General features: G+C 40.4%; 2 protein-coding genes and 1 pseudogene across 4 annotated transcripts; 2 read left to right on the top strand and 1 right to left on the bottom strand.

The window, feature by feature from the left end:
- Positions 1 to 30,189: 30,189 nt before the first annotated feature.
- Positions 30,190 to 41,062, bottom strand: ZPBP2 (zona pellucida binding protein 2). 2 transcript variants are annotated; one of them, XM_012765885.3, is made up of 8 exons: positions 40,813 to 41,062; positions 40,603 to 40,668; positions 39,380 to 39,505; positions 38,138 to 38,299; positions 35,358 to 35,576; positions 34,730 to 34,812; positions 31,995 to 32,175; positions 30,190 to 31,398 (listed from the first exon to the last, which is right to left on the bottom strand). In XM_012765885.3, the coding sequence occupies exons 1-8, from the start codon at positions 40,859 to 40,861 to the stop codon at positions 31,304 to 31,306; spliced, it is 981 nt and encodes a 326-aa protein (XP_012621339.1). In that variant the 5' UTR covers positions 40,862 to 41,062; the 3' UTR covers positions 30,190 to 31,303. The 2 variants fall into 2 exon arrangements, with proteins under 2 accessions (XP_012621339.1, XP_020136733.1); XM_020281144.2 differs by having other exon boundaries at positions 31,269 to 31,398; positions 40,817 to 41,060.
- A 3,583-nt stretch (positions 41,063 to 44,645) lies between these two features.
- IKZF3 (IKAROS family zinc finger 3) lies at positions 44,646 to 141,000 on the top strand. 2 transcript variants are annotated; one of them, XM_012765887.3, is made up of 8 exons: positions 44,646 to 44,971; positions 71,428 to 71,481; positions 74,825 to 74,926; positions 107,405 to 107,665; positions 108,555 to 108,722; positions 110,723 to 110,839; positions 123,022 to 123,138; positions 134,006 to 141,000. In XM_012765887.3, exons 1-8 carry the CDS (start codon positions 44,965 to 44,967, stop codon positions 134,707 to 134,709), a joined length of 1,530 nt encoding a protein of 509 aa, XP_012621341.2. In that variant the 5' UTR covers positions 44,646 to 44,964; the 3' UTR covers positions 134,710 to 141,000. The 2 variants fall into 2 exon arrangements, with proteins under 2 accessions (XP_012621341.2, XP_012621345.1); XM_012765891.3 differs by lacking the exons at positions 44,646 to 44,971; positions 71,428 to 71,481; positions 74,825 to 74,926; ... (1 more) ...; positions 108,555 to 108,722; positions 110,723 to 110,839 and adding an exon at positions 122,567 to 122,904.
- On the top strand, positions 125,716 to 125,780 carry LOC142862234 (uncharacterized; annotated as a pseudogene).
- Positions 141,001 to 144,179: the final 3,179 nt, after the last annotated feature.

The raw sequence follows: 144,179 nt of genomic DNA, 5'->3' as shown, positions 1-144,179 counted from the left end.
TCAGACCTCTCTGATGTAGCCCATTTCTTTTTCTTGGGTCTCATACCAAGAGATGGAAAAGAGTTCTAACAATACCACCAAACAGTTTTAGAGCACCTAACATGTGCCATGCATTGCTGTAAGTGACCAAGAGCAGTACCCAGATTACTTGGAGGGGTTGGGTCTTCCACAAGTGGAGTTTAATTAAACAAGCAAGGGGTGTGAGGAGAAATTTCAAGTTAGCATATTTCAAAGACTGAGTCAATTCTCTGAATAGCAAATTGCCAAGAGCCAATTTACTAAAAGCCAGTTCTTAAAAAATTAAGTTTGCTAAATGATTAAATTCACTGAAAATAGAAAAATACTTTAACCTGGGACTATGTTGTTTTTGCCAGGGACAAGATCAAAAGTAAAAGTTTGAAAAAAAATTTGTCTAAGTTAACTTCCTTCAAGGAAAAGGCCATCTGTTTGCATACAAAATTCAGAGGGAGAGGTGAAATCAAACTTAAAAAAAATTTCTTACAATGAAGTGAGTTGGTAATTTGATTTTCAGCAACTTGGCCTGCTCCCTTTTCAAACAGATTATTTTTTAAGTATATAGTGCTGATGGTGTAGTTAGGGTTTTTTTTTTTTTTTAAATTAAGGTCCATACTTTATTCATATTATCTTAGTTTTTACTTAATGTCCTTTTTCTAGTCCAGAATCCTATCCAGGACACCACGTTGCATTTAGTTGTCATGTTTCCTTAGGCTCTTCTTGGCCGTGACAGTTTCTCAGACTTTCTTTGTTTTTGATGACCTTGGCAGTTTTGAGCAGTACTGGTCAGGCATGTTGTAGAATGTCCTTCTATTAGAATTTGTCTGACTTTTTTCTCCTGGTTAGACTGGGGTTCTGGGTCTAGGGCAGGAAGACCACAGAGGCGAGGTGCCATTCTTATATTATATCGAGGGATCACTATCAACATGACTCACCACTGTCAATGTTGACCTTGGTCACCCGGCTGAGATAGTGTTTGCCACATTTCTCCACTGTGAAGTTACTCCTTTTTCCCTTTCTCCATACAGTACTCTTTGTGTACCTAGTTTTTATTTTTCTTTTCTCTCTGATGAAGTACATGCAAACTTTTACACTGCTCAAGAAACAAATGGGCTCTAAGACCTAAGCATCACATGTGTGGTGCTGACTTCAGGCACTGTTTCCAATTCTGTCACCTATCCACCAGTCCCAAAATGGATTTTTCTCTGGAAATCCAGCCTGCCCCCAGCTCTGCCTTCTTTGTTGGTTCCCACTTGGGAGTTCTGGGAGAAAGGCACGTGTCCCTTCAGCATGCCCACACACCCTCCACTAACCCTGGGTGGCAGCTGACTCAGAGTCAAGCCCTTATTAGTGCCTGAACAGTTGGGGCAGAGTCCACACATGTGGGTGACTTGCCAGGATTGCCTTGTTTTGTACCTGCTCGGTTCATGCAGACAACAGATAGAACTGCTTAATTTCTATTTCCCAATTGGTAGGGGATCCTACTTCTTTAGCTTTACTTTTCCTTGTCTCATTTTGGGCTCTCAATGGTTAAATAGGACTAGCTCACAATTATTGAGCACTTAAGAATTGTGTGCAAGGCACTTTGTTACGTGCTTAACTGCATTATTTTATTTAATTTCCCTAAGCATGGGAAGTAGGTACTATTAATATTCTCCTTCTATAGGTGAAAAAACAAAGTCAAAGGGGTTGAGGCCTGGCAGGCGGTGGCTCACGCCTGTGACCTAGCACTCTGGGAGGCTGAGGGGAGAGGATTGCTTGAGCTCAGGAGTTTGAGACAAATTCAAAGAGGTTGAATGATTCACCCAAGGTCATTTGGTGAGAAGGTGGAAGAATGGCTTCAAACCTGGGATGGTGTGACCCCACAGTGCCTCTGCCTCTGGTGAGAACAGCACTTCCTGGGGAGCCACAGCTCGCCCTGGCAGAGGAGTAGGGGTAGGGGTGGGCTCCATCAAAGGGAGGGGGGTGGTTGGGGGGAGCTCAGGACGGGGCTGCTCCAGGGAGGGTTTTCCAGAGATCTTTGGGTCAGCTCTGGTGTGGACTTTATCCTTCTTTTTCCAGGTCAAAAGGCTGAGTTCCAAATTCTAGACACTGTGGACTCAACAGGAAAGTTGACAGTGAAATTACTGGAAGAAATATCAATTGCAGGGGAACTCCAGGGGTCTCATGAGCAGAAAATCAAGATATTGAAGAACCAAATATCCCAGCAATATCTGGAAACCCTTGTGAACAGGTGAGGCTGGAGTTGGGAAGCAGGGGGGAGGGAGGAGGGAGAAGCCCATTCTAGGCACCAGGGGATCCAGGGGTGGGGGCAGCAGCTCCCTAGTGCAGCCTCTCCCTGCCTGCTCCCTGCGCTCCCCTCCTGACCCACCCACGCCTTTACCCAAGCACGCCTCCCTTATCTGTACTGTTAGGAAGGCTTCTCATTCTAACAGGAGCAGCCACCAGGAAGCCCTCTGAGCCCCAGTACACTCACATCCCCGGGACCCTCCGGGGCGATTAATTACTCTGACTCGGACAAACATGCTGGTGTTGGACAAACATGCTGGTGTTAAGAGGCTACTCTCCTTGCTCTCCTGTACTGAGCTGCCCAAACCAGTATTTTGTGCTTGTTCATTGTGCCTCGAGGGCAAGCCTGTGGTTTCTATGTTTGTCTTCCCCACAGGACTGGGAGCAACTCGTGACAACTGACTTTACTAACTTCTCTCTGTTGACGCCCAACACACAGTACGTACTCAGTAAAAGAGCTGAAGTGAAGCACAGTGAAATCAGAGCATCCCTTGTAGAGCACTTCCTGTGCAGAGAGTGCCACCACTCCACCCCAGCAGGGTGGCACTAATCAAATGCCACCGAGGTTCTGACAGCTGGAGAACATGGTGCTTCCAACTTAAGGGGGCATCACTCATTGTCCCCTGACGCAATAGTTTTGTCGTTGGTGTTGGTGTTTTCTTCCTTAGCTGGGATTGTTGGAGATTGAAGGTAGCTCGGGGAAAGTTGCGCCACAGTTCTCCAAGGCTCACTTTCCCTGAGTGGGGTGGGCATTTTTTCTTTCTCTTTTTATGTTACAAACTGAAAGGCTTACAATACAATTTTGCTGGTCTCTTGAACTACCCCTCCACACCACAGTATTACTTGAGAGTTTTTCTAAGGGAGCTCAGTTTTTTTCTAGAACGCCTGTTGTTTCTAGGTGAGGGTGTTGGTGTCTGTATACAGTGGGGGGCGCTGGATAGGTAGGGGAAGGCCATCAGAGGCAGGGATGCATGTCTTCCCTTAGGGTCTTTCGGTTGCAAATAGCAGAAACTCCATCAGACTGTTTTAAGACATAAAATGAATTTTGTTATGGAATGAGATGCCTCATGAGCCCAGAGGCAGCTTGCTCCATGAACCGGCCTGGAGCAAGGAGCTGGAGTCTTTTGTCAGAGAAGGGGGTGTCTTGGGCTGGTCAGCTGCCTAACTCAATATCATGGGAAGGACACACACACTTTGGACTTACACAGACCAGGGTTTGAATCCCAGCTCTACACTTAACTGGCTGTGTGATCTTGGACCATTCACAACCTGTCATGAAGCCTCAATTTCTTCACATGAAAAATGGATGCAGTTCTGCCTACATTCCAGGATTATGGTGAGGGTTAAATGAAGTGACGTGTGAAGTATCTCAGTGCTGGCACATTGTAATCTTTCATAAATGCTCGTGAGTTCTCTTCCCACTTGGTACCGTCTCCCCCAGGGGTAAACTGCGATGGGGTGCTGTGTTCCTTGGTTTTCCAGCCTCAGAAGCACTTAATCTCAAATAGGAACTGATGGACAGCAGAGTGTCACTGGGAGGTGGGTCCCTGAGATTCTGAACTCCCATCCCTTTCTACTCCCTCCAGGCAGCTGAAGAAGAAACTACCACCTTCGTTTCAATCACTTCACACAAGGAGAGAAGACCTGCATCTGGTGACAGAAACTCTGGAGACAGTAAATAAGGAAACCCTGAAAAGTAAATGGCAGTATGGATTTCTGAGCCAAATCTATCAGGCCCTTCACCTCAACTATGCACAAAAGGTTATGATCCTGGGAGGCAGGGACTGTAGGAAAGCCAGCATTCCCTGGCCCCCACAGGTCAAGGGGATGGAAGCCCAGACTCTAAACTCTTCAGCTCTTCCTTCAGACCTCTCTGAGCAGCCAGGCTGCTCCGTGGCCTTCTTGCCCCTACAAAGGGTATGCGGCATTACCCAGTGTCTCCCTGGTTACTCTTCAGTGATACTCTATTTTCAGTTTTTTCATAGCACTTCCTATGGTTCATAATTACACCGGTGTTTTCTCTTGCTTGTTCATTGTCTGCCTTCTTTTCTAGAAGGCAAGAGGACAGGAGGCACAGTGCCTAGAACAAAGTGAGTCCTCAATAAACATTTGTTGAATGAACAGTGGCAACTTGTGTTTTGATGTCAGATGTGGATTCAGATATTAGCTCTGCCACTGTTTTTAACTGTGAGACTGACTCATCTACTTACCTCTCAGAGCCTCAGTTCTCTCAACTGTAAAATGGGGATAAAAAGTCTACCTCACAGTATTGTTTGGGAGCTCAGGCAAGATAACTATGTGAAGTATCTAGGGATCCATCAATGTGAGCTTCTTTTTCCTAGCATGGAAGGGAAAAGTGACCATTCCCTCGAATCAGGTCCTGGACTATCGATTAAAGCAGCTTATCTTCCCCAATGAGAAGGAAATGAGTAAGCAAGGCCTGGTGGGAGTAAGGGGGGCCCTGAACACATGGTGGGGTGGAGGTAGATTCAGCCAGGCTCTTTGTCAGCCTAGGCTGGGTGGCCGGTGAGCTTGGAGGTGGGGGGAGGGCTCCCAGGAAGGGAGGATGAGGGAAGAAGGATGGGAAGAAGGATGAGGCTCCATTCTCTGACCTCGTGACCCAGACCTGGCTGACCAGGATATATGACTCATCAACTATGGCACCAACTGTTCCCTGGAGGTGTTAATTCTCATTTCAGTCTCCCACTAGTTGTCTTTATTTATTTATTTTTTTTTAATTTTTGGTTGAAGGCAGAAAAAGGGATACAGAGAGTATAGTGATCTCTCTCTCACTCTCCTTTCTGGTGCTGGTTTAGGTATTTATTTCTGGGGCAAAACAAAATCCTTTCCAGAAGGTGAGTGAGCTGCTGGTCCTGCTGTTCGTCATTTCAGAATGGGCAGGGATACTACTTTTAAAAAGAGGATAACAGACGACCTGGAATTACAGAGTTGTTAGGGCTAAGAATGTAGTAGGATGCACCCAGAGGTGGGAATCATGGTGAGAGCAGGAGAAAAATCTGCCTGTTGGAGAAGCATTCTGAATTGAATGTTGGACTAGGGTTTCCAGGTTGCTCCTAGGACAACTTTGTCTTGCTTTGTGCTGGGCAGTCTGCTGGGTCCTGGCTTACAGCCCTCACTGAAAGCTTATTGGCCTGGGAAGCACAATGGAATTACCTGGCCAGTTCTCACATGACAGCACTGGTTGTGACAAGAGTACTGGGCTGGAGTTGGACAGTCTCAGGATCTAGTCCCACTCTGCTACTCTTTAGCTTTATAGCCTCCCAGATCAGTTTTCCTGATTTTAAAATAAAGGGGTTAGATTAGAAGATCCTTGTGATTCTGAATGTGGCTTCCTCTGGAATTTCTAGTTTTTTCCCTAGATCCCAGCAGGGTTATACTGCCTAAGAGGCATTGGGAAGGGATGGAGGGAGGGCTGCCTCAAATTTGCTGGGTGACTGAATATCTGGTGCACTCTGTTTGGGCCTTGGCTGCATCTTCATTGTCTAGGCATGATCCTATGGCTGCCTATCATCGAGGATATTGGAAGGGGGCCTGTGAATATAGAGCTTTCCAATTTACACACAGTAACGAGGATGCAGGCTCCCTGGTGTGGGCAGTGAGGGCTTGGAGTGCAGCAATGAAAACTTCCATCACTGCAAAGAGAATGTGTACGAGAGGGCTGGAGGTAACCTGAAGACACTCTGAAATAATTCTTCCTCTCTTGCAGAGAAGGGTGGTGGTCCATCCTGCTTAAGTAAGGATGGTTACCAAGTGTGTTCAGGGTGGCCGCACCCATCCAACCTTGAGCTCACCTGGTTCACGACTGCTGCTCAGGTGGGGTCAGCTGAGGGGGTATAGAGGGGGGCAGTGCCCAGCAGGTTTCAACTTTAGTCTGGAGGTTGCATCTGTCCCCGCTAAATGCAGTGGTTCTCATTGGTTGTGCACTGACATCACTTAGGGGAAGTTTATTTATTTTACATACTGGATCTTGCTATGTTACCAAGGCTGGTCTTGAACTCCTAGGCTCAAGCCATCCTCCCGTCTCAGCCTCCCAAGTAGCTGGGACTACAGGTGTACACCACCATGCCCAGCAAGGGAACTTTAAAACTAGTGACATCTGAGTCTCTTCTCCAGAAATTCTGACTTAACTGGTCTGGGGTGTGGCCTGGGCATCAGGAGTTATAATAATGCTCCAGGCGATTCTCATGCACAGTCGAGGTTGGGAACTACTGCTTTGAGTTTCTCTAAATCCTCATTACTCCTAGTGTGGCCTGAGGACTGCACTTTGAATGGCAAGGACTAAATAACCAAGTTTTGTTTTTTTTTCCTGGAGTTGGAGAAGAATTTTGGGTTGGGGCTAGATTGAGGGTGATTTGGGGAGATGGAAGTGGGAGGTCAGTGGGAGGCAATGATTATAGGTGTCTGGGAAGAAGGGTGCTTCATTTAACAGGAGAAGATTGGGAGAAGGGAAGGTACAGGGAGGTGGTCTCCAGAAGACAGGCAGATAAATAAGGGAGACTTAGGAGTAAAGCCTGTTGGGCTGTCTCTACAGGAAAGTCCTTGAGTTCGGAGGATTCCAGAAACATGAAGGAGAAAGTGCAGGACACGGTGAGAAGCCTCCAGGATCTGACTGAAAAGGAGCAAAGAGATGTGCTAAGCTCCCTCACGAAGTGCCTCAGCAAGGATGAGCATTTAGAGGATCTAGAGCAAAGAGTAAGGGACCCTGAGACAGGACTGGGACAGAGAAAGAGAGGAGCCGGGGAGAGCAGTCGGCATAATGAGGACAATCTGCTACAGCAAGACTAATGCTCAGCTTCCCCATCTCCTGGCCCCAGGTGTTTGAGGCTCTGAAGTCTAGAGCACTGCAGATGGAGGGTTCAGCAGGTCCTCTCCTGAGCAGCCTTTTTAATACTGTTGGGAGCCTGGTAGATGGACGTGCAAAAGCCATTCTGGACTTCCTGGATGCCTTGGGAGGCAAGAAGGGTCTGGCTGCATGGTAGAGGAAGTGCTCAGCAGAGAGGCCTGTGCAGAACCAAACCTTGGAAAGAGGGGGTGCATGCTGCCCTGCATGCTTCATGAGGGACAGCCCTTCCCATTTCAGAGACTAGTCATCTTCCTCAGGCCAGACATTGAGGGGCTGCCACCTCTTCCCCCTTGGTATAGTCTGTGACCTACTGAAGGCTGGGAGGGAAGCAGGAGCCGCAGCAGGAGCCCATTTAGAATAACTCTCATCTAGCACCCCCAGGAGCTCTCTGGAACCGTCTGATGACACGTTCTTGACCTCATCAGCTACTGAAGTCCTGTCGCACCATGTACCTCTTCTTTCTGCCAACCATCCTCTTTTTTCCCCCCAGAGCTGTCTGAGAAGAAGCAGCTTGTGTCTGAGGCCTTAGAAAAAGGGATCCTGCCCCTGTTGAAGGATGAGGTGAGACAGCCTGGGCTGAGGGCCAGGGTCATAGTGGAAGTGAGTAACTATGTTCTCAAGGGACCCAGAAGTCCCAGAGTACAGTCCCTTTTTGTACCATAGTTCTCTGCCAGCTCACATCCCTGCAGCTGGTATGTGACAATTCCCTGGATGCACAGTTGCCAGGACAACTTGGGGTGGGTTTTTTAGGCTTTGTTGCCTGCCTATGGGCAAGAGTGGGGTGGCAAATGTTAGTCCCAGGGCGGCAGCTGGTATGGTCCTGAGTGTGTGTCCAATGTTGATGGATTAGCAGTGCCTGCCACTCTGTTGGGAGAGTATGAGGCTCTCTCCATGCTCTGCAGGAAGGAGTGCCATGATAGATCACTACATTTGCCCTTGGGCTCAGGATTAAGGGGTATGGCCAAGTATTTGCCATTTCTGGTATATCGTTGTTGGCAGCTTTTGCAGTCTGGTGGATTTCCTTCCAGGTGAAGTCTAGGATGGAGAAGGTCTGGGATAAGCAGGCCAGCAATCCTCATGACATGACCCATGACCCTGAGGCATGAACCCTCTGTGCCCTCTATGTTGCCATCTCTATCCTGCTGCAGCTGAGTTCGGAGCCCACCTCTGCCTCTTCTTAACTACAAAAGCCCTAATCCTTCTCCCCACAAGCCTCTGGGGTTTCCTCTCCGCAGTCCATCCTCATTGCCACTACCATTTCCTCTGTCTTTCACCAGCAGGACCTCTTTAAAACAAGCAGGTGACCATCTTTTGATGCTTCCTATTCCCTACATGTTAATGTCCAAAATCAGCCTGGATTTTATGCATGAGCTTCTGATTAAAAGTTTAAGATCAAACATATTAATTTCTTTCCCTCTTGAAACCTCACCAAGTGACAGTAAAGCAATAGAAAAGCTTGATATGCTGGGCACAGTGGCTCACACCTGTAACCCAGCACTTTGGGAGGCTGAGGCAGGAGGACTGCTTGAGACCAGGAGTTGGAGATCAGTCTGGGCAACATAGTGAGGCCCTGTCTCTATGAAAAAATTTAAAAACATTAAAAAAGAAGAGAAAAGCTTTGTGTAAATCCACAAGCATAAAAAGAATGTGGCAGCAGATAAGAGATTATAACACATCTTTGGAAGCTAGAAAGCAATTAAAAGAGTGCAAGCTGGGATGTGTAGGACTGAGGATAGGGGAAGGAGACTGCTATTTTCATCACAAGCCTTTTAGTTCTATTTGATATTTAAAAAAATATATAACTAAAAGTTAAATGTATGCTTTTATAAAGTGTTTCAAACATTTCTCAAATATAAAGCAGAAGGTCAAAGTACTTTGTGACCTCCTCTTCTTTTTATGGAGACTGAGAGAGGTAAGTGAATTATCAGGACACTAAAGTAACTTTGCCCTAGGTGATGACAGGATTAATATTTTTCAAATCCAGGCAAACTGGGTTTCAGTTTATCCAGCTTCCTGGATTGATGATTCCAGAAGCCAAGACCAAGGGGCTATCCAAGGTTGGGAGTCTAATAAAAAGGAGACATTCCCCACTGTGTTAGATGGTAATCTCAAAGGGCTGCGTTGTAATGATTAGAGTGAATCACCCAGGGGAGTGCAGGGAAGACTCTTGGTACTGAGTGAAGAAGAGGTTAACAGAAGGAAAGGAAAAAAAATTCTGAGAAATTGTGGCCATAGACCACTCTTTTCACAGAGCTTAGCCTGTGTTTGCATCATCTCAGCATTTCAGGGAATTACAAATTATGAACTTGGGGTTTGTGAGGGTCTTGGATTGATTTTACTCCCAGATGCATGTCAGAAGCAAACTAATCATTTCTGGAGGAAATCATTTTCCACAAATAATTTTTTAAGGACAATGAGTGATTCCCAGGTAAAAAAAACAAAAAAAACAAAAAACCCAAAGCATTCCAGGAAACACTACCATGAGCAAGAATGAGCAGAAACAACAGACAGTAGAAAGGGATATATGAAGACATGTTGAAATTATCAGACTAGATTATGAAAACATGCTTATTATGTTTAAAGAAATTTAAAAATGAACTTAAAAATACAGGCAGAGGCCGGCACGGTGGCTCACGCCTGTGGCTCCTAGCACTCTGGGAGGCCGAGGCGGGTGGATCGCTCAAGGTCAGGAGTTTGAAAACAGCCTGAGCAAGAGTGAGACCCTATCTCTACTATAAATAGAAAGAAATTAATTGGCCAACTAATATATATAGAAAAAATTAGCCAGGCATGGTGGTGCATGCCTGTAGTCCCAGCTACTCGGGAGGCTGAGGCAGTAGTATCGCTTGAGCCCAGAAGTTTGAGGTTGCTGTGAGCTAGGATGATGCCACGGCACTCAATCTAGCCTGGGCAACAAAGTGAGACTCTGTCTCAAAAAAAAAAAAAAAAAAAAAATATAGGCAGAAACAATATTTGAAGAGATAATGGGCAAGAATTTTGCAGAGCTAATTAAAGACAGCAAGGCACAGATTTAGGAAGTTCCATGAATCCCAAGCAGGATACATAAAAAGAAATCCATACATAAAGAGAAATCTAGACAAATCATAGTAAAATTGCAGAACAGCAACAAAGATAAAAATCTAAAAGCTGCCAGAGAAAAAGACAGCTTATCTTCAAAGGAGTTATAGTTAGACTGAAAACTGATTTTAAGGGAAGCCATTTGATGATGAAATTGTAACTTCTGGCCTGGTGCAGTGGCTCACATCTGTAATCCTAGTACTTTGGGAGGCTGAGGTGGGAAGATTGCTTGATCTGAGGAGTTCGAGACCAGCCTGAGCAAGGGCAAGATCCCGTCTCTACTAAAAATAGAAAACATTAGCCAGGCGTGGTGGCATGCACCTGTAGTCCTAGCTACTCCCAAGGCTGAGGCAGGAAGATTGCTTGAGCTCAGGAGTTTGAGGTTTCAGTGAGCTACAGTGATGACACTGTACTCTAGCCCAGGAACAGAGTGAGACCTTGTTTCAAAAAAAAAAAAAAAAAAAGAAAAAAATAGAAGTAATGAAGAACATGGGGTAAATAGGGTTAAATATAGGGTTAAATGTACATGAACAGTAATTGTATATAAAATATAGTATTAACAGTAACTTATAGGTTTAAACGCATGGTAACAATAACATAATAAAATAATAAAACGTGTGTGAAGTATTCTAAAGATTATATTTTGTCTGGTAAGAGAGAAAAGATATTGTTTAATTTTAGACTTTGATAATTTAGTATGCATGCCATAATTTTTTAGGGTAACCACTAAAAGAATAGGAACTAACTAGTGGATGGAAAATGGGATGATAAAAAAATTATCAGCTGGGCGTGGTGGCTCACGCCTGTAATCCTAGCACTCTGGGAGGCCGAGGCGGGTGGATTGCTTGAGGTCAGGAGTTTGAAACCAGCCTGAGCAAGAATGAGACCCCGTCTCTACTATAAATAGAAAGAAGTTAATTGGCCAACTAATATACAGAGAAAAAATTAGCCAGGCATAGTGGTGCATGCCGGTAGTCCCAGCTACTTGGGAGGCTGAGGCAGCAGGATTGCTTGAGCCCAGGAGTTTGAGGTTGCTGTGAGCTAGGCTGATGCCACGGCACTCACTCTAGCCTGGGCAACAAAGTGAGACTCTGTCTCAAAAAAAAAAAAATAAAAATAAAAAAAATTATCAACCAAAAGCAGGCAAGAAAGGAGAAAAGAAACCTAGAACAGGAGAAAAATAGAAAGTACAAAGGAAAATGGTAGAAAGAATCCAAATGTATTAGAAATTATATTAAATGTACATGGGCTAAATGAACAGTAAAATGCAAATATAGTCAGACTGGATAAATTTATATATTTGCTGTTTATGAAACATATCTAAAACACAAGAATATGATATATTGAAAATAAAAGAGTGGAAAAATATTGGATATACAAATACTAGCCAAAAGGAAACTGGGGTAGCTATATTATCATTAGGCAAAATAAACTTTAAGGAATAAAGCATTATTGGTGATCACTTTACAATAATAAAAACTTCAATTCACCAAGAAGATATAACAATTAAAGTATGCATATAGTAATATAACTTCAAAATATATAAAGCAAACATTGACAAAACCACAAGGAGACAGTCAAATACACAATCATAGTGAAGATTTTAACACAAATATCTCAGTAACTGATAGAATAAGCAGCTCAAAATGTTAGTAAGACTATAGATGATTTGAACAACATGATTAGCACACTTGACCTAATGGACATATTTAGAAAGCTGTGCCCAACAACTGTAGAATATACACCTGGGACATTTATAAACATCATCCATATGTTGGGCCATAAGGTAAGTTTTAACATATTCCAAAGGGTTGAAGTATATAGCATCTTCTGAGACCATAATACAAGTAAATTATAAATCAATAACAAAAACATTACTAGGTGGAATGTATCCAAATGAATTCATATCACCATATATTAGGAAGGAAAGCACATAGTTTAAAGTAACTCATGAGTCAAGGGAAAAAAATTCTAATGTAAATGAGAAGCTTTTTGGTATTTAATGATAAAAATGTACATAGCAAACTTATGGGATTAAGCTAAAGACTCTTTTAAGAAGAAAATATGTATTGCCTTAATTGTTTATGTTAGAAAAGAAGAAATCAGAGTTAAGTATCATGTGAAGAAGCTACCAAAAAACAAAACAAACCCAACGACAAACCCCTCCCTACAAAACAAAAAATAAAAAACAGCAAAATAAATCCAAAGAGAAGGAAAAGGACACAAATTAATACAATAGGGAACAAAAATGTAAGAGAATCAGTCAGGCACAGGAGCTCATTACCTGTAATCCCAGCACTTTGGAAGGCCAAGGCAGGAGGATCTGCTTGAGGCCAGAATATCATGACCAACCTGGGCAACATAGAAAAACCTCATCTCTACAAAAAATTAAAAATAATTAGACAGGCCTGGTGGCACAAGCCTGTAGTCCCAGCTCCTCAGGAGGCTGAGGCAGAAGGATGGCTTGAGCCCAGGAGTTTGAGGCTGTAGTGAGCTATAATAGTGCCGCTGCACTATAGCCTACATGACAGAGTGAGATCCTGTCTCAAAAAAAAAAAAAAATCAATAAAGACAGACATTGGATCTTTTAAATGACTAATAAAATTGACAAATCAACAAGACTGATAAAAAGGGGGAGCACATGTCACCAATTTCAAGAATAAAGAGGGGACAGTCCTATAGATGCTACGTGCATTTAAAAGATAGGAGGATGGCCGGGCACGGTGGCTCACACCTGTAATCCTAGCACTCTGGGAGGCCAAGGCGAGTAGATCGCTCAAGGTCAGGAGTTCTAGACCAGCCTGAGCAAGAGCGAGACCCTATCTCTACTAAAAATAGAAACAAATTAATTGGCCAACTAAAAATATATAGAAAAAATTAACTGGGCACATGCCTGTAGTCCTAGCTACTCGGGAGGCTGAGGCAGCAGGATTGCTTGAGCCCAGGAGTTTGAGGTTGCTGTGAGCTAGGCTGATGCATGGCACTCGAGCCCAGGCAACAGAGTGAGACTCTGCCTCAAAAAAAAAAAAAAAAAAAAAAAAAGATAGGAGGATATTAGGAACAACTTTATGCCAATAAATATCAAATTTTAGGTGAAATGGGCACTATCTAAAAAATATAATTTCCCAAAACCGACCCAGAAAAAAATAGAAAACATGAATAATCCATAACCATAATGAACACCCTGTCAAGAATAAAATATCTTCCTAAAATACTAAGCCCAGATGGTTTTTCCAGTAAATACAATTAAGCATTCAAGAATAAGTAATTCTGGCCTGGTGCTGTGGCTCACGCTTGTAGTCCTAGCACTTTGGGAGGTTGAGGCAGGAGGATCACTTGGGTTCAGGTGTTTGAGACCAACCTGAGCAAGAGCCGGATCCCCCCATCTCTATGAAAAATAGAAAAATTAGCTGGGTGTGGTGGCGTGAACCTGTAGTTCCAGCTACTTAGGAGGCTGAGGCAGGAGGATTGCTTAAACCCAGGAGCATGAGGTTGCAGTGAGGTATGATGATGCCACTGCACTTTAGCTCAAGTGACAGAGTGAGACCTTATCTCAAAAAAAAAAAAATTAATTCTAATCTTACACAAACTTTTCCAGAAAATAGAAAAAGAGACACTTTCTTATTCATTCATAACACTAGCAAAACCTAACAAGAACAATAAGAGAAAGGAAAATGCAGGCCACTCTCATTCATTAACTTAGATGAAAAAATATTATAGAAAAGAACTGCCGGATACAAAGGCCAGTGAATGGCCGCTAAAAAGGAAAAAATAAATAAATATAAAATAATAAAAAAAAAAGGAAAGAAATCAGCAAACCAAATCAAACAATAGAAAAAGGATAATAACAAATGTTGGGGCCGGGTGTGATGGCTCACACCTGAAATCCTAGCACTCTGAGAGGCCGAGGCGGGTGGATCGCTAGAGGTCAGGAGTTCGAAACCAGCCTGAGCAAGAGCGAGACCCCATCTCTACTAAAAAAAATAGAAAGAAATTAGCTGTATAATTAAAAATATATAGAAAAAATTAGCCGGGCATGGTGGTGCATGCCTGTTGTCCCAGCTACTTGGGAGGCGAGGCAGTAGGATTGCTTCAGCCCAGGAGTTTGAGGTTGCTGTGAGCTAGGCGGATGCCACAGCACTCTAGCCCGGGCAACAAAGTGAGACTCTGTCTCAAAAAAAAAAAAAAAAAAAAAAAAAAAAGTCTACATTCTATTGTGAAACTAAGTCAAGAAGCCCTGAAATAGGGGTTTATCTATCTCACATAATGAATCTAGAGCTAGGAGGTTGCTGGCGTTAGTTGAGTGGTTCAGTGACCTCTAGGCCAACGTCTCCGTGATACTTTTCACTTTGCCTTTCTGCCTTTTAACCTCATGGTCACTAGATGGCTAAAGCTGATCCTTTCGTGTTCAAAACAGGGAGAAAGTGGTAGGGGAAAGAGCAGGGCCCAGCCCCATCCAACGAGCATACCTGGCTAACTTTTTTCCAGTTTTTTTTTTTTTTTTTTTTAAGAGATGGCGTCTCCCTATGGTGCCCAGCCTAGTCTCCAACTTCTGGGCTCAAGCAATCCTCTCCTCACACATTGGCTTCTGAAAGTGCTGGGATTACAGTTATGAGCCACCGTGCCTGGTGGCTAAGACATGCTTTTGAGAATTTTCTGTAGTAGGATGTTGAAACAGCTGGAAACTGGAAACATTTTGAATGTTTGTTCACCAGTAGAATGGATAAACAAACTGTGGTATACTCATACAATGGAGTACTATATAGCAATGGATATAAATGAACTAAAGCTACATAAAATTAATCTTTTGAAAGAATCAAGGCACAAAAGAACATATTTAATATGATTCTCTATATATAATGTTGAAAAACAGAGAAAACTATATTGTTCTGGGATCAACACTTTGGTGATGAGATTTCAAGAAATGTAAGGAAATAATCATTATTAGATCGTCCTCTGGAGGAAAAATGATATGATCAGGGAGAGGCACATCTGAAAGTGGTAGGTTTCAAGGATGCTAACAATATTTTATTTCTTCACCTGGTAGTGGGTAACTCAGGTGTTTGTTTGATAATTATTTGCTTGTTTTGATATTTTTATGTTGAATGTACTTTTCTGTACCTGTGATGTAGTTCACAATATTAAAGGTTAAAAAAAAGAGAGAATGGTGATGTTTAATGTTTTATTTGAACTTTTTTGTGTGTGTTGTAGCAGTATAAATCCCTTTACCATCTGCCTTCTGAAATTGTTTTTTTTTTTGAGACAGAGTCTCACTCTGTTGCTCGGGCTAAGAGTGCTTTGTCATCAGCCTAGCTCACAGCAAACTCAAACTCCTGGGCTCAAGTTATCCTTCTGCCCCAGCCTCTTAAGTAGCTGGCACTATAGTCATGGGCCACCATGCCTGGCTAATTTTTTCTATATATTTTAGGTGTGAGCCACCGTGCCACGCCTGCTTTCTGAGATCTTCCCTCAAGTCTACCACCTAGATCTCTAAACTACAGACAGTCCTAAGCAGCCATCTAGGTTACAGTGACAGTATTGTCAGTACAATATTGTGCTGTACTGACAAGAGGGATGAGAAATTGTCTTTGCCAAAGATATATTGTACTAGAAAATGATGGAGCCAGGACTAGAATAAGAAAGCCAGGGTTCTTCCATTGTACACTGTAGATGTCTTCCTTACTTGCTTTTTGTCATCAGGGTACCCATCCCTTGGGAGATGCTTTAAAAACCATTGGATATTAGGCTCAAACAAAGCTGGGCTATAAGGAAAGAAAAGGGAGGCACATGCACCTACCTCCAGCCTCAAGTTAGTCTTCCTCTGCATTTAAAAATTTGGTTGGCTTCCCTCTAAGAAAACTCCAGAAATGAGGTAGGGTCCAGGAGTCTAAATTAGAGCTATCAAAGCTGTGTGACCTACATCTGCAGGAAAGGGACTTAGAGCTCATTTAGACTAAGATGCTTCTACCCTCTGCACTGTAAGCAGCATTTTCTATTCAATGGTTGGTGTTAAAACTACCTTTTTTCTCTTTTTTGTTCCCTGTTTCCTTATCTTCTTTGTTTTCCAAAGAGCTTATTGCTTTTTATTTGCTTCCAGATCCTAGATATCAATGTGTTACACTGGGATGATCCAAAGTGATAGCATAGTGTCTGTTTATTCAAACTGCACCTCATAGTTGAGCCAATTTCTAGCAGTCTTCATAGCGAATACTAGATCGCTCTGGAACTGTACTTTGACACCGACCATGTTTCTACAACTTCAGGGCCCTTCAGACCTATAAAATTCATTATTGTGCGATAGGTGTCTGAAGTTATATTACTTCCTGGCAGCTACAATTCTCTGACTCAGTGAGAAATACAAAAGTTTTTTCTTTGGCTATTTAATTTTTAATTCTGAAAAATGGATCACTGATGAAATAAGCAGCTTGCTACAGTGAGATCCAGAAAATAATTTCCACTCTAGGCCAGTAACATTTGCACAAACCTGGCAGTCATATGTTTTTTTCTGAATTATTTTAACTTTAAAAATATTTTTTCTTAAGATCAGGTTTTGGTTTTGACTGTCAAGATTTTTTCCACTCATAGAGCTAAAGGTAATGACACTAATCTGTCAGTTTATCTATGCTCCTCCTTCCGAGGGACTGAAGAAGCTTATGAGACATAAGGAGGAAGAAGGCAAGAAGAACCCTGAGAAACATTTATCAGATGAATAGGCCGAAGGGTAGAGAAAGTGTGCCAAGGGTGATCATAGTTAAAATGCAAATATGGCAGCAATCTAAAGAATAAAGGGAAACTGGAGGATGAAAAATAAAATATAAAAGGAGAAAATAGCTTCCTGGCTTAGAAAAGAAATTCATAAAGAAATTCACTCAACAGCAATGCATACATTCTGTGCGATTTTCTAAGGCAGTGGTCTCCAACATTTTTGGCTGGCACAGGTTTCATGGAAGACAATTTTTCCATGGGACAGGGTGGGAGTAGGGGGTGGGGGGTTGGGGGAAAGCTGGAGCTCAGGAGGTGATGCCAGTGATAGGGAGCAGCTGTAAGTACAGATGAAGCTTTCCTTGCCTGCTGTTCACTTCCTGTGTGTGGCAACCCTCGCCCCCCGCCCCACCGTCCCCATGTTCCTAAGTTTCATGGAAGAAGACAATTTTTCCACATAAGGCGTGGGAGGTGGTGGAAGGGAGCGGCAGAGCTCTGTAGCCTGGTCCCTAACAGGAGCTTGGGGACTGCAGTTCTAAGGAGAGGGGAAGAAAAGTCAAAGTAGAACATCAGTAAGAAGCAGGTGGCAGTCTTGCGGCATGTAATACCATCACTAGTTCACCCTTTGACCTACTCTGTTAGTTTTCCCTCACTAGGAAAATTGGTTAGTTAAAGTTTATATTTGTCATATCTTATTTGCCTAACAGGCACTTTGCCATTAAACTGTTTTGTTTGAAGAGCTCAAGTAAAATGTTAGGAATAATTATTACCTGTTAAGATAAAACTTCCTATGAAAGACAGAATAGTTAGTAATTAAGAGCCTAGTTTCTGGAGACATCCAATGTCAACTTTACCCACTTTCTAGTTGTGTGATTTTGGGCAAATTATTTAACAATTATGTGCTCTGTTTTGACATGTATAAAATGTGAATAACAGAGTATCTGCCTCCTGTGATGAATGTAAGGACTACTGAATATATCAGAAACATTCGGAACAGCTCCCGACACACAGTGCTATACCGTACGTGTCAGTTATTATTTGGGAGCACATGTGGCTTTTCCTTTTGAACTCCCTAGGCATCTGTCTCTTTAGGATGGTTCTGGTGGTAGTTCTGCTTTCATGAAGGGAACATTTAGTTCTCAAGGGGACATAAATTTCCCATTAGAATCTTAGCATTAAAATATTCACGTTCTCTTTCTTGCTTTTATAAAATTCTGCTGTTTCAAAATGAGACATGCTACTTTCATCCTCAGTGGAACAGGCACATTCTCGAAGTGGATTTGCCTTCCCTGCGCATAATGCACTGTCACCGTGGATTCGGAGAGTGCCTCATCCACCACCATGGCATTCCACACAGCATCATGTCTGATCAAGGAACTCACTTCAGTGCAAAGGATATGAAGCAGTGGGCTCATGACCATGGAATTAGCTGGTCTTACCCCATACCCAATCTCCTAGATGCAACTGGTCTAACTGAAAGGTGAAATGGCTTATTAGTTTGTTACCAAAAAAAAAAAAGTTTGTTACAGTGTCTGTTGGGAGACAACATCCTGAAAGGAAGGGGTTCTGTTTTACAGGATGCAGTATATGTTTTGAATTAGAGACCACAATATAGTGCTGTCTCCCCGATAGCCAGAATAGTCCAGGAATCAAAGGCTGGTAGGTGTGGGAGTGGACCCTCTCACTAGTACACCTAATAACCCATTTGTAGGATTTCTGCTTCCTATCCTGGTAACTTGGATCTCTGCTGGTTTGGAGATCTTTGTTCCCAATGGGGGGATGCTTCCACAAGGGGACATAACAATGGTTCTTCCCTGATTTGTGCCACCTGGACATTTTGGGCTCCTGAACCAACCAACAACTAGGAAAAAAGAGGGGGTTTCTGGGGAGGAGGAGGGTGTTAATCTACTGACCACCAAAGGAAAACTGGGTCGCTATACAAGGGAGGCAAGGAAGATAGTCTGTAATCCAGGAGATTTTCTGGGGACCTGTTGGTTCTTCATGCCCAATAGTAAAGGTTAATAGAAAACTATATAGCAACCAAAAAAAAAGGAGCAGGGCTGAACAATGAGGACTGAGACCCTTTGGGAATGAAGGTTTCAGTCATCCCAGCAGATAAAGAACCTAGAGGGATACTGAGGTAGAAGGAAGAATCACTTCAGCCCAGGATATGATGACACCTTTGCACTCTAGCATGGGCAACAGAATGAGACCCCATCTCTTAAAAAACAAAAGAAAGAACCCAGAGCAACCGAAGTTCTGGCTGACAGCAAGAAAAATACGGAATGAGTAGCTGAAGAAGGAAGCCATAGGTATGAACTACAACCTCATGACCAATTACAGAAACAAATTACTTTTGCCATATTTTCTCTTTGCTTTCTGTATTATTCATACTTTTAATACACCATCCTTTTTCTCTCTCCTTCCCATTTTTAGTTATATACAAAAGTTGTTAGAAGTTATTTACAATTTAGTTTTAGGTAACAAAATATTTAGTGGGACTGTGACTGAATTTGAGAAATAACTGACATAACCAGCAAGAGAAACAATGACTGTTGGGACTACGTATCGCCACATTTTTGGGAAATGCCCCAGTTATCAATTTATTGCCTCTCAGCTCCTAATCCATACTTTTTTCCAGCTCTGTGAAAATGGATCTGGGCCTTTTAAATATTTTTCTTTTGCCAGCTGGCACAATGATAAATATTGTCAGAAGTGGATGCTACACAGACATTGCAGGAAAAAAGGAATTTTCTTCCTGGTTCTGGGTTGTTGCCTTGACAGGCTCTGGTAGCAGGTTCAACTTCTCTAGTGCCCACACCCTGCAGTGCATGGTGGCCGGCAACTTCACTGACAACCCTTCCTCCTTCTGTGGTCCTGTGGCAGAGTATCTCTGATGAGAAACTCTCTCATGAACAACTTTCCTTGGTAGTCTAGAGGGTGGGTCCCTGGAAAGTTCCAAAGAGTAAGTTTTCAGCATCACAGTGACTTTTCTTCCATCTAGTGACCCATGGTTATGTTCTCTTCGATAAGTTGCTGATGCTTTCTTCAACTCAGTCCTAGTGGTTGGTAGTGGCTACTTTTTATATCTGTGATTCTTATATTATTTAGAGTCCTCTTCATATCTTACTAGCCAATTCCTTGTTATTCCAATCCTTTGTTATAGTTAATAATTTGTTATATTAAACTTCCCTTGTTCAAATTAGTGTGTGTTTTCTGTCTCCAGAATGGACCCTGACTGATGCATAAACCTATAATGTTAATAAATGACAGGAAAAATAAATATTGCTATATTAATTTAGCAGAAAAGGAATGGAATTAAATCTTCACATGTTAACAGACATTTAAAAATATTGGGTAGGCCAGGGGCCGGTGGCTCACGCCTGTAGTCCTAGCACTCTGGGAGGCCGAGGCAGGCGGATTGCTTGAGGTCAGGAGTTCGAAACCAGCCTGAGCAAGAGTGAGACCCCATCTCTACTATAAATAGAAAGAAATTAATTGGCCAACTAATATATACATAGAAAAAATTAGCCTGTAGTCCCAGCTACTCAGGAGGCTGAGGCAGCAGGATTGCTTGAGCCCAGGAGTTTGAGGTTGCTGTGAGCTAGGTTGACAACACGGCACTCACTCTAGCCTGGGCAACAAAGTGAGACTCTGTCTCAAAAAAAAAAAAAAATTGGGTAGATAAAGAAAGTCGAAAAGGATACACATGACACTTTTAGTGTTTAAATTAAATGATTAAAAAACTTGGATGGGAAGGTTACTCACTGATTTTAGCCTAGTAATTAAGTCTTGGGGGGAGGAAGAAATATTATGATAGAGAAGAAGTATAAAAAGGGTTTAAACAAACCTGTAATGTTTTATTTTTATTTTTTTTATTTTTTTTAATTTTTTAATTTTTTTTTTTTGATCTCATTCCTTGGCTGAATGTTTTATTTTTAAAGATCTGAAGTAAACAAATAACCTTAAGAGTGTAATGAAAAGGGAATGCAAAAGCCCATAATCTGCAGCTGAAGCAACTTGGCAGAAAAAGGGCAGCTTAAGTCACACTGGAACATCTTCTCTTCTGGATATTCTGAGCAGGTTTACACACAGGAAGAACACACATCACGGTAAGGCTGGTTTACCTTGTAGCTGATAAGCAAGCATAAGGTAAGATCAAAATGTCTAGTGCCTACACTCAGACTCTTACAAGAGATTTTATTAATCATTGATTAGAAAAGTACATAAATATTAGTCTTTTATTCCCAAATAATACCTCTGATAGGCTTGCTAGTTAAGTTCATAGAGGATAAATGTTTAAGAAACTGTGCTCTTGAAAGCTTATGTGATCAGAGATTTTCTTTTACTTCAGTAAACTAGTGCTTTCACATATGATCAGAAAATATTACTAAATCTAAACTAGGTAAATCCATTAATTTTTTAATTGTTTCAGATAGAAGCATCTACAATACCTGAAGATATGGCATCTGCAATTCAAAGCATAATGTTACTAACACCACATACATGCCAAATGATTGCTGAACCAAGCAAACAGAAACCAAATGTTCATTAGTTTATTGCTAATAATCCATCAGTGTAGGTAAATACTCTTGCAGTAGTACAAAGTACAGAATTCTATAGTGACTCTTTTGGTAGATACAGTCACATGAAATGTGACTTCTTAGAACTGAGAAGTACTGCTGACAAAAAGAAAAAAGTGTAAAATATTAAATAAATTATAAAAAAAAAAAAAAAGAAATGTGACTTCTAAGTACTACAAATGTACACTTAAGGAATCAAGATGAAAAACAGAGGTAGTGGGAGACTTTTTCAGCAGAAAATTGTGGGGATGCTGTTACAACTTCTATTTCCACTGAATAAGTCAGAAGATACAACTCTTTTGCCATTTCAGGGCTTTATTTCTGTGTTAATGAGATAAAGAGGATGATATTCATTTAATTTTATTATTGATGGGTTTACCATTTGCAAATTATTAATTCAACGTATGATTTTTATTCTGCAATGTTATAATATTTAAACAGCTTACCTTGGATCAGGGCTGGGGATAGGAAATACAATGATGTGAATCAATGTATCAGGGGCAAACATTCTCGAAGTTCAAAATATTTTAAACAGCAAGCAGGGTGTAAAGAAAAGTTTACCTCTGAATGCAGACTCAACTTAATTACTTCAATTAATTATTACAATTATTCAATGCATAGTAACATAGGGGCATTCAAAGGAAGTCCTGCTCATAAGGAGTTTATTATCTAATTGGGAAAAGAGGGGAAAAGGATACAGAAAATAGAAAAGATAAGACATTAAACCTAGATTCAATGCTGGAAGAGATATTATGGATCCCTTAACATAATCCTTTTACTTCACAAATAAAGAAAGAGGCTTAAAAATATAAATTATCACAAAAGTATGATTACATGATAAAATTCTTAGTGGGAAGAAAGTTTAAATTTAAGGAAGAAAGTGAACCATGTGGGTAGAAGTGTTTTGAATAAAGTGGAATTAAAGAGGAAAGAGCATTCTACATATGAGGAATGAGTGTAGTCTTGAGGCAGCAAGATGAGTATGATTAGAGGAAAGGGTTCAAACTGAGAAGAATCTTAGAGCTGGAAGTGATCTTAAGAGAGCAAGTCCAACCTGTCCCCCAGTACAGAAATGATAAGAGTTAAGGTTAAAAGGGTTGACTGAAACCAGACTGTAGAAGGCCTTGAATGCCAATTTTGGAGTTTGATCCTTTATGACCGTGTTTGTCAACCCTTCCTCCTCCCTTTTACTGCTCTTCTTAGGAGGCTTTTTAGATTTCCCCCACAATTGCCTCCCCATGAAATTTTAATACCACAGATCTGTATTGCTTAAGTAATGTGACCCTTTGGAAAGCCACAAACCGTTGTGATATCCAAGATCCCTTGTCCTGACAATTTTTACCTCCTTGGAGGCAATATAGGCATGTTTTATTCTATAAGCAATGAGTAGCTGCTAAGATGCTTAGGGGGCCTGAGTTTTTTCTTTGTTTCTTTGACTTACTCTCCCTTTTTCTTTTTCCTTCTCACTTTCTCTCCTCTATTCTAAGCCTCTACTTTCCTCTCAATAGCCATAAACAGATATAACTGAATTATATTTTCTAGTTATAGTATTCCCTGCTCTTAACTAAAAATAAAAACAAATAAAACAGAGAGTAAGACCACACTGTACATTTTTCTTTTACAAAAGTATAAATTAAGAAAAAAAAGAGAGAGAGAAAAGCAAAACCAAAACCTCAACTTACACCAAAACAAGTGTTGGGCGTTTCCCTCCCCCAGTCTTGGTCTGAGGGCTCCATGAGTGTGAACAGAAAAAAGTCTCCTATCTCTTATTAGTGTTTTGATTATAGTGTAGATATTTGTTTTGGGTCAGAAAGGATGAATACTTTCTTTAAAATGCTTTCATGATTCAGGTTTGGAGCAGGGGTGCTTGCCTGTAGTCCTAGCTACTCAGGGTGCTGAGGTGGGAGGATCACTTGAGCTCAGGAGTGCAAGACCAGCCTGGGCAACATAGTGAGACGCTGTCTCAAAAAAAAAAAAAAAAAAAAAAGGAATTTACAAGAGAAATATAAAAGTATTTTTAACTAAACAAAAATGGAAAATGAAAATACAACTTACACAAATTTGTGAGATTCAGCAAATGTTTAGAGGGAAATTTATTTTTTATTTTTATTTTATTTTATTTTTTGAGACAGAGTCTCACTTTGTTGCCCAGGCTAGAGTGAGTGCCCTGGAGTCAGCCTAGCTCACAGCAACCTCAAACTCCTGGGCTTAAGCAATCCTTCTGCCTCAGCCTCAAGTAGCTGGGACTCCAGGCATGCGCCACCATGCCTGGCTAATTTTTTCTATATATATTAGTTGGTCAATTAATTTTTTTTTTATTTATAGTAGTGACGGGGTCTCACTCTTGCTCAGGATGGTTTCCAACTCCTGACCTCAAGCAATCCGCCCGCCTCAGCCTCCCAGAATGCTAGGATTACAGGCGTGAGCCACTGTGCCCGGCCTTTAGAGGGAAATTTATAGCATTGAGTTCATATATGAGAAGAGAAGAAAGATCTAAAATCAATAATCTAAGTTTCTATCTTAGGAAACTAGAGAAAGAAGAACAATATAAACCTAAAGCAAAAAGAACTAAGAAAAATTAGAGCAGAAATCAATGAAATTGAAAGCATGAATCAACAGAGAAAATTAATAAAACCAAAAGCTGGTTCTTAGAAAAGATCAATAAAATTGATAAAACTCTGGCCAGGTTAACCAAGAATAAAAGAGAGAAGCAACAAATTACGAATATCAGAAACAAGAGAGGGGTCATCACTACTGACCCCATGGACATTAAAAAGATAATGAAGGAACTATTGACCCTACGGACATTAAAAGGATAATAAAGGAACATTACAAACAATTATATACTCATAAATTTGATGCCTTAGGTGAAATGGATCAATTCCTTGAAAGATATAATGTACCAAAATTCACACAAGGAGAAACAGATAAAGTGAATGGGCCTAGGTCTACTAAAGAAATTGAATAAAAGGCCAGGCGGGGTGGCTCACGCCTGTAATCTTAGCTCTCTGGGAGGCCGAGGCGGGCGGATCGTTTGAGTTCAGGAGTTCGAAACCAACCTGAGCAAGAGCGAGACCCCGTCTCTACTATAAATAGAAAGAAATCAATTGGCCAACTAATATATATACAAAAAAATTAGCCAGGCATGGTGGCGCATGCCTGTAGTCCCAGCTACTCGGGAGGCTGAGGCAGCAGGATCGCTTGAGCCCAGGAGTTTGAGGTTGCTGTGAGCTAGGCTGATGCCACGGCACTCACTCTAGCCTGGGCAACAAAGTGAGACTCTGTCTCAAAAAAAAAAAAGAAATTGAATAAAAAATTAATAACCGGCCGGGCGCGGTGGCTCACGCCTATAATCCTAGCTCTCTGGGAGGCTGAGGCGGGCAGATTGCTCGAGGTCAGGAGTTCGAAACAAGCCTGAGCAAGAGCGAGACCCCATCTCTACTATAAATAGAAAGAAATTAATTGGCCAACTAATATATATATAGAAAAAATTAGCCGGGCATGGTGGCTCATACCTGTAGTCCCAGCTACTTGGGAGGCTGAGACAGAAGGATCGCTTGAGCCCAGGAGTTTGAGGTTGCTGTGAGCTAGGCTGATGCCATGGCACTCACTCTAGCCTAGGCAACAAAGCGAGACTCTGTCTCAAAAAAAAAAAAAAAAAATTAATAACCTTCCAAGACAGAAAGTATCAGGATTTTTTTTTAGTGGCTTAAAACAATATATTTGTTAATAATCTTAGGGGTCTATAGGTCAGAAATCTAACATGAGTCTCAATGAACTAAAAGCAAGGACTGTGTTCCTTTCTGGAGGCTCTACAGAAACCATTTCCTTTCCTTTTCCAGCTTTTAGAGACAACCCACATTCCTTGGGTTATGGCCCTCTTCCTCCATCTTAAAAAGCAACAACATTATATCTCTCCCACCCTGCTTCTGTCATCCCATCTCTTTCTCTGACTCTAACTGGCCCCCTCTTCCTCTTTTATAAAGACCCTTGTGATTAGTGGGCCCACCAAGATAATCCAGGATAATCTCCCTATTTTAAGGTTTAGCTATCTTAATTCCACCTGCAACTTTAATTCCCCTTTGCACGTAACTTAACATATTCACAGGTTCTGTGCATTGAGATATGGACATCTTTGAGGGGCCCTTATTCTGCCTACCACACTAATTCTAGCCCTGTGATATTTTTTTTTTTCTTTGAGACCGAGTCTCACTCTGTTGCCCAGGCTAGAGTGCTGTGGCATCAGCCTAGCTCACAGCAACCTCAAACTCCTGGGCTCAAGCAGTCCTTCTGCCTCAGCTTCCTGAGTAGCTGGGACTACAGGCATGGGCCACCACACCCGGCTAATTTCTTTCTATATATTTTTAGTTGGCCGATTAATTTCTTTCTATTTTTAGTAGAGATGGGGTCATGCTCTTGCTCAGGCTGCTTTTGAACTCCTGACTTTGAGCGATCCGCCCACCTCGGCCTCCCAGAGTGCTAGGATTACAGGTGTGAGCCTCTGAGCCTGGCCCTAGCCCTATGATTTTAAAGGAAGAAATTATACCAATTCTCTTCAGTCTCCTCCTAAAAAAAGAGGCAGACAGAACACTTCCTAATCCACATCCTATGAGGCCAGAATTACTATTATACTAACCCGAGATAAAGGCTAGGCGTAGTGGCTCATGCCTGTAATACTAGCACTCTGGGAGGCCGTGGCAGAAGGATCACTCAAGGTCAAGAGTTCTAGACCAGCCTCAGCAAGAGCGAGACCACGTCTCTACTAAAAATAGAAAGAAATTAGCTGGACAACTAAAAACAGAAAAACTTAGCCAGGCATGGCGGCACGTGCCTGTAGTCCCAGCTACTTGGGAGGCTGAGGCAGGAGGATCACTTGAGCCCAGGAGGTTGAGGTTGCTGTGAGCGAGGCTGATGGATGCTGTGGCACTCTAGCCCGGGCAACAGAGCAAGACTGTCTCAAAACAATAACAACATCAACAATAAAAAACACCTGATAAAAATATTACAAAAAATAAAACTACAGACTAAAATGTCTCATGAACATAAATGCAAAAACACTTAATATTAGCAAATTAAATCCAACAATTTAAAAAAGATTTATATACATGGCCAAGAAGGATTTATTCCAAATTTGTAAGACTGGTCTAACATTTGAAAATCAGTTAATATAATCCATCATATTAACAGGCTAAAGAAACATCATGTGATCATATACGTAAATGCAGAAAAAGCATTTGACAAAATCTACTACCCATTCATGATAAAACCTCTCAGCAGACTAGGAATAGAGATTCTTCAACTTAACAAAGAAAGTCTACAAAAAGCCTGCAACTACCATCATACTTACTGGTGAGAAACTGTGATGCTTGTCCTCTAAGACTGGAAATGAGGCAAGGATGTCCCCTCTCACTACTCCTATTCAACATTGTACTGGAAGTCTTAGCTAATGCAATCAGACAAGAAGGGGAAGTAGAAGGTATACAGATTGGGAAGGAAGAAATAAAACTGTCTTTGTTTATAGATGACATGATTGTCTATGTAGAAAATCCTAAACAATAGACAAAAAAATTCCTGAAACTCAGTAATTACAATAAGGGCACAGGATATAAAGTTAATATACAACAACCAATTGCCTTCCTATATACCAGCAATGAACACTTGGAATTTGAAATGAAAAACACAATACCATTTATATCAACACCAAAAAATTAAATGTTTAGACATTAACTATATACATACAGGATCTATATGAGGAAGACTATAAAACTCCAATGAAAGAAATCAAAGAGGTAATTAAATGGAGAGATATTCCATGTTCATAGATAGGAAGACTCAATATTGTTAAATGTCAATTCTGGCCAGGTGTGGTGGCTCATGCCTATAATCTCAGTAATTTGGAAGGCCAAAGCAGGAGGATCACTTGATGCCTCACTTGAACTCTTGAGGAGTTCAAGATCAGCCTGGGCAAAAGAGTGAGATCTTGTTTCTATGAAAAAAAGAAAAGAAAGGCCAGGTGTGTTGGTGGCTCATGCCTGTAATCCTAGCACTCTGGGAGGCCAAGGCGGGTGGATTGCTGAAGGTCAGGAGTTTGAGACCAGCCTGAGCAAGAGAGAGACCCTGTCTCTACTGAAAATAGAAAAAAATTAATAGGAAAGGAAAGGAGAAAGGAAAGGAGAAAGGAAAGGAGAAAGGAAAGGAAAGGAAAGGAAAGGAAAGGAAAGGAAAGGAAAGGAAAGGAAAGGAAAGGAAAGGAAAGGAAAGGAAAGGAAAGGAAAGGAAAGGAAAGGAAAGGAAAGGAAAGGAAAGGAAAGGAAAGGAAAAAGAAATAGCTGAGTGTCGTGTTGGGCACCTAGCTACTTAGGAGGCTGAGGTAGGAGGATTACTTGAGCCTAGGAGTTCAAGGCTGCAGTGGACTATGACTGCATCATTGTACTCCAGTCTGGGTGACAGAGCGAGACCTTGTCTCAAACAAAAACAAAAACAAAACAAAAAAGACACAAACAAAATATGTCAATTCTCCCCTACTTGACTATAGATTCAATGCAATCCCAATCAAACTCCCAGCAAGTTATTTCATGATTATCAAAAAACTGATTCTAGGCTGGGCACGGTGGCTCATGCCTGTAATCCTAGCACTCTGGGAGGCGAAGGTGGGAGGATCATTTAAGCTCAGGAATTCAAGACCAGCATGAGCAAGAGCAAGACCCTGTCTCTACTAAAAATATAGAAAGAAATGAGCTGGACAACTAAAAGTATGTATATAAAAAATTAGCCAGGCATGGTAGTGCACGCCTGTAATCCCAGCTACTTGGGAGGCTGAGGCAGAAGGATTGCTTGAGCCCAGGAGTTTGAGGTTGCCGTGAGCTAGGCTGACGCCATGGCAGTCTAGCACGGTTAACAGAGTGAGACTCTGTCTCAAAGCAAACAAACAAACAAACAAAAACCTGATTCTATTTTTTTTTTTTAAGACAAAGTCTCGCTTTGTTGCCCAGGCTAGAGTGAGTGTCGTGGCATCAGCCTAGCTCACAGCAACCTCAAACTCCTGGGCTCAAGCAATCCTCCTGCCTCAGCCTCCCGAGTAGCTGGGACTACAGGCATGCGCCATCATGCCTGGCTAATTTTTTCTATATATATTAGGTGGCCAATTAATTTATTTGTATTTATAGTAGAGACGGGGGTCTCGCTCTTGCTCAGGCTGGTTTCGAACTCCTGACCTTGAGCAATCCGCCTGCCTCAGCCTCCCAGAGTGCCTTGGCCTCCCAGAGTGTGATTCTAAAGTTTATATGGAGAGGCAAAAAGACTTACAATAACACAATACTGAAGAAGAACAAGGCTGGAGGACAGATGCTACTCAAATTTTAGGACTTAATATGCAGTAATCATGGCCGGGCGTGGTGGCTCATGCCTGTAATCCAGCACTCTGGGAGGCCAAGGTGGGCGGATTGCTCAAGGTCAGGAGTTCGAAACCAGCCTGAGCAAGACCCTGTCTCTACCAAAAATAGAAAGAAATTAAGTGACATATATACAAAAAATCAGCCGGGCATGGTGGTGCATGCCGGTAGTCCCAGCTACTTGGGAGGCTGAGGCAGGAGGATTGCTTGAGCCTAGGAGTTTGAGGTTGCTGTGAGCTAGGCTGATGCCACGGTACTCACTCTAGCCTGGGCAACAAAGTGAGACTCTGTCTCAAAAAAAAAAAAAAAAAAAAAAAAAGCAGTAATCAGCACAGTGTTGACAAAAGAATAAATGAATTGATAATAGAGCAGGACAGAGAGCTGTCACAAATACAGTTAATTTGATCTTTGATAAAAGAGCAAAGTCAATTCAGCAGAGGAAGAATAGTCTGTCTGTTCAACATATGGTACTGGAACAACTGGATATCTATATGTAGATATACAACTTGTATTCCTTTCATAAAAATTAACTAAAACCGGATTTTAGAGCTAAATATAAAACTATATAACTTCTAGAAGATAACAGAGAAAATCTAGGTGACCTTGGGTTTGGTGATAAGTTTTCAGATACGATAGCAAAAGCACAAACCAAGAAAGAAAAATTAAGTTGGACGTTATTAAAATTAAATACTTCACAGCTTTGCTGAGGGTTATGAAAGGAAAAACAATTAAATTTAATTGAAAACTTCTGCTCTGTGAAAGACACTATCAAAGGAAAGAAGAGAAAACCAAAGAATATGAGAAAATCTTTGCAAACTTGTATTTAATCAAAAAACTTGTATCCAAAGTACACAAAGAACTCTTAGAATTCAACAATAAGAGAATAAACAACACAATTAAAAAATGGGCAAAGGATCTGAACAGATCCCTCACCAAAGAAGATATACAGATGACAAATAACCATATGAAAAGATGCTCAACATGTCATTAGGGAATGGCAAATTGAAACAACAATAAAATACCATTATACACCTATTAGAATGGCTAAAATCCAAAAACTGACAATACCAAATGCCGGGGAGGATAAGGAACAAGAGGAACACTTACTCATTGCTGGTGGAAATGCAAAATGGAAAACCACTTTGGGAGATGGTTTGGCAGCTTCTTACAAAACTAAACAGTCTTACCATATGAGCCAGCAATCACATTCTTAGGTTATTTACCCAATGGAGTTGAAAACATGTTCACACAAAAATCTGTACACCAATGTTTATAGCAGCTTTATTCATCACCAAAAACTGGGAGCAACCAAGATTTCCCTCAGTTGGTGAATGGATAAACATGCTATGATACATCTAAACAATGGAATATTATTCAGCAATAAAAAATGAGCTATCAAGTCATGAAAAGACATGGAAGAACCTTAAATGCATATTGCTAAGTGGAAGAAGTCAGTCTGAAAAGTCTATATACTGTATAATTCCAACTACATGACATTTTAGAGAAGGCAAAACTACAGAGATAGTGAGAAAATCAGTGGTTGCCAGAGGCTCAGAGGGGAGGGATAAACAGGTGAGGCACAGGGGATTTTTAGAGTGGTGAAACTCTTCTATATGAAACTGAAACGGTGGATACAAGTCATCATGCACCTGTCAAAACCCAAAGAACCTTACAACACAGAGAATGAACCTTAATGCAAACTATGGACTATAATTAATAACAATGTATTGATATTGGTTCATTAATTATAACAAATGTGCTACACTAACACAAGTGTTAATAATAGGGGAAACTGTGAGAAGGGATGAGGGTATGGGGTGGGGTGCATATATGGAACTTTATGTATTATCTGCTCAATTATTCTGTAAATCTAAACCTATACTAACAAAACAAAGTCCATTATTTAAAAAAATAAATCAAAAGCAAACAGACCAAAATAAATAATTTGTTTGGTTCTAATTACAAATACATGCCTTTGTATCATTTGAGTGATTTCAAACAAATTCATTTATGGAAAGTATAAAATTTTTATTGTATTATACTTTGCTATTCTTCTAGACCTTAATGTATAGTCTTAGGTACAGAGCAACAGATTCAGTTTGTAAACAACAAAACATATTTCATTAAAAATCATCCACTAATACTTAAAACTTTCTTTGTACATTGGAGATATTGGGTTAAATTCCTTCTTAGAAATGCTATGTCAACTTTTTCAATTTCTAAAATCTATGTTTTCCAGTGTTTTGGTCTTACAGATTTTACTTAATGGAAGTATCTATAATGCTCTGGGATGTGAACAAATCATTTTATGTCCCCCACCTCCACAAGCGAGTAACAATGCTTTACCTCTAGTCTTTATATTGCTGATTTTTGTTTGAAGTTTATGGGCAAGATTTAGCTCCGTAGACATGGATGGAAATGCAGGTCTGACAAATAACAGCAACATCAGGACTAAAAGTCCCAGGACTACAAACCACTGCAGAGGAAAACACATAGTTGATTATAATTTAGAGGTATTTTATACCTCTATAACATACAGGTATTTTATTCCAATAATATAAATTTGCCTTCGATATCACATCATTTCTATATTATACAGAGTAATGTTCACCTAATTAAGTTGTGGAAAATTATGAGTTTCAAACTTTAATTTAATGATCTTAAAGACAGGAGAAAGTCAGAATCCCATTTTTTCCTTTAGTATCAGCATTTTACAGTATCTTCTATAGTGAACCATTTATGAGGTCCTATTTCTAATTTTCTAGTTCCTATTTCCTAGTTCTCTGTTTTCTAGGTAGGACCATCCTGTTTTCCTTCATAGCACAGTAGCTTAAGTCAGAACACTACAGAATGTTTTGTAATACAAGAGAGTACATTAGAAAGAATTAATATATATTAAGATAATTATATTTAGAAATTTAAAGCTTTGAATTTTTACTTCCCTTTAGCTAAATATAATTTTTTGGTAAGAGAATTAGTGTAAAGATTCAATTCAATTATCCTAAGTGAATTACTCATTTATTCTTCTGACTATAAGACCTAAATACTTAGATATTTATATTTTATAATTACCACAACAGCTAGCGCAATTACTGTGTAGACCTTCATTTTTTCCAAAGCCTGGTCTACAGCTATCCAGACGTTCTACTTGAAAACTGTGGTTCACAAAATGCATAGCTGGTAGAGTTTTATTAAAGTTGTGGGAGAAAATATCTGCTTGACTCCGAAAAAATTCTTCTATTCGATTTCTTGCCTAAGATTTAAAAATATCAGAGAGGAATACAATTACTGAACCATAAACCAAATTTCTCCTCCAGTATCAGAGGCAATAAGCACGCCATACTTTATTCAGCAGTTAAATTCCTGAAACGTTGTGTTAATACTAAAATTAGTTTTGCCTTGACCTTATCAACTGCTGTTAATTCATGCAATGGTTAAGAAAAATTAAATTAAGGTTAAAAAACAACTTTTTTTTTTTATTCCTTTTTTTATTTTTTTGAGACAGAGTCTTGCTTTGTTGCCCAGGCTGCCGTGGTATCAGCCTAGCTCACAGCAACCTCAATCTCCTGGGCTCAAGCGATCTTCCTGCCTCAGCCTCCCAAGTAGCTGGGACTACAGGTATGCGCCACCATGCCCGGCTAATTTTTTGTATATATATTTTTAGTTGGTCAATTAATGTCCTTCTATTTTTGGTAGAGATGGGGTCTTGCTCAGGCTGGGTTTGAACTCCTGATCTTGAGCAATCCGCCCACCTCGGCCTCCCAGAGTGCTAGGATTACAGGCATGAGCCACCATGCCTGGCCTAACTTGTTTTGAATTACTTGCAACATGCTTATTCCATATATAGATAACTGGGAGTTCATTATTTCCAATTCCATATGATCATCAAGAAAAAAGAGTCAATCAAAATGGAAAATAAGACTCTCCTTTAATCAGCACTACAAACTAATGATGTAAATTTTATTTTTTTAAGCATAGAATAATTTAATAATAACTAATATTAATATTAAATAAAAAATCATGCTTCTTATAAATCATGCACATTCATGGTGTGGGCTCAGGAACTAGACCAGGGGAGTGAAGGAATTTTTAAGACTCTGTCCTTAGTCTCTTAGGATGGCAGAGGAGAGAGAAATTATTAAGCCTTGCATAGATATAATTTGGGAAGCACCACTGTTTTAGCCTAGGGCGACATGATTGTGAGGTGCTTCTTCAAGCTGCTGTTTAATCATCATTTGGGGAACCAGTGACCCATCCTTCATTATAGATAAAATATATAATATTACCTGGAGAGCTATATAATATTCTAGATACACTATTCCCAAATAACACATCTTGAAACAGCCGAGAATCTTACAATCTCAGTTTAAAAAACTGAAACCAAAAATCAATAATACTTAATCCTAGCACTCTGGGAGGCTGAGGCTGGCAGATTGCTTGAGGTCAGGAGTTCGAAACCAGCCTGAGCAAGACCCCGTCTCTACTAAAAATAGAAAGAAATTAATTGACCAACTAAAAAATATATATACAAAATATTAGCTGGGCATGGTGGAGCATGCCTGTAGTCCCAGCTACTTGGGAGGCTGAGGCAGGAGGATCACTTGAGCCAGGAGATTGAGGTTGCTGTGAGGTAGGCTGACGCCACGGCACTCACTCTAGCCTGGGCAACAAAGTGAGACACTGTCTCAAAAAAAAAAAATCAATAATACTTTAAGTTATTTTAAAAAGAATAATTTACAGCTAGTCCTTAGAAATATTTTTATGGCTGGGTGTGGTGGCTCACACCTATAATCCTAGCATTCTGGGAGGCTGAGGCGGGCGGATCGTTTGAGCTCAGGAGCTCGAGACCAGCCTGAGCAAGAGCGAGACCCTGTCTCTACTACAAATAGAAAGAAATTAATTGACCAACTAAAAATATATATACAAAAAATTAGCTGGGCATGGTGGCACATGCCTGTAGTCCCAGCTACTTGGGAGGCTGAGGCAGGAGGATCGCTTGAGCCCAGGAGATTGAGGTTGCTGTGAGCTAGGCTGATGGCATGGCACTCACTCTAGGCTGGGTAACAAAATGAGACTCTGTCTCAAAAAATAAATAAATAAATAAAAATAGAAAGAAATTAGCTATACAACTAAAAGAATATATAGAAAAAATTAGCTGGGCACAGTGTCGCATGTCTGTAGTCCCAGCTACTCAGGAGGCTGAGGCAGGAGGATTGCTTGAGCCCAGGAGTCTGAGGTTGCTGTGAGCTAGGCTGATGCCAGGGCACTCTAGCCCGTGCAACAGAGTGAGACTCTGTCTCAAAAAAAAAAAAAAAAAAAAGAAATGTTTTTATTATTTATAAATACTCACAACATGGAGAAATAGATTTTTTTTTTTTTTTTGAGATAGAGTCTCACTTTGTTGCCCAGGCTAGAGTGAGTGCCATAGTGTCAGCCTAGCTCACAGCAACCTCAAACTCCTTGGCTCAAGCAATCCTCCTGCCTCAGCCTCCCCAGTAGCTGGGACTACAGGCATGTGCCACATACTCGGCTAATTTTATTTTTTTCTCTATATATTAGTTGGCCAATTAATTTCTATTTATAGTAGAGACGGGGGTCTCGCTCTAGCTCAGGCTGGTTTCGAACTCCTGACCTCGAGCAATCCACCCGCCTCGGCCTCCCAGAGTGCTAGGATTACAGGCGTGAGCCACTGCGCCCGGCCGAAAGAGATTTTTGAAGAAACTTTTTAATAATAAAATGATTTCTAAAATTTTCTAAATAGCTTTATTGACTACCCAAATACTTCCTCCTTACAATAAAATTCTCACCTGGAGGACATTATTATTAGTGATATCTTCACAGTCAACAGATTGATTGCATGTACCTCTCCACCCTGGAGCAAAAGGATTAACTAGAGTGGAAAAAATAATAAGTTCACAAAAGGATTCTAAAAAGTTCCAAACATTTCAATAAAGCTCCAAATGCTGAGTGCAGTATGTATGCAAGCATGCATTTAATCCAGCTATCTAATCCTCGTAATAAAGTAAGGTACATGATTTGAATAATTTATATATTATGATTTCACTCCATCTGGGGGCTAATGTAAGTAACTACAAGGCTTTAAAATAAATAAATTTGGTTTGGTTACTCTTTTTTATTAAGTTCTCAAAAACACAATTTAAAATTCTATAAGAAATTATAAGTGAAATATTAGCTCCATAGTTAAAAGTTATATTAATAAAATGATAATATATCATATTTGAAAGTAAATAATTAGTGTGTTAATTTTCAAAACCATAACTAGGCTATGACCAACTATATACTTTAGTGCTTAACAAACATTTAAGACCTATTATTTATAAGATATATCATATTAATATGGTAATTAATTTTGTAATCTATCATGGTTCAGGACTAAATTTATAAAATTAAAGAAATGTTAAAAAAATTTTTTACCTTGAAAGGCTATAAATAGCTCATGTATGAGGCCACGTTCTGGAATTTCAACAGAATGGCATTTATATGATGGTTCTATGACATGGCATGACAAATCAGACATTAGATTATCCAAGATTTTCTTCAGCACTCTAAAGAGAAGGTCATTATATCTTCCTAGACAAGACTTTGTGGTAAAACGAACAGCCATCTGATAAGAATAATCAGGTTCCCGATAGGCTTTAAAAAAATGAGGACAAAATCAATTGTGTCTAGCAATAATTTCCTCTACCAAACAACTTTCAAATAACATGTAATACTAAATCCCATCAATCTTGCAAATCAGCACAGAAACTTTTACTTACCTAATAAAATGTCTTATTAGTCTGTCCTCACAAAAATATACAAAACTAATAACTTTAATGAAAAGTGTTATTTGCATCTGATAAGATTATCTACTTAGTACAAGAGGTGAAATGGCTTCTGTAGGTTGGCTATATAGATAAGTTAACAGTATCAAGAAAAAAAATAGGACTTTTTGGAGAGGGACTTAATTTGCAGAAAGTGTCATTTCTGTCAGCACAGTCCTGTGAAAGTATCATTAATATGCCTTTATAGAATTAAACATCAATTTTTAAAATTTCAGAATATTATGTGGGTATGAAAATTTTGGTTATATATAATGCCTTTGCCTCACCCAAGCCAGGGCTTTACAAGCTTGTCCTTCCCCCATACAGTACACACCACATCCATTAGTTGTGAGTTTATCCACCCCCCTCCCAACTCACTGGCACCCAAATATTACTTCCATGTGAGCACCTTAGTATTGATCAGTTAGTACCAATTTGATGGTGAGTACATGTGGTGCTTGTTTTTCCATTCTTGTGATACCTCACTTTGGAGGATGGGCTCGAGCTCTATCCAGGATAATATAAGAGGTGCTAGTTCACTATTGTTTTTTGTAGTTGAGTGGTAGTCCATGGTATACATGTGCCACATTTTATTAATCCATTCATTTATTGATGAGCACTTGGGTTGTTTCCACATCTTTGCAATTGCGAATTGTGCTGCCATAAACATTCCAGTGCAGATGTCTTTATTATAGAATGTCTTTTTTTCCTTTGGGTAGATGCCTAGTAGTAGGATTGCTGGTTCAAATGGTATTTCTATTTTTAGGTCTTTGAGACAGCTCCAAATTACTTTCCACAGGGGTTGTACTAATTTGCAGTCTCACCAGCAGTGTAAGAGTGTTCCTATCTCTCCACATCCACGCCAGCGTTTGTTGCTTTGGGACCTTTTGATAAAGGTCATTCTCATTGGAGTAAAGTGATATCTCATTGTGGTTTTGATTTGCATTTCCCTAATGATTAGAGATGTTGAGCACTTTTTTATGTGTTTGCTGGCCATTATTCTGTCTTCTTTTGAAAAGTTTCGGTTCATGTTTTTTGTCCACTTTTTGATGGGGCTGTTAGATTTTTTCTTGTTAATCCTCATATTGTCATCTAATCTTTGACCAAGCAGACAAAAATAAACACTGGGGAAAAGAATCCCTATTCAATAAATGGTGCTGGGAAAAATGGATAACCACATAGAGAAAATTGAAACTGGATCTCCACCTCTCACAAAAATCAACTCACAAAGGATAACAGACTTAAACCTAAGGTGTGAAACCTTAAGAATTCTAGAAGAAAATGTTGGGAAAACTCCTATAGATATCAGCTTAGGCAAACAATTTATGAAGAATACCCCCAAAGCAATCACAGCAGCAACAAGAATAAATAATTGGAACTCGATCAAATTAAAAAGCTCTGTATAGCCAAAGAAACTATCATCAGAGTGAATAGACAACCTACAGAATGGGAGAAAATATTTGCATGCTCCACATCCGATAAAGAGCTGATAACAAGAATCTATATAGAACTTAAGAAGATAAACATCAGTTTTTAAATTACCTGCCAAATTGTGATAAAGTAGACTGTGCTTAGATATCTAGACAGTGGGAAATGGTGAAACAGTTGCCTATAACAGATTCATTTTCTTTTTTTTTTTTTTTTTTTGAGACAGAGTCTCACTTTGTTGCCCAGGCTAGAGTGAGTGCCATGGCGTCAGCCTAGCTCACAGCAACCTCAAACTCCTGGGCTCGAGCGATCCTTCTGCCTCAGCCTCCCGAGTAGCTGGGACTACAGGCATGCGCCACCATGCCCGGCTAATTTTTTTTTTTTTATATATATATATCAGTTGGCCAATTAATTTCTTTCTATTTATAGTAGAGACGGGGTCTCGCTCTTGCTCAGGCTGGTTTTGAACTCCTGACCTTGAGCAATCCGCCCGCCTCGGCCTCCCAAGAGCTAGGATTACAGGCGTGAGCCACCGCGCCCGGCCTAACAGATTCATTTTCACTAAATGAAGAAACCATATACTAAATTCTGATCCAAACTAAAAATCTAAGTTAACATGTGCCTAAATCCTTGGCCAGGTGTTGTGGCTTGTGCTTATAATGCCAGCACTTTGGGAGGCCAAGGCAGGAGGATTATTTGAGGATAGGAGTTTGAGACCAGCCTGGGCAACATAGCAAGACTATGTCTCTACCAACAACAAAAAAAAGTTAAAAAAAGTTAAGTGAGCGTGGTGGTGAGCACCTGTAGTCCTAGCCATCTGGGAGGCTGAGGAAGGATAATCCCTTGAGATCAAGAATTGGAGATTAAGGTGAGCTATGATCGTCCCACTGCACTCCAGCCTAGGTGACAGAGCAAGACCCTGTCTCTTAAAAAAACAAACAAAAAAAGAACTTAAATTCTTACCAAAGATCATAAAGTCATATCTCTTTTTCACTGATGTTTCTTCTTGGGTTTCTGCTTTGACAGTTTTGTAAGAAAAAGTACATGTGTAAAGTCCAGACAAAGGCTCCACAAAATCTTTCACTATCAGCTCTCCTGTTTTAGTTATATTTATTCGTTGATTTTCTAAACAGAAATAGTAAATTACTTGGCTATTTAACATACAACAATTCAAACATTATTAATAAATACTTATAAAAGTTTTAAAAAATTAACAAACTATCTCAATCTCAAAAATCTAGCAAAGGCTGAGTGTAGTGGCTCACGCCTGTAATCCTAGCACTCTGGGAAGCCAAGGCGGGAAGATCGCTCAAGGTCAGGAGTTTGAGACCAGTCTGAGCAAGAGTGAGACCCTTTCTCTACTAAAAATAGAAAGAAATTAGCTGGACAACTAAAAATATTAGAAAAAATTAGCCGAGCATGGTGGCCCATGCCTGTAGTCCCAGCTACCCAAGAGGCTGAGGCAGTAGTATTGCTTGAGCCCAGGAGTTTGAGGTTGCTGTGAGCTAGGCTGACACCACAGCACTCTATTCAGGGCAATAGAGCGAGACTGGCTCAAAAAAAAAAAAAAATCTAGCAAAATCTTAACTGTCACATTACTCTATGGAAAACCACATGAGATTTGTAGAGACCAGGTCTCACTATTGCCCAGGCTGGTCTTGAACTCTTGGCCTCAAGCAATCCTCCCACCTTGGCCTCCCAAAGTGCTAGGATTACAGGCTGAGCTTGGCCAAATTTTAGATTTTATAAAGACTTATGAATTAATACAGTTCTGGGAAGTAGGGCACAAAAATTAGTGCTTTAGTTTTTGCATAAGGAGAAAATAAGTCATAGACCAAGATATAACATGATTTGCCTAAGCATGGAGCAAGTGAAACAGCCATTAAAATTAAATCTCACAGCCTGAGCTACATAGCTAGACCCTGTTTCTACAAAAAATAGAAAAAGTAGCCTGGTATGGTAGCGCATACTTGTAGTCTCATCTACTCAAGAGGCTGAGGCAGGAGGATCAATTGAGCCCAGGAGTTTGAAGTTGTGAGTTATGATGATGCCATTGCACTCTAGCCTAAGCAACAGAGCAAGACCATGTCTCAAAAAAAATAAAAAATAAAAATAAATTTCAATTTGTTCTTTCCAATAAATGATTGTGTTTTTCTAAAATAATGTTCACATCATTAAAAAAGGACATATTAAAATCAAATTTACCTGTTAATGTATTTTCATTAGGCCCAATCCAAATGTAGGTGGGGTCCACTATTTCTTTCTTAGCATGTTTAACATCCATACAGATAAGGACTGGGGTATCTTGATGTAATTTCACATATATTTTCACTGTGACAAAAAAACATAATGTGTAACTATATTACATAGCAGAATTAAATTAAGAAATACACTCTTACCATTTTGTTTCAAAGATACTAATTAGTTCTTTTTGGATTTCACTATTTTAAAAATCGATATATTATTATAACCTGTTGAATGCTAGTCTGAAGTCCTTTTTGCTTCCCATGGTAAGTTTTAAAAACTTGAGACTGTTAGACAGTCACGATATTTTTACTTTTTCTGTTATATAGCTTTGTTTAGAAGTTCATTTTAATGTACAGATTCAGAACTCACTTAGATCATAACATTTTTGGAAGGGTTAGTAGAATAAGTTTAAAGTTGATAGTGGTAATCCCTAAGGGAAACTTGTTATTTAACTGTAAATTTCCTCTGTTAGGAACAATAATTAAGTCTGTATGGGCATACTAGGAAGATGTTTTGCAATTACCTATTGTTTCAGATTTGGTATGCTTGGAACCACTGCAGTCCCACAAGACACAAATTGTAAAGCCTACTGAATGCCAGGCTCTGAATACATAAAGATACCTTCCTACAATTTGGTTGGGGGATGGAGAGGGGAGAGTATCCAAACAATACGGGATTCCAAACATGACAAATGCTATGAACTGGCTCAAAGTTATCTCAAGTTAGCTATATGACTATTTTCCTTGGGCAGTATGGGAAAATTTCACCTCAGTGATAAATGAACATCTGAACCGAGCTTTATAAAGGATGTGTAGGAGTTATAGTTTATAAGGGGAGGGATAAGGCTGTTCCAAACACTGGGACTTTCTGCCTTGAAATCGCTCCGCTGAGTGGGCCTCGCATGTTGCTAAGCGGCAAAGACACCTGGAAGTGAAGTGGCATCAGAGAAGGCGGTCTGGATTGAATCCTAGCTCCTTATGAGCTGAGTGCCTTTAGGCAAGGTCTTACAACTAGGGTCGTTGTAATGAAAAGATGCAATGACCTTCGCAAACTGCAAAGCCCACGGTAGATGCTCAATAAACGTTTGTACTCTTCCTTTCCCTCCGTGGGAAGAACCTTAGCAGGCCCACTGCACCTCCGGCTCTTCTGACAGGCCCTGCGCATGAAGAGGTCCTTATTACCTGGGTGTCCTCGCAGGCCATACACGAAGTCTTTCTTATGGAATAAGGAGGAACGCTGCCATCCAACTGCGGAGGAAAGAAACCACTGACTTTTTAGTTAGAAGAGGAGCCAGGGCTCAGAGTGGGGCGGAGCGGGGAGAAGGGAAGGAGGCAGGACAGGGAACCTTGTACTGGGGGAGAGGCCTGGGGACCGGGCGGGAGGAGCCCCACCTACTGCGAGGCAGCAGAGCACCGCGGAGAAGAGGACCCACGCTCGCATCACGGCTATTTAGCGTCGCGGAAGGCGTCGAGGGATGGGCTCCTTCCTACCTCAACCCGAGCCCAACGCCTCCGCATCTCTCCTTCACAGAGCGGAGCAAACCGCCCAGGCCGACTTCCCTACCCGTCGGTAGCTACCGCGGGAGCGGACAGGCCGGAGAGCGCGTGCGCGGGCGCGGGGCGAGTGCGCGGGAGGCAAGCGCCCCGCCCCCTCGCGCCCACGCGGGCGTCGTCCCGTAGACGCTTCGCGCCTGGAGTGTGGCGCCTTTTCCCCCCAGCATTCGCGGTGACTTAGTTCTCTAAGCGGCGCCCAAGGGAAGAAGAGAGTAAAGGAAAAGAACCCACAGCTTTGCGTTCTGGGGACTCCCTTAGTTTAAGGGCTGAAAAGCCTGACGAGAGAACATGATGTGTCACAAGAATCGTGGTGGGGTCAGGCGGCTAGGTCACGCGATCACATTGGGACCTGAGAAAGGGAGAAGCTGGTGAGAATTTCCTCCCTACGTGAAGCATAGAGCCCCGCGTGGGAATTTCCTATGCCTTTCTTCTCATGAACTGTGAAACCGTGTGCCCAGTCTCTTTCAAACTCTGACACGCTACTGCAGTCTACCCACGAAACCAAGACTAGGAAGACCCACCAGTGCGCCAACAAGAAGCTTCCAGGCCTCTGCGCTTTAGAGGAACATTAAATCTTCATTTCCAATTTCAAGTATGAGACGATGTGGAAAGAACCCCAATGCAAATTTATCTGGGCTCCTGAAGTAACCTTACTTTATAAAAATGGTCCCAATCAAAAGGCAAAAGCCCAAGATCTGCTGTTCCTGTGGGGATGGGTGATGATTCAAGATCAGAGAGCTCCAAATGAGGTCATTTTTGCGGCTTTCATGGCTCCTTTTTGGCTACTCCTTTGGTGGCCTGAAAGGCCCTATGAGTTGTCTATTTCTTAGCAGCGAGACACTACCCTCAGTAGTGGTTTTGAGTAGGCTGGTAAGTAGAGAGCCCAAGGTTCAGACAGGGTGCAGAATGGTTATTTTGGTGAGATCAAGAGTTTTCAGTTTTATTTCCTTTGAGCCGAGTCAGTACTTGGGCTATCTCAGATGGTCCAGGAGCAACCTTTGTCAGTAATTTCATTTTTAGTCACTGTTAATTTTACCTATATATCATATGCCATGAAATGTGATTCAGTGAGTCAAACCCACCCATTGTCAGTTATCATGTCTAGATTCATGGTTTAATCTTAACTGTTCCCTTTTTAAGGTGATGATAATGAAGACAAATTTAGGCATTATCTTTTGTTCCCTACCAAGTTTATCATTGCAGTTTTAGTCAAAGTATATTATAAATCCAGTGTGTTTTATTGGCTTCCCAGTTATAAGTAATTGATCCTTATAAATCCTGTGTGGTAAACTTCAAAGCCTAATAGGGGAGACTTAACTAAATGAGTAGTAGTCTGTTGAAAGTATCCATCCACTCTTTTTAAGTCAACTTTTTATTTTAGAAAAGTTTTAGATTTACAGAAAAACTGCAAAGATAATACAGAGTTCTCGTGTACCTCCCCCCGCCCGGAATTCCCTATTATTGTCATCTTACATTGGTATGGTTCACTTCTTGCAATGCATAAACCAGTATTGATACATTACTATTAACTAAAGTCCTTTGTTAAGATTTCCTTAGTTTTTATGTAGTATCCTTTTTCCGCTCCAGGATCCCATCTGGGATCACATTATATTTAGTTGTCATGTCTCCTTAGAGTTCTTTTGACTGTGTCAGTTTCTCAGACTTTTCTTGTTTTTGAGACCTTGACCTGGCCTTCATTGGTCAGGTATTTTGTAAAATGCCTCTCTACAGGAATTTGATGTGTTCTCGTTATTTGACTACGGTTTTGGGTTTTCGAGAGGAAGACCACAGAGGTAAAGTGGCATTCTCATCACATTATATCAAGGGTACATATTATCCACATGCCTTATCACTGTTGATGTTAACCTTGGTCACCTGGCTGAGGTAGTGTGTTTGCCAGGCTTCTCAACTGTAAACTTACTCGCCCCCTCCTTCATATCGTACTCTTTGGAAGGAAGTCACTATGTGCAGTGCACACTTAGAGTGAGGATTTATGCTCCACCTCGTTGAGGGTGGAGTAGCTACATAAATTATTTTACCCATCCACTTTTTATCTATCCCCTTAGGTATCACTCTCTGGGGTCTGAAATACTCAGTATTGAACTATGTACAGAGTAATAACATGTTCCGCTGTTAAGCATAAAGAACATTGTAATGGAAGATAATAAATGTTCTTCACAACTTTTTAATAACCAAATAACCATGCATCCTCACACCATCCCTGTGAAATTTTACAGTTCCTCTTCTGCTACTTTTGATGTGCTATTTTTGCTTTTAGAAACTAACAAACAACAAATTTCCCCTTTCATAACTAAAATTAGACCTACTGTTTAGAGTATTTTCTCCAAAATTGATATCCTGCAGGACTCCAATTCATACAGCTATTGAAGATGATACTGTGGTGTTATGATTTCAATGCCGATGCCAGTTATTTACTCATTTAAATGTATATATACATATTACATAGACTGCCTATACAAAGGTACTATTTTAAATAAACTAAAATTCATAAAATTACAGCATGCATACTTTAACTCCTAAGTGTGGGTTTCTTCTGATATGGTCAGCTGATCCACAAACCCTTAACCTTATGTCAAAAATATATTTGTATACACAGGTAATTTTCTAACAAGAGTGACAATGGCCTTTTTGACAATCATTCTTATATTTTCCACTTCAACATACTGGTTCTCTTTAAAAGGACTCACCTAAGCCAGGACTGGTGGCACGTACCTGTAGTCCCAGCACTTTGGAAGGCCAAGGCGGGAGGATTGCTTGAGCCCAGGAGTTTGGGGCTGCAATGAGCTATGATCAGGCCTCTGCATTCCAGCCCGGGTGACAGAGTGAGAGAGATCCTGTCTCTTAAAAGAAAAAAAAAAGAAAGAAAAGAAAAGACTCACTTGAAAAATGTCCCTTAGACCTCAGTGTGAAGAAAAATTCTGCTTTGAAAAACTGTTTTGTGGTCACTTCCACTTTCCTATCCCTACAGTCAAATGTGTGCTTTACCTCTATAAAGTGGAGAAGATGTTGGTAAAAGATGTTGACTGGTACATCTCTGTGTACTGACACTTAAGTTTTACTATCTTACCACACCTACCCTTTAGCTCTACTTTTTAAACTTGCTTTTCTGATATATAATAAATGCATTTTTATAAGCTGTCCAATTTGGAAGAATGCAGTGTAGTAGAAAAATACATGCTGTTAAACACTCTGTATACAGGGATTAGTATTTTGTGAGTGGTGGCAAATAAACCAAGTAGTTCCCAGAGAGAACTACTCTCTGGAAGAGTGGCAAATAAACCAAGTAGTTCCCAGAGAGAAAACAAAAGTGAGAGAATTGCTTCTAAAAATTAAAAAGTTGAGTTGATAGAAGTGCCTTTTGAACTTTCTGAAGTTCCAAATTGGACCAAAAACTTTTATCATGTGAAATGAAAAACCGAGGAAGGGAAAAGAAAACGAATAAGACTTCGAATAAAGTGAGTTCTCATTGATGGTTTTCATGCTTATCATCCCCAAATCTAGACAAAAAGTTCCTCATCTTTGAAGCTGAGCTTGCCAAGACAGCAATGCAGACTGCCTCCCTCCCCCACACCCCCGCCGCCAGCACACACACACACACACACACAAAATGTGATATTACTCTCTTATTCATTATCCTGTTGAAATAGACATTTTGGAACAATTTACTGATGCGCCGTTTCCATCGGGGTTCCTGACATTCAAAAGGTGGCTGGAGGCGCGCAACTTGCGGCGCTCCGCTGTGAGCGTCCTTTAAAGCCGCCGCCAGCCAGCGCCGCTGTAACCCCGCGCACCGGCAGGTCGCCGGCTCCTGCCCCTTTCTTTCAATCTGCGCCGACGCGGCGGCCGGATCCCGGGGACTCCCCGCGCCAGGAATCTCCCGCCAGCTGCGCGCCGCGTCCCGGCGACGGCAGGAGCACGTGGAGCGGCCGAGTAGCCACAGTGGCAGCTCCAGCCCAGCCCGGCGGCGACATGGAAGGTGAGCCTCCTGCCCGCTTCTTTTCTAAGGGGTCTTTGAGAAGCTCGACCGATGTACGCAGCAGAAAGAGTTTCTTCTGAATCTCGGTTTTGCTTCTATTTATTTCTTTTGTCAAGAGTAAATAGGTATTTCAGAGGGAAAAGCGTGTCATACAGCCCTCATTTGCTGTCCCCCCCCCCCCCGCCCTTTGTAAAGTGATAACTTCTCCACAATTTTATTTCTTGGGGATTGTCAGGCATGAGGGGTCAACCCTAAATCTGCAGAGGAAGAGAACTTAGGGGCATCCCTGAAATAGCAGCATACCTGGGGTGAAATAACTAATCTTTTGGATGGTTTTTAAAATTTGGTCCATGCCCTCAGTGTCCATTGGAATTAGGCTAATCAGAGTGACTGTTTTGAATGAAAGGTGACTACTTTTTTCTTCTAAGAGTAAATGTTGTCATATGGGAAAGGTAAACTTTAAAGTGGTTGGGACTTGCAGTTCCCTTGGAACTCCATCTAATAATGAGCCTTCTTTACCAAAGGTAAAAATCAGGGACACATTTAAGAGTTTTATTTGAATTAATTTTGAAAGTCATAAAACTATCCTTGCTTCTCAAATATTTTCAGTATGTACTTCCTTGGGATAACTAAAATTCCACCATGCGATTGTAAACTTGGATAGTATTCTCAACAAGTGTGCCTAAAACCTTGAAAATGGCAGATGTGTCATAAACTTAGGGGTTGTGGTGTTATTTAGAAAAATCAGAATTTGTGAAACATTTGTTCTATTTCAAAATGAGATACTGACACCTAACTAATTACCATGCTAATTATGATAAATATTGTGAAGATTGTGGATATAATAATCTCTTCATAATAATTGAAGGATCTCTCATTGACAATGAGCCTTCATCTTTGGCAGCTTTAGTTCTAGAGTATATGAAATTATTAAATATTATGAAAAACTCACTATGGTTTAATTTTTTTGAATTATCAGGGTTTTTAAAAACTTAAAAATTTTGCACTTGGAACATTTAAATAATGGTTTATGAAGTGTAATTTTTAACACGTAAAGTTTTCATTGGCCAGGAACAGGAAAAAGAAGTTAGGCTGCTGTATACTATGGGAAAAATAATTTTTAAAAAAGTTCTCATGCTTTACTTTTTACAAATGATTAACTTAATTTTATGAAGTTATAAATCAATACGCCAACGCTGTTTTCTGTATCATTTATCAAGAGTAATGTACAGAATGGTGTAAATCCATAGCAGTGTCTCTCTGTAAATGTTAATATTACCGAATTCACTTGTTTAATGTGAAATAAAGAAACTAAATAGCATATTTTAGGATATTGGTGTCCTAACAAAGACTTTTTCTTTTTCTTTTTAATTTTTAATTTTTTTTTTCTGGATGAGGTTCTGGGGTCCCAAGAGAGGCGGATGCCCAGAAGTCGCCCATAACAAAGACTTTTAAATAAGCCTGAATGAAGACTTCCTGAAGAGGAAAGGAATGAAAACTTGTGTAGAATTTAATTCAGAATGTATAAGCTAAAGAACATGAGATTACTGTAGGCATAATAATAATAATAATAAAATAAAAGAAGAACAAGTAAAAAGTATAGAGTATGCTTAATACAAAACTTAAACATTTAAATCAAGAAATAAAAGATAAAGGATGTGAGTTTGGCTATTTTAATGTCGAGTCCTTGGGGATGGAGTATTTGATGTAGTAACATATCTGGTTTCCTATAAGCACCCAAGATTGACTAATCTAGCTCATGTTTTTGATATTTAAAATATTTTTATATCAGCCTGATATTTTGGTCTCAATCTAGAATAGAGATTTGATCTATAGTGTGTGTATACCTCTCTTAGCAATGTAAGAAAGTAGAAAACTTTATGGAATGCCTAAAGTTTTATTTTCTGCCTGATTTGGGGGTCAAATGAGTACACCGCAGTTTATTGTGAAATGTAAGAGTGTAACATTAGTCATTCCTTCAGCATATAAAATCATTTTTAAAATTCATTTATCATTTAATTCATCAATAGACATTTATTGAGACTTTCTATGTGTGAAGATGTCAGATTTAATCAGCTTTTGAAATGGAAATCTTGTCATGTAAAAACGAAGAATTAATGCATATAATAAATCAGAAGCTATAACTTCTTTTCTCACAATCTATGACCCTAAATATTTTTGATCTAAAGACTCTTTATGAATTGCTAAATATTATTATTTTTTTAAAAGATCCAGACTGAGATAAAATACATTTTATTATTTATCCTGTAACTAACATCTCTCCTGTCTGGTATGGTTGGGAAATGAGGTGGTTCACAAATATGAGTTTCATAGATAATGGCAGGTTTCTCATTGAATATAAAACCTTTTTATTTTAACAATATTGGATAGAGATCTTTTTAAGTGTATTTACTACACAGCCCACTGCTTTATAAACAAGGTACACAAAAGACAACTTTATCTTGGTGACTCTGGGTCAATGTTCTGACCATCAAGCAATGTATTGTTGTGTAATATATTCTCACAGGGGTTCTGAATGCGCCTACACCAAATAGTCCCAGAATACTGTACAATTTTTGTCTCCTTGATGTAAGCTTCTGTTTCTTACTATATGGATTTTGTGGTAGCCATATTTTTGTTTTCAGGTCCCTTTCCGCGGTCTGCATGGTGGAGATTAACAGAGGGAGAACCTCTAGGTGGTGGAGTTTACTTGCCCTCCATTATGAGGATATGGAGGACAAAATGGGAAAGTTTTAAGGAAAAAAAGCCACAGAAATGCCATGGGGTCTTGGTGGAACATAATTTTTCAAAATTCCTGTTTATGCTTCCTATAATCCAATATACTACTTCACGCTTTCATGTCTTTGCTAACATTTTCACCCCATTCCCTACCTGATTATCCCTACTCATCTTTCAAGACTCTGCTCAGACATCCCCACTGTGAGGGTTCTAGGGGTGACCTGTTTCGGATGACCTCCCCTTAGTGCCTTCTGGTGATCACCCCTCCCTAGTTCATAACTTCCCTCCACATAGGCTAAGGGCCTTTTCTTTCTGCGTATACGTATACCACATTTTATTTGAAATAGGTATTGATTTAGGTGTTTATTCCCCTTCTCTTCTTTAAGTTTCTGGAGGGCAGAGACTATGTCTTATTTTTGTGTGCTCCATGCGAAGGATAGTTCCTGGTTCATAGAAGGCCCTTAGAATTTGTTGCATTCAATTAAGAAAATAGTACTTACTGAAAAGTAGTTTTTGTTATATTTATTATAATGCATTTTATTAAATTTTATAATTAGGAGATTCGTGGTAGTAATTTTTTGATAAAACTCAGTAGTTTTAAAAGTACTTAAATTGTATAGCTGAAAAACAAAGCTTAGCAAACAAAAATGTTATTGAATATTTCTTGCTAGACTATCACTTAAAAACAAATCTTATGTATTAAATTTATAAAAGCAGATTTCAGGATCACATATTAATCCACTAAGATATGCATCAAATATGAGCAGAAGTTTGTCTTCTCAATCAGTAAGGTATAGATAGTGCCATAAAATTAGCATGAACTTTTCCAGTGATACTTTTAAAATACATTGTTATAAACTTTTCATTCATATATAAATATATATACTTATATTTATTTAGGACTAAAAGATTATTGGTAGGTTTTTTATCAGACATCCAATGTTAATAGGCTTCCATCTCAAGCTGTAGTTTCTAGACTATGTATGAAAAGAACTGAGTGATTATCATAGAAACCTGCCAGTAGTAGGTGCTCAATAAGTGTTTTTTGTGTCCTAAGAAGTCATTAATTATTGTGAAAAGAGACCCTAAACATCACAAGGCCATAGAGTTCACTCGCTATATATCCTTTATTAAATATGAATCTCTATTAACTGGTACATTTATAATAATTAGGATTTAAAATCATAGGGATGACCCCAAGGCTTTTTGGGTCACTAAAAATAGATGAAGGCCGGGTGCGGTGGCTCACGCCTGTAATCCTAGCACTCTGGGAGGCCGAGGCGGGTAGACTGCTCAAGGTCAGGAGTTCGAGACCAGCCTGAGCAAGAGTGAGACCCCGTCTCTACTAAAAATAGAAAGAGATTAATTGGCCAACTAAAAATATATAGAAAAAATTAGCCAGGCATGGTGGCTCATGCCTGTAGTCCCAGCTACTCGGGAGGCTGAGGCAGGAGGATTGCTTGAGCCTAGGAGTTTGAGGTTGCTGTGAGCTGGGCTGATGCCACAGCACTCTAGCCCGGGCAACAGAGTGAGACTCTGTCTCAAAAAAAAAAAAAAAAAAAAAAGGCCGGGCGCGGTGGCTCACGCCTGTAATCCTAGCTCTCTGGGAGGCCGAGGCGGGCGGATTTCTCGAGGTCAGGAGTTCGAAACCAGACTGAGCAAGAGTGAGACCCCGTCTCTACTATAAATAGAAAGAAATTAATTGGCCAACTAAAAATATATATACAAAAAATTAGCCGGGCATGGTGGCGAATGCCTGTAGTCCCAGCTACTTGGGAGGCTGAGGCAGCAGGATTGCTTGAGCCCAGGAATTTGAGGTTGCTGTGAGCTAGGCTGACGCCATGGCACTCACTCTAGCCTGGGCAACAAAGCGAGACTCTGTCTCAAAAAAAAAAAAAAAAAAAAAAGATGAAATAATGAGATAATAATTATAATAGAATTCTATGATATGTAGATTATTTGAAAAGTGACATATATAACTTTATTATTATTATATAATCCATCAAAATACTTTAAACCTTAAAGATCCTAATTGAGATCTGCTTTTTGCATCCAAGATTAAAAGATTTTTAAATTAAAATTTTGTTTTTTTAAAAAATTAACAGTAGGCCGGGCGCTGTGGCTCACGCCTGTAATCCTAGCTCTTGGGAGGCCGAGGCGGGCGGATTGCTCAAGGTCAGGAGTTCAAAACCAGCCTGAGCAAGAGCGAGACCCCGTCTCTACTATAAATAGAAAGAAATTAATTGGCCAACTGATATATATATAAAAAATTAGCCGGGCATGGTGGCGCATGCCTGTAGTCCCAGCTACTTGGGAGGCTGAGGCAGAAGGATCACTCGAGCCCAGGAGTTTGAGGTTGCTGTGAGCTAGGCTGACGCCACGGCACTCACTCTAGCCTGGGCAACAAAGCGAGACTCTGTCTCAAAAAAAAAAAAAAAAAAATTAACAGTGAAAAATGGTATAGACTAAATCAAAATAATATGGAGTTGATACCATATTATATTGGATATGTGTCCCATCCAGGAGATATTTAAAAACTAGGTGTTTAATAATGTATATGAAATTATAAAATGCATTTATGGGACAATACTCTTTACTCATTGTCAATACTTCAAAATCAGCTTACTGCTTGAAATTTTTTATAACAATAGAATTGGCAACATATCACAAATTATACTTATAATGGATATTCTCAGGCATATCAGGTTATTTGTGGGTTTATAATGGAGACTTTTAAGGTAAGAGAAATAGAAAACATTTCAATAGCATCATTGATGAAATAATACAAAACTATATTTTCTACTCTTGATTCTTAATTATCTAAGAATTATTTAACTATTATTTAATCTAAGAATTATCTAATAATAATTTAATATTTACTTATTTAGATTTCTTGCTTATTTTGGTCATTGATACACCAATAGCCCCTTCTGGACTGTTGATTTTCAAAGTGTAGGGATCTCTTTATCACCAGCTTAGTCCCCATAACACAGTAGGACTGCAGACATATTTATTAAATAAATTAGTGAATGAGTTGCTTGTGTGTTCAGTCATTTGACTGTTCATCTTTTATGGTAAAGAGAGGAAGGAAGATAGTGACATTGAAACTGGTTAATTTTGCTGGTTGATTTGTCAAAGATGCCGTTAAAGGTTTAGTAGAAGAGATTGAGGTGTTGGCTAGATCCAAGGGGATGAATGCTACCATTTTTCTCTAACTCAATATTGGCTCTGCTCTAGAAAAAATGATAATAGTGCCTTCTAACTTTGAGCTTTGTTTAAAAATTTTGATACATTCTTTATTTCAATGAAGCACTGCAATTTCCACAATAAACCATTTTCTCACAACAAATGTTTCTATTCTTAAAGTAGGTGAGAATAATTTATATCACTTAATTTGAGTTCTCTATCACAATAGTATCAGTTCATTTGAGAAGTGATGTTTATTTGAGAGACTATTAACTTACCAGAATGTTAGATACATCAGAACAACTTCCTATAATTCTTGTCATATAGAGTCTGTGGATATGAGAAAATGATCACTCTCACCAATCTATATATTTTTTTAGAGATTTGGATTTACATCATAGCTAATGGACAATAGCACCTGTCTGAAAACTGGAAGCTACTAATTTTTATAATAACAACTTATCATTTTTGCCATCATTAGTCTCTATCTCTGTTAAAAAAATCTATCTCAAGTTAAAAAACTATCCAAGTTAAAAAAATCACTTGACTTCAACTTCTAGCACTCATTAATAATTGTTTTATATGCTTGCATATGTAGTGTAGAGTGTAGATAGTTCCACAGATGTGCTTCAGGGACCAACTTGATTTAAATTTCATTTGAATTTCACAGAAAATTCCAAATTTTTTTCTTTTTTTTTTTTGAGATAGAGTCTCGTTTTGTTGCTCAGGCTAGAGTGACTACCATGGCGTCAGCCTAGCTCACAGCAACCTCAGTCTCCTGGGCTCAAGCGATCCTTCTACCTCAGCCTCCCAAGTAGCTGGGACTACAGGCATGCGCCACCATGCTCGGCTCATTTTTTCTATATATAGTAGTTGGCCAATTAATTTCTTTCTATTTATATTAGAGACGGGGTCTCGCTCTTGCTCAGGCTGGTTTTGAACTCCTGACCTCGAGCAATCCGCCCACCTCGGCCTCCCAGAGTGCTAGGATTACAGGCGTGAGCCACTGCGCCCGGCCCAAAATTCCAAATATTAATGCACTGAAGACTATCAATGTATAAATTTATTCTCTGACCTCAAAATAAGACTTTTTGCCAACTTTGAAAATATTAAAACTTTATATTAATATATGTGACTTGAGTAAAATTGTGGTTCTGCACTGGTCTTTTTTCTTCTGTGCATATTTGCTCATATAAAATTATTGAAGTTAGAATATTGCTAACTGTCCTATTCCCTGTACTTAATTAACTGCCTGGAAAGGCTCAGGCTCAGTGGCTTGGGATGTGCTTTTATCACATGGTATAATAATAACCTGCTCACTAACAAGGACTTGTAACTTGTTACATTGTGATTATATATTATAAAAATTTTAAATGCTTATTATAAGGTTGGGATACTTGTCTGATTTTTATTTTCAGAACTAAAGAACATGTTAAATATTTTTTAGTGATTCAGCTTTGAAACAAAGATTACTTACCATCCTTTTTCAAGTTTCTGGGAATAGTTTAATGAAAAACTATTCTGAAATAATAAGGTGAAGCACTTGCTTGTAAGTGGTAATATTTTTTTATATGTGTGCATTTTCAATTTTTTCCATATTGGCAAATAAGACAAAATACAGAAATAATTTCCATGTTGAAGTTAATTGATAAAGCTGTAATTTTCAATCCATAGCTTTAGGTTTCTACTTTTTATTTGTTAAAACAACCTTCTCATTTTTGACTTCTTAGTAATTATTATATATTTAAAATTATTATACTTGTACATTACCAACATATCCCTTTACTGGTTTTATATATGGTAATCCATATAAAATTTCATTTGAAAAAATGAAATAGCTCTTTTTAAAAGGTTTATAAACTACTGATATAGAAGCAGATGCCTTCCTACTAAATAGTTTCTGGAACCAGTATTGTCTAAGATTCAGCAAGTTCTATAGAAATTATACTGTCTGAAATTAAACCCACGGTCCATAAGGCTAAATGACTTCCTCATAACCCAGAGCTTCCTAATTCCATTCTGGCTACCACGGATGTTATGATGTACCATTCAAACTGAGAAATAGATGGCCCATTAGCCTACAGGAAACATTTGTCCAAAGCAGTTGTGTGCCAATGGAATCAAGGGGGCCAGGTGAGAGAAATTATTCATATCTGGTATGAACCATTGGTTCTCTACCTCTTTTGGTGTGTGAATCATTTCAGCAGGACAAAAGAGTTTATGGAGCATCCTAACTAACACTTTTGCTTGCCACTATAAAAACAAAATCTCCTGGCGGGGCACCGTGGCTCATGCCTGTAATCCTAGCACTCTGGGAGGCCGAGGAGGGCGGATTGCTTGAGGTCAGGAGTTCAAAACCAGCCTGAGCAAGAGCAAGACCCCGTCTCTACTATAAATAGAAAAAAATTAATTGGCCAACTACTATATATAGAAAAAATTAGCCAGGCATGGTGGCACAGTGTCAGCTACTCGGGAGGCTAAGGCAGAAAGATCGCTTAAACCCAGGAGTTTGAGGTTGATGTGAGCTAGGCTGATGCCACAGCACTCTAGCCTGGGCAAGAGAGCGGGACTCTGTCCCCCTCCCTCACCAAAAATAAAAGAACTCCTAGTTCAAATTTGAATCAGTAGGGCTAGGAGACCAGTGTGCACAAACAAGCATATAGCTTCTAAGTGTACTAAGCCAACAGCATAGTGTGCACATATCAATAAAAAGAATGTGAAGATTCTCAAAGGAATGCATATTATCTATTGCAAACATCAATAATCTAATGTGAATCTACTTGCCCCAAACATAAACAACTAGAAAATGTTTATGGGTAATCTAATTTGGGGAGGGAGGTATAATCTATATAATAGGACAAATAATGATTGAGTAAGTTGATATTAGGAATTCATATAGTGCTTATAGATCTTAAAGTTACTACTCTATACAGTGATGCTTGGTGATTGCATGATGACCTTGGTGTATTTCACTGTTAGCCATACAGTTCAGCAAGAATTAGTACTGGACACAAAAACAAGACAAAGACTTATTTTTAGCAATAGGAATGCCCTTTTATACCAAAATCTCATGTGTGATCAGATGCAAATATGGTGCTCCAAATGAGAGAGGGGGAAGGGAGCAAGAGACTACTGCTAAGCCTGTCTTCTCCCAGCCATAGATTAGCACCTGCAGCAGCCCTCCGGAACCCTGGATTTCCATAGAACATATTTTCAAAACTGCTGATACAGGCTGTTACATATTTTTTTCTACTGGTAACCTTGCATCTGCTTCTTTTTTTTGAGACAGAGTCTCACTATGTTGCCCAGTTTAGAGTGAGTGCCGAGGCATCACCCTAGCTCACAGCAACCTCAAACTCCTGGGCTCAAGCGATCCTCCTGCCTCAGCCTCCCGAGTAGCTGGGACTATAGGCATGCAACACCATGCCCGGCTAATTTTATATATATATATATATATATATATATATATATATATTTTTTTTTTTTTTTTAGTTGGTCAATTAGTTTCTTTATATTTTTTAGTACAGGTAGGGTCTCGCTCAGGCTGATTTCGAACTCTTGACCTTGAGTGATCTGCCCGCCTCGGCCTCCCAGAGTGCTAGGATTACAGGCATGAGCCACCGCGCCCGGCCGCATCTGCTTCTTTTAATCTATTTTGAGGATTACTGCCAGAATGATCTTCCTGAAATATCAAGTTACTCCCCTACTCAAAAACCATTTTAAGTTATTTCTTAGTTGGGCATTTAAGATACTCTACAATGTAGCTTCAATATATCTTTCCAGGCCGGGCGCGGTGGCTCACGCCTGTAATCCTAGCTCTCTGGGAGGCCGAGGTGCCCGGATTGTTTGAGCTCAGGAGTTTGAAACCAACCTGAGCAAGAGCGAGACCCCGTCTCTACTATAAATAGAAAGAAATTAATTGGTCAACTAATATATATAGAAAAAATTAGCTGGGCATGGTGGCGCATGCCTGTAGTCCCAGCTACTCGGGAGGCTGAGGCAGAAGGATTGCTTGAGCCCAGGAGTTTGAGGTTGCTGTGAGCTAGGCTGACGCCACGGCACTCACTCAAGCCTGGGCAACAAAGTGAGACTCTGTCTCAAAAAAAAAAAAAAAAAAAAAAAAAAAAAAAAAAAATATATATATATATATATATATATATATATATCTTTCCAGTGGTATCCTCTGTCCTCTAATGTTGTTACTGTGGACTGCTTTAGTGTTCCCTGAACACACATCACTTTTCCTGACTCCTCATTTTTTCTAATGCTGTTCTTCCAACTCAGTCGTAGCTTAAATAAGATAATGTGATACCACCCTGCATAATACTAGACACAGAGTTAGGATCCAGCAAACATTCAGCTTAGTTCACAAATCACTTACAAGGGTTCTTTAGATTCTTGCTAATTTAAGTTTGGACTGGGTACCAGCAGTATCAGCACCGTATGGGAATTGTTACAAATGCAGACTCTCTGGCTAGACTTGGTGAACAGAATCTGCATTTTACCAAGACCCCCAGAGAATTCTTGTGCCCATTAAATTCTGACGAGCATTGCCCACACTTTGAACAGTATCAGCGAAACCTGTCACCACTCTGATAGCACATGTTGCATCAGTGGTGGATCATCTTCATACATGTATTTACCATGTTTTTTGTTGTTTAAGTGCTGATTTTAAAAGATAGTTGAACAGTGAACGTTTTACAGCATTTAATTTTGACGAATCTTGTCATGCAATATTTGTTTCAGAATATAATTCAAAAGTCAGAAATTTTTATTCATTCTTCCTTCAAAAATTATTTATAGAATACCTGTTATGTGCCATGTTTGCAAAATATTGACAATACAGTGGTGAACAAGACAGACAAAGCTTTGGCCCTCATGGAATTTAGTCGAGTAAGGAAGACAGACCAAAAAACAACTAATAACAACTGAAATAATTAAAATTATGCTAAGTTATTATGAAGGAAATAAAAAGAGTGCTAATATGGAGAATAATGGTAGGGGCAAGGTCGGGGATCTCTTCTCTAAAGAAGAGGTCTGGCTAGAGATAGGAATTTGGCCATTTTCAGAACATAGGTGATATTTAAAGCCAACAGAATGAATGAGATCACTGAAACGGAGAATGTATTAAGAGAAGAAAGCTCAGGACAGAGCCCTGAAAAATACCTCATTTGATCAGGTAAAGGAGGAGAAGCCAGCAAAAGAGAAAGACAGCCAGACAGAAGGAAAACCAGCAGAGTGTGGTGTAATGGAATTCAAGAAAGGAGGATATTTCATTGAAGGAGTGAGCGGTCAGCCATGTTGAATGTGGCTGAGAAATCAAGCAAGATAAAGAAAAAAAGTATGAACTGGTTTTGGCGACATAAAACTTAACCAGTGCCCTTGACAAAAGTGGTTTCTGTGGAGTGGTGGGAATGGAAACCAAAGTGGTTAAAATGGGAATGGGAAGGTTGGAAGTAAAAACATTGATAACAGACTATTTCTTTCCTTCAGAAGTGTAGCTATGAGGTGAAGAAGAGAAATCAGTGGGGCTGTTGCTGGAGAAAAATGTGGATTGAGAGATTTTTGTTTGTTTGTTTTTGTTTTCCAAAGATGAATGATACTGACACTATCTGTAGCTAAAGTTTATTGGGAAATAAAAAGAAGATGAAAATTGAAACCTATTTTGAAATCCCAGTTCTCAAGGAAGTTTGAAGAATTAGCTATCACTGAAAATATCTTCATATTCAGTTGGCACGTGGCATGTAAATCAATTTTCTCACCATGAGAATTTTTAAGCCATATGGAGCCCATTCAGTCAATGGTTGGTGTGTGTGTGTGTGTGTATATAAATATATTTAGATAGGGTCTCACTCTGTCACCCAGGCTGGAATGCAGTGACCCAAACATATCTCACTATGACCTTGAACCTTGAACTCCTGGGCTCAAGCAATCCTTCCACCTTGGTTCCTTGGTCTCCCAAAGTGCTGGGATTACAAGTGTGAGCCTCTGTGTCTGGCTGGTAAAATGTAATTTATAAAGATTCTATAGCAGAATCATGAGAAACTCTTGAAATTCAAAGTTTTTTCAAAAGTGGGAAGATGCTGCTATAATTGCATCACTGAATTTTAGGATTTTAGATATTTGAGGATGTTTGAGTGTTCAATGGATTTTTTAAAATTAAGGAATAACATGCACAATAAAGAGCACATCTTTGTATATAGTTTTATTAGTAGTAGTATTTTTTACCTATAATACAACCTTCCAGATCAAGGAAGGGTCATTGGATCAAGATATATTTGCATCACCTCAGAAAGTTTCCTTGGGTTAATATCTCCCTTGGCCCCAAGTTGAAAACTATTCAGACTTCTGTCATCATGGATTACTTTTCCCTTTCTTGAATTCCATATAAATTAATTATACAGTATTATGCTTTTATTGTATCTGGCTTCTTTTCCTTTACTGATTTTTGAGATCATCCATGTTATTATTAATAGTTCGTTCCCTTTTATTATTGAATAGTATGAATATACCACAATTTATTCATTATGCTGTTGATGGACATGATTGTTTCTAATGTTTGGCTATATTATGAATATTCTTAATAGTCTCTTTGCTGGACATATACATATTTGTATCTCTTGAATAGATATGTAGGACTAGCATTTCTGGGTCATCATATAGGTGTCTGTTTAGCTTTGACACATACTGTGAAAGTTTCCAAAGTGGTTGGGCCAGTTTACCCTCCCACTAGTGATATCTGAGAGTTCCACTTGCTCTACATCTTGTCAACATTTGCTATTGTCAATCTTTTTAATTTTAACCATTCTTGTGGGCGTGTAGTGGTATTTTATTGTGGTTTTAATTTGCAATTTTCTGATGAGTAATAATGTTGAATACTTTTTGTTATGTTTTTTGGCCATTTGGATATCCTCCTCCCTGCAGTGCCTAAAGTCTTCTGGTCATTTGGATTTTTTGTTTTAAAATTGGATTATGTTTTCTCTTATTGAATTTTTAGGCATCTTTTATATTTTGGAAATGTGTACTTTGTCAGATGTGTATTGCGAATATTTTCTCCCAATCTGTAACTTATTTTTCTTAATCTATTTGATCAAATAGAATTTTAATTTTAATGAAGACTAATTTATCAATCATTTTTCCTTTGTGATTAAATGCTCTTTATGCCCTGTTTAAGAAATCTTTACCTACTCCAAGGCCATGAAAATAGTCTTCTATGTTTTCCTCTAGAAACTATGTTTTCCTCTAGAAGTTTGATTGTTTTAACTTTGATGTTTAGGTCTGTTATCCACTTCAAATCAATAATGCTGTTTTTGGCCCCAGTTATTTTATAGCAAAAGCTAGGCATTTTACAGTTATGAAATGAAAGTCTTAATTTGAATATGTTAGATTCGATCATTTTAGCATCAGCATTTTTTTTAAAGTAACAATGACATGAAATACTCGTTCTTCCTTTTCTCTCTACATGTTCATTTGGTAGCATGTGATATACAAGGTAAAATAGAAATATACTTTTTCTACAACTTGGTCAGGATAGGTCAGGATAACTGACCTTTCAAGGAGAGTTAATACTAGACTTTGAATTTGTTGTTTTATCTACAATTGTCAGCAATTCACCTGTGCCTCACAGTCTATAATTTCCTTGTTAAACATTTAATCTGGGGGGGGGGGTGGAATAATTTATTTAAAAAATAGGGTAGGGTAGGGTAGGAAGAACTAGAATAGTAAGGTGGGCTGTGTTTGATCTAGTGTACTTAGATAAGTAGTCTTGATATTTCTTAACCTTTACCTTAGTACAAGGAAGTTGGGAAATCAGTATTTGATGGTTAGGGGGATTACTCTTGCTATAAGGCATACTCTGCTTTTTTCCCCTCAATCAACAATAATACACAGTTGAGGCGTTTGAAATTAATTGCATCTAAAATCTCTTCTAGTTCTTGCCTTCTAAGATCTATAATCTATATAGGAAGGCATTTAAAAACATGATTTAAATTCTCTGAAACAGCAATGAAACTCAGGAGGTGAATCCTGCCTCTCTTACTGTGTCACTGACATTGTGCCCTTGGGCAATTACTTGACTTTTACATTTTTTGTCATTCTTTGTGTCTTGGAGCTTGTCCATAAAATGGGGGAAATAAATGCCATTGTACCTAATTATCTTCCAGAAATGTTATGAGGTAGAAAGGAATCTCTTTGCACTACTAGGCTGAGTGTTTGTTGCCACATTTTTTGAGGACCACAGGCACACAAAAACAGACTGAGAAGAAAGCTCTCGCCATGGTCAGGGAATTCAGCGGTAACGTCTGAGTAATAACTGATCCTTTATGTTCCCGGAAAGCTGAACTAGGGCCTGAAATGGGCATTTCAGGAAATTTGAGTTCAGCTACATTTAAGGAAGAATGCTCTTTAACCACTAGAGTTTTTCTGAAGTGGGAGGGAATAACTTCTGTATTATTGGAAGTGTCGAAGCAGCAGCAGCTATACCACCCAGTGAGGGAATATTAGAGGATGGTCAAGCATCAGGTGGCAGGAGAAGGAGGGTAAGCTAGTTAGGATAACCATTTCAATCCTAACATTCTAATTTCGTTGGTTACAGGAATCATTTTCATTCTACAGAACTGTTTTTGTAACGGTAGAATTCCAGGAATGATTGTATGTGGTGGTAATAAAGAGAAATGGTAAGGGATTTTTCAGAAACGATAGCTAACACATCTCTGCCTCATTTATTGTCCCAAGTGTTAATGTTGCAATTATGAAAACATTCTTGTAGTCAGTGTCTCAATTTCCAAAGCAGTTAAAAAGTAAAAATTGACATTTTAGATAAGATAAACTATTTTTTTTAAAGGTATGAGGATAAGGGAGTCAGTTTACTATTGTGAAGATAGAAAGGAAGATCAACATTTAGAGACATTTCTGGCAGCTGTCAGGCACCAGAACTGTTGGCAGCTGGCAAACTCAGAACAAGATTCTTTCTGAGACTTGACATTTTGCTTTCCTTTAGTGCCTGCATTTCCTACTGGGAAAATAGACCATGGAGTGGAAATATGATCTCTGAAACTAAGAGGAAAATTTTGCTAGCTAGTATTTGTAATTTAATGATAATTATTTAATAGTACAGTATAGAAATGAAGGCATATTTATGACCCATTTGAGTTAAAAACATGGTTACACTTTTTTTTGCTAATGTAAATGTTTGGTTTTGTTCATAAATAATTTATATTACAGCTAAGAGGTAAAACATTCACATGTGAACTTTGATGAAATACCAATTAACCAAACTCCTGCCATTTCACAGTTTAATTTTATTTGTAATCTGCACCTTTTCATTTGGCAGCATATGAACTGCTAGACTATCTGAGAAACTCCTTGGTATCTTAACAAAAATTCTAACTGGTGATTTTTTTTTTTTCCCACATGTCCTCTTTGCCAATGAAAAGAGAATCTGAAGGGATAAAAACAAATTTGAAATTGTCATCTCTCCGAAAGCATGTGATGAAGGCTTGTTTTCCATACTGGCAGAAAACAATTTGAGATTGCTAGTATAGCTATGAATAACTATCAATAGTAGAGTGCTGTGGAAAGCTACAAAAGAAATAACCTTTAACTTTTACAGTCTGATATATTTGTCAGCTCTCACAGTAATAGAATAGTTATGTCCTTTAGAATATTTGTTATTTAAAGGGTACGATGTTAGCAGAATACACTTATGATTTAATTAAACCTTAAAACGTATCAGGGTATGGATTATTTAGTTGTGAGAAGGACAGAAGTGCAAAGATATGAAAGAGAGTTTGTTAACTAAGGTTTTCTGCTAGATTACAGCTTTGGCTTTTAAAATGAGATAAGAAAATGGTTTTATCTAATGAGACCGAAAAATCCTGATGAAAACATGATGCTAAATATATATTTGTACACATACATGTAAGTACAGTTTAAAATATTTTATCTGGATGTTTGGCATCTTGTGGTAGGGTCTTTTTGCCCTCTGAAAAGTCACATTAATTTTTCAATCAGTGAAATTTGTAAAGTGTTTTGTATGAAAGGTGCTGTCTAAATGCTTAATTTCATTGATTACTGCATTAATTAAAACCACAACTTTTTCCTGAAATTCCAATGGCGGGGTTTTGGAAGTAATGATTGAAAATGACCATTATTACACTGTTTCTGGTATAATGTTTTTTAAAGTTTTAGTTGATATTTAAGTTTTATATATGGTTTGATTTTCTTCTTTTCTCCTGATCCAGAGGGGTTTTTTTTGTTTTTTACTTTCTAGTTTCTAATTTATTTTACTTCATTTAAGAATACATATTATTTTTAATTGACAGATCATAATTATATGTATTTATGGGATACATATAATGTTTTGATATATGTATATAAGCTAATTCACATATCCATCATCTCACTTACTTATCTTTTTTTGTGGCGAGACATTTGAAATTTGCTGTCTTAGCAATTTTGAAATATATAATACATTATTATTAACTATAGTCACCCTGCTGTGCAGTAGATCTCAAAAAAACGTATTCCTCATGTCTAACTGAAACTTTGTACCTTTTGATCAACATCTCCCCATTTCCCCCACCCCCAACCCTTGACAATTGTCATTCTACTCTTTCCTTCTATGGGTTTGACTTTTTTAGCTTCCACACATATGAGACTATACAGTATTTGTCTTTTGGTGCCTGGCTTATTTCACTTAACATGATGCCTTCCAGGTTCATCCAGGTTGTCAAAAATGACAGAATTTCCTTCTTTTTAAGGCTGAATAGTGTTCCATTGTGTATAGATACCACATTTTCCTTATCCATTCATCTGCTGATGGACCCTTAGGTTGATTCCATATCTTGGCTATTATGAATAGTGCTGCACTGATCCAAAGTTTTTAATGTTTAAATAGCTTTGCAGTGGTATCCTAAGCAGCATTGAGAGAGTGTAGACTCCAGAGCAGTGCTGTGCAGTAGAACTTTGTGTGACAATGAAAATGTTCTTAATATGTACCATACAATATGGAAGCCACTAGCCACATGTTCTGCTGAGTGCTTGGAATGTGGCTGGTGTGACTGAGAAAGGAAATTTTGTATTTCAATTAATTTAAATTTAAACAAATAGCCACATGTGACTAGTGCCTGCTGTATTGGATAGTGCTATATTAGTATTGGTAATAGACCTAGAACAGTGCTCCCCAAACCTTTTCTGTAAAGGACCAGATAGTGAATGTTTTAGGCTTTGAGGATCATACAGTCCCTGTTGCAACCCTTCAACTCTGCTGTTGTACAAAATTAACCAAAAACAGTACTTAAATGAGTGTTCCAATAAAACTTTATTGATGGACACTGAAATTTTAATTTCATAAAGCTTTCAAGTATCATGAAATAATATTCCTCTGATTTGTTCTCAACCATTGAAAAATGTAAAAAACAAAGTTGCTACGAATGACATTATTTCATTCCTTTTTGTTGCGGGCACAGTGAAAGCCCTGACTTCAGCATTATAGTGTATCCATGTAACAGAAACTTTTGTACAAAACAGACAACATACCTGTTCTCGTGGAGCTTACATTCTGGTGGGGAGAGACACATAAAAATAAAATGAAAGATGGTGATAATGAAGAAAAACAAAGCAAGATAAGAGCAAAGAGTGACAATGGAAGATGACATTTTATATAGGATAATTAGGTAAAGCTTACTTGATAAGGTGACATTTAAGAAGACACCTGAATGAAGAGAAGTAAGCCGGGTGGCTTCTGGGGGAGGAGCATTACAGTCAGAGGGAATAGCTGGGGGCAGGAGCACTCTTTACCTGTTCAAGTATTGGGAGAGATGGAGAAAATTGATGAGGTTAATATTTCAACAAAATTAACCCACTCTAAGATTCTTCCATCATTTTCACCTCATATGTATAAACATCAATACAGGAAACTATGTATTTTCCTTCCTTCTTTCCTTCCCTTCCCTCCCTCCCTCCCTCCCTCCCTCCCTCCCTCCCTCCCTCCCTCCCTTCCTTCCTCCCTCCCTTCCTTCCTTTCTTCCCTCCTCCCTCCCTTCCTTCCTTTCTTCCTTCTTTTTGACAAGGTCTTGCTCTGTCTCCTGGGCTAGAGTGCAGTAGCATCATCATAGCTCATTGGAAACTCAAAATCTTGGGCTCAAGTGATCTTCCTGCTTCAGCCTCCTGAATAGCTGAGACTACAGGCATATGCCACCATGCCTGGCTGATATTTTTTCTTATTTTTGTAGAGATGGGGTCTCACTATGTTGCTCAGGCTGGTCTGGAACTCCTGGCCTCAAGCGATCCTCCTGCCTCAGCCTCCCAAAGTGCTAGCATTATAGGCGTGAACTACTGTGCTGGTCCTGTGAAACTATATTTTTATCAAAGGCAATATAGGGACCCTTTCTACTTAGCTTTCTAGATCATTCTTTTGGAAAATATTTTAAAGCTGTGTTGACTGCCTACACATTAAAAAGACCCCATCAAACTTTTTGTGGGTTTTTGTGGGGGGGGGTAGGAAGTGTAAAGAAATTATAAAATGATTAATTAAAAACTAAAAAGTTCTTGCTGCATTTAGAAATATTGAACAAGCTGGGAATTCCTTCACCATCAATCCACTATTATCTTTGAATGGGCTTCATGTTCTTGTAAAGATCTTTAAGTTTAGGGAGAAAATGTATTTCCATCTTTTTTGGCCTTGTGTTTTAAGTATTTCTTAGTACTTAAGAACAACAGTCATGTGGCCTGACTATAGATGGTTTTAATGACTCTTTTAAGTTATGAACACTAAGGTAGTCAGAATTGCTGTCTTCATTTAGAAGCTATACTAAGTTACTTCTGGTGTTATTTACGATACACTGAGGGTTCTTGAAAAAATATTGAGAGCTATTTAAATGTCACTGTCAGAGGGTTTAAAAGGTTCAGGGGACCAGGACTTTTTGCCTTTAGTTCACCAAATCAAAAGCCACCTTGCTGTGTAGTCACTAAAAGATATTCCCACATAAAGGTTGCTCATGTGAAACCTTTGAGCTAGTTTTCTTTATTTTTTTCCTGTTAAGAATCCTTTCAGTGTGCAGTTGAAAGTTTCAGTTAGCAGTTTTTTTCGACTTAAAAAAAACCAGCACTATCAAACTTACAGAAAAGTTGCAATACAATCAAAAAACTATTTTTTTCACAGAATTTGAGAGTAAGTTGCTGACATAATGCCCTGTAACCCTCAAATACTTTAGTGTGTATGTCCTACCTTCTCCTAGGTAACCACAGTATGACCATCAAAACCATGAAATTGACATTGATGAATTACTGCTGTTTAATCCTCAGCCCCCATCCAGGTTTCTCCCTCATGTTGTTTACTGCAGGAGATTTCAGTCCAGAATCACGTATTGCATTTAGTTGCCATGTCTCTTCACTCGCCTTCGGTCTGGAACAGTTCCTCAGTCTTTCATGACATGGACACTTTTGAGGATTACAAACCAGTTGCTTTGTGAACCATCCCTCAGTTAGAGTCTGTTTGTTTCCTCATTGATTCATGTTATGCTTATTTGGCAGGAGTATCACAAAAGTGTTGCTGTGTTCTTGTCACTATCAGGCAGCACATAATTTTCATTTGTCTCGTTACTGATGTGATCACATGTAACTTTGCTCAGTTACAGTGGTGGCAAACAGGCTTCTCCACTATACAGGTACTCTTTTTTTAAAAATTTATTTTAGTGTATTATGGGGGTACAAGTGTTAAGGTTACATATATTGCCCATGCCCCTCCCCCCTAGAGTAAGAGCTTCAAGTGTGTCCATCCCCCATATGTTGCACATCTTACTCATTGGTTGTATATACCCATCCCCTCCACCCCCTCCTACCTGCCCGACACCCGATAAGTGTTACTCCTATATGTCCACTTAGGTGTTGATCTGTTAATAACAATTTGCTGGTGAGTACATGTGGTGCTGGTTTTTCCATTCTTGAGATACTTCGTAAAATGGGTTCCAGCTCTAGCCAGGAATATACAAGAGGTGCTATATCACCATTGTTTCTTAAAGCTGAGTAGTATTCCATGGTATACATATACCACATTTTAGTAATCCACTCATGAATTGATGGGCACTTGGGTTGTTTCCACAGCTTTGCAATTGTGAATTGTGCTGCTATAAACATTCGAGTGCAGGTGTCTTTTTCATAAAGTGACTTTTGATCTTTTGGGTAGATGCCCAGTAGTGGAATTGCTTGGATCAAATGGTAGATCCACTTGTAACCAGGTACTCTTTTAACTTTATAATTAATACATATTTTTGGAGATAAGCACCATATGCTTATCGCATTTGTCATCAGATTTTCAGTTTATTCTCTTATTAATAAGAATGGACTCAATAGTATCTGGTTTTGTTCAATGGGTTATAATCTAATACTATAATTATTATTTTGATACTCTCTCATCCCAGATTTGGCTAGAGGAAACCCTTTCAAGATGACTTCTATATCTTTTTTGGAGACAGGGTCTTATTCTGTTGCCCAGGCTGGAGGGTAGTGGCACAGTCATAGCTCTCTGCACCCTCGAACTCCTGGGCTCAAGTGATCTTCCTGCCTCAGCCTCCCAAGTAGCTGGGACTAAAGGCACACACCACCATGTCTGGCTAATTTTTTATTTCTTTTTTTCTCTTTTTAGAGATGGGGGTCTCACTATGTTGCCTAGTCTGGTCTTGAACTCCTGGGCTCAAGTGCTTCTCCCGCCTCAGCCTCCTGAATCACCGGGATTACACACACGTGGCCAACTTCTATAACCTTTTAAGATATCCACCTCATTCTGTGAGCACTTCCTTGCTCCTTGGCACAGCAAAATGTTCCAGACTTATCTTGTATTTTTCCTGTTCCAACCCTGGAACCAGCCACCTCTCAAAGGAGACTCGTTCCTTTAAGTAGAGAATGATATTTAGAAGTTAATATCTGGATGCTAGAAGCTGTTGTAGTGTCACTGCTCTTGGAAACCCTCAGTGGACAAGGCTAAGGGTATAGACCCATATGCACACATTTACATCTATATTTTATATCTTTTTATATATAATGGAAGCCATGAGTTCATGCCAGGGCCTCCAATTCCAATACAGTACCACAGGTTTCCATATTTGTAACTCTCTTCTCTGACAGAGAAACCTGGCTCTTATTATCCTTATTATATTTACTTATTTGCTCAATCCACCTTAATATAACCAGTCCTCCATTGCTGCTGCCATCTCCTATTTGGCACAGATGCTTTCTTTGCCTCATTTGGCCCTGACCCCCCATACCATAGCCTCCACTTTGAGTGGACATGCTTCTCCACTGCTTGGACTTTGACATCCTGATGCAAGAATGCCCCTAAAATATGGGTGCCCTCTTCCCCCTACTCAAGTTTTGGCACTTTTCCTTGGATTACTCTGGTGCATAGAAGTTCTTCTCATTCCATTTGGGCTCCATGCTGCCAGCCCCCACTCTCCTAATGTGAGCATCCCATTCACCCTTTTTAGGCTCTGAAACCCCACACCAGACCTTCCCCATAGATGCATAGATGTCCTTGTTATGCCCAGGCTCCGACTTCCCATGCTAGCCTGTCCCTTAGCGTGGGCGCCCTCTTCATCCCTCTCAGACTCCAGCACTCTAAGTCAGGCACTCCCCCGTCCTCCTTACCTGTTCCGTCTCTGCCTTCCGATGCTGTCTGTCCCTCCATGCAGAAACCTCTTTCCCTCACCCAGACTGCCCACACTATGGGCGCATTATGCTGGTTGGTCTTCAGCAGCCCACCCTGGACTTCCCGCATTCCTCCTGTGGACATTCCTCTCACCCTGCTTGGGTTTTGATAATGAAAATGAAACATCAAAATTTATGAGATAGCCGGGCGCTGTGGCTCACGCCTGTAATCCTAGCTCTTGGGAGGCCGAGGCGGGCGGATTGCTCAAGGTCAGGAGTTCAATACCAGCCTGAGCAAGAGCGAGACCCCGTCTCTACTATAAATAGAAAGAAATTAATTTGCCAACTGATATATATATAAAAAAATTAGCCGGGCATGGTGGCGCATGCCTGTAGTCCTAGCTACTCGGGAGGCTGAGGCAGGAGGATCGCTTGAGCCCAGGAGTTTGAGGTTGCTGTGAGCTAGGCTGACGCCACGGCACTCACTCTAGCCTGGACAACAAAGTGAGACTCTGTCTCAAAAAAAAAAAAATTTATGAGATACAATTAAAGCACGCTTAGATGAACACTTGTAGCTTTAAATGCTTATAATTATTATAGAAAAAAAGAATGAAATCAGTCACTAAAGTTTCACCTAAGAGGCCAGAAAAAGAGTAAATTAAGTCCAAAGGAAATAGAAGGAAGAAAATAATAAAGAGAAGAAATCAATAACATTGAAAACTGGCAAACAATAGAGACAATTATGCAAGCCAGAAATTGGTTCTTTGAAAATATTTTTATAAAAACAGATAACCAGGAAAAAGCAATACAAATTAGCAATATAAAAAATGAAAAGAAAATATAACTGTAGATCCTATAGATATTAAAAGAATAACGAGCAAATGTTACAAACAATTTGATGCCAATAAATTTGACAACTTAAAGTGGAAAAATTCTTTGAAAAATACAACTTGCCAAAAATAATACAAAATGGAATTTTTAAAAATCAGAATGGGCTTATATCTATTAAAGAAATGAAAATTATTATCAAAAGAAAACTCCAGGCCCGAAGGGTATCACAGGTGAATTGTATCAAACATATAAAGAGAATATGAAATTAATCTCATCCAAGTCTTTCAGAAAAATAAAGGAGGAAGGAATACTACCAAACTCTGATACCAAAACCTAAAGAAGACATTAAAGGAAAGAAAATTATAGGCCCAAATTACTCACAAACATAGATGCATAAATCTTTAATAAACTAGGCAGATAAGGCAAACAAATTTTTTTTAAATCCTTAATATGCTATTGGTAATTGGAACCAGCAATACATAAAACAGAAAATATGTTATAACCAAGCAGGGGTTTATCCCAGGAGTGCAAATGATTTAATAATCCCAGGAATTTATCCCAGGTTTTGTCTCAGTATCTCTTATACTTTGGAATCAAAGTAATTCACCAAATTAATAGAATAAATGAGGAAAAAATATATAATTTCAATAGATGCAGAAAAAGTATTTGACAAAGTTCTACATTCATTTATGATTTCAAAAACTCTTAGCAACCTAGCACTTTGGGAGGCCAAGGACAGAGGATCACTTGAAGCCAGGAGTTTGAGACCAGCCTGAGAAAGAGCAAGACACTGGCTCTACATAAAAGTAGAAAAATCAGCCAGGCATGGTGGCACATGCCTGTAGTCCCAGCTACTTGGGAAGCTGAGGCAAGAGGAGCACTTGAGCCCAGGAGTTCGAGGTTGCTGTGAGCTAGGTTACTGCACCCTAGCCAGGCAACAGAGTAAGACCCTGTCTCAAAACAAACAAAGAAACTAACAAAAAACCCTTAGCAAATTTGTAATCGAAACTTCTTGGGCTCTATGGAAAACCTACAGTTAAAATCATAATTTATGACAAAATATTGAACATTTTCCTTCTAAGACTGGGAACAAGGCAAGGATGTCCACTCTCATCCCTTCTATTCCATTGTACTAGCAATTCCAGCCGTGCAATAAAGCAAGAGAAGAAATTGAAGGCATAAAAATTGGAAAGGAAGACATGAAATCATCTCATTTTGCAGATGACATGATTACTTACATTGAAAATCCTAAGGAATATACCAAACAACTCCATAAATGAATAAATTAATCTAGTAAGATCTCAGTATACAAGGTCAATATGCAAAAATCAATTATATTTGTATATACTAACTGTAAACAAAATATTTAGACTTCACTTATAATAACATCATAAAACATAATATTTAGAAATAAATTTAACAAAAAACATGTAAAACCTGTATATCAAAACTACAAAACATTGTTCAGGGAAATTGAAGAAGACCTAAATAAGTGGCGAGAAGTATCATGTTCATGGATTGCAAAACTCATTTTTAAGACTCAAACTGATCGATGCAATTCCAATTATAATCCCTCTTGAGTTTTAAGAAATAAACAATCTTATCCTAAAATTTATATGAGATTGCAAAGGATGTAAAGTAGCCAAAGAAACATTAAGAAGGAGAACAAAGTTGAAGGTTTACACTACCTGACTTCACAGCTTTCCTATGTAGCATCAAGACATAATGGTACTGGTGTAATGATAGATAGTATATCACTGGAGCAGAATAAAGAACTAAAAATTAAACCTGTACTCTTAAAGTCATTTGAGTTTTGACAAAGGCACCAAAGCAATCCAATGGAGGAAGAAAAGTCTTTTCAACACATAGTGCTGGAACAACTGAATGTCCATGTGGAAAATAATGAAGCTCAAATTCCGCCTCACACTTAGAAGAAGAAAATGTACTCAGTATGGATCATAGAGTGAAACATAAAAGCCAAAACTATGAAACTTATAGAAGAAAACGAGAGAATATCGTCACAAATTGGGGATGATAAAATTTTCTTAAGTAAGTTGTAACAAAGCAATATCCATTTAAAAATTGATACAGTAAACTTCAAAATTTAAAACTTGTGGATCTGGGAGGCCGAAGTGGGCGGATTGCTCGAGGTCAGGAGTTCAAAATCTGCCTGAGGGAGACCTCATTTCTACTAAAAGTAGAAAGAAATTAATTGACCAACTAAAAATATACATACAAAAAAAAAATTAACCGGGCATGGTGACGCATGCCTATAGTCCCAGCTATTCGGGAGGCTGAGGCAGGAGGATTGCTTGAGCCCAGGAGATTGAGGTTGCTGTGAGCTAGGCTGATTCCATGGCACTCACTCTAGCCTGGAGAACAAAGTGAGACTCTGTCTCTAAAATAAATAAATAATAATAATAATAATAATAATAATAAAACTTGTGGATATCAAGACACTATTAAATAAAATAAAACAAATAAGCAAGTCACAGACTAGAAGAAGATATTACCAAAATATATATCTGACAAAGGATCGATATTGATAATCTATAAAGAACTCCTAAAACAATAAAAATATACACAAACTAATAAAAATGAGCAAAAGACTTGAACAAGGATGATCATATCCCCATCTAATCATGAGAAAAACAAATCCCAATTGAGGGACAAAATTCCTGACCAGTACTCTTCAAAACCGTCAAGGTTATCAGCAAAACAAAGAAAGTCTGAGAAACTATCCCAACCAAGAGGAGCCTAAGGAGACATGATGGTTAAATCTAATGGGAGATCCTGGATGACATCCTGGAACACAAAAAGGACATTAGATGAAAACTAAGGAAATCTGAATACTTAGTAATGATGTATCAATATTTGTTCATTAATTATAACAAATGTATCATAGCCATATGTTAATAATAAGGTAAATTGGGTATGGGGTGTATGGGAACTCTCTGTACTATCTTTGCAATTTTTCTGTAAATTTAAAACTATTCTAAAATTTAAAAGTTTATTATTAAAAAAGAAATATCGTCGTAGTTTTATTCATAATAGCCCAAACTGGAAACAGTCTAGGTGTCCATCGACAGAAGAATGGATAAACTGGGATAGTCATATGATGGAATACTACTAAGCAATAAAAAAGAGTGAACAACAAACACCACAGGATGGATGTGTCTCAAAACATTATGTTGAGTGAAAGAAGCCTCAGGCAAAAGAGTTTATACCATATGTCTGTGTGATTCCATTTTTATAGAGTTCTAAAATAGGCTAAACTTGTCTATGGTGGAAAGAAATCAAAATAGTGGTTGTGTCTGTAGTATGTGGGTGGGGCTTGACTAGGAAGAGACATGAGGGAACTTTTCTGGGATCGTGACGATGTTCTGTATGTTGATAGGGGTTTGTGTTACACAAAAATATGCATTTTTAAAAACTCACTGAATGGTACACTTAAGATCTGTGCTTTCACTGTATATAAATTTTACCTTAAAAATCTTATAAACAGATATTGAATTCTAGTTAATAATACGCATGTGGAAGTGTTAGGAGTCAAGTGTACCGTTCTGTGCAGCTTATTTTGAAGTGCATCAAAGAATTAAGATTTGATGGCTGGATTGAGTGATTAATAAGTAGGAAAGGTATGTGATAAAGCAAAAATGCAAAATGTTAATTGTAGAATCTGATTGGTGGATATTGGGTGTTCACTGTGCAGTTCTTTTAACTTTTTATATGTTCGAGAATATTCACAATACAATATTTGGGGGAAGAATACATGGTATCTGAAATTCGCTCTAAGGGGACCCACTTTTTGCTTGTTGTTTATGGTGTAAGTATTAATAGATCTCTGACAGAACGTTCTTAGAGTAGCATTGCTGGATCAATACTTTCTTTCATCCTCCTTGAGACACTTTTAGAAAGAGTATTGAGGAGGATTAGTCCTGCTTTGAAAAAGGAATTTTGCTAAGTTTTCCAAAATGATATCCTTATTAAATTTGGAATGCTCAAATCTGTAGAAATGTACCCAAAGTAGCTAATATTTATAACCTCTTTCTTTTCAGATATACAACCTAATGTAGACCTGAAAAGCGCTCAGGAGCAGTCTGTGCCCACAGGTAACATGAGGTCTTTCCTCTCTATAAATATACCTTTACTAAAAATACCAAAAAAAAGGAACATGCTTATTCTGATTATATTAAAAATGCTATGGAAATGTGTTTTTTAAAAATGTGGTTGTCTCTTCTGATTAAAAAAAACTTACCCATTTTAGATCATGTAAGTTCTTTTTTTTTTTGAGACAGAGTCTTGCTTTGTTGCCCAGGCTAGAGTGAGTGCCGTGGCATCAGCCTAGCTCACAGAAACCTCAAACTCCTGGGCTCAAGCTATCCTTCTGCCTCAGCCTCTCAAGTAGCTGGGACTACAGGCATGTGCCACCATGCCTGGCTAATTTTTTATATATATTTTAGTTGGCCAATTAATTTTCTTTGTATTTATAGTAGAAACGAGGTCTTGCTCTTGCTCAGGCTGGTTTCGAACTCCTGACCTTGAGCAATGCACCTGCCTTGGCCTCCCAGAGTGCTAGGATTACAGGTGTGAGCCACCTCGCTCGGCCTTATGTAAGTTCTTTAGCATCATAGGGCCCAACCATATTCTGCCTAATGTTGATCACTGGGTTTTTTTCTTTTTTTAATTTTTCAACTGATTGGTTTGGATAAAGACAGTTTTTGTTGAATAATAGAGTAGCTTATGTTTGAATGACTTGTGCTGTTTGCTCTAGAAAAGTGGTCAGAAAATGTTTTTGTAAAGAGCCAGCTAGTAAATATTTTAGACTTTGCAGGCCACATATGGTCTCTGTTGCATGTTCTTCTTTGTATTTTTTATAACCCTTTAAAAATTTTAAAACTATTTCTACCTCCTGGGCCCATACAAAAACAGACTATGGTCAGACTTGGCCCTCAGGCCATAGTTTGCTGACTCATGCTCTAGAATATACAGTAAACATTTAAAATAATTTTATTTCCTAAAAATAACTTTTACATTTTTTTCATTAACTCACTTTGTTTGAATCAAAACTTATGTTATGTTACAAAATTTATCACTTAAGTGCCTTTTTGTATTACTGTGAGTTGTAACCTCATATTTTAATTGAATTTGAACCTCATATTAATTGTTCCGGTGTGCAATATATTTTACTCATTTCAGGCTTGAGAAAAGTGGACCACTGTCTAGATCAGTATCTTAGAGTTTATAGTCTATGCATTATAATATGCAGAAATTAGAAACTTTAGATATTCATAAACAAAAAATGGGTCCCTGTTGACCACATTTACAAGGCCTCTTAGTGATGGATTTTATGAAACATGTTTCCATTTCAGTCCTGCATTCCAGCAAATGTCCTGTTCCATGGGTTTGGTCATGGCTACTGCTGAAAGGAATGTCACTACAGGGTTCCTAGTCACCTCCCCTACTGCAGCCCTACTTAGATGCTCCATTATTCAGTGTCTTTGACTATTTGTTGCATTAATAGGTATGTAGTAAATATTCTATTGCGTACTGGGAAGGAGTTGGATAGAAAATGGGTGAATTTTCAGTTCATTTCTTCTGCTATCATTTTTTGTTAAGCTGCTAAGCTTATATGTGAGAATAATTGCAGCTAAATTGTTCCTTTTTTTTCTTCCAGTATTATAAGTATCTATTATGCAAAATTATATTTTCCTTAAACTTCATTTTTTATTTACTTATTTTTTATTTCAGCATATTATGGGGGTACAAATGTTAAGATTACATATATTGCCCATGCCCCCCTGCTCCCTCGAGTCAGAGCTTCAAGTGTGACCATCCCCCAAACGTTGCACATCTCACTCATTATGTTTGTATATACCCGTCTCCTCCTCCCCCCTCCCACCCGCCCAATATCCAATAAATGTATTTCCTATATGTCCACTTAGGTGTTGATCCGTTAATACCAATTTGCTGGTGAGTACATGTGGTGCTTGTTTTTCCATTCTTGAGATACTTCACTTAGTAGAATGGGTTCCAGCTCTATCCAGGAAAATACAAGAGGTGCTATATCACCATTGTTTCTTAAAGCTGAGTAGTACTCCATGGTATACATATACCACATTTTAGTAATCCACTCATGTATTGATGGGCACCTGGGTTGTTTCCACACCTTTGCAATTGTGAACTGTGCTGCTGTAAACATTCGAGTGCAGGTGTCCCATTTGTAGTGTCATTTGATCTTTTGGGTAGATGCCCAGTAGTGGAATTGCTTGGATCAAATGGTAGATCTACTTGTATCGCTTTAAGGTATCTCCATATTGCTTTCCACAGAGGCTGAACCTAAACTTGATTTTTAAATAAACAACTTTGCTGTTTATTTAAGCATGCTTTTATTATGTGCTCACTTTCACTTATAAACTGCCTTAACACTTTGTATTTCTTTTAATCCCTTCTCTGAATCTACCTTGCATTGTAACTGTGGGCTTCTCTTAGGTATATCTGCAAAGTCTGGGCTCCTTGAGGACAGGCATGATGACTTATTCATATCTCTAGCCTTGTCAGCATTTAGTAAATGTTCAAAGAAATAAAGTAACTTGGGGTCCAATTGTCCAATATTTTTCCACAGAATCACATTTATAATGTGAACAGAAGGGAAAATAGAATTTGCCATACAGAAGCTTACACCCTTCCTCTTAGGAGAGCATCTTTCCCAAATTTGGTCATGCCGGTGTTTGGAGGCTCAATATTTCTTATTATTACATATTAATATTTCTTGGTCACCAATAGCAGTGGTATCATGCTGAATATCATGAGCTGTACCAATGGAGGGGGAATTTTTGTCCAGAAGGAACATGAGTGCATTTTATTATTATAACTCAGGTGAGAGTTATATGTAAGAAAGTTGTATATATGGAAGGGTGTATGAACCCTGGGCATATTTCTGAACTTCAAGAGTTTTCATATATATATATATATCCCTTTTGGGTGTATATGAAGGGGGATATTCTCTGTCACTAAATGGTTATGTGAGGCTGAAAACTAAATGGGGGTCTACTTAATACATATTTATAAAAATCCTTTAAAGTTGATTGTAGGCCATATGCAGTGCCTCATGCCTGTAATCCTAGCACTCTGAGAGGCCGAGGGGGGAGGATGACTTGAGCTCAGGAGTTCAAGACCAGCCCGAGCAAGAGTGAGACCCCGTTTCTACTAAAAATAGGAAAAAAAATTAGCCAGGCAACTAAAAATAGAAAAAATTACCCAGGTGTGATGGAATGTGCCTGTAGTCCCAGCCACTGGGGAGGCTGAGGCAGGAGGATTATTTGAGCCCAGGAGTTTGAGGTTGCTGAGAGCTAGGCTGATGCCGCAGCACTCTAGCCTGGGCAACAGAGCAAAACTCTGTCTCAAAAAAAAAAAAAAATTGACTGCATACTTAAAACTCTTTTTGTCTTTTAGAAAGTCCAACAGTTTTGAATGACTACAATTTAACCAAACCTCATGAAATAGAAAATGTGGACAGTGCAGAAGGACCAACCAATGAAGATGAAGACATAGGAGGTGAGCCATAGTGTATAGACTAGGCACTGATGGTTAAGATATGGTTAAGGCCAAGAATGAAGAAGAAATAAGCTATCCAAAGAAAATTTGCATTTGTGGGTTTGGGTTTAATTAGGAGTGATTAAATTTTGTTCATTTCACAAATATTTTCATTAATAGTTATAGGATATCAGCAAATTTTGACAATTTAAGCTGATTATTTAGTGTTCAAGTTATATTAACTTCGTTTACAATATAATGTTCATTTTACTTTTTTGCATTATAAAAGTAATGTATGTTTATCAAAGAATTTTGTCTGGGGTGTTTTCTAACACCACAAACCAATTCTCCAATTGTCCGAACAATAACTAGATGTCCAACAATTCAATTCAATTCTGATACGAACTCCCAGTGTTAGGGCAGACCCCATAGGTTAGGGGCTCAGATGCACATTTTTGCCCCCAGTTCGGACACCAGTCTCAAGTATACCAAGTCCCCAGGTTACCTGAACTTCTGTCTGACTTGGCTACAAAGTCAGGGATTCCCACTCCACAGGTCAATAATTTGCTAGGGTGACTCACAGGACTTGTTATATAACCCATTTATTTATTCCTTTACTCTCAGCTACTATTCCTCCTTCTCTCTGTTTATACCAAACTTTGCAAGGAACATTAGGTTTGGCCACTGTGCTGGTCAAGATTGCAAGCAGCAATACTAATCTAGCAAGTACGTCTTCCTCAGTCCACCCCATCATACATGTGGGATAGAGTTACATAGGTACCAAACTAATGGCTGTTTCTACCACTAGGCAATATAGCTGCATTCATTGTTAACCCCAATTTGTCAGACAGCGCGAAGGCACAATCAGGCCTTTAGGAATTCTGACATAAAGGTTTAAAGCTATAGTTACAGTTTCTTGCGTAGGAATCATCTCATTTCTAGCACTTACGGTTGCAGCCCTGGTCCTGCAACTACTGCATCTAGCAAGAAAGAAAAGGTTGAAGTTATGTGTAGAAGGAAAAGAAGGATGGCCATCATAGCAGCATCCTCCTCCTTGGGAAGGGCTGTATAGTCATATCAGCATCCTCCCCCATCCACTCTTCCCTAGATCAGCCAGAAACAGAGGAATCTACCTAGTAGGGACACTCCCTTAGCTCATGTTGAGTGTGAGCACACACAGGTGAAAATGTGTAAACCAGGCCATCACGCCTGTGCTGCACCCTATTTTACATAACTAATGCTTCAGTTGTCTTCTGGAATTCTCTATCAAACTGTTCCTCTGAGGAGGAGATCTCTTTGCCCATTGTTTGACATTACGGGCTGTAAATAAAGAGTGTTCCTTGGTGTGAAGAAATGTGACTTGGCATCCACATTGGTGCAGTCTGTCCTGGTTCTTTCATGCTATTCTGACCATTTGCATCTACCACCACCAGGTAAGCAAAGCCCAGTGCAGAGTCAGTGTTTCTCCTTGTCAAAACCCATTTGTAGCCCCTCGGTCATTGCATTGGTTCCTCAATGCAATCCACTTGCCCCACCCTGTCTGCCCTATCCCGCTTCCGGGAATCTTCCCCATAGCCATCTGCAGTCTCTGTCTCTCTTGTTGGCAGACAGATGGTTTGTTGACATTTTGTGCTTCAGAGGGTGCGAGAGGAATATGCCCAAATTCAGCCCTTCTTCTGCATGACTGCAGCACCCCCCCTCCCGCCTTGTCTACTCATTTCACAGACCGAGGCGGCCACCTCAAGCAAGCATACCATGATAGCCACCCATTTGTTCCAATCACCTTCTGAACCTGGAAGGGAGTTCTTTTGTAGGGCATCTGCATGTCCTACTTTAATGCATACCTCAGATTCCTATCATGATTTCCATGACTGTGTCCTATATGGGAATCCCTTTTATAGATCATTTCCATTGCCATTCCTGCCATTGACCGTCACCCAGGACTCAGTAGACACTGAAACATAAGGGCATGATCATTGTTCAATTATTCTATCACTGCTGGGAGAACAGCAGATAATGCAGCCCTCTGAGCTGATTTGTTTTTACCTTCTTCAACAACAGTGACAGTTTTCCAAACAGGATGTTTGTCCATTTACCTTAGCACTGCCATCCACAAACTAAGCAGCTCTTTGTTGGTCAGTCAAAGGCTACTTCATAGGGCACTGTCCAAGTGATGATATAATGGAATCCAGCAGCTCCTCACACAGTTCCAAAGTCAGTCCTAGGGGATAAGAGGCTCCCTGCTCTGAGTATCTCATCCGCGCATTCCCCAGGTGGGAAGATCCAGCGTAAACTATTTTATTATGAAACTCTTCTGGGCACTGCCTTCCCCACTGGAGCATTTCTCTGACCCACCCAAGACATCATTGATATTTTAGATTTTAAGGTTATTTTTTGTCCTTCAATCATAGGGGCAGTTTCAATTAATGTTTAATAACAGGCTAGTAATTTCCTCTTAATTGGAAATTCTCTAGTCCAAAGTCCCCAGTTTTAGTCAGAAGCACTCACAGGCCTTTGCCTTAAGCCCTAGTCTACACTCCGCATAGAGTTATCACAGAGAATTTGCCCATACCACACTCTAGCTTCTCTTCTTCATTGCATAGGCTCAGACCATCTTATCTGTTCCTGGTTAGCATGTCTACTTAACATTGCTTGAAGGGTGGATTTTCATGCCTTCTGTTACATAGAAACAATTCTCTGGACAGACACGATGTCCATCTTCAGAATACATTCAGGTAAAAGAGACATGACCACTTCAGACATGTCAGTTTTCTTCCACACTTTTACCTCAATCCCATCAGCCCTTACATTTCTAACTGTAGTCTCCATTAGGACTTCATTGACAGGTTCTGGTTTTACAATACTAGGTAGGGGCGGTGTTCCCATAAAACTTCCAAGTAAAGGAAGCACAACCTCTTCCCAGACAGCCTGTTTAAACATTGTAATTTTCATCTGACTCTCCATCTTAATCCTATCAAGTCTTACATTTCTATTCATATAGTCTCCCAGTCTAACTGAAGCCCCTGTTAGGGCGTTGCCAATAGCTATGGGTTTTGAACCCATAGTATATGAGGCTTCCTTGTCAGGGAGTTCTAGAAACTATTTTTCTCCACCCCATGACCGTTTTGCTCCCTCATGTGCAGAAGGCTTTTGGAGCTCTAGTGAGGGGTCGAGCAAGGGACCCTGGCCCTTTTGTCAATTTTTGCCATGATTAATCTGTCTGACTATTGTCCCAGGCAATTTCAGATTCAATTTCTCATTGTAATCTTTACCTCTGGCTTTAAATTTTTTTCCAAACTAGGGTAAACAGAATGAACTTGTTTGGTTCCTTTTAATGTAGGGGAACCAGGAAGCGACCCCTTTGGTTTGCCCAGCCTTCAGTAGTGCTGCAATAAGACCTTTGTTTCAACCCCCATCAATGTCTGTTTGGTTTATCCCTTTTCTGCTGGGAATTTTACCCTGCTGGGAATGAGTCCCCTCACTCCCCCCACCCCCTTTTTCCCCCTCTTTGTTTCATTCTTATCAAACTTTCCTTTATTTACCTTATTTCTTAATAGCCATTTTAAAATGTCCACCTTGATGGGATGAATCCTTTGACTCTCCTCTCTGCCTCTCCCGATTTTCTTGTTCATTAATCTAACACTTTTGTTGGCATCTGTAAGGCCCATGAGGGAGAGCTGAGAAAGCAAATCCGATAAGGCTTCTTGGACTGTTGCTCAGTTTTGCAGCAGTAAAGTTACAGGAGGTAACCATGCAAAAGGGTCCCCTGTATCGACTGTATTTTCTCAGACTCTGTATTTTTCTATTTGGCATCCACTCATCACGGGGCCAGTAATGTTAACTATGTGCTCTTATTTTTTGTGTTCTCTATTCTCTGGCATGTGGGGGCCTTGCGCACCTAGGGGGAGACTGTGTCTCCCAGGGATTCGCCAATTCTTAGGGATAGTGAAGGGCTTGGCCAGGAGCAAACTTTCCATATACAAACCAACCAATCCTGAGTACATACCCCAGTTATATCTCACTTCTTATCTAACTCTCATATACCAAGCTGATACTTCCCCTGCCTCCATCATCCCAGGACCGGGTACCAGACAACTAGTGACCACCCCTCTGCTCAGACTAGCCCATCCTAAACCGTTTACTCTGCCCTGCCTTGCCTTTCCCGCAGAAACCCCACCCCAGGCTATGGCCTAACCTCTTCCCTCACTCTTCTTTCCTGCCTCCTGACCTGCACTGGTGCTTTCCCCTGGGACCCCGCATGGCGTATAGTAACCCCATCTCCGGGACCTGTGAGTGTAATAAACTTCTTCCTTTCAAGCCTCGTTCTCATTTTCTTTGTAGCTGCACTGCCTTTGCCATCCCGTATCCAACACATACCTCCTTAGACACACGCTTAACCGCGGCATCTACCGTGACCTGGGAGTGGGCATATTCGGTGGGTGAATATGTTGATTATCACAAAGCCCGTCTCACTTGACTCGCATGTGAGGCATATCAGCTGCTTCATCTGGGGCACTCTGCTGGCATTTGTAGGAGGAGTTAGAGGGTCCCCCTCCTCAGGGTAAATAGAGCTTATCGTGCTTTTATCCAGTCCAGTGTCTCCTCAGGAACAACCTGCTGTGTGTCTGGATCCTGTATAGCCATCTGTGATTGTTCCATAGTGAGCTACGGGTCCTGTATCAACCCAAACATCGTCTTCCACTCTGTAGCATTTAAAAACCAAAATACTGCCCCTAAATTAGTTATTTTCACAGCCCAGTTTAGTAAAGGTTCTTTAGGAAGATGCTGCTGCTAACCTACAAAATAAAGTAACTGTTTTACACTATACCCCCTGCTTTCAGTAGTTTCTTGGGTTTGCTATCCACTACCTGGAATACCTTTTTGGTGACCAGAGGTCTTAGAGGTATTCTCTGATGTTCCCGCATAATTTTTCCCAGTAGGGGTAACTTTGACTCTAGTATCCAAAGCTCAGGCTGACTAGAATCTGAGCTTTGGTCCAGCATCAAAGTCTGACCTACCAGTCTCTTTTACTTTCATTTTAGCTATTACTGATAATAGTAACCATGAGATTGTATATTTCACTTTTTTCTTACTAGTTTGCATTTCCTTATGCCTCCTGTGAACCAACTCCCCAGGAGTTGGGTTTATCTCTAAATTCCGTTGGTAACTTTTACCTTTAGTAACTGACCATGCACAAATCCTGCTCCCTACCATGGATGACCACATGACAACCCAGGAATCAAAGGTTCCTCATCCCCTCTTTCATCCTTTTTGTTCCAAACCATGTATTTCTGTGAGCCAGGACTGGTCTAGCAAATTCTACTCCCAAGACCAATTCTGGACTCCAACACCAACAGTGAATTCTCCAAACAATTCAATTGTTGAGTGTCCAATAATTCAATTCGATTTTGGTACTAATTGCAGGTTAGTGCAGACCCCACAGGTTAATGGCTCTGTCCTAGAAGACTATCCTCACTTCAGTTGTCAGTCACAAGTACCAGGTCCCCAGGTTACCCACACTTCTGTCCAGCTCAGAAAAAATTGAGGTTTCCCACAAGCCTCTCTCAGGTTTGATAATTTGTTAGAATGACTCACAAAACTCAAAAAATTGCTTTACGTGGTTACCAGTTTATTATAAAGGATACAACTCAGGAATGGCTAAATGGAAGAGATGCATAGGGCAAGGTATGGGAGGGAGAAAGATGGACATCTCATGCTTTCTCTGGACATGCCACCCTTCCAGCACCTCCTGCTGTTCAGCAGCCTGGCAGCTGTCTAAATCTCATCGGTCAAGAGTTTTTATATAGCTCAATCTCCAGCACCGCCCTCCCATCTCTGAGGTCAGTAGGCAGGGCTGAAAGTTCCAACCCTCTAACTGGGTGGTCTTTCCTGGTGACCAGCCCCATCCTGATGCTATGTAGGGGCCCCAACCTTATTCACCTTATTAGGATAAACTCAGGTGCTTGAAAGAGGGGCGTGTTACGAATAACAAAAGACACTCTCATCATTCAGGTAATTGCAAGAGTTTTAGGAGCTCTGTGTGTGGAACTGGGAACAGGAACAAACACCAAATATATTTTTGTATTATTCCACAATTTGGAAAGTTCACTGAAGTACAGAGAAAAAGGAAAAACCCACCTCTGTCCTATCAGCATTACGGAACACTTACTTCCAGGCTTTTTGGTGAATTTGGAATGCTATGTTTGTATTATCATTGCTCACATTATATGCTAATATTTATGTTGATAAATCTAATCACCATTGCTTCATGAATGTCACTCAGATCTCATCTTACATGTCATTTCTTCAGAGCTGCTTTCCCTGACAGCCTGGTTACTGTTTTAATACAATACCGTATTTTAATACTCTGCATGACACTCATCACAGATAATTTTGGAGTTTTGTTTGTTTGTTTATTTATTGTCTCTCTCCTTCCTCCTCCATCAACCAAGATCTTGATCTTTTTCACTGCCAGGTATTTGTGGCACCTAGAACAGCACCTGGCTCATAGTAGGTCTGCAATAAATATTTGTTGAGTAAGTGACTAAATGAAAATTCTAGGTTGATTGTGTGTGTGTGTGTGTGTGTGTGTGTGTGTGTGTGTGTTGCTTAAAGGGAGACAAGAAAAATAGTTTCTCAGGGTCTTTTTCTTCTTTCTTAGATTCCTTAAGGGACCAAGAAATGGAGTTCTTTGTCTAAAACTTCTGAGATTCAAATCACAGCTTCAACTAACATTCCAGCTCTGCCGAGCTATACATTAATTTGTACCAGTTTTTAACCACAGAGACAGAAAAATGCTGGTTGGCACAGGATGTGGTCATTTGTGCTGAGGAAAGGCATATGGTGTTGTATCTGCTTCATGCAACTTCTTGAAGGTGACATTCATGGAGTCACACTCAGAATGAGGCAAACGATAGCTGTTACCTTTGGCTTGTATTTTTCTGAGTTAGGGTTTCTGAGTTCCGGTAGGTGATACTATTAAGTTTGTATTGAAAATGGTGATCCCTATACAAATGTTGGTTTGAGAATTTAAAATTTATATTATAAATTTGCTTTGGGTTCAAAGATAGCCTATGAATTTTATGTTTTGAGGTAGTTGCGGGGGTAAGAGGACAGATTAAATACCCAAACATCAACAAGAAACCAATAATTTCCATTCAACAATAGGAATTGAAAACAAATATTGGAAAAACCCAAGTGGTGTAGCACCTCTTTAGGAATCCATGCAATAGATTGTAGGCCTCTATGCATTTTGACCCTGCTCTGGAAGTGTTACCAAGGAGAAAGGAAAGAGGGAGATTTCAGTCTTTGTGATCTGTTCAGTTGGGTCCACTTTGACTATTATAGCTACCTATGGCATTTCTATCACCTCACCTCTAACTACATGTCAGTAGATTAATGTGATACTTGTGTATAGAAATTATTTTTCCCAGTGGCTAGAGGTCTGGGAGTGTCAAAAAGTTCTTCGTAGAGACTGAAAGATATGATCAATCATTCTAAATAATTTGGGAAAGAGAGAGAAACAATTCTGTCCTCTAAGCCTCACTTAGAAAGAAATGAATAGGCAATTTTAGTGTTAAAAGATTATTCTATTATTTTGCTATTAACCTCCAAACTGATTAAAGTAGTCCTCCTTTATATGCAATTTTGCTTTCCGAGGTTTCAGTTACCTGTGGTCAACCGCAGTCCAAAAATAGGTAAGTATAGTACAATAAGATATTTTGAGAGAGAGAGAGAGACAACATTCACATAACTTTTATGACAGCATATTGTTATAACTGTTCTATTTTATTATTAGTTATTGTTGCTAATCTCTTACTGTGCTTAATTTATAAATTAAACTTTACCGTAAGTATGTATATGTAGGAAAAATATAATATACAGTTATGTGCCACACACCAATGTCTAAGTCAACAATACATGTGTGACGGTGGTCCCATAGGATTAATAATACCATGTTTTTGCTGTACCTTTTCTGTGTTTAGGTATGTTTAGATACATAAATACTTACCATTGTGTTACAGTTACCTACAGTATTCAGTATAGTAGCATACTGTACAGGTAACATTTAGACTAAAGTTAGAAGGAAAACTTAAGCCCACGAATTTGAGACCAGCCTGGGCGATATAGCAGGATCCCATCTCAAAAATAAGTCCTGGAGGCCAGGCGCAGTGGCTCATGCCTGTAATCCTAGCACTCTGGGAGGCCAGGGTGGGCGGATTGCTCGAGGTCAGGAGTTCAAAACCAGCCTGAGCAAGAGCGAGACCCCGTCTCTACTATAAATACAAAGAAAATTAATTGGCCAACTAAAATATATAGAAAAAATTAGCCGGGCATGGTGGCGCATGCCTGTAGTCCCAGCTCCTTGGGAGGATGCGGCAGAAGGACTGCTTGAGCCCAGGAGTTTGAGGTTGCTGTGAGCTAGGCTGATGCCACGGCACTCACTCTAGCCCGGGCAACAAAACGAGACTCTGTCTCAAAAAATAAAAATAAAAAAATAAGTCCTGGTACAGTGGCTCATGCCAATAATCCCAGCACTTTGGGAGCCTGTGGTAAGAGGATTGCTTGAGGCCAGGAGTTGGAGACTAGCCTGGGCAACACAGCAAGACCTTGTCTCTACAAAAATTTTTTAAAAACTAGCCAGATGTGGTGGCATGCACCTGTAGAGGCTGAGGTGAGAGGATCCCTTGACCCCAGGAGTTTCAAGGTTACAGTGAGCTATGATCAGGCCACTGCACTCTAGCCTGGGTGACAGAGAAAGACCCCATCTCTACAGACAAAACAAAACAAAGAAAAGTAATTAGGGAAATTTAGCCATAAAATAATAACAATTATAAAAAAACATGCTTTAGAGCCAGGAATGGTGGTACATGCCTGTAATCCCAGCTCAGAAGGCTGAGGCAGGAGGATTGCTTGAGCCCAGGAGTTCGAGACCAGCTTAGACAACATAGCGAGACTCACCATCTCAAAAACAAAACAAAACAAAACAAAACAAAACAGGCCTGGCACAATGGCTCACGCCTGTAATCCTAGCACTCTGGGAGGGCGACGCAGGCGGGATTGCTCAAGGTCAGGAGTTCAAAACCAGCCTGAGCAACAGCAGGACCCCATGTCTACTAAAAATAGAAAGAAATTAATTGGACAACTAAAAATATATAGAAAAAATTAGCTGGGCATGGTGGCGCATGCCTGTAGTCCCAGCTACTTGGGAGGCTGAGGCAGCAGGATTGCTTGAGCCCAGGAATTTGAGGTTGCTGTGAGCTAGGCTGATGCCACAGCACTCTAGCTCAGGCAACAGAGTGAGACTCTGTCTCAAAAAAACAAACAACAGCAAAAAAATACATGCTTTTAATGAAAGCATTTTTAAAAAAAATTCCTGTGAAATATTTTAGAAACTAAGATCCGTCTAGAGTGTTTTAAATTCAGAATAATTGTAATCACGTCTAATTTATATGTTAAACAATAAAATGTCATGTGCATCATTATGTTTCCAGCTTTTAGAAAATATCAGGCCCTGAGAGAAACATTCACTTTACTTTTCTCTTGTGGAAAGATAGACTAATTTTTAGGAAGGAAAAAGTCTTGACCCAACTAGAGTTGTTTGAAAAATAAAATAAAAATATTTGGAAAAAACTTTTAAAAAGTATTAACATTTAACTTAAATCCACTTGTTTTCCACCTCACAGACATTGTGGTAATTTTTTACAACATATTCCCAGAAGTCTAGTGTAGATGTTGGCAAACTTTTCCTGTAAAGGCTAGATATTAAATAACTTAGGCTTTGTGGGCCATATAATCTCTGTTGCAACTTCTTAACTCTGCCATTGCTGTGTAAAGCAACCATAGAAGATATATTAATCAAAGGGTGTGGCTTTGTGCCAATAAAACTTTATCCACAAAAATAGTTGTTGGATTGGATTTGACCTGCAGGGCATAATTTACTTACTTCTGGCATATATTTATGTGAAAATATAAAGTAAATATACTTATATATTTAATGTATGATGAGTTAAGAAAGCTTTTGATTCTTTTTTTTTGAGACAGAGTCTCACTTTGTTGCCCAGGCTAGAGTGAGTGCCGTGGCATCAGCCTAGCTCACAGCAACCTCAAACTCCTGGGCTCAAGCAATCCTCCTGCCTCCGCCTCCCGAGTAGCTGGGACTACAGGCATGCACCACCATGCCCGGCTAATTTTTTCTATATATATCAGTTGGCCAATTAATTTGTTTCTATTTATAGTAGAGATGGGGTCTCGCTCTTGCTCAGGGTGGTTTCGAACTCCTGACCTTGAGCAATCCGCCTGCCTTGGCCTCCCAGAGTGCTAGGATTACAGGCGTGAGCCACTGGGCCCGGCCGCTTTTGATTCTTGAAAGGAACTGTGTTCACATATACATTTCAAAAGGGCATCACTGTGGACTTTAACACTATTATTTTAAAAAATTAGAAAAATATATTTCACTAACAGCTCTGTTTATCACATCCATATATAATTGATATAGCTCTGTACTACTACCATTTATGGAAATTAATTCAGCAAAAATAAAACTATATGTGGCCTGGGAGCCATGGCTCATATCCTATCGCTTTGGGAGGCTAAGGTGGAAGGATCACTTGAGACCAGGAGTTGAAGACAAGCCTGAGCAAGAGTGAGACCCCGTCTCTACAAAAATGGTATGCGCCTGTACTCCCAGCTACTCGGGAGGCTGAGGAAGGAGGATTGCTTGAGCCCAGGAGTTTGAGATTCGGTGAGCTATGATAATGCCACTGCACTCTAGCCTGGGAGACAGAGTGAGACCCTGTCTCAAACAAAAACAAAAACAGAAAACATTAAAACCCATATGTGGATTAAATGTCATGTTACCACTTAGTTGGTACCTCCTATATTCCTGAAAATTTAAATCTGACAGGCAAATGCACTGGCAGTGTTTACACCAACTCACAATTCAGGTTTATTTCCTACATGAGGATACTTTTGACAGTATCCCAGCTCCCCCAGTGTGGTCACAGAGCTGAGTTTTTGTATTACAGTGTGTTCAATTAGTACTTACTTAAGGACCTAATTAGATATATACATATATATGTATTTTTTTCTTTTTGAGACAGAGTCTTGCTCTATTGCCCTGAGTAGAGTACCGTGGCATCAGCCTAGCTCACAGCAACCTCACACTCCTGGGCTCAAGTGGTTTTCCTGCCTCAGCCTCCAGAGTAGGTGGGACTATAGGCACGTGCCACCATGCCTGGATAATTTTTTCTATTTTTAGTAGAGACAGGGTCTGGCTCTTGCTCAGGCTGGTCTCGAACTCCTGACCTCAAGCAATCCTCCTGCCTTGGCCTCCCAGACTGCTAGGATTACAGGTGTGAGCCACTGCACCCAGCCTACACCTAATTATATTCTATCTAAAATTGTGATTGTACGAGACAAGCTTTTGCCCCCTTACCTTATAAACTTTTTTTTTTTTTTTTTTTTTTTTTGAGACAGAGTCTCACTTTGTTGCCCAGGCTAGAGTGAGTGCCGTGGCGTCAGCCTGGCTCACAGCAACCTCAATCTCCAGGGCTCAGCGATCCTACTGCCTCAGCCTCCCAAGTAGCTGGGACTACAGGCATGCGCCACCATGCCCAGCTAATTTTTTGTATATATATTTTTAGTTGGTCAATTAATTTATTTCTATTTTTGGTAGAGACGGGGTCTCACTCAGGCTGGTTTCGAACTCCTGACCTCGAGCAATCTGCCCGCCTCGGCCTCCCAAAGTGCTAGGATTACAGGCGTGAGCCACCACGCCCGGCCCCTTATAAACTTTTTGATTAAAAAAAAAAGAGGCCTAATAGCCCACACTTACATCTTTATAACAATACTTATCTATGAAGTGGTATAATCCAACCATATTGAAAAGCACAGAAATGATGGTCATCACTTCCTTTGAACAATTGTTATTTTTTCTTCTCTTAATGACCAACTGTAACTGTCTTCAGACTGATCTTGAGTGGTAGGAAATAACCAAGGGATCCTCAAGTCTTTATTTTTGTTTAGCTCCAGAAAGTGCTGGGAGCATTATGGGTACTTTACTGAATATAGATGATATTGGGACCTTCCTCTTGGATCTAAAATGTCAGCGAGGTACTGTGATGTGAAGAGCAGAATTTAAAGCATTATTTGAACATCTCATAAGAAAGAATATTCCTGTTGCTTTATCTGGCCAGTGATCACAGAGGAACACAATGAAATAAAAGCCTCAGTGTGAAGGCTAGAGATAAGGTGTGTTTCACATTAGTGTACCCAGGGATGTTAACTAGGTAGGGAAGAGACATGAGATGGTGAAATGTCATCCCAGCAAGGCCCTGTAGAAAAGACATGGAGTTAACGGTGGGGTCGCTAAGGTAGATCCCTGACAGCATTTTGTTTCAGTCTTTCTCCTTTCTCTGGAGTCGGATTCCCATCTTTGCCATTTTCCACTTGGAAAATGGAAGGAGAGATCCTCCATGCTCCGTGAGCATGTACGTTATGAGGGTGTGATTCTACATGCATTTGTCAATAGCATTATTTTTCCTCTTTGAATAATTGGCAAATATAAGTTTGGCTACAGATCCCCTGCATTTAATACTCTATTGGCACCCATTTTTCAGCAGCCCCTATCAGCCACCATCTCTTTTCTTACACCAGCTGTTTGTTCTAGAGCTGCTCTAGGGGCAAAAAGTACACAGTGTACCTCGATACCCATCAACAGCGCCTGTTTACCCTTTGCATTGGTTTTCCAGGACTTTCATAACAAATTACCACAAACTGGGTGACTTAAAATTTATTCTGTCACAGTTCTGAAGGCTGGAAGTCTGAAATCAAGGTGTCAGCAGGACCATGCTCCCTCTAAGGCTCCAGGGAAGAGTCCTTCCTTGCCTTTCTAGCTTCCGGGGGCTCCCAGTAATCCTTGGTGTTCCTTGGCTTGTGGCAGCATCCACTCCATTCTCTGGCTCTGTTGTCACATGGCCTCATTCCCTGTGTATATCTCTATATTTCCTCTGCTAGTCATTGGATTTAGGGCCCACTCTAATCCAGTGTGACCTCATCCTAACTGATTATATCTACAAAGACCCTATTTCCAAATAAAGTCACATCCTGAGGCTCCAGGCATACATGAATTTTGGAGGGACGCTATCCAGCACACCATTCCATCATCTCTTGACTCTGTACAACTGAATATCAAATACACCTGATACCCATCATGAAATAGATTTCTTTTTTTTTTTTTTTTTTTTTTTGAGACAGAGTCTCACTTTGTTGCCCAGGCTAGAGTGAGTGCCGTGGCGCCAGCCTAGTTCACAGCAACCTCAAACTCCTGGGCTCAAGCAATCCTGCTGCCTCAGCCTCCCGAGTAGCTGGGACTACAGGCATGCACCACCATGCCCAGCTAATTGTTTTCTATATATATTAGTTGGCCAATTAATTTCTTTCTATTTATGGTAGAGACGGGGTCTCGCTCTTGCTCAGGCTGGTTTCGAACTCCTGACCTTGAGCAATCTGCCCGCCTCAGCCTCCCAGAGTGCTAGGATTACAGGCGTGAGCCACTGCGCCCAGCCTAGATTTCTTTTTAATTAATTGTACAGTGGTGATCAGTCAGTGTATGTATTTAATTAATTCCGTCCTCTAAGACTGTGGTCCCCAACGGGTCCAAGCCCTGTTAGGAACCTGGCTGCAGAGTTCCACCGCCTCCCAACCCTCCCCCATCCATGGAAAAATTGTCTTCCATGAGACTTAGGAAGAGTGGAGGGGGGTGCACAGCAAGAGGTGAGCAGCGGGTGAGCGAGCTTCATCTGTATTTACAGCTGCTCCTGTCCCCATTGCTCACATCACCACCTGAGCTCTGCCTCTCTCCCTATCCCCACCCCAGTTTGTGGAAAAACTGTCTTTCATGAAACTGGTCCCTCATGCCAAAAAGGCTGGGGACCACTGCTCTAAGAGTTCTAGATCTTGCCTGATTCCATGAGAAACGTTGAATTTAATCGTTTTTTGAAAGGCTTCAACTTTTCTCTGTTGTGACACTTTGTACAGTGTAGATGCTTAGATCAAAGATAAGAACTTGAATTAGAAAGTTTGCTGAAAAACTAATTCTTCCCCTGTTAGGCTATGTAGTTCCCATCTTCAGTAGTTTTCCATGGCATAATCTCAATCTCTTTTGAGGTGTACAACATTTTTTGTGCTTATAAGAAGCACAAACTACTTTGATGCTTCTGAAAGAAGAAAAAAAAAAGCCACATATGCGGTTTATGGATGCTAATTACTGCCACATTTAGATGTGTGAAGGAGGGTGGCTGGAGCGAGCTGGGAGAGACCAAGTCAGCCTCGCCTGGGCGCTCGCTGAGGCTCCGGCGGTACTGCTCAGCACACGCAAACGTATGCTTCAAAAGGAAGTGCCGTTTTTTATCAAAATATTACATCTCTCAAGCCCGGATCAAGACCTGTCACTCATGGGATGCAGGGGTTATCTTACAAAATCTGCAGTGCTTTGCTGCAGAAGTTCACTCACAGGGGATTTCTGTTAAGTGCTAGCCATGGGCAGAGCTTTACAGCTTGTACTGTGTCCGACGGGTAAGTTCTGTTGGTGATAGAACCAAGACATCGCTCCTTGAAGCTTTTGAACCAAAAACATTTCTGGATTTTTTTTTTCTTAAACCAAGCAGTGTAGCACAGAGAACTAAAAGGAATGTATGTTTGGCTTCTGCAGAAGTGGAATGGACGATTGTAGTGGTTAACAGGAAAAAAGATCTGCCCACTGTCAGTGGATCCGGATCCCCTGGAAAGTTTTTTCCCTTCTTTTTGCTTTTTTTAATCTGTGGAGCAGTAGTGTTGGTGCCTCCTTCCAACTGCATTAACAGAATATGTGAAACACCCTTCTGTGCCTGCTGACTTTCACAGCACCTTCTCTTGCTGCATGAGTTCTGTTGTTCAAACAAAGTTTGGCACCAGGCATGGCGACCTGAGCCATTGTGTCCCCTGGTGTGGTTTGATAACTACGTAAAGGCACCCTGCCGAGGGAAAAATGACAAGGCCCAGTGGTGTGCCAGAGCCAGCTCATAGTTGCTTGTTAAATTTTCAAGAATCTTGTGAGTGGGCTGACTTCACATTGGTAGCTTGAAAGTGGCCATGGTAGAGAACTTTTACCACTGTAATCAACAAATGCTACAAATAAGCCCTCCGACCCCACCCCAAGCTGGTTGTTAGGCATTTACCAGCACACGACTGGACTGAGAACTGAACAAAATCCTGTCCTGGCTCACCAGGGAGTTAGTTTCTGTAAGTTGTTAGCCCAGAGGGGTTTTTTGTTTGTTTGTTTGCTTGTTCGTTTGTTTTTGGTAATTTGCATGAAGGGCAGTGTTGGAGATGAGAAGAGTACATGAGATCACCCCGCAACATAGTAGATGGGATCCAGAAATTTATTTTGTAAAATATGGGAGTCACATTACTGTAAAGTTAATGAAGTATAGTAGTTTTTGGTACATACTGTTACAAAAAGCGCAAAGCAACAATGGTGAAGCTTAGACTGGACACAACTGACCATATATTAAATTTTAAAAGTCCCAAATGATCATGAGGCAGTTACTTCCTACTCTCTCTCGTAACGTAAGAACTTCAGCTTTCTCTGGTCTGAGAACTGGGGAAGAGTGGACAACTGGAAGCAACCACCAATCCTGATATAGCCAAATTTGTACATATTGTGTTGTGGCAGGGTCTTACTGTACTTGACTGTCCCAAAGACATGGCAAGGACAATCACTTATAGTTGTATTCTTCTTTTATGCCAGAGTTCTGGGAATATAGTAAATGCTCAGCATGTATCCATTTTTCTTTCTGCCTTTTCACCCAACCTTTCATTCACCCATTGATTCTGTGCATTATTCACAAGTGCTCACTAAATAATTGTTGGGCGATTAAGTGGAGAAGAGTATGTGAGTACATTTTGACAATAGGATGTCTTTTTAGCAATGTTCTCCAGACATTAGGAAGACTTTCCAAGGATTGCATGGGGATAGATAATTTTAAGAATTTTAAGAATCAGTTTTCAAAGTCCTCAGCTTCAGTATGTTCTCTTCCTGAAACTGACCTGCCTAGAAAATTGCTGCCATTGAGTTTCTTCTTTACCACCACCCCTTTCACAGTGATCCTTTTCCACTTTATAAAAGAAAAGAGAACATTTCTCACCCATCCCTAAGGTGTAAGTATTTCCAGGGTACCAAACAAAGGGACAATTAGATAATTTCTTTACCTTTCATAAATTATTTCCCTTCCATCTTTCTCATTGAGATACATTCCCAATAAATTTTACTCTTTCTTTTAAAAAATTTTAAAATTTATTTTTATATTTTACTTTTTGAGATGGGGTCTCACTGTCTCACCCTAGCTAGACTGCAGTGGCTCAATCATAGCTCACTGCAGCCTCAAACTCCTAGGCTCAAGCCATCCTCCTACCTCAGCCTCCCAAAGTGCTAGGATTACAAGCATGAGCCACTGCACGCAGCCATAAATTTCAGTTTTTATATTTAATAATTATTAATCAAGAATTATAGTATACTTATATTGTTTTAATCAACTGTATGCTAATAATTGTAATGATAGTTCAATCCAGAAGAAATTTTTGAAATGTTAGTTTATGGTAGTAAAAATAACTTTAATTGTATATGTGGTTTTTTGCTGAAGAGGCATATAATGGACTGAGCAATAGAAGACAAGCATTTAAGAGTAGTACATTAGGATGAAATTCTATGGGGAAAATTAAATGAAAATAGAAGTTCAAGGAGAAATTTTCTAATTTTTTGGAAAATATTATGTATTTCTAAATTTATGATGGAGTAAATCAAATCACTAATCTCTATATTCTAATAGACACATTTGAAAGGGTGTGTTAACAGTTTAAATAATCATTATTTATAATAAATAGTATGTTTTTGTTTAAGAATATTTAAGCTTATGAAAGATTATAGATGTCAACTTAATATCTATTTAATGTCCACTATGTATAAGGGAGAAGCATGGTTTTTCAAAATTCTTTTCCAGGTACTTAAGCAAAAAGTTTGAATGCCAACCACTGTTATATAAAGTGTACAAAGTATAGCACAGAGGAGCCTTCAGTTTAAGCCTGAGCCTATTTAAGGGCCTAAGGCAGGGATTCTTAACCTGAGATTTCAGGGTTTGAGAAATCTCTCAATAGTATGTGAAATTTTGTGTTTAAAGGCATGTGTAAATTTTTCTGGGTAAAGAGTATATATAATTCTCACCAGGTGCGGTGGCTCACGCCTGTAATCCTAGCACTCTGGGAGGCTGAGGCGGGTAGATTGCTCGAGGTCAAGAGTTCGAAACCAGCTTGAGCAAGAGCGAGACCCTGTCTCTATTTAAAATAGAAACAAATTAATTGGCCAACTAAAAATATATAGAAAAAATTAGCCGGGCATGGTGGCACATGCCTGTGGTCCTAGTTACTAGGGAGGCTGAGGCAGGAGGATCACTTGAGCCCAGGAGTTTGAGGTTGCTGTGAACTAGGCTGACGCCACGGTACTCTAGCCAGGGCAACAGAGTGAGACTCTTTTTCAAAAAAAAGAAAAAAGAGTATATATAGTTCTCAAAGAGGTCCACACCCCAGAAAAGATTAAAAAGATCTGACCAAAGCATACAAGGTGTTAAGGCTCTTGACTTTGCTGTTTTCACAATAGTTTCATAAGTATTGGTCTGTAGAATTGCTTCCAACATAAATAATTTTTGTTTAGTTGTTTGTATATAAAATAATATATACTAATTATGAAAAATCATGACATAGACACAATCCCTCTTTCTTTGTCACTGTCCTGAAACCTATCCTAGGGCAATCTTTTAATTTTCTTCCTTGCTTATTTCAAAGGCCATTCTTTTTTCTTAATTTTGATGGGTAAAATTTCAAGTGCTTCATGCATAGAAAAATGCTGGATAGAAATTTGGAAAACAGTTTTTAAAAGAATAGACATCATCTACCCCTAACGATTCTGTCACGTGGTTTCTTCCAAGATCTAATCAGCAGTCTGGCAATAGACTGACATAGTATTCAAGCTTAGAATTAGTTAAATTACATTGGAAGTGACTGACAACACAGTAGTTTTAAAGCTTTGGATTCTAAACTGTCACACACCACACAGCAGATGAATGAAGATGTCAGAGCCAGGCCTGAAGGAGGACCCTGGTAATCCAGCCCTTGGTGTATAACCTTCAAACACCAATAAACAAGATTATCTGGGTTTAACATGTGACCTTTCTCTCATTCTGACTGGTACATCCAGATGTTTTCTCATTTAGCTGCCTTCTTGAAATCGGCTTTAACCGACTGCAGTTGGATCTAGATTTGAGGTTGCGGGAATGACAATCTTGAAAGCTATATTCAGCAGTGGGTGATGCTGTCTAAACAGTAACATATGGAGACCCATGGTTTAATTATTAAAAATAATTTGTGACCTTACCCTTAATAGATTTGTTAATTATGTCAACTGAATAAGTAAAAATGGGATCATGAGAAATATTTCACTATATTCATCAGTCTGGTGGCATTAAAGACATTGACAAGATTTGTTAGAACCAGCCTTTTCTGCACCTGCGTCTACAGGAGCAGAAATCCCAGCCATGCTTTTGTTGTCCTTTGTTACCTCCCAAGGAAATTCATAGCAGCCCTAGAGAAATTAGGAAAGGTTCTTTATTAACTTCTCTTAAGTCAGTCTAGGCTTGTGGCCATACTTTTCATCCACCAAAACTTGGACGCAATTTATGGTCCATTTTTACCTCTTTTCATTGCTTGGAGCCCAGAACTATCGCTGGCATTTTTATGTGACCTCTTCCTTACTCACCATCAGCTTGATATTACAGTTCCAGTCCTTCAGGTTGTACTAGTTTTCTCTCTGAGACCAAATAGAAAAGATAATTCTGTATTTTATTCTTTTTCTAGTGAGAGAACTCTCACATATCTGAGTAAACCCTTAGAGGACTTGCCCATGTGCATTTATACTAATGCCTTGTAGGTCAGAGAGAGTGTTCATTAGCTAATTAATAATCAGAGCCTAGCAAAGCACACTAAATTATTAACTGAATAGAAAGTGAGATGGTATGGCCCATAAAAGCACAAACTATGACAAAGTAAGTAATACAGTTAGAAAGTCTGGGTCCGTATGGATTTTAGCACAATTTAGAAAGACAGCAAAACTCAGTAGTTAAGTATTTGTCTGAAATTGATAATAAAATAACTCAGTATGGGAGATGTCCTATCAGACCAACTCTTTTGATTGTTTTATCCTCCTTTTCTACTGCCAAGTAGCAGATGCACCTTGTACTTTTTAACCAATTATGCTTGTTAACTTTGTTGAAAGGGCATGAAATCAGTTGCACAGGAACAAAAGGAGTTAAAGAACGTCTCATGAGCATTTGTCACATGGGAGTAACGATGGCTCAAAACTACCCTTGTCAAAATGCTTCTTGTAGTAGTTGGCAAATGGATGGCCAAACCCTCCCCGTTTGAGACAGTGTCGATATCAGGATAGCTAGCTATCAGTTTTGTTTTGGGTTTGTTTGTTTTTTTTCCTGTATAGATTTCTTCTTTTTTAAATAGCTTTAATGTGGTTATAATTTACATACCTTTAAGGGTTCAATTCAATGGTTTTTTTTAGTCAATTTACCAAGTTGTGCAACTACCGCGTTTTAGAACATTTCTATCACCCTAAAAAGATCCCTTGCACCTGTTGGCAATTAATCCCCATTCTTACCTCCAGCCTCAGGCAACCACTGATCTTATTTCTGTCTCTATAGATTTACTGTTTCTGGACATTTCACATGAATAGAATAATACAATATGTAGGTTTTTGCTTCTGGTTTCTTTTACTTAGCATAGTGTGTTTGAAGTCCATTTGTTGCTGCATGTATTCATAATTTGTTTCTTTTTATTTCTGAATGGTGCTCCATTGCATTGATATGGTACATTTTGTTTACCAATTCACTGGTTGATGGATATTCAGATTGTTTGTGTTTTTTGACTGTTATGAATGGTGCTGCTATGAATTTTATGTGCAGGTATTTATGTAGACATATGTTTTCATTGCTTTTAAGTAGTACCTAGGAGTGGAATTGTTGGGTTGTGTGGTAAATTTATGTTTAATTTTGTAATAAACTGCCTATATTAGTTATTGATTGCTGTGTGACCAATTATCCCAAACGTTAGCAGTTTAAAACGATGTAAACACGTCCTCTCAAGAATACGGGCCCAGCGTATCTGGGTCATCTGCTTCAGAGTTTCTCCCAAGGCTGCAATCAATCAAGATAGTGACCTGGCCGGGCGCGGTGGCTCACGCCTGTAATCCTAGCTCTCTGGGAGGCCGAGGCGGGCGGATTGCTCGAGGTCAGGAGTTCGAAACCAGCCTGAGCAAGAGCGAGACCCCGTCTCTACTATAAATAGAAAGAAATTAATTGGCCAACTAATATATACAAAAAAATTAGCCGGGCATGGTGGCGCATGCCTGTAGTCCCAGCTACTTGGGAGGCTGAGGCAGGAGGATTGCTTGAGCCAGGAGTTTGAGGTTGCTGTGAGCTAGGCTGACGCCACGGCACTCACTCTAGCCTGGGCAACAAAGCGAGACTCTGTCTCAAAAAAAAAAAAAAAAAAAAAAAAAAAAAAAAAAGATAGTGACCTGGGGGATTGTGGTCTCATCTGAAGGATTGACTAGGGAAGGATCAGCTTCCATACCCACTCATGCGGTAGTTGTCAGGATTCATTTCCTGAGGGTTGTTTAGACTGAGGGCCTCATTTCCTCACTGGAGGTTGGCCAGACACTGCCTTTAGTTCCTTGCTGTGTGGGCTCTCCAGCTTACTTCATCAGAAAAGCACCAGAAGAGCCGGGCGCGGTGGCTCACGCCTGTAATCCTAGCACTCTGGGAGGCCGAGGCGGGCGGATTGCTCGAGGTCAGGAGTTCGAAACCAGCCTGAGCAAGAGCGAGACCCCGTCTCTACCATAAATAGAAAGAAATTAATTGGCCAACTAATATATATAGAAAAAAACTAGCCGGGCATGGTGGCGCATGCCTGTAGTCCCAGCTACTCGGGAGGCTGAGGCAGGAGGATCGCTTGAGCCCAGGAGTTTGAGGTTGCTGTGAGCTAGTCTGACGCCACGGCACTCACTCTAGCCTGGGCAACAGAGCAAGACTCTGTCTCAAAAAAAAAAAAGAAAAGAAAAGCACCAGAGACAGAGAGAGAGAGACTGCCAACAAGATGGAAGTCACAGTCTTTTGTAATCTAAGCACAGAAGTGACACCTTCCATCACTTTTTCCATGTTCTGTTCATCAGAAGCAATTCACCTAGGTACACAAGGGTATGAAGACTAGGAGGCAGAGATCATTGTGAGTCATTTTAGAAAGCTGCCTACCATACGGCCAAACTGTTTTCCAAATGGCTGCACCATTTTACATTCCCACCAGCAATGAATAAGGGTTCCATTTTTCTTCAAAGACACACAATCATGAGGCTTGCCCACGCTCATGATTGTGTGTCTTTTTGATAACAGCCATTCTAAAAGGTGTGAAGTGGTATCTCATTGTGACTTTAATTTGCCTTTCTTTGGCCGGGCCATGGTGGGTGGCTCACGCCTATAATCCTAGCACTCCGGGGAGGCCAAGGCAGGAGGATCGTTTGAGCTCAGGAGTTCAAGACCAGCCTGAGCAAGAGCAAGACGCCATCTCTACCAAAAATAGAAAAAATTAGTTGGGCTCTGTGGCGTGCCTGCAGTCCCAGCTACTCGGGAAGCTGAGGCAGGAGGATCGCTTGGGCCCAGGAGTTTGAGGTTGTGGTGAGCTGTGATGACACCACGGCACTCTACCCAGCGTGTGAGAGTGAGACTGTCTAAAAAAAAAAAAGAAATGTTGATTCAAATCTTTTGTGCATTTGTAAGTTATATTATTTGTCCTATTATTAAGTTGTAAGATATTTTCATTTATGAATCATGTTTTTGGTGTCATATCTAAGAAATATTTGCCTAGCTAAGGTCATAAACATGTGTCAGCTACTACTATGCTATTCCTTTATATACATTATTATGCTTAATTTCATTACTGTAACAACCCTGCTAGGTGTAGATATTATCATTTTTGCACAAATGAGAAAATTCACAAAAGTCAAATGACTTGCTGAGGTCACACAGCTAGTTAGTGCATCCTTCAACCAAGGTTCTATCTTAACTCCAAAGCCTGTGCTCTTTTTTAAAAAAAAGGCATTCAAATCTATTTTCAGTGGAAAAAATAAGAGTTAAATATCATATTGTCCTTTCCCTGTAATTATCAGTACCCATTCTGATATTATTTGAATACTATTAGTAGAAACCTCTCTATTTGTGATCATTAGAAATTGCCATTTGAAATAGAAGGGACATGTACTCCAGTTTGTTGGCTAGATTCTATTCTAGTTTTATTCTGCCAGATGATAATCCTTTCACAGTTTCTGGTAGAGCTAGGATGCATCTTCGATTACAGCCTTAAAGTATGTCACTGGGCATCTGTTACACAGTTGTTACACTTCACCCTCAGGGATGAACATGTTCCAATGACAAGAGAGCTTATTCCCTTGTGGGCTTTTAATGTTGTAAATTCACCTAGGAGAAGTCAGTGCTGAGTTTTCTTCCACTATTTCTCAGTACTTTAATTCCATTATTTGAAAACCAGAGAGGGAAGAAGGGAGGAAACAGGGATAAAAGTCTAAATAATATGTTACAGATGATAAATTTTATATTATTTTTATATATTTTATTTTGATTAATTTAACGTTAGAGAGAGCAAGAATCTTCTAATTCTTAATCCTCATACTCATTTCCCTCTCCTCCAGAACTCCTTCATACCCTTTGGGTCTGATTGATATTCCTTAAGTTAGAAATACAATTTATTGTTTCCTTCTACTCTGGGCTAATGAGCTAGCTTTAGGCAAAATTGCAATCTGTGTAATTTTTTTAAACACCGTCAACCCTAATTTTGTACTCGAAGCAACGAACAGAATAATTGTTCATGCCTTCCTTTCTTTCTTCTTGCCTTCTTTTTTTTCCTTCCTTCCTTCTGTTTATTTGGTGAGCAGTCACTGAGCTCTGTACCAAGCACAGTGCTAAGTGTTGAGGGTACAAGCAGAATAATACTCAGACATTGACATCAAGCCGCCACTATGTAGAAGGGAAAATGGGGAATATTATAGGAGGAGTAGATTTGGAAAGGAAGAAGAAAGGAAAGAGATAATGAGCTAGTCTGCAACTTGGTGAGTATGAAATAAATGCAGGAAATCCAGGAAGTGATTGGAAGTATATATCTGGGGCTCAGCAGAGAGGTCTACTAGAAATACAGATTTGAGAGTTAACAACAATAAAAAGCTGGATCAGGAAGTGAAAAAGGCAAAAGTTCCAAGAAACAGGACCCTGGAGTTCACTTACATCTAGGAGACAGAGAAAGAGGAAGACACAGAGGAAATAAATAAATACATGAGATAGGAATTGAACCAGCAAAGAATAGAGCTAAGGGAAGCAATCAAAAAGCAGGGACTGGCCAGTGGCATCTGATTGCAAAGTGGTGGAGCAGAAGGGTGAGAAGCCAGATTACAGGGGTCACATAAGTCAAGTGGAAAACTGGTTATCCCTGTGGGGTAGGAGTCTTGTTCTGATGCATGATGAGGAGAAACTTCACATACTACATGTCAGCGTCAGAATGTTGTAGACAAGCTAAGGATGTGTTTTCCTAATTAATTTACTCCTCCTTTTCCCCTGCCTGGCCTAGTTACTGTCACTAAATTGGTTCAGGTTGCCCAAGGAGTTCATTCATTCATTCATTCATTCATTCAATTCCTAAAGTAACTGGGCCCTGTGACAGGTTCCGGGGACACAAATATTATGAAATCTGGCCCCTGCCGTGAAGATACTCCTAATGTACGTGGAAAATAAACATGTTAACTGTCATATAACACAACACATACTGTAAACACCATGATCTACTTATGCTCTGGATATAAAAGACATTTTCATTCCTTCCCTTACCTGTGATCCTGATTTTGGTATGTGACAGAATGTTTTTAACCAATTGAATTGTACTTGGATGGCAATTTTTGAATTTTTCTAAAAATTATATTTTAACATGCTTTAAATTTTTTTATTGAATGCTGTTGTTTTAAAAGAAGATAGCATGAATATTCTATGCGAGATAATTTTAAATGAAAAGGAAGTCTTTTTCTTCTGGATTTATAAATGAAATTTCTACCAGGTGCATACTTCAGTATGTTTAGGCAACATCTAAAACTTCAAAACTTCAGCCTCTTTAAAAGTGTTTTCATCTATTATTTTTTGATGGATAGCCATTATTTCTCAGAAGTATATAAAAGTATTTAATATTAATACGTAGATCAAAACAACCAATAGAAAAAGTTAATAGTTATAATGGGCAGAAATGAAACAATATATTTGTAGACTGGTGTATAGTTTAGGAAAAACTTTCACACATCATGTCCTTCAGTCCTCACAATTCTAGATAAAGAATTGCACCTGGCCTCATGGCGTTTGAGCCTTAGCCTAGCAGAACCGCTAGAACCTTACTACTGCTGATGTGTAGTGTATTCCTGTTGTTAAAAGTAGTAAATATCCTCTTGTTTTATTGAGGAAACAAAGAATTACCCTGAAATTATTGAACAAAATTATTTTTATTATTATGCCAATAAATGAGCTATTTGATAATCAAATAATAATACAAAAATTAATGTTATTAGTAAATTTGAGAATGGTTCCTTTGCAACTGAAACTTTTTCATATTTTCATGCTAATGCTCTTGCATTGAAGTGGCATGGTTTACTAATTACCAGTTTTCACTCTTTAAGGGCAAATTTTTCTTTATTTCAGCATATTATGGGGGCAAGGGCAAATTTTAAAGTCTGATAAGAAGATGTTATAATGAGAACCTAAACCAATAGAATATTATCAAAATTTGTTATCTCTTATTTCATAGCTGTTGACATATTAATATCTTATATTTATGAGTTTGATTCACCTTTTCCAGTTTTTTCCTAATTTTAAAATAGTCATTTTTAAAATTAGTAGATGTCTATCCTTTTAAATTTTAAAAGAAGACAAAAAAGAAAACATAATGCTCTGGGAGGCCGAGGCGGGCAGATTGCTCGAGGTCAGGAGTTCGAAACCAGCCTGAGCAAGAGCGAGACCCTGTCTCTACTGTAAATAGAAAGAAATTAATTGGCCAACTAATATATATAGAAAAAATTAGCTGGGCATGGTGGTGCATGCCTGTAGTCCCAGCTACTTGGGAGGCTGAGGCAGGAGGATTGCTTGAGCCCAGGAGTTTGAGGTTGCTGTGAGCTAGTCTGACGCCACGGCACTCACTATAGCCAGGGCAACAAAGCGAGACTCTGTCTCAAAAAAGAAAAAAGAAAACATAATGGATTCTATAAGTCATGACCAAAAGTTTAGTTTGCATTGAAGCTTTATAATTTTACTGGTTAGCAAATACTAAAACTTCTTATTCTTTGATTCTCAAAATATCATAGGTTCTCCTTTCTCACTGTTTTATAAACAAAAGTGTAAATTAGAAAATGACCCATCATTTTAGTGTTCTTGTTCCTAATGCAAAGAGGTCATTGTGGGAAAGAAGTATAGACATTAATTTTATAGAGAAAACTGTTCTGGTTCATCTGTGCTAGATGGGGTGATAGCAACAAACTCTGTAGACTAAATACCTACAATACATATATCTCCCATTTTGCTCTTTAGTGCTTCAAGCTTCTAAATCCTATTAACAGCTGTCAAAACCTGGTAAACTATTTAGATGCTTTCACAATTTGTTTAATTGGATAGTTAGAAAATGGCATGCTAGAAAAGCCCACCCCCCACCCCTTTCTTTTAGCCTGGCTGAACATCTGTAGCATTAGGGCCTCATTATCTCTGAATTGGCATAGCAAATCAGTAGCATCATTAAAATGCCACATTAAGATGATTAAGCTTCTTTGTTATCCAGTTGACTTTTGCCTGTGCCGAGGATTTCATGGTTATGACCCCCGATCCTTGTAAAACACTTAAACAACATCACCCTTTTGTGTCTTCCCTAACACCCTCTATCTTTTGTCCCTTTTCACAATCTCTCTGGCAGACCTGAGGCTATGACTTCAAACTTTGGCCTTCTCTGAGTTGGATTCTGAGATCTCAGAGTTCAGGGTGGAAATTCAGAGCACTCTTTTTATTCCTAGTAACAACATGCTATCCAAGACACCCAAGTTGCCTGTTCTGTTTGCCATCTTTGATAGGTTCTTCTCTCCAGCCGAGCATTTTATGTGCCTGTAAAAACAAACTGAGGCACAGTTGGCTGAGACTGCTATTGCCCCTGAAGGATTTAGATGTTGGATCCTTTCCAGGACCCATTGTTTTTGCAGTGTCTCAGGTGAAACCAAAAATGTCTACTCTGGAGTGCAAGGCTTTCATGTGATAACCATCACCCCAGGAAATGAAACCATGTGCATCAGCCCCAGTGAGCCAAACCTTTGTTCTCTTCAGCCTACAAAATTCTCTCTGGGGGGTGTGTGTGTTAGTGTGTGTCATCTTCCTAAGAGGCCTCCAGAACATAGACAAAGATGGGAACAATTGTACCCCAGAGCAGCTCCTTTAGAAAGAAGTTTAGTTTAATCTAATTTCCTATGGGTTAGATTCAATTTAGACATCTTTTCCCCCCTTGGGGAATATAGAGCAATTACCTTTATCAGCAATTTGTGATTTGGCAGGTTCTTTTCTTTACAAGTTCAGTTATAAAAACTTTACTCAGGAAGCCTTTAACATTTTTTACTATAAAATATATCATATGTACAAAAAGGCAAATATAATTACATGTGTAGTTCAAAGAACAATAACAAAAGAAGCATTCGTATACCCACCGCCTGACTTAAGAAATAAAAATTTTCCTAGTGCCTATGAATACTCCTGATAGTTTTTAAAGTATCATTTTAAGGCGTGTGTCTAAGACACTTGATACATATTGTAAGGAGATTAGAATTTACAAAAACAAAATGGAGAATTATTCATATTTCGAAAGGTTTATTCACTTTACAAAAAGACTTCAGGATGCTTTGAGGCAGTTCTCCGAGTATATTCAAGTAATTGTTGAGAGATCTTTAAGATTTTCTGCCTTTATTAAATAGGTCAGGTGTTTCCATCACTGACAACTGAAAATCAGAGAAAAATAAACATATCTGAATGTATTATATAAGTCAGTGGGACAGTGTTATTGGTTTTACATGAAACATTTTATGAACACATCAACTATATATAAAGGCAAATCTGTAGAGGTTAATTACATCATGCTAAATATAAAGCAGAATGAAATAGGTGTATGAGAACAAAGAAACAGAAGATTTTTTTTCTAGTTGACGGTATCAAGGAAGACTCCATGGAAGAAGTGGCATTTAAACTGCATCTGGAAGTTTGAATAGAATATTGATGTGGTGGAGGGTAGAAGGTATGGGAAGGGGTGAATAAGAGGCTTAGGGGACGGTGACAAGTCAGATTGCTGCTGTGCTTCTCAAAGTTTAACGTGCATAAGAATCCTTGTGGATCTTGTTGAAATGCAGATTCTGATTCAGTAGCGTTGAGGCCTGAGCATCGGCATTTCTCAAAAGCTTCCAGGGGATGGCAGAAGTGCTGGTCCAAGGACCTGACTTTGAGTAGCAAAGTTCTAGTGTAGAGATGAAGGTGATTCAAGAAGACTGAGAAATGAGATGATCAGGTAGGCTTGGGGCAGGTTCTGGACAGATGCTTGAATTCCTCCCTGAGGTGTTTGGACTTCATTCTGTAAGCAAATGAAAACATTGAAATTTTCTAAATAAATCCTCATTGCTGCAGGATGGTTGATCTGGCAATAGGATGTAGTATAACAGAGGTCACGTACACTGTGGGCCAATTAGGAGGCTAATGCAATGATATATTCCTGTATCAAGAATTTATTGGATGTCTACTTTATGTAGGGCACTGTGTCAAACTCTAGAGCCATGGTTCTCAGATGCTATATGCAAAAGATTTACCTAGAAAGCATGTTTTTAAATACATATTTCCAGTCCCCACACCCAGGTTAGTAGATCTATGATGGGAGCCCCCACATTTCTATTTTAAAACTGTACAATCTCTGGTCTTACAGAACAGTTTCATAGGGAATACTGAGTTCAAACACACACACACACACACACACACACACACACAACCTATGGAGCTTTGCCTTCGGGTAGCTTACATGTCCACAATGAGTTTATAAGTAACTCAGAGGAGACAGGAACAGGTTATTTTCCAGCTAGGGAGATCAGAGAAGGTACAGTATGGGAGAGGGAGCATATTAGTTTGGCCTTAAAAGATATGTAGTATTTGAACCTGTAGCCATGTTGGGGAAAGACATTTTAGGCAATGGAAATAATATGGACAAAACCAAGAATATTTAGAAGTTCTTTTGTTTGTTTAAAGATATCTGATTAGTCGAAATCAACATTCCAAAGATAGGTTGGGGCCAGATCTCAAAAGGTTTTTTTTTTTTTTTTTTTTGTCTATGTGGCTCCTTAGAGCAAAAGGTCTTTTAAGTTGTTTCTGAGTTTGGACTTTATTTTGTTGGCAGTGGAGAATATTGAAGAATTTTGTCTGGTCATGACATGACCAGAGCTACAGTTTAGGAAGAGCAGTCTCGTGGCAGTGTACAAGATGAACTGGAAAGGAAAGAGAAGGGATTCAGGGAGGACAATGTGGAGGCTATAGCAGTAGATCATGGGAAAGGTAACAGGGTCTGAGGATTAGATAATGGGCACACAAAATGGTGGGTTAGAGAAACAGACTGGAAATTGGGTATGAAGATAGAACCAATGAATGAATGTGGGGGCACAAACCAGAGAAAGGAAAGATAACTGTAAGGATTCTAGCTTGATTAACTGGGAAGATACCTAGGAAATGGAGGACTGAAGAAGGGGAGAGAGATTAAATCTGGAGATAAATATTTGGGGATTAATCATATAAATTGCTAGTTGAAACCTTAAGAATGGATGAAATTGCCATAGGAGAGGTGTGTAGAGGGAAGAAAAAAGGTCAAGGACAATATTTAGGACACAGAGGGAGGAAAGGAGCTAGAAAGAACAGAAAGGTAAGAAGAGGAGGTTTCACTGAAGAAATAGGAGTATGGAAGAACCAGGGATAGTGGTTAGTAGCGTCAAGGAGTAGAGAAGTTGGGAAGAATGGCATAGAAAAGGATATTGGATTTAGAATCAGAAGATTATTAGTGATCTTCAAGGGAACATTGTCAGTGAATTATGGAGGCAGAAGCCAGATTAGAGGGAATTTTGAGTCAGATTTGAGGCTATAAGCATAGATTACTTTTGTCGTAAATCTGCTAGAAAGGAATGTTGAGAAAGGATGAGTTCAGGTGTGATGTGATGACAGACTAACCTAAATTGCAAATGGAAAGGAAAAGAGTTGGCATCCAGAGAGCCTGAGGACACAGAATTGAGAGATCTTGGAGACTGACTTGATGTGGAGATTGTAAGAGAAAGGCTTCCACAGTTTTAAGACTTGGAGACTAGAAGAAGAGAGGTGCCATTTGTCAATACAAATAAGTTGGAAATAAGAAGGAAGTTTGGGTTCAACAATGACAAGTTTGATTTTAGACATGCTCATTAATATTTTCTAGGGCTACTGGTAGAGTCCACCTTTCCTCTGCTCCAGTGTCTTCCAAGGACAGAAATGAAAATCTCTTCATTGGAGCAGACTAGTGTCTTTCTTGGCTGTTTTGGTGGACTATATTTACAGGCTGGGTGCTAATCTCTCAGGAATCTCATTCCTACCTGGGATTCTAATTTATCCTAATATCTAAATCTGTTTACTCTCACATGGTAAACCACTATAAATTGCTGGTCCCCAGTAACCATGCAGAGAGGACATCCAGGTTGTTTATCTCAACCTGGTAAGACTCCAAAGGCAAGCCAGCAACTATACTAAGAACTTTTTTGTTCCAGTGCATCCAAAAGACTTCTCTAACTCCATGTCCACGTGACTCTTATTGCTTTCCCTATGGCCCTGGGTCTCAAATATTGTCTTCCTTGTTCTACAGCTAAGTCCTAAAGGACTAAAGCCAAGATCAGATTTTGAGCCAGGGTGGTGTAGTATTAAGCTCCAGGTCTGGCCTGCTAAAGCCAAAATTCTAATATCCTCTGTTTTCAAAAGATCCAACACATTGATCTTACTATTTTTTTAATGTTCAGTGACCATGGAGTGGCCTGAGTCTGGTAATACTCACATATTCTAACCAAAATGAAAAGGATCCTTTTCTGCTGGCCCTTTCTGTCTGCTGTTTTTGGTTTTCAGTAGCTGAAATTTTCCGTTGAGGTTCTTTTAAACGCCTACATGCAAACTACAGAGCACTCAAGTTTTGGTGGGATGTTACCCACAGCTGGAGTGATGGAGGAAGGGAGGCGGGTATAAGCTTCAGGTGCATCCTTCTCTTAAAAAAAAAAATTGAAAAACCAAAAAACACTTAAGCAAACAAATTCCATCTGAAGGCAAGCAAGACCTGTCCAGAGAAAGAAGGAAATGAACCGCTTCCCAAATAGGAAATAGATATCCGTTCCTATATAACCCAGATGCCTAGGATGGGCAGATTCGAAATTGCAAGATATGTTGGATGTATCCTACAGCCCTACGTCTCTGCTAGTCAAAGAGTGAAAGGTTGTGAACCATGAACCGTGGCGAGAAGCGGTGGAACGGTGTTGCAGCCATGGCTCCTCTGATGGTGGTTAAGCCCTGTCTTGCTCTATTAAGCAAACACAGTTATTGTAGATGAAAGGTAACCTTGATAGAAGTGAAAATTGAAACTGGGGTTGAAGGTGGCAAGCCAGGCACAGCTGCAGTTCTACTTCCTCCTGTGTGGCAACAGGAGCAACACTTACGGATGTTTTTTGGAAGGGATGTAGTTTTTTAGAATATCTTTTTTTTTTTTTTAGCGTGTTTTGGGTTTTAACATCTATACCACTGATGGAAGGATGTGGAGTAGCATTGGTAAGAAGCCACGGAGACTTTCTGTGTATATTATGTGAGGTCGAATCCAGGTGATTGATAGTTCGGAGTTAAGGCTGCATAACCTTGGACAAATCCCTGGAAAAGTCTCTACTCCCAGATTTCCTCATCTGGGAAAGAAGAGGGTTGGATTAGAGATGATCTCTAAATTCTCTTTCAGCCCTAAATTCCATTGATTTGTGATTCCTCATGGGGAAGTAACAACTTCATATTTCTAAGGACCAGTGTTTGAAAAAGTAAGCATTTAGACAGCATATTTTGTATACAAAAAAAAAAACCTCTTCCAAATGTTTACTGTTATTATATCAGGTAAATTTTTAGGTTTTGTTAATGTCAGTACATAAATTTGCCTTCTTCATTTCTTATGTTCTTCAGCTTAAGAGTATTGCAGCTCTTTTTTTAAAAAAATGTATTTATTTATGTTACAACTGTTTTTAAGATAGTACTTAGCCACTCACTTAGTCCAGTCTTTCCTCTCCTACCCAGTCCTTAACTTGGGTACGGATATCCTTCCCCTTACTTAGGTTGAGCCCCATTTACCTATGTCCGTGGAAGTGGCTCCTTAGATTATATTAAATAATTACTTTTCTTAGTCGGGTGCAATGGCATGAGCCTATACTATAGTCCCAGCTACCTGGGAAGCTGAGGCAGGAGGATCCCTTGAGCCCAGGAGTTTGAGGCTGCTGTGAGCTATGATCGTGGCTGTGAATAGCCACGGCACTCTAGCCTAGGTGACAGAGTGAGAACCTGTCTCTGAAAAAAAAAAAGGATTACTTTCTTTTTATCTTTCTCAATACATTTCACTAGAACTGTTGGCTTCCTATATATTCATTGTTGTGCCTTTTTCAGCTCCCAGAGAGACAGAGAGATACCATGTGTTTTGGCAGTTCTTATACATGGAAAGTGAAGACACAAAGTATGGCTTAAAATCAGAAAAACCATGTTAACTATTCAGCTTCAATCTTAGTGACTTAAATTGGATGCACTTGAAGGATTAAAACAGTGTTTTCTCCCTGAAACCTAAGAGTGCATCACCTTGCTTTTTTAACTATAGCCACCAAAAGAAAAAAAAAAAGAACTAAATAGGAGAACCTTTATCTCCCTCAGCTCTAGAAGAAAAGTTGCTCAAAATGTTTGTTTCATGATCACTTTGAACAGTCTTAGCTAAAATTTATTATCTCTAATTTTTTGGATAGCCTGAACTGTCACCTATTTTTATGTGTATGAGTATGTGTTTTCCTCTGTGGTTCAGAATTCAAATAATGTGTGGTCATCCTAATGGTATTTTCTTGCTTTGTAGATGTACAATGTTATGCCAGCTTCATTTGGTATTTACTTGTCAGCTGTGGATCTCTGCTTTTTGAGCTGCAAGTACAGTCATTGTCCATTTCTCACATTTTCTTCCCTGCAGATGATTCGATGAAAGTGAAAGATGAATACAGTGAAAGAGATGAGAATGTTTTAAAGTCAGAGCCCATGGGAAATGCAGAAGAGCCCGAAATTCCTTACATCTATTCAAGAGAATATAATGAATATGAAAACATTAAGTTGGAGAGACATGTCGTCTCCTATGATAGTGGCAGACCAACCAGTGGAAAGATGAATTGCGATGTGTGTGGATTATCCTGCATTAGCTTCAATGTCTTAATGGTTCATAAGCGGAGCCATACTGGTAAATAGTCTCCTTTTTTTCATTCTTCTGAAAACTCTCCTAATGCAGCCACGTGGGAAATGAAATGGTAGAATTTAGGACTTCTGATTATTGCCATTGATTTTTGCTATAACTCTGATGCATCTCTTTCTTTCTGCATTTTCATTTACTCAGTGAATTTTATCCCTACTTTGCTCATGTGTTTGGCAAACATATTGCAAATGCTGTGAATAAAAAAAGACTTCAGAGAGCACAGTGTTCTAGGTCAGCCAAACACTTTTTCTTCCGTTCGTAAGTAGGAGTTGCATTGTGTGATTCATTTCTTAGCCATCTTTCATATATTTTTGCATAACACTTTTAATAAAAGCAGATCTCTTTACTGCATTGGGTTCAAATTTGGTAGATGAAAGGGTATAGTTTTTATTACCGGTTTTAAAGAATTTACCTTCAGACAATAAACAGATAGTCTATAGAAATGCATACAGACACAGCAGTTACACTGAGCCAATAGATTCCCTCTGACATCTGATAAGACTTTAAAAAGGGTATCTGAAGTTACCTTGTTAGAACTTTAGGCATGACTCTTTTTTCAGAGGAGATTATACTCAAAAGGAATACTTAGTAATAGAAAAACTTACATCTAGAAAGTACCTCTAGAGCTACTCTTGTTTCTTTGCTCTGATTCAGGACAAGGTGAGACCTAAAATAGCCTTGCTAGGTGAGTGCTTTTTCTCTCCTACAGGAAGATTCCATAAGTAAGTCTTAACGCTTGCCTTGCAACTAGCTCCCAACTGATCCCATTAGGAGCAAAAACTCTACAAGCTGAGCTTTGGCCCTAGGCATCTAATCTGTGCATATGCTTCTCCACTTGCCTAGTGATCAGAAATCTCCTTTTTTGTCCTTTTTAAAGGTGAACGCCCATTCCAGTGTAATCAGTGTGGGGCATCTTTTACTCAGAAAGGTAACCTCCTCCGCCACATTAAACTGCACACAGGGGAAAAACCTTTTAAGTGTCACCTCTGCAACTATGCATGCCAGAGAAGAGATGCGCTCACCGGGCATCTTAGAACCCATTCTGGTAAGTGCTGGAAATAAGCATTCCATGTCTCTAACTGCGTTCCTCCTAGCCCAGTGTGGAACCCAGAAAGAGTTAAGTATGGAGGTTTTAATCTGTCATTCTTGTTCTGAAGGGTTATAACAGCAGAGACCTCTAGGGCTAATTACACTTCCATTAAGGCATTAATTGCTCTCCGTCTGCCTCATTGGAAATGATCCTCCCCTCACCAGCCTTACTCCCTTGGAGAACGGCAGTCAGACCGGAAGAGCCTGCCCTATAAAAATACCTTTTTAATTTTTGTGAGAAAATTACAGCCATCAGTATTTTTTTATGGTAAACTTTATTTAAAAAGATTATTTTCCTAACACACTCACACACACACACACACACACACACACACACACACACACACACTCTTTCCATTCAAAAGAGTGGACAAGCAAATTCTATACAGTTTTTAAATTATGAAAAACGAATCCAGGTATAATTCATTGTTTGGGGGTTACTTTTTGGCCATTTTGCGCTAAATTGCTTAAACCCAACTTTCCTCTTGATCAGCCTACTTATTTTCAAATCTCTACAAGATGAGCAGCAATAAGAATTCATAAAAAGCCATGTGACCTTTTGATGTTTTTACTCCTTATTTTAACCAAGCAAGATAATACACTTTTTTTCAACATTTAGAATTTCCCTCCTAGAAAAATAAGACTGAGGTTTTTTTTTCTTCTTCTTCAAATTTGGGACCTCATGTTCTTGATGTTATCTGACAAAATTTTAATTGAAGAAAAAAAAGTTTGTTTTTATGTTAATCCACATCTACTGCTTTGACTAAAACCCAGCCCTAAACTCGAAACTGGTTATAATTCAAAGACTAGGATTAAACAAGTCAGCTCCAGCAAACCCCCATGAGAAAACGTCAGTGGCGAAGGAAGGTTTCTTTCTGTTACAGCTTACTTTTCAAAGTAATGAATTAAGGATGAGTTTGGTTCCAAAAAATTAGAATAGTTCCGTTGCCTTTTTCAAGTAAGAAACAACAATAGTAGGCATTTTTAGACAGATTCTAAATGACCCCAATTTATGCAGAAACTTAATAATTTTAGCCCTAGCAAACCTGCATTTATTTTAATTTGAGATTTCATAAAGACCTCTTAGTTCTTCACATCCCAAAGCCTCTATTTAAACAGTGTAAGAGGAGTTAGAAAATAAAAATTGCAGTCCCTAAAACTCTGACAAATTCACTGGGTATATTTTGTCAACAAATCAGAAAGGCTAGCCTTGCTCAGAGTTGAAGTGATTACTTATATATTTCAAGCAGATAAGACATTTGGAGAGTTGGGAGGATAAAGATGTCCTGAACTGTACGGGTAAACTTTTGAGGAAATGTTTGCTTCATCTTAGACATTTAGATGAAGTTATTTTTGCAGTTCATTCTTATTTCTGTTATTCAAAAATATCCTCAATTAGCTCAGTTTTTTATTGTGTTAGCCTAGACTATAGCCTATTTCCTATTGCCATTTGGCAAGGATGAGCTAAATGTATTCAAATATGTCAATTTTCCAAAAGAGCCATCGGTTTCTAGAAGAATGGCCAACTCCCTCAAACCACGGCATTCTTTACTTACAGCCAGAGGGATGTCACAAAATGAGGAATCCCTTCCTGTTTCATCCTTATACCACATACCCTCCTTGAAGAATAAAAGGGCTCTGTTTTCTTTTTCCTGAAGAAACAAAATTTGATCTGGAGCCAAAACAGTATGCTAAATGGCCGTCTTTACTTCCAAATCCTTTCATCTGTGACAGGAGGTGATGCTTTTGAAGAATACTCTGACATGATCATTAATCATAAACCATAACCTTATTTCAGCTAAATAAATTTAAAAGCAATATAGAATTGAAAAGTGTCCAAGTACTCTGGCTTCAGCCAGCCATCCCGTTTCTAGTGAACAGAGCCCAACACGCCCTCTGTCTGGAACCCCTGGAACCCTTGAGGGTTTCTGAGTGTGCCTTGTGCTCTCCCTCTAGTCGAGAAACCCTACAAATGTGAGTTTTGCGGAAGGAGTTACAAACAGAGAAGTTCCCTCGAGGAGCACAAGGAGCGCTGCCGCACATTTCTTCCAAGCACCGACCTGGGGGACACCGGTGAGTTCACACGACACTCGTTCCACACACATTTAGTGAGCACCTGCTGTCCTCGGAGGCAGGATGCGACAGTAAGTGAAAAGACAAAACCGCCTGCCCTCGTGGAGTTTATATTTTAGTGGAGGCAGACAGATCATAAGCAAAGTAAATAAGCAAACTATATATTAGGAGGTTAGAAGGTTGCAAGTGCTATTGAGAAAAATGAAGCCGGTACTGAGGGTGAGTCAGGGAAGGCTTCAGCAAGGTAGCAGCATTTCAGCAGACTTAACAAGATGAGGAGTGAGCCCTGCAGATTAACTAGACCACAGCAAATGCAAAGGCCCTGGGGTACAAGTTTGAAGATGTGTAAATAGCCCTGTGTAGACGAAACAGAGTGAGTAATGGGATATGAAGCCAGAGAGGAAATGGGAAATCAGATCTATCAGGTCTTGTAGGCCTTCCTAAAGACTTTGGCTTTTACTCTGAGTGAAACTGAAAATCTTTTAGAGGGTTTTGAACAAAGAGGTGACATCATTGGAATGCTCATTTGAAAAGAATCACTCTACTTACTTTTGAGAATAGATTGTATTTGGGGCAAGGTTGGAAGTTGAGGATTCCAGTTGGGAGGCCATTGTTATAATTGAAGCAAGAGAAAACTGTGTCTTGGTAGTGGTAGAGGTGGTGAGAGGTAGTCTAATTCTACATATATTTTAAAGATAGAGCCAGTTGGATTTCCTAACAAGTTGATGTGGGATGTGATGAAGAATGGAGTTGCCGTTTACTGAAATGGCAAAGATTGAGGGTAGAGCAGGTTGGGAGTGCATGGGGAAGAGTCGATTAATACTGCAAGGATTCATGGTGGCACATACTTACAGTCCCAGCTACTCAGGAGGCTGAGGTGGGAGGATCCCTTGACTCCAGGAGTTTGAGGTTCCACTATACTCCAGCATAGCCAATAAAATGAGACTCTGCCTCTTAAAAAAAAACTGTAAGGATTTTCTTTGCATAATGCCTGCCCAAAAAGCATACCCGTGTCTACTCGTATGATTTATTGTGATGCTTCTTTGGCTTTGGGGATTTCTTATTTTATTCAGTAGTTCGAATTAAATACCTACTGGCAATTGATTGAAACACTAGAAGTCTTTCCATATCTCAATTGTGGTTTTATTTCCTTTTCATTCTTTAGTTGAAACTGCCTGAAACTTTTTTGTGTCGCATCTCTGCAGCTGTCCTTTGTCATATCCAGTTGACCGGCAGCCTGGGTCTGCAACTTGGGTTGTCTGACATTTTTATTTGGATACTTGAACCAATTGCTTATTTAGAGTAGTGAGTACAAATCCTCATGGGACTTACTTAGTATTTGAGAGCAGTAGTTAGAGTTGAATAGTTTGAGCAGCCTAAAGCAGAAAGATTGCAAAAATATGAGAGAAATAATGAGAAACTCAGGGAAAAAATGGGGTAGAAGTGATGAGTATTGAAACTGTCCCCATTTTGAGTAAGAGGAAGCATTTGTTTTAGATAAAGTCTACATTACGGTGTTAGGAGCTGACCAACTGAATTCTGTTGGTTTGCACAGCTTCTGCTTTTTATCCTGATGGTATCTTTGGTTTTATCAAGGAGTTGGATTTTCTCTTTATTTCTAAAGAGAAATATTTACTCCCTTGAAAAAACAAACAGGCTGGACCTGGTGGCATGCACCTGTAGTCCCAGCTACTCAGGAGGCTGAGGCAAGAAGATCCCTTTAGCCCCAGCAGTTCAAGTCCAGCCTGGGCAACATTTATTTTTTGAGAACTAAAAAATAAAAATAAAACAAACCTAAAACTTGGATTTTCACATCATAAAGTGGCATGCTTCATGTGAGGCAGTGCTTGCCCAATGACAGAACATTGGAATCTTTACCTGCGTTTCCAAATTTCAGGAGATAGGCAAAGTTCTTACTGTGAGAAATTCCCAAGTTATGAAAATCCACTATATTCCAAATAGAATCATAACTATTTAAAGCTAAAAGATGAAAGAGAGCATCTGATCCTACCTCTTCCTTTCAGAGGTGAGGAAAGCGAGACTCATCAAAATGCATTGACTTACTGCTATCCCATGGTGTGTATGAAAAAAAAAATTCAGTGACATACTGAAAAATCACTGGAGCTTAAGCTGTTTTGTGATTAGCCATATTTTTATTTTCAAAAATTTTAGATATAATTCACATACCATAAAATTCACCTTTTTTAAAGTGTACAGTTTAGTAGTTTTTAATATATTCACAATGTTGGACAGCTGTCAGCACTATCTAATTCCAGCATATTTCCATCACCCAAAAAAGCAATGCTGTACCTATTAGCAGTCACCCCCTATTCCCTCTCCCTCCAGCCTCTAATCTACTTTCTGTCTCTATGGGTTTGCCTATTCTGGACATTTAACATAAATGGAATCACAATATGTAGCCTTTTATGCCTGGCACCTTTCACTCAGCCTGATGTTTTTGAGGCTCATCCATGTTGGAGCATGTATCAGTACTTCCTTCTTTTTTGTGGCTGGATAATATTTCATTGTATGGATTTACCACATTCTAGTTATCCATTCATCAGTTAGTGGATATTTGGGTTTTTTCTACTTTTTGGCCTAGTTGGCTATATTTCTTGACGGTTATATATTAACTGGTTAGCAAAAGCAATATAGTAACACACATACGAATAGACTCGCACACACCGGAAGTGGGGGGGATCAGCAAACTGATTTTGGGAGCTGGATGAGTGGCACACGCCTGTAATTCCAAGGTGGGAGGATTGCTTGAGGCCAGGAGTTGGATACCAGCCTGGGAAGCATAGTGAGAGCTCATCTCTACAAAAATTTAAAAATTAGCCAGGTGTAGTAGTGAGCATCTGTAGTCCTAGCTACTCAGGAGGCTGAGGTAGGAGGATTTCCTGAGCCAGGAGTTCAACGTTACAGTGAGTTATGATCCTGCCACTGAACTCCAGCCTGGGCAACAAAGCAAGACCTTGTCTCAAAAAAAAAAATTGATTTTTGAAATAAGGTCACCATCTTACTTCCCATCCCCACAACCTTTTTAAGAAATGTCAAATTAGCCGGGCATGGTGGCGCATGCCTGTAGTCCCAGCTACTTGGGAGGCTGAGGCAGCAGGATTGCTTGAGCCCAGGAGATTGAGGTTGCTGTGAGCTAGGCTGACGCCATGGCACTCACTCTAGCCAGGGCAACAAAGCGAGACTCTGTCTCCAAAAAAAAAAAAGAAATGTCAAATTAGGAAAAGTATCAGAGGTAATATTCTAGTTATCTTCAGTGGTAGTAGGTGATTCAGGAAATGCTGAAATACAGAAGTTGAGTTAATTTGCATTTCATAGGTGGTTTGATAGGATGCATGCAACATACTTTAAGTCTCAGCAAAAAAATAAAGGGTTAACTAAGTCAGCAAGTTTTGGTTTTTTTAAAAAAGACAAATATGTTGTAATAGTGGTTTCAGGTTACAAAATATGTAAAGTCACAGCTTAATCAAGTGTAAGTACTGCATGTCAGTCAATATATTACTTCATCCTTTATATTTCAAATAGTTCCCATGATTTTTCCTGAGATCCAAAATGTCAAGAATATCTAATCCGACACAAGGCAATCTTTTAATTATTGCCACTGCTCCCTATATGGTTTCTATTTCTGTTTCCCTCTCACAATTGGCAGTCAAGTGTGGAATAGTGTTCCATTCCGAGCCTGACCGATACAGCACATCTTATGCCTTCATCCCTCACTTTTAAAGAGATGATGCTGCATTGCTACTGTGGTTGCAGCACTCAGTCATCAAGTGCTTGTTGTAAATTGAAGTGCAGCATAGTGTGAGAGCCAAGCCTGGGGACAAACCCTCCCCCATTGGGAAGCAGAGAGATGAAAAGGCCTTGGAGTGCAGACCAGCCTGCAAAAGAACGCAGGTATTGGGCAAGAGGACTTCCGGTCTTGCCAATCATTTTCTTTTATTCAGATAGCATTTGTTGAGTTCTCTGAGTGCCAGCAGTGTGTCAGAACTGTTTGTAAAGATGAGTAAAAGTCAAGCTCCTGCCCTTTTTCTTTTTCTTTTCTTTATTTTTAAAAAAGGGTCTGTTACTTGTGGGCTAAAGTGCAGTGGTGTAATCATAGCTCACTGTAACCTTAAGCTCCTGGGCTCAAGCAATTCTCCTCCCAAGTAGCTAGGACTACAGGTTCACACCACCACACCTAGCTAATTTTTTTTTTTTTTTAATTTATTGTAGAGACAGGGTTGCCCAGGCTGGTCTCAAACTCCTGACCTCAAATGATCCTCCCGCCTTGGCCTCCCAAAATGCTAGGATTACAGGAGTATGCCAACACAGCCAACCAAGCCCCTACCCTTCCTACCCTTTAAGAACTCACAATCCAACAAGACACTTGATCTGTTAGTACAAAGCAGAGGTCTAATAGAGACACATGATATTGCTACTTCAGTCCAGGTTTCTACCCCAGATATCACAAGTGACATCATCAAAATATTTCAGTTTTGCTCTGCTGTCTTAATGGAGTATATATGAAAAGAAGGAAAAATATAGAAGACCATAGACTTCATTTTTTCATTAGCTTGATCCTTATTCCAGAAATCGAGTAACAGCTGGTATAGAGATTCATTTAGCTTCATTTTATACAAATTATGAATACTTGGAGCAGGACATATTTTTGTCTAACAATGAATTCTAGCAATAATAAGATTTTTAAAGTAATTGAATATTATATTTATTTATGAATTCAGGAGTCAAAACCATTCATCTTCATTCTCATTGTTTCAGTGAAGCTAATATAATCATGAAGATTTCAAAATAAACTTATATTTTTACCAATGTGGCAGTCCAAAGAAAATGTTATTTTCCCAACCTGTTCTTTTTAAAAATCAGTACTATCTCACAAGGCAGTATTCATTTTACTTGCTCAAAAAGGCAACCGTTTTATTTAACTTTTGTTAGAACCTGCCTCTGTCTTTGATAGCAATCTCTTGTTAGACAATTCTTATTGCACAATAACACCACTTTGTTCCACTGTTCATTGGCTACGGACTGACCACAGCATAGAAAAGAAAGGAAGCAATGCCTCTTATTTAAGGTCCATTGAACACTTCAAGATCTAATGAAAGACTTTGAACAAAAACAAAGCACAACATAATTACATAGTTAAATCTGCAATGACTTTGTGATAGAAATTGCATCATGGAAACAGTTAACTAAAAACCAGACAAACTATGAAGGTTTGTGCAGGGAATAAAGATAGTAACCTATTCTGTCTTTGTGACTTTGTATTACATTTTTATGATTTGTTTTTTCAACATGTCTTTTTTTTTTTTTTTTTTTTTTTTTTTTGAGACAGAGTCTTGCTTTGTTGCCCAGGCTAGTGTGAGTGCCCTGGCATCAGCCTAGCTCACAGCAACCTCAAACTCCTGGGCTCAAGCAATCCTGCTGCCTCAGCCTCCCAAGTAGCTGGGACTACAGGCATGCGCCACCATGCCCGGCTAATTTTTTCTATATATATTAGTTGGCCAATTAACTTCTTTCTATTTATAGTAGAGACGGGGGTCTCGCTCTTGCTCAGGCTGGTTTCGAACTTCTGACCTTGAGCAATCCGCCCGCCTCAGCCTCAGCCTCCTAGAGTGCTAGGACTACAGGCGTGAGCTACTGAGGCGCCCTACCTGAGGCGCCCGGCCTCAACATGTCTTTAAAATCACCTACTAATGAAAATTGGCATATGGGGAAGTTAATCCACAATTACAGTCCTACCCCTTCTATGCTCACTCGTGAACCAAATGTGCAAATTGTTCCTTGCTACCAACCCATATTCCCCACACCCACCACTTGCAACATTAAACTGCCAAACAACACCCAGGAACGGATTTCCTATTTCGTCACTTAAACCCATTATCTTGTTCCCTTACTATCTTGCCAAACTGGTTTCCCTCTACTTACATTTCTGAGACATGATATGGCTAGATAACAAGTCTAGACTGTTTGTATAAATAGACAGTTGGGTCCTAAAGTTGGAGCAGAGGGCCAAAAGCCAATAGCCCTCTTTTTTTTTTTTTCTTTTCAGAGCACTACCTAAACTCCTCTGTGATCCCAAAGAGATTGTCCAACTCCAGAGCATTTCTTTGTGTTTTAAAGAGTACTCATTTAGTGATATTGTCCATCAGCTGTGCAACAATTGCAAGGCAAAAGTCTAGCAGTTTAAGAAAGAAAATGAGAGTGCACCATAGTCAGTTGAAAATTTGCCTTTTCCTAACTTACCAATTAGAAAACGCAGTTTGTGCAGAAGACAGTATTTGTGGAAAATAAAATAAAAAGAAGAAAACACAGTTTGACTCAGTAAAGGTGACCTGAATTTCTAGAGTGTCTTTAATTAGGATCTTGGAGTTGATATTTTGAGTAAGTGATCCATTGAGAGGGTATGGGTGAACCGGAGTCCCCTAGATTAGCCTCCGAGGATTTCTTTTATTTTTTATTTTATTTTATTATTTTATTTTATTTTTATTTTTTTATTTCTGAGACAGAGTCTCACTTTGTTGCCCAGGCTAGTGTGAGTGCCCTGGCATCAGCCTAGCTCACAGCAACCTCAAACTCCTGGGCTCAAGCAATCCTTCTGCCTCAGCCTCCCGAGTAGCTGGGACTACAGGCATGCGCCACCATGCCCAACTAATTTTTTCTATATGTATTAGTTGGCCAATTAATTTCTTTCTATTTATAGTAGAGATGGGGGGTCTCACTCTTGCTCAGGCTGGTTTTGAACTCCTGACCTCAAGCAATCCTCCCGCCTCAGCTTCCCAGAGTGCTAGGATTACAGGCGTGAGCCACCGCGCCCGGCCGATTTCTTTTAACCTGACCAGAGTTGTGGAGATAGGAAAGTCTCCACTCAAGCCTCAAAATATGTTCATCCATGAACACTGTGGAATTTTATTCTTTTAAATGTCGGGCACTGTCACTGATTTACACAGTAAGATTTACCTGGAAATGACTGTCAAGACCAGCTTGGTGGGTAACCAGGAATAAAAGGTGATGTTATCTCCGAGGTTGCCATTTAGTGACATGCCCTAATTACGGTTATTTAGGTCAATGTGTCCACGCTTCAGCATCCTCCCAAATGTAGAGGATGTTGATTACGTGTCCTCAGAAAGCTGCTTGTTGTGATTGATAGTGAGTTTGGTAAAATGTAGGCAGTGACTGCTGACAAACAAGTAGGAAAACTAGACTGGCAGCATCATGCTTGGGGTAAAAGTCCTGGGGAGCGATTTGGCCATGAGAGGAGGGACCACAAGAGACTAAATAAGAAGAGTGGTAAAATGGGGATAAAAGTTGAAAGTACTCAGAGTACTGTTTTTCATTCCCTTTTCACTATAAATGTTTTTCTTTTCTTTCTTTCTTTCTTTCTTTCTTTCTTTCTTTCTTTCTTTCTTTCTTTCTTTCTTTCTTTCTTTCTTTCTTTCTTCTTTCTTTCTTTCTTTCTTTTTTTTTTTTTTTTTCAGATACAGGGTCTTGCTCTGTCACCCAGGCTGGAGTACAGTGGCCCCATCATAGCTCACTGCAACCTCCTATGCCTAGGTTCTGGTGATCCTCCTGCCTCAGCCTTCCGAGTAGCTGGGACTACAGGTGCACGCCACTAGGCCCGGCTAATTATTTTTTATTTTGTAGAGACAGGATCTCACTGTGATGCCAGGCTGGTCTCAAACCCCTGGCCTTAAGCGGTTTTTCCACCTCAGCCTCCCAGAGTGCTGGGATTACAGGTGTGAGCCACTGCACCTGGCCTCACTATAAATACTTTTGATAAAAAAAAAAAAATACAGGGTATGGGGGAGCCTTACTTGGGTTAAATCTTCTCAGTTGTTTGAATCAGAATGAATGTTCCTATCAAAGGACTAATGTAGCTGCCTCTTCCCCACTTTTTATTTCAAATTCTTGTCTTGTCTTTCATGTCTCTGCTCTTGGGCTTTGGGTAGTGCCACATCTGGTGGTGGTTTGTGTGAAAGGAAATCATATATATAATAGTTTCCTGTTTGGTCATTTCAACCTATCCCTATACTGGACAGAATTTGACCCACTTCTCTCCATAGCAGTGTCTCGTCACTGAAATGCCAGTTATTTACAGCCGTTGGCCAGCCAGAGTGGCAGTACTATATACCACTAGCCCAAAAGCCATCCAGGCCTCTTATTTTTGTCATTCACACAAATACTTGTTAATAGCTTCGAGTGGAGGCTATGATTTATTTCTGTAGCACCTAGAATTATTTTTGACAAGAAATTCACAGACTAGTAAATATTGTCATTATCATCATCCTCTTCTCTTACTCATTTTTGGAGGCAGATTTCATTTTATTCCAGGTTTAAAAAAAAAAAAAACCTGAGCTTTATAATGTATTGTGTAATGGCTGGCATAGTTTTTTTTTTTCTTTCTTAATGCCAATAATAAAATAAAAGATATTTCATACTTTGGATTCTCTTCCTGATTGGACTTTTGTTTCCCCCCAGCCATACTTGCCAGTCTCGCCTGGAAAGTCTTTCTCTGTCATTCATTTACTGCAAAGGTCGCCAGTTTTCTGTTCTCTCTGGGCAAGGCCATTTGTGGCACTGAATGTACGAGGGGACCGTGGAATTTGTGACATTATTTCTGTATATCAGAATCTCTTCACACAGCAAACACATCGTACTCTTCAACTATAGAACAAGTACTGACAATTCCCAAATTTGTGTATATATTTGGGGGGGTGGTGGTTCCATTCTGTAATCATCACTTACTTTTTATTCTAATCCTTTAAACTAATTCCAATTTATTCTTTAGAGACATTAGAAATCTATGTATGGATACTTCATTTTAGTTTGGGCCTCTTGAAATGTTTATGATAAAACAGAGAAAATGTCTCTAGCATCGTAATGTTTGCTTAGGGTATGAGTGGGCTACCTACAGTCCTTGGGCCAAATGTAGCCATCATCCTATTTGTGTACAAGGGTTGTTAACATTTTTTAAGGGTTGTGGAACAGAAAAAAAAAAAAAAAGAATATAGGACAGAGACTATCTATGTCCCACAAATTTTTAAACATTTACTATCTGGCCCTTTACAGGAAGTTTGCCGATCCCTCAGGCTTGCCACTGAAATAATGGCCTTGATACAGGCAGTGGCTGAGCCCACACAGGTGGCCAGCATGACAAAAAGAAGTCAGGTCACTGGCAGAGCTGCTAAGAAGGCTGCTGCAGGTGATCTGGTCCTAGGGGCCTTGATACCCCAGCTAGATTTCGACCCCCTTGAAAACTAAAGACTGGGGCTCTGACATTTGGGATGGCACAGCTAAGTGGAGACACAATTCGTATAGACTTGTCTCCTACCCAGAGCTTTGGTTCAGCCCCTTGTGAGGCACGTATATGAATACACATTGGGAGTGTGATGCTGTGATGGATTTGGTGGGACCTCATGTGAGAGAACCATGTTTACAACTAACTGTTTACGTTCTTGGGGCTGTCCAAGGACAGAAAGCCAACCTGCTATACAGGGAGCCCAAGTGGAGGTCCACCCTTTCCATGCCTGGCAGTTTCACTCAGATGCCGAGGCTTGTATTGATAGATACCTTTTCAGACTGGGTAGAGGCTAGCATCATGTGTTAAAATGTAAAGCCTTGGCTGGGCACGGTGGCTCATGCCTGTAATCCTAGCACTCTGGGAGGCCGAGGCAGAAGAATAGCTCAAGGCCAGGAGTTCAAAACCAGCCTGAGCAAGAGCGAGACCCTGTCTCTACCAAAAATAGAAAGAAATTAATTGGCAAACTAAAAATATACAGAAAAAATAAGCCGGGCATGGTGGCGCATGCCTGTAGTCCCAGCTACTCGGGAGGCTGAGGCAGAAGGATTGCCTGAGCCCAGGAGTTTGAGGTTGCTGTGAGCTAAGCTGATGCTATGGCACTCTAGCCCGGGCAACAGAGTGAGACTCTGTGTCAAAAAAAAAAAAAAAAAAAATGTAAACCGGGCATGGTGGCTCACACTGGTAATCCCAGCACTCTGGGAGGCCGAGGCGGGTGGATTGCTCAGGTGGATTGCTCTAGGTCAGGAGTTCGAAACCAGCCTGAACGAGACCCTGTCTCTACCAAAAATAGAAAGAAATTAATTGACCAACTAAAAATATATATACAAAAAATTAGCCAGGCATGGTGGCGCATGCCTGTAGTCCCAGCTACTCGGGAGGCTGAGGCAGGAGGATCACTTAAGCATAGGAGATTGAGGTTGCTGTGAGCTAGGCTGATGCCACGGCACTCACTCTAGCCTGGGCAAAAAGTGAGACTCTGTCTCAAAAAAAAAAAATGTAAAGCCTTGGTCCAAGCGTGGTGGCTCATGCCTATAATACCAGCACTTTGGGAGACTGAAGCAGGAGGATTGCTTGAGCCCGGGAGTTCAAGGTTATAGTGAAATATGGTTGTACCACTGCACTCTAACCTGGGCAACAGAGCAAGACCCTGTCTCTTTAAAAAAAAGAAAATTAAGTTCAATTAAAAGCGTTATATTTAGAGCAGCTGGTATCTCTTTGAACTTTAGACATGAAGTGTTATTGGGTACTACCAGCTATACCAAGGTAAATTATACTATATTTATTTCAATTTACTATTTTAGTTGATTAGATATTGGCACTACTTATGTATTCTTCTAGTGGTTTTCAATTGTGGATGCATTTTTTTTTTTTTTGAGACAGAGTCTCACTCTGTTACCAGGCTAGAGTGCCATGGTGTTAGCTTAGCTCACAGCAACCTCAAGTTCTGGGCTCAACTGATCCTCCTGCCTCAACCTCCTGAGTAGCTGAGACTACCACCATGCCTGGCTGATTTTCTATTTTTAGTAGAGACAGGGTCTCACTCTTGCTCAAGCTGGTCTTGAACTCCTGAGCTCAAGCCATTCTCCACCTTGGCCTCCCAGAGTGCTAGGATTACAGGTGTGAACCACAGCTCCAGGCCTCTGGCTGCATTTTAAAATCATCTGGGGAGCTTGGAAATTACTGTTGCCTAGGCTCCTAAACCAGAGATCCTGATTTAATTGATTTGAAGCAGGGCCTGGGCAGAGGTAGTTCTTTTGAGACAGAGTCTCACTCTGTTGTCTGGGCTAGAGTGCTGTGGCGTTAGCCTAGCTCACAGCAACCTCAAACTCCTGGGCTCAAGCAGTCTGCAATACCCAGCTACTTTTTTGTTTCTATTTTTAGTTGCCCAGCTAATTGTTTCTATTTTTAGTAGAGATGGGGTCTCGCTCTTGCTCAGACTGGTCTTGAACTCCTGGCCTCAAGCAATCCTCCCGCCTCAGCCTCCCAGAGTGCTAAGATTCCAGGCATGAGCCACTGTGCCCTGCCCAGAGTTTCTTATATGTTCTTCATGTGGTTCTAATGTGTCACCAGATCTGAGGCCCACACCACTCAGAGGTCTATTAATGGATTGACAATTAGGTAGTTTTTGTTCACACTTTTCATTAGAAATTTAATAGAGATACATTATACAAATTGTTCTTTAATTTCAAGACCGAAGTGTTGCTCAGGGAAATTTTAGCTGAGACAATTTTGAAATGTGAAGAGCATATGAAACAGATAATGCAGAGCCCAGAGAAATAGAATTGGAAAGACAGAAACTGAGAGGAGCATGCTGAGAATAAAAAAGAAAGAAAGAAAGAAACCACTCAGAATTTCAATACACAAATCACTGAGTAGACTTCTTGCTATCTGGGTGAGTGTATCTATTTTCAAAAGTGCTGTTAACATAAACAGAGCAGTAAATCTGGGGCACCATACTTTTTTTTCAAAGTTGTTAAGAAGAATTATAGCAGTCTGCAGGTGTCACACGCAGTTACTCAGAATCAGAAAGAAGGCTGATCAGGGGTTAGAAGATCTCCATCTATCTATCTTTTTGCAACCAACCACGTCCAGGCTGTTTATTTAATACTTCCTCTTGCTAATGAAGGTACTGGTTGGGGATGGGTCGGGCTTTCCCATCTCAGCATAAGATTGCAAGATTTGAATGTGCCCGGGCGACGGCTTCACTGACCACTGCAGGTACCCCAGGCAAGAATCTGAGCAGTAACAACAGGTAACAATAACAGAGTGTGCATCAGATGGCGGACACTTCTTTTTCCAGTTTACTTCCTTTTCTCCCCATTTACCAATGTATTCTTTCCCCTCTTCTTTTTATATTTTTCCAAACCAGCAAGCGCGGAGGCAAGACACATCAAAGCAGAGATGGGAAGTGAAAGAGCTCTTGTTCTGGACAGATTAGCAAGCAATGTGGCAAAACGAAAAAGCTCAATGCCTCAGAAATTCATTGGTAAGAATGCGAACCTTTTTCCTGCTGTTGTTAGCAGATAGTTTGAATGAGATAACGTAGGACGCTTACTACAAGAGGCCCTTCCCAGCTTAACCTCTGTTAAAGTAATTGGTTTTCCATCGTCCACTTTTATTCTTTGTGGTTCATTTTGATAGCTCTAAGAAAATAGAATGTAAGATATTAACTAAAGGATCATAACAACAGAAGATGGGAGTATTTGGTATCTGATTTCCAAAATGGATATGATGTTAAAAACGCTGTTCCTTCCTCTTTACTCTGAATGATATATGTTGCGTGAGAGTTTATGCAATTTACACCAGTAAGATGTTCCAAGATAGCGTGTTTGTAATCTTTTGTAATTATATTTTACAAGTTGGTTCGTTAGCATGCTCAAACTTTTTTCATGCTCTAAAACATATTGTCATATTTTCCTGAGTTTGAGAACTGGCTTTAAGGGAAAGTGATCAGGCAAACATAGATTTAAATAACAAGGTTGGATTTAATCATTTGTCTTGCTGGAATTAGTTTTCATGCCACTGGTTTTCACATTGTCAAACAATACAGCCAAATGAGATGGCTAAGAAATAATTATGTTCATTAAAGTGTTAGGATTTCCAAATGGCAGAGATATTTTGCTGAACTCTCCCAGATGTTTACATAAATGTGACCATGATATTTAAAATAGATTTGTATTTGTGAAAGACAGCTGAAACTGAATGTACAGTTTTTCTATAAATTGAAAGTTGGTGATACTGAACAGAAATAGTTATCACACCAAAATAGACTATTTCAACACTAATAATATTTTAGAAACCTGTCAATCTCTTTTTCCAAAGCTGCTGGCTGCTGTTGATTTCTTACTTCAGTTTTTTCTGTGTTCTTCTCAATGGATTTTTACAGATATTAAGTGCCTTTCTGAGTTTTAAATCTGCCTAGGTTTTACTCTTGTCTAGATAATATTTTTACAAGCTCACATTCTATGTGAATTATAGAGATATATTGAAAGAACTAGTATATTTTTAAATTACCAAACTTGGTATTTCTGATTGCTTATTTTATTTTGATTAGCTGAAAGGTTTTTGTATACTTTTAATCACTTTAAGAATAAATTGTGTCAGGCCAGGCGGTCTGGCTTATGCCTGTAATCTCAGCACTTTGGGAGGCTAAGGCGGGAGGATTGTTTGAGACCAGGAGTTTGAGACCAGCCTGAGCAAGAGCAAGACCTCATCTCTACAAAAAATAGAAAAATTACCTGGGTGTGGTGGTCAGTGCCTGTAGTCCTAGCTACTTGGGAGGCTGAGGCAGGAAGATGGCTTGAGCCCGGGGGGTTTGAGGTTGCAGTGAGCTATGATGACGCCACTACACTCTAGCAGGGTGACAGAGCAAGACCCTGTCTTAAAAAAAAAAAGATAAATTGTGTCAGATTAAAGTTGGTGTGTTTCAGTTTAGGAATATCCCCTCCCCTTTGCTGCCCCCCTTGGTGAGAAATGTCGGGGGGGTGGGGCAGGGGCATGTGGTGATTTCTACATAGGGTTTAGGAAGAGTGAAGCAATTGTGATTCCAAGACATGATCTTCAAACAGTGCCCATATATCTTTTGAGCTTTACTAATGTGAAGAGGTTCTGACTGGAATATAAAAGAAAGCTGGGATCATTATTCTATGCCATGATTATATTTTAATTTGGGGAAAGTTTTGACTCAAGCAATGGGTGAAGCTGATATGGGGAGGATGGTGAGGGACATGGGGAGAGACAGACAAGAAAAAGAATGCAAAGTAACTTAATTTCAATCCAGTAGTGGCCAATACATTTTGGTCTAGGAGAACTAAAGTTTGACAGAAGGTACCTAGTACTTAACAGCTGCCCCAAACCTATAACTGAGCTAAAGCCCTACTTAATATTTAAAAAGTTGCTTTGGTATTTTCATGGGCTAAAAATCCAACATATTTCATACGCCCCAATTCATGCCATTTTGCCTGTTGCCTCGGGGGTCCATTCAATTTGTTAGCTACCAGTGAGACCAGAGGATTTTTCACTGTATCGCTTCTAGGCTCACGAGAGATGCTGATCTTGCAGGTTCTGATTTCTCTCATCTTCTGAACCATCATGTTCTCTCTGCTGGAATCAGAAACCTTGTATAGAGTTAGCTCTTGATTGAGCTGAGGTAGCAACTTCAAGGCTTCAGGGCCCAGAATAACTGGGGGAATTTTTATTTTTTATTTTTTATTTTTGGTAAATTGTGATATAGTGCAATGAAAAACACAGGATTAGAAGCCAAAAGTCCCAGGTTCCAATCCTAGCTCTGTCATTTCTGAATTGTGTGTTTAGACAAATCAGGTAACCTTTTTGGGCTTCTATTTACTCAACTGTGAAATAAGGAGACTGATAGGTGATGAAATGACCAGGAAGTTCCCTCCTGTCTACAAGTCTGTGAGATGAATTATAACAGAAAAGAAATCTAAGACAGCAATTATGGATACCACTTCGTGTTTGTAAAACCCTTGTGTGTAACTTTAGCTATACAGTTATGGTGTTTATGTCATAAACTATATCTTATGTTTTAAGGTTTCTTTTTTTAAGCTTTGCGCAGTGGCAGTATTGTAGCCAATGAGGCTTATCTGAGGCAGGATTATTGCTATTTAAGTTTCTTTGAGGAAGATGTTGTTAAATCTGAGACTAAAAAACAGTTGCATTCGTTCAACATTCATATATTTTGCTTAGGGCAGTGCTACTTGTTCATTCGGTCTTTTGTCCATTCATTTGTCATACAAACGGTTAAGAGCTCCTGTCACGTATATGGTATTTTGTTCTTCTCGCATTAACTTATATCCTAAATCTTAGTTTGAGAGATTTTTTTAAAAAAATAAAAGAAACTCCTTGAATCATTTAACTGAATCAACCTTTGTGATAGAAAATTGTAATGTCAAGGGAGGGGATAAAGGAACACTATCTGTGACACTGCAGTGTGTAGGATCAAGTGATATAAACCACTCGGGGCTGTCGTTTTCCCTCCCTCTTCCCTCTCCTGTCCTGTCTTCTTCTCTCCTGTCCTCTCCCTTCTCTCCTCTCCTCACTTCTCCTCTCCTCTCCATTCCCCTGTTTTTCCTCTCCAAGGGGCTGTTTTCTGAACAGATTTGGCTGCCAGCATAATGGCAATGGCTAAGGTGTGAAAGAAGAATGAGTCACTCCCTTTAGTCCTTGCTGACAGTCACACAACACTCAGACCAGCCTTGGCTTTCCTGACCTCTTGAACTGTGAGGGTAGAGGTGAAATTATACCATCAGGTCAGCCCATTACTTTCCCGGCAGGCTAGAGATAATTACCAGTAGTAGCATTTCTCATCTATTAGGAATAAACTGGGGCCAGGTGCGGTGGCTCACGCCTGCAATCCTAGCACTCTGGGAGGCTGAGGCAGGAGGATCATTTGAGGTTAGGAGTTGGAGATCAACCTGAGCAAGAGTGAGACCCTGTCTCTACTAAAAATAGAAAACTTAGCCTGGCAGAGTGTTGTTTTCTCAAAGAAACCACCCTTAAGGGAAAACAGTCGCCCTTCTTCAAGGGACTTTTCTCCCACTGGGACCCTGGTCAATGACCAGACCCCTTGCTGTCCAAAGCCCCCATGTGACACACGTTACAGGCACTGCTCTTGGTGACCTCCCAGGGAAGTGTCTGGACGGCAGTGCCTTATAGACCAAGGTCTGGCCCTGTTCTGTCACCTGTTCTGTCACAGGTGCATGCCTGTAGTCCCAGCTACTGGGGAGGCTGAGGCAGGAGGATTGCTTAAGCCCAGGAGTTTGAGGTTGCAGTGAGCTATGATGACAGCACTGCACTCTAGCCTGGGCAACAGAGCGAGACTCTGTCTCAAATTTAAAAAAAGACCTTACTTTGAGCATCCTGACCCTTTTAGAGGTTTTCTTTTGTCTGAATCTTATTTTCCTGTTATAAACTTGTTTGACTATACTTCAAACTAGGCCATCCTCAAATACTTGGCTCAAAGTGGAGGCTGGATTTTTCTCTTGGACGAGGAGAAAAATGACTACATTTCTGCATATTTTTTTCTTAATTTTCATTCTTTCCTGAAAAACAGATGTGATAACCCGAGTGGTTACCATTGCATCTCCTTATTCTTTTTAAATTTTATGTATTACTTTATTGAAGGAAGTTTTCATATTGAAGAGAGCATGAAAAAAGATCTCACTTCCCCGTGGTAAACATGTTAGTGAGGTTTTGACACTTCAACAAACCATTGGTTCTCCCTGTGAAGTAAGTAATGAGAAATTTTCTGCTTTGGTTAACAGAGTGACAGGAAGCAGTTTTAATACCTGTTTCTAAGAGCAAAAAGTATCTTCTCCCACCCCTTCCCAAAGGCCTGATGTCCATAATCCTATAAGGATTACAATGTCATAGCATTGTAGGGATATTAGGAACCACCAGTGAAGCGATTTTACCGAGGTGGGGAGGAGGATCAGAGAGATGGAATGACAGCTGGTAGGTGACAGAACAGGGCCAGACCTTGGTCTATAAGGCACTGCCGTCCAGACACTTTCTTCCCTGGGAGGTCACCAAGAGCAGTGCCTGTAACGTGTGTCACATGGGGGCTTTGGACAGCAAGGGGTCTGGTCATTGACCAGGGTGCCAGTGGGAGAAAAGTCCCTTGAAGAAGGGCGACTGTTTTCCCTTAAGGGTGGTTTCTTTGAGAAAAGAACAGTCTTCCCCTGGTGACTCCATCAGGACAGATGACATCCAAATAGCACTTCCCAGTGTCTCACAGAGCACAAAGACATCTGCAACAACAAAATGTGCTCTCCAGCTCGGTTTTCCTCACCTCCGCCCCCCACCCCCAGCTCTCTCTGTTCTCTGCCCTTCCTGCCCCCTCTCTTTCCACTTCCTGGATGAAGTGATAGGAATTTTAGTCTCATTGGAGATCAGAGCCATAATGATCACTGGATATTTCATTTCCCCTATTTACCTGTCTTTTTTGTTTGCTTTTGGATATATGCCTGTAGTAAGAGTGACAATACATGTGGGAAATTCTCTGAAGTAGCAGCAAACACATTTCTGTGACTTGAAGAAACTTAAAGGCTTAAAAGCTGAATACTTCATGTTACACCCTCACGGTGACTGTGATATTGGATCTGTGTTATTTTTCTAAAGGTTCAGTCATATTTTCCCCCTCTTCAAAAAAACCTTTCGATGGTTCCCAGTGGAATAAAATCCAAACCATTCAGTCAGGCATTCTGAGCCTTCCACAGTCTTGTCTCCAATCTACCTTTTCTGATTTTATCATCTGAGCCCACTAGTCCTTTACTTCAGCCACAATGGACTACTCCTCCCACTTCTATGTAATATTTTCCCACTTCTACGAAACCACTCTGTCCAGGCTCTCTGGATGCCCCCCATCACCCATGTTCTGGAAGGTATACAGCGTCCACATGCCCATACCCCAGGTTCTCGCTCTGCTCTGTTCTTACCCTACACTCAGGGCACGTTTAATAGTCTGCCTCTTGTTATAGGTATGACCATCTCTACCACCATCATTACCACCACCTCTGGTTACAAGGCAACTTTAAAGAAAAGCATAGATTAATATTTGCCCTGTGTTATGTGTGGCATATGTGAGAAGAGGTCCAGGATTTTCTCTCCTACTCTTTGGCTACCCTATACTTTGTTCTGCCACATAGCATTAAGATACTGATTTGTGGCCGGGCACAGTGGCTCACGCCTGTAATCCCAGCTCTCTGGGAGGCTGAGGCGGGTGGATCACTTGAGGTCAGGAGTTCGAAACCGGCCTGAGCAAGAGCGAGACCCCGTCTCTACTATAAATAGAGAGAAATTAATTGGCCAACTAATATATATATAGAAAAAATTAGCCGGGCATGGTGGCGCATGCCTGTAGTCCCAGCTACTCGGGAGGCTGAGAGAGTAGGATTGCTTGAGCCCAAAAGATTGAGGTTGCTGTGAGCTAGGCTGACGCCACGGCACTCACTCTAGCCTGGGCAACAAAGGGAGACTCTGTCTCAAAAAAAAAAAAAAGATAATGATTTGTAATGAAATGGTGTAAATGCTGCATCTCTGTTGGATTACAATTATGTTTGTATTCCTCAAAGCACCTAACATGGTGCTAAGCAAATAATAATAATATTAATAATGGATCTACCACTTTTTGGATACTTACATATGCCCGGCATGCTGTTAAGCACCTTATAGACATCACAACAACTCTGTGCATCCTATACTTCTTGAATGCATGTGCTGGTCTGGTTGCTGCCACTAAGCCCCCTTTTGCACTGCGTATGGGAACCACCCCAGCACAGAATCTGAAGTCACTGCTGGTGGCCGGGTGTGCAGCCTCAGGCAAGGGAGCAGCCAGGAAACAGCAGTTAAACGCTCGAGCATGTATTGAGATATGTGGGCTCCTGGGTTGCTTTCTGGTTCTCCATTCACCACCTGGGCAACCTTGGAAAGTGCAATCAGCTTGTTTGTGCTTTAGCCTTGACTAAAGAGAGGGTAATTCCTACCTCAAAAAGTATCAGCCCCTAAGGAGCTAATAAAATGAGATGAGATGCAAAGTATTAGGATGGTGCTGTGTATACAGCAGGTGCTCAATAAATAGTAGCTATTGTTATTAGTATTATTTAGGTATAAGGCACAGTGCTAGGCACTGTGAAGTCTAAAGACTAGAAAAAAACAGATTAGGGTGGTGGGTCTTAATCCTTGACCCTGAAGACAGAGGTCTGAGTCCCTGTGCTCGGTGAAGGGCCCTTTTAGCTCTAGTCTGTGATTCTTTGCTTCCACTTTGGCAGTTAGAAGCCAACAACCATATGCCCTTACCACATGGCATCAATCCAAGGCAGGCAGTTGCTCAGTTTACAGTTACCAAAGCCTAGATATTAGAGATTTGGTGTCTACCTTTAGAAAGAATCCCAGGTAGGGAATGACCCATCCAGGCAGCCTTGGTTCCTGAACTTAGGACTTGTTGTTGCCATTCGTGTTTTCATTGGAAGAAATTCTCTAATTCAGCCCTGAAGCTGGTATCATGAATCATTCAAAGGTGTGGTGTGATTTTGACTAGAAGCTGGACCAGATGCTCTGTGCAGGTTTGGAAGCAGTTACATTCTTGTGGTTTGACCAACCTTTTTTATGAGTGTGTTACTAAAGAAACGTGAGCTGTTGGCTTTTCAATTACTGTAGCTTACCCCTTCTGAGTTTCATACACATTGAGTCATCGTGTCTACAGGTGACTGATAATCATCTGCGCTGCTCAAGTTACCGTAACTCGGAGATGAGGGGTTCTGATGATTGCAAGTTGCAAGCACGTGAAGATCATCCTCTTAACAATGAACAATGGTCTGTGTTAACCACAGAACTCAGTCACCTATTTCCACTCATCCAGGGCTTTATTTTCCTCTTAATGTTTTGTCTCTTACAACTTTTAGCACTCAGCTGTTTTCTGACATAGGCTGCAGGTGGTATAGGGCCTGCATTTGTAGGCCTAGCCAAGCAAAGCAAACTCTTGGAAGAAAGGATAAAAGCAGAGTTTGTGATGTATCTATCCCACCTGGAAACTTTCTGGAGCCTCTGTGTTAGGTGCAAAGGTAAAAAGGTTCTCAACAACCCTGGGTATAGAGGGGGTTGAGTAGAGCTGGCCACACTGGAAAATCATCATTAACCTTGAAAAGGCCAGGAAACCAAAGTTCACCATTTCTGTGTCACTTTCTGGGGGAATGAATGTTTATGACCTTAGTTGGCTTTCATGTTCTCAGCGTCATTCTTCCCGATGGCCTTGACAAAAGATATATCCAGTCTGGACGTTGAAGATAAAAGCCATTGATTACTTTGGCAAAGGCCAACTTTCCTATTGCTTCTTATTGAGCGGCCAAGGCAAGATGTTTTTCTTTGCATGTTTTTTTCTCTCAGGTATTTGTCTAGAAACTTTCAGGTTGACCTTAAGGTAGTGGGGATACAGGACAAATCCATCTGATTGGAACACATCTTTTTGCCGGATTTCCTGGCTCCAGTTTATCACTGTTGTGGTCCATGGTGCACGTCACCGTTACACTGAATGCTAGCCTCTCTTCCTCAAGGGCATGTAGCTATTTGCTCTTCTTTCAGGTCCAAACCCTGTACTTGGTCATTCCGAGTGCCCACCATCTGATCCTGCTGTGTGTTATCTTTTTTCAGTGTTTCCCAAAATGTGGGATGCAGACCACCAGGAGGCACACAGGGAATTTAAAATTCTTGATCCTAGCCAGGCGTTGGTGGTACCCACCTGTAGTCCCAGCTGCTTAGGAGGCTGAGGCGGCAGGATCACTTGAGCATGGGGGTTCGAGTCTAGCCTAGGTAACAGAGTGAGACCCCCACCTCTAAAAACAGTTCTTGACCCCCCCCCACCAAAAAAAACCCAATCCACATGGCAAGAAAATTATTTTCTTTTCAGTTCTCTTTCAGTCCCCCGATTACACTAAGGAGAAAGATTTGGACTTAATTTGATGCTAGTTGTCTTCAACACTCACAGTTGGGAATCTCTCTTTTTAACAAAGAGAGAGGGGATCTTAGTCTCCAAGTACTCAGTCATAGCTGATCGAAATTTAATAAGTCACTCTGTTTCATTGTCTTTATTTTTCATAGTTACCTTCTATTTGCGGTAAGTGATTCTGGTTTTCCGTTTATGTTCGTGATATAAAGTTTCCTTAAAAAACATATTTATTTTAGAAAAAAAGGAAAGAAAACGTGAGCTGAATCAAACAAAGAAAACACCCCTAGCATTTACCAAGTGTTTTCGATGGCCAGGCCCTGTTCTAGGCACGTGCCGGTGACCGTAGGATTATTATCTCCGTCGTACAGGACACAGAGCACAGACAGGTTAAGTAACTTGCTCAGGGTCACAGAACTAGTGACCTAGGGAGCCAGCAGCAGACCTGCCCATCAGGCTCTAGCGCTTGTTCTCTCACCCGCACTGCCCTGGTGCGTGGATATTGCAGAATGTGAAGGAATAATGAAGTTTGAGAAATACTTTATTCCACACGTCTTGATATAGCTTTAACCAGATTCTCTCACTTGTCCCCATGCATGTCCTGTGTATTCCCACTTTTCTGCCTCATTCATGCTCAATTTACACCAAATTATCTTGCCCTTGCCTGTGTATTGCCTTATTATTCTTTTAACAGAAGACATGTTTTTTTTTTTTTGAGACAGAGTCTCGCTTTGTTGTCCAGGCTAGAGTGAGTGCCGTGGCGTCCTAGCTCACAGCAACCTCAAACTCCTGGGCTCGAGTGATCCTTCTGCCTCAGCCTCCCGGGTAGCTGGGACTACAGGCATGCGCCACCATGCCCGGCTAATTTTTTATATATATATAACAGTTGGCCAATTAATTTCTTTCTATTTATAGTAGAGACGGGGTCTCGCTCTTGCTCAGGCTGGTTTTGAACTCCTGACCTTGAGCAATCCGCCCGCCTCGGCCTCCCAAGAGCTAGGATTACAGGCGTGAGCCACAGCGCCCGGCCTACAGAAGACATGTTATTCCCCTGCCTAAATATTTCAAATGTGGCACTTAGGATAAACGCAAAGGCCTCCATTAAGAAAAGCAGCCCACTTACAATTTTGAACCTATACTTTTTCTCCAGTTGTGTATATATATATATATATATATATATATATGGCTTATTTCTTGCCTACAGCTCAAAATAGAAACTGGTTTTTCCAATCCTTTTGTTTTCTTGCGAGTTTTTTTTTTCTTTTTTTTTTTTTATTTCTGAACCCTTTACTATATGGCAGACAAATTTTGGGACCACAACATGGCTAGGAAATGTTACAGGAAAAAAAGATATGGGGTTCAACAGGTCTCTCTAGAATCCAAGATCAGACAATGGAAAAGCAATAACTTCAGCCTCACTTCCAGACTGGACTCCTCTGCCACGCCTTCTCCTCCCTGTCCCCGCTGCTCGCCACGGAGCACATCTGCCAGCACTGCAGGCCCTGTCCCTGCCTTCCTCCCGGCCATTGAGCCTCCGTTTTCTAACACACAACACCCACACACCCTGAAGGTGGCTAAACTCTGTTTTCAGGATTTCTCAGCAGTTCGACATGAAAAATAGGAGACGGTGACCACAGATTAATTTTTTCAGTTGAGGGCGAGATAGGTCCTAATGATTACAGCAGATGTATATTCAGGATACATTTGTCAAGCAAAAGAAGAGTAACACTCTGGGAAAGGAACAGAGATCATGATCTCTCCTCAGGAAAGCTTTTCTATAACTGTCTACGTTTGGAGCTCTCTTAAGTCTCAGGCAGCCAAGTGACTGGTGAGTTTGGGGAGTGGCAAGCTGATGTCTTGGGGGCTATTTTCTCTACTTCTGTAGCTACTGAAAAAGCTACCAAGGCCAGTGGCTGAACATCCCCACCCTTTCCAGCACTTCCAGCCCCCTGGCTACCAGATGTTACAAGCAGAAAACAATAAGCATAATAAGAGCCTGGGAGTCGACTGTGTCTTAAGAGTTCACAGACAACAGAAGTGCAGAGGCCCCGTGCTCCTGCATGGTGGCAGCTGCCTTGTCCCTCTATGTCCCGTGCTGGTGTTCTCTTGCTTCTTTTCCTCCTCCTCTCTCTCAGGCTCCCCTCTGACATCTGTAATGGGCGTACCTCACAACCTGGCCTCAACTAACCACATCTCTGCCCCTCCCTTCTGCCTGCTGGCTTTGTTTGGACTGTCCAAACATGCTGTTCCCGACCAGTGTCTCCTGAGACTTCAGCCTCCTATAGGACCCTTCTGCCTGGGCTTCCTCCCTTTTTTGAGGTCTCTGGAAAATAATTTTATAATCTCTCTGCTTTTGTGTTGTTTCCTTGATAACCCTTTCTTTCACCTGTTCCAGGTGAGAAGCGCCACTGCTTCGATGTCAACTATAATTCCAGCTATATGTACGAGAAAGAGAGTGAGATGATACAGACCCGAATGATGGACCAAGCCATCAATAATGCCATCAGCTATCTGGGCGCCGAAGCCCTGCGCCCCTTGGTCCAGACGCCGCCTGCCCCCACCTCCGAGATGGTCCCAGTGATCAGCAGCATGTATCCCATAGCCCTCACCCGGGCCGAGATGCCCAATGGTGCCCCTCAGGAGATGGAGAAGAAGAGTGTCCACCTTGCAGAGAAGAGCGTGCCTTCCGACAGAGGCCTGTCCCCCAACAACAGTGGCCACGACTCCACGGACACTGACAGCAACCATGAAGAACGCCAGAATCACATCTATCCGCAAAATCACCTGGCCCTTCCCCGGGCCCGCAACGGGATGCCACTTCTGAAGGAGGTTCCCCGCTCTTATGAACTCCTCAAGCCCCCACCCATCTGCCCAAGAGACTCCATCAAAGTGATCAACAAAGAGGGGGAGGTGATGGATGTGTATCGGTGTGACCACTGTCGCGTCCTCTTCCTGGATTATGTGATGTTCACCATTCACATGGGCTGCCACGGCTTCCGTGACCCCTTTGAGTGCAACATGTGTGGATATCGGAGCCATGATCGATATGAGTTCTCATCTCACATAGCCAGAGGAGAACACAGAGCCATGCTGAAGTGAATATCTCGTCCCAAAGATTGTCCCAGAGTGTTCAACATCATTTTTTAAAACCAGTAACCCCACCTAACAGATTGCTCTCAAAACATGCTCAGTTCCAAGCTCCTTTTCAGACCCTTTAGGGTGGTGTTTACACGGGTAGCCAGAGAAACACTGTCTTCATTCAGAAATTATATGCAGGTCTATCATGTTATTACTTTTGCAAAACCTTTGTTTTCTCATTGGGGACTTGAATTTTATGGAGTTTAAAAGTTAAAGAAGTATTAGTCATTATCTTTTGCAGCAATAGAACGGGCATCTGTTGACGTTGGTTGCCAGTCGGAACGGTCCCGCGGAGTGCTGCATGAGAAGTTCTTTCTGAGCTGCATCAGCTGTATGTGGAGAAGCTTCTTGCTCATGTGCCCAAATCCACAAAGAGGGAGAGCTGACCACCTGACCTTGCTGGGAAGCCTTGCCCATCTACACTTCACACAAGCAGAAGGGTTAGGATGTAATCTCTCCAACCCAAATGGTAATCTAAGAGCAAGAAAAAGAACAGCCATAAAATAAGCATCTGTTACCAGTAACTGAAGACCCCATTCTCCAAGCATCAACTCCATTACCTATCAAATAATATTATAGTAATAGTAATAAGTGTCTGATGACACTTCTGCTCCTACCCTGCACCTTCCCATCTCAAGGGAAAAACTGAGCTGCTTTGGGCTGAACCAGTTGTCTGTAGGCGAAATTCTATATTGATGGTTTTTTTTTTTTTTTTTGAGACAGAGTCTCGCTTTGTTGTCCAGGCTAGAGTGAGTGCCGTGGCGTCAGCCTAGCTCACAGCAACCTCAAACTCCTGGGCTTGAGCGATCCTTCTGCCTCAGCCTCCCGAGTAGCTGGGACTACAGGCATGCGCCACCATGCCCGGCTAATTTTTTATATATATATCAGTTGGCCAATTAATTTCTTTCTATTTATAGTAGAGACGGGGTCTCGCTCTTGCTCAGGCTGGTTTTGAACTCCTGACCTTGAGCAATCCGCCCGCCTCGGCCTCCCAAGAGCTAGGATTACAGACGTGAGCCACAGCGCCCGGCCTTATATTGATGGTTTTAAACACAGGCCATCACTGAAAGTCCAGGCAGTTGTCCACTGAGGCATCCCTTTCCTTTGATCAAGATTGGCTAACTGGGGGTCTGAGGAGGGAAATGATTTGGCAGCACCAACAGGAAAAAAAAAAAACAAAAAACTACAGCCACCTAACATTCTCGGTCTCCATGAAGCATTAGTGGTAAGGACCCAAAGCAAACGTACGAATGATTTTTTCCACAAAACATATGGAAGCATCCAGAAAGTATGGCTTAGCCTCCCCTTCCCCATGGGAGAGGAATCCGGGAGAGATGCTGTGTGCGTTGTTTAGATCAGAGCTGAGCTTCGGGATAGGGTGAGGAAGAGGAAACCTCTGCTGACAGGTTCTCCTGGATCAGGAAGGTTTGGGCTCTCCCCTCCCTCCCCCCATTTAAATGGAGCTGCTTTTTTCCACAAAAATTCCCAAAACTCTGATCTGCATTCCACAGATCTATTATTAGTCATCTTTGTCACTAATAATGGGGACACACTATCAAGGAGCAATGCTATGATCATTGCAAAATTAGCACTGGAATAGGGGTCACAAAATCTGTTTGCTGATTCTGTATTCGCCACTCATTAGCTGTGTGACTTTGAGCAAATCATTTAACTCTTAAAACTCAGTTTCCTCACCCGTAAACTAAGAACTGGATTGAGACATTCTCTAAGGTCCTTTCCAGCTTTACATTTTTACATGATTATGCAGTAACCACAAGTTATTTTTCAAACCTCTTAATGTCTGGCTATTAAGCAGAGGAGCATATATGTGAATACATGTTTCACATTTCTTTGGTGTGAAAATGGTAGGGCGTTCAGCCTTTCCTTTAACCACTGAGTTGTGAACGTGAAGAAGATGGTGGAGAGAAACAAATGCAGGAAGGTATTTTGATCTTGCCCCAAAGTGTACATACAAATTGGCACCTGCAGTCAAAGCCTTTTTTTTTTTTTTCTTTTTAAGAACTTGTGTTAGGGAAAATAAATTCTGCTTCCACAGACAACTTCATGAGCCTATTTACAAATTAAGAGCCAGCTTTGGGAACATCTCTACCAGAGCCAAGAACCCCAAATTCCTAGTAGATCAGTGTTTTCTTTCCAAAGGGCTTATGCATTCGGCTCCAACTCAACTCGTTCGTGTGCTGCCAGTGATTAAAATGTCCCACCTCAGACTGCACAAATGGCTTCTCCTACTTTGTAGCATGGCGTCTGTCTCAGGGAAAAAAGGTTTTATGAAATTCCATGGCAACAGTCCCAACGTGTTTGAGATTTCAGCTGAAGGACTAGATATATTTTGGTGTGCAGTCTTCGGTATGTCACTGTGTTTCCGTAATCCTAGACTCCAAGCTATGCCAGGCTGCTTATGCCCATTGTGAAAGAGGAGTTGCTCATTATACTCTTGAAATATCACACATCCTGTTGACTGTTTGAGGGACAAGAGAAAGAGAATTTGGAAGCAGGGATGAGTAGGAGAGAAAGCTAGAGAAAGAGAGCATTTCCACCAGGTTAGTGTTAAAGTCTATGCTGAAGGGACCCACTTTTGCTTCTCAAAATGGTGAAACGAAGACCCATTCCACCAACCTGGGGACTCTTCTCATAGATACGATCCTCCTTTTTCCTGTGACTAATGGATCTACTGAATGATCTCCATTCTTCTGAGGTTATTTTTCTAGTGGGTGTCCACTCACAAAGGCTGCACTTTCTTTGTAGCATTCTAAGCCTACCTTGGGGCCCATTGACTCCAGAGAAAATTTATATGAATTATAAGAATTTATACAATCTTAAGTCTTGAAGTTGAACCAGGTATGCGTGGTTACCACCATACGTGGTTACCATACATATTCTCTATGCTATGCTGATTAACTGCCCCCCCCATTGCTAGGGCTGGGGGTGAAGGTGAGGAGAATGTCACCAAGATGCCTAACAAAAAGGGCTGAGTCAGGATTCGCACCTGCCACGCTGGGCAGTGAAGTCCTGTAGCAGCTCCAGGCAGTACATTGACTTTCTCCTGCACACTCCCTCTGAACATGGGCTCTGCAGGGCTCTCTCTGTTTCCCACCAACTCTGTCATGAGGCAGGCCTTCCGCCTCACACCCAGGAGGCCACCATCTGAGGAACAACCAAACTCATGAAAAGTTCACTCACAGCCAAGGTGACAGAATTGGGGTGAGAGTGGAAAAAGAAGAGAACTGGCTCTCCAACTGTTAGGGTTTTTTTTTTTAATTTTCTTTTTTTTTGTTTAGAGATAAGATCTCACTGTGCTCCCCAGGCTGGCCTCAAACTCCTGGGCTCAAGCGATCCTCCTGCCTCAGCCTCCCAAGTAGCTTGGTTCACAGGTGTGTGCCACCAGCTCTCCAAGTGTTTTCTATCACAATTTGAAGTGTTGCAAATCTAAGTTCCTACTGAGAGAGAACCAAATAGAAATGTCTCTCCCATTATCTGCCTCCTCCACCACCAGAAAAAAAAAAAAAAAAAAAAAGATACTGATAAACCAAACAGTCTTTAGATTCCTAAAGTCATCTTCCCAAAAAAGACTTGGCACAGGTAAACCAGCTAATCTTATGCTTTGTTAACTATACTGAGATGTTCCTGACACAGCTTCTGATTTTGTTAGTGACAAAATTTATCACTTTTTGGGGTTTTTGGTTTTGCTTTGGTTTTGTTTGTTTGTTTGTTTGTTTGTTTGTTTGAGACAGGGTCTTACTCTGTAACTTAGGCTAAAGTGCAGTGGCTTCATCATAGCTCACTGCAACCTCAATCTCCTGGGCTCAGGCTCCCAAAGTGCTAGGATTACAGGTATGAGCCACTGTGTAGCCAAAGTTTATCACCTTTTAAATGAATCACTTAATATTTTGCCAGGCCCATAATCACAGTGACCCAGATATAAGATTTCTTTTGCAAAGAAATATTTAAAAACACAACATTTTACTCAACTGAGTTTCAGTTTACTCAGTTGAAACACTGTGTTATTATAAAAGCTCACATAAAGTTTTTCCAAGTAGTATCTGTTCTCCTCTTATTTTTCTCTGCTTCTTGCCCCCACCCCCACTGCTGAATATGAGGTTTAGAAGGTTTTAAGGGAAAAAACAGTATTTCTGTTCTATATCCCAGGGCAGGTCGTAAGACCACAATGGAAATGTTTCTTTAATGTCCTAAGTGTACTCTACTTACTACCTTCTGAGAGGAGGTATGTTGGTCTCTAATGGAGATTTGGAAACTCTGGGACACTCAAGATTTGTGAAAGAGCTTGGACATCTCTGAGGACTCAAAGACTCAGAATTAGGACTTCTGAGCTCAAGAAGGAAAAAGAAAGAGGAGTGGGGAAAATTGTGTTCTAAAATATAGCATCAGGAACAGAAGAAGTGAAGCAAAATATAGTAATATCTCTTATCTTTTAGAGAATTGGAAGCTATTTTTGTGTTCACACAGAAAGTATAGTTCAGAAAATCTCTATAGACAGAGGTCACACAAGCAGAATGATTTGGGATTTAAGTGCCTATCTAGAGGACAATTTTGACCTGAAACCAAAGACTAGTTCTGGGCCACCCTAGGAAAAGGACTCTGTTCTTTAAGGCTACAAGACAGAATGGTTCTGAGAATGATCAGTGATCCCAGGGTTGGGGACTGCTGACTCAAGGACCATGGACACAGAAGAGCCTTCAAGAGAGATATGGGCTTTAAACTTGTTCAAGCTTATAAAGTAACCCAAGACTGTATCTCTAATTTACCCAAGCTGTACATAGTCTGTACCCTGCCATACCATCACGTTGTAAACAACTTTTTGCACTTTGAAGAAGTTGGATATAAGTTTCCTTTGAATACTGTATTACAATAGCGGACTGCCTTATGCATTGTTACTGATTGAGTTGTTATTTGAAATAGGAACATTAACGTTTTGATTAAAAATGTAAGGATGTAACAATATGTACCTTCTAAGGATGTGAGGTTTTATATAATTTTGTCTATGGGGTAATGTTACTTTGGGGCAGGGGTTGCAAATTTCCCCTTGTATGTACTGTGTCTGGATTTAAAGACATGAAAAATATTCTAAAACTATACTAGGACCTTAATAGTAATTCCTTTACAAATGGAGGCAACTGATCTCTTGCACAGTTTCCGTCCAGTTGTTTTAATGCTTAAGGGTAGAGAATCTGTTGCACCTTGGAACCAATGTGAGTTAACCACATGCTACAGACACTTCATGGTGTTGCACCCAGGGAAGCAGAATAGCTTTGCGCTCTCTCTATGAGCCCTCAGCTATTAGTTCCCCCAAGAACTTAAGTTTCCTCAAATAGCTCTCACTGTTCATCTCTCCACTGACCTCCACTCCAGAAAGCCTGGAGAGCAGTCCCACAATGCAACCCACCTTCCCCACACCCTTGCCTATTTCATATTCTGAATGTAAGTGCAGCTTTGCTTCTTCTTCTCCTGAAAAGACTAAAAACACGCATTTGAACACATTAAGAAAATGGGGCAGCCTTAAAAATGACTGATCCCATCGCCAGTGACTCATTTATATAAGGACTTTTCCAGGCTAGCAGACAAGGCCCTTTTCGGTGGGCCTGCTTCTGTGGGTTCACAGAAACCAAATTACTGTGGGTTGCAAAGAATTAGCAGGTCATTTAAAAAGCAGACATCCCTTCACCCAGACTGTGGTTTTGTAGGCTCAGGTTCTCAGTCTATGAGCTTTGGTGAAGGATCATTTGGCTACTGGAAAAACCATAGCTTATTTTTAATTTCTGGTTGCCAAAGCCACCACACGTGTGGTCTGTGGATGACCATTGTCTGCAGAATGACGAAGGAGGAACAGAACGTGGTTTGGGGCTCAGGGCGGCCTTCCCACTGGGAGGGAGGGAGGGAGCCCTTGCAGAGGGTTTTGACACAGCCTGTGCTCACAGCCTCTCCTCCCATCTGCATTTCTCAGAAATGCACCCCACTGCCCAGCAGTGACTCCCTTGTCACTCCTCTGGAGTCTTAGGTGGAGTCCAGCTATTTGGAGCACTGGGAAGTGCCCCACTCCTGTGTAAAGACTGTTCAAAGAAAGTCAGCTTCTGAAATGTGGCAATGCTAACCCTCGCCAGAAGCATGTAGCGCAGCCTCGTGTCAGAAACAACCCTGCTAATGGTTTTCAAGGTTTCTGTATCATGTCTGATTTTTACCCTGCAAAATTAAAAAATCCTGGTGTGTTTGAAATTAGTCCTTGTGCGTGCCTGTCATTTGTAGCTGCTGCTTTCAGGAAGTCGGAGGGTTTAATTCTGCCCTGAGGAATATTTTCTTAATTTAGCCCCTCCGGCTACTTCTTATTGTCCGGGTATCAAGATAAATGGAATTATCACCAAAATAAAGGATTGTACTGATGCCTTGGTGAGCCTGCCTTTGGTATTCTGCTACTGGCCCCTGTACCCTCATGCTGGGGTTCTGGTCCCTCTGGTTGTTAGTTCACGAAGGGGGCCAGAGGAGCCCTGGACTGATCGTGATCAACACATTGAGCACAATGTCTCCCTATTCCCAGTCACTATTCTGCTCTCTCCCCTCCAAAGGGTTTCTTCTGAAAAGATAGGCAAATCCTGCCTTTTTTTAATCTCTGGGGTCTCATAAATATCTACACTGGGAAACTCAAGTTGCAGTTGTTAAACCCAACCACATTTAAATACAGACTTCAGATACTTGGAAGCCCAAGCCAAAGGCGTTGGGGGAAAACTCCTAGGAGAATGGCATATAGATGGGGCAGCTTTCTCTAACACGCTATCTGTCTTGTTATCTTGTGTTCTCTTTTAGAAAAGTGTCAGAAAAGGCCAGGCATAGTGGCTCACGCTTGTAATCCTAGCACTTTGGGAGGCCAAGGCAGGAGAATTGCTTGAGGCCAGGAGTTTGAGACCAGCCTGAGCAAGAGCAAGACCGAGTCTCTACAAAAACAGAAAAATTAGCCAGGTGTCATGGTGCATGCCTGTAGTCCCAGCTACTTGGGAGCCTGAGGCAGGAGGATTGCTTGAGCCCAGGAGTTTGAAGTTGTTGTAAGCTATGATGACACCATTGTACTCTAGCCCAGGTGACAGAGTGAGACCCTGCTTTAAAAAGAAAGAAGGAAGGAAGGAAGGAAGGAAGGAAGGAAGGAAGGAAGGAAGGAAGGAAGGAAGGAAGGAAGGAAGGAAGGAAGGAAGGAAGGAAGGAAGGAAGGAAGGAAGGGTAGAAACAAAACGTTTAAAAGGTGATTTGGTCCTCTGCTCATCTAAAGCACCCTCCCTTTCCCCTCTTCCTTGGAAGAGGCATGAGAAAGTTGTCCTGAAGTTTAGGAATGGCAAACACGGACCAGGCTGGTGGCAACCTTCCCTGGCTCTATGTTCAGCACCACCTCCCTCCGATCAGTGCCACCAAACTGTTTTGAGAGTCTCCAGCTGCTTTCCCAGTCTTGATCAACCTAAGGATGAGGAGAAAAGGATGGCATGACAGCCTGCCTTTGCATTTTAACACTGAATACTCAAAAAGGGCCTCTCGGTAGCTGATTTTCAGCCTCGGGGAGAGTAGTATGTGGCCTTTCCCGATCCCACTCCCTTCCCCAAACAGAAGCAGCTCAGGGAGCAGACAGAGACAGGAGACCCTGACCCCTTTGCCAGTGAATGGTGAGAAGTCTGTGCCAGCTTGCACTGGTGCTGATACCTGGGACTGAATGGACGTCCAGCCTAAGGCTTTCTTTCCTGATCTTTGGCCTGGCAGTGGGGGCCACCCCCACCTGCACCCTCCTGCCCCTCCCCCACCACTCAGAACCCCAGGCCATTCACACAGGCTGCTGGGCCCAAACCTTCACCTTCAGGCAACTGCCACCCAAGGGCAGGCAGGGGGAAAAGACCTAGCTCCCTTCCCTGTGGCCCAGCCCTTAGGATCCAGGGTCTGAGGGAGAGTGGAGGTGAAAGCTCTGGGAACACTGGCCTGAGGGATGGCGGAGGGGCACATTTGGCCCAGACCATAGGTTCTGGCTGAGGAAGCATTCCCGGGCCAGGCAGTTGTTTGCATAAAAGCGAAAAGCCTCTGCACCTGGGGTGGGGAGGCCCTCTGGGGAGGTACTCCCTGGCTTGGGGGAGAGGGGGGAAGGAAGGTGTCATGGAAAGTCCCTGAAGGACACGGGGTGTTGAATTTGCTGTGGTTTTGTTTTTAACTCTGTCTTGACCTGTGAAGTAGGCAGCTGCCTCCCTTCCCCCAAATAACAGACCTTCCCCCAGAATAACACACATGCCCAAGGAAAGAGCACTGCAGTGGAAAGAGTGGAGGTTAGAGGGCCTGTGGGTGATGTCAGCTGCCCCCCTTCCCCAGGAGTGAGGGGGCAGGAAGCCCCAGAACAGCCTTTTCCCATCACCTCACCTCCCCCCAGCCCCCCAGGCCCCTGGCCCAGAAGAGCTGCCTAGTCAAATAAACCACAGCCCTGGGGGTGGCAGGTGGCTGGGAACTAGGGGGGCAGATGCCACCTCCTCCCCCAGGCTTGTCCTTCCACCAGCTCAATCCCCATCCCACCCCCACTGGAATTAGGTTCTCAGTACTTCCACCTCTCTCACTCACAGACCTTAACTGCCCCCCCCAGGCTCCTGGAGCCCTGGAAACCGTGCGTGTGTCTGGGGGGGGGGGCTGCAGGAAAGCAGGCAGAGGCGGTGAATCCAGCAAAGCTCCGAAGTCTCAAGCAAAAGACAGCCTGGTGCAGACTACAGGGGAGTAATGGGGACTCCTGGGTTTCAATCCTGGCCCTGCCACTCTCTGGGTTACCCCAGACACTTTACTTTCGCTCGCTGGGGCATGGATTTCCCCCTGGAGTCGGGGATCTCTGAAGTGCTTTCCAGGTGGCACTCTAAGCCTGGCCTCAGCCCCACTGCTGCAGCCAGGCAGGCTCCAGACTGTCCTCACGCTCCAGAAAAGGAGGTCCAGTTCTCTCTCTCTTCTCTCCCCACTAGACCTGGCCACTGGGAGGGAGGTGGAGCGCTGGAGCGTGATGGTGGCCGGTGATGTTCCCAAGAGGTCACTTTTCTTAACTGCTCTGTGAAATCCCAATCCTGGCCCACAAGAGTTAGGGAAGGCAGGGAGGTGACAGGCTCCTGTCCCCTCACCTGTGGAATTGTAGACGGCTCTCAATATGGGCGCTGAGGCTGGATCTGAACCCCGGCCCTTTCTCAGGCTCTTTTTCTTAATTCTGCCTAGACACAGACACCAGATTCCCGGCTGGGCCGCCTGGGAGAGAGAAGCGAGGCCGGCCGAGGGGGGAAGGGTGCGGTGCTGCGCGAGGTGGGAGCTGAGGGGGGTGTGACGGGAGGGGCAGCTGCACTTCTGAGAAACAGCTCGGCGTCTCTGCAGCCCGCAGCCTAACCCCCTGCCTGCGGCTTCACAGCTCGCTC

This window comes from Microcebus murinus, chromosome 18 (genome assembly GCF_040939455.1).
Source record: "Microcebus murinus isolate Inina chromosome 18, M.murinus_Inina_mat1.0, whole genome shotgun sequence".
Lineage (NCBI taxonomy): Eukaryota > Metazoa > Chordata > Mammalia > Primates > Cheirogaleidae > Microcebus > Microcebus murinus.
This window is presented reverse-complemented; position numbering and strand designations above follow the sequence as displayed.

Bases quoted from the DNA above. Each gene is read 5' to 3' on its own strand.
- ZPBP2 (XM_012765885.3), bottom strand. From the start codon at position 40,861: ATGCGAGCGTGGGTCCTCTTCTCCGCGGTGCTCTGCTGCCTCGCAGTA. The intron at 34,813-35,357 runs GTAAAAAATTTT...TTTCCACTCTAG, and splicing joins GCTATTTATAGCCTTTCAAG to TTAATCCTTTTGCTCCAGGG. The intron at 31,399-31,994 runs GTAATTATAAAA...TTTCCTCTGCAG, and splicing joins TAATTGCGCTAGCTGTTGTG to TGGTTTGTAGTCCTGGGACT.
- IKZF3 (XM_012765887.3), top strand. The intron at 108,723-110,722 runs GTAAGTGCTGGA...CTCTCCCTCTAG, and splicing joins GCATCTTAGAACCCATTCTG to TCGAGAAACCCTACAAATGT. The intron at 110,840-123,021 runs GTGAGTTCACAC...TTTCCAAACCAG, and splicing joins CACCGACCTGGGGGACACCG to CAAGCGCGGAGGCAAGACAC.